The sequence below is a fragment of the Notechis scutatus genome, chromosome 2 (assembly GCF_049901735.1).
Source record: "Notechis scutatus isolate UNSWTSFEM ecotype Mainland chromosome 2, rNotScu1.2, whole genome shotgun sequence".
NCBI lineage: Eukaryota > Metazoa > Chordata > Lepidosauria > Squamata > Elapidae > Notechis > Notechis scutatus.
The window spans coordinates 74,997,017-75,124,381 of NC_142010.1; the positions used below are offsets into that span (position 1 = coordinate 74,997,017).

The following is a 127,365-nucleotide window of genomic DNA, read 5'->3' on the forward strand; positions in this document are numbered from 1 at the left end:
GCCTGGCCTCTCATGACTGTGGGGATGCTGCAACAGTTGTAAGTATGAAAATGGTCATAAATCATTTTTTTCAGTGCCATTGTAACTTTGAATGGTCACTCCACACAAGCAAAGTACCAGCAAAGGAGGGAAAAAAACTCCAGAGAAGCTCCGGAGACAGGAAGTCCAGTCCTGCCAAGAATGTAATAAGAGTTAACGGAGAGGCAGATTCTATAAGCAACACCAGAATATTTCCTTCCTGCCTTCCTTACAGGATTAGGCCAGTAATCTCTTCTAACACCCGGTTCTCTGAACTGCTTAGAATGTTAACAACCGGTTCTAGCGAACTGGTAGAATCCCATCCCTGGTATCAGGCTGTTTAAACCCAAAAGAGGAAATCCCTCTTCTATTCTGAGTGATTGGACAATGAATTAATTACCATTTCAGATCTGCTGCGCTATGAAAATATTTAACTTGGAACGTGAAAACATGTTTTTTTCTGACATATTTCTGAAATCTGGAAATATCTGAATTCTTCCATATGCTTGCTAGTTAACTTTCCATCAATGTATTAATTACAAAAATGACAAGTACATAGTTTCATGAATAGATTTTGTCACAGTTTATTAGAAGAAATATAATTTCAGGGAAAAATAATACAAATAATCTTATGCTAACATTCAAAATATAACTGAATCTGTTGGTTACTGCAACCTTCTTTGAATATATGTTTCTCTCTCCCCCCCTCCCTACCCTCCCTACCCTCTCTCTCTCTCTCTTTCTATGTGTGTACACATGTATGTGCACATTGATATATGGTTCCAGGTTCTAAAATCATCTGCAAAAAAACTGTTTTGAATGTCCTACTAACCACAATAGAAAAAGGCTCCCATACTCTGTCATGAACAGAAAAATGATTTGTCACTCACGCTAAAGTCTGTCCAGATCGAGGTAAACATTTATTTATTTTCCTAAGGGTTAACCAGTTGAGTTATGTGTAATTTAAATCAATTAATCTGCATTAATATAATTTTGGAAGAAGATAAATGAGAATTTTCTTGATACCTTTGGAACTCCTGGCTAGAGAAGATCTGGAAACATTTCTTCCCTCCTAGTCTACCAAAATTGTATGAGGCTAATTTTGACTCATCCAAGTCCTATATTCTATGTTTTAAGTAGCTCAAGTTTGTGCTTAACTAGTACAAACCTGGTTATTGATATATTAAATTAATAAGTGCAATAATTTCGGTTGCTATTATGAAGATTGGTATGTTTTGCTTTGGAAGGTTTTTTATATCTTATTTTGATAGCTCATATCAGGATGCTAGTATGGTCATGGTTATTAGATCTGAATGTTTCACTTCATTTAATTTTTAGGGATATTCTTTATTATATGTCTTCAAAAGAACCTCAGCTTTGGGATGAGTCACAGACAACAAACAAGAAACATTGGATGATGTTTGCATGAAATAATCTATTAGAATAATTAAAGCAATCATTTCTGGAAAGTGAAATTCAGTTTATTGCATTTGGTGTTACATAAACATAAATGTAGCTATTTCATCAGCATTCATGAGGTAAATATGCAGAATTCAGGTGTCTGTTTTACCTTGGAGAATTTAAATTAGCAGGATACATGTGTGTGTAAGTGTATTATTATTCAAGATTTTTTAAAAATACAAAAAATAATACAATGGAAGAAATATAAAAGAAAGAAAAAGAAATCAAATAATAGTGCAAGAAAGGGGAGAAAGTAAAGAGAAAATGGAAAGAAAGAAAAAAGACAAATAGAAATAGCTTCCAATTTTCTTTACAGCAGTCATAAGTACAATTATAAGTTTCTGTGGTTACAATATCCTCTCTTCTTCCTATAACCTTTCCTATTTAATCATCAAAACCACAAATCATACGTTTAATTTAGCTGACTCCATGTTTGGTGCCACAATATTTTATTGCAGAGAGAATTCCTCTTAACAGGACTTCACTGAAGTCCTTTGCTTTATTTTATTGAAGGCTTTGGTTGCTTCCCAATTTAATGCAGTTTGAAAAACTTTCTTTATTTTATAAACTATTGAGGAGACAATTGCTGCCATAACAATTTAAATGTTCTGCCTTAGGAAACAAATCAGAGTGTTCTGAACAATATTTCTTCATTACTTTTTTGCTAGACAACGACAATAATAGATTTATTATTCCCAGAACATCTGGAGAAAGTCTTACAGCCACCTGAAATCATTAATCCTTTAGAAATGCTACACATTAAGTTGGGGAGATAATTTTGTTTTCACAATAGAGAAACTAAAGAGATGCATTTGGGCCTTCGGATTGTAATATAAAACTAAAAAGTTTATAGGATATCTTCACCTGTGGTGAAAACCAATGAGTTTTCAAGATATATAAGAAATACAAAGATCTTTAATGTGTAGTGTAGTATAGTATAATTCCAGCTTATATTATCTAAGGTATGAGATATGAGTTGAGGATATCTGTCTGTAAAAGGGGGTAAATTTCTCTGTAATTGCTGTGAAGGTTGAAATTCACTTCTTTATATATTTCCCTTTCTTTATCATTCCCTTTTCTTTCTTTTTTCATTTTTCTCACATTTTTATTCTTTCTTGCTATTCTTTTTTCTTTAAAGAAAAGAAACACTTTAGTTTGTACAAAACTTAATGATTGTAATCAAAATCCTTGATTTAAAAAATTATATTCCATAAACAAAAAAGGAAAGCAAAAGTAGCACATTCTAGTTTTATTTTTGAACTAAAAATCATAGAGTACCTTTACAGGCTAGAGTATAGCTTTGACATTATATTTCACTTCAGAAGGTTTGCTTTTAGGGGATCAGCCATTCCTGTTTCTCATCTGAAGCAATAGCCTTCCAGCAAATGAGGAAAACTGATGCTAGTGGGACTTTACTAGAACAATTTGTATTTGCAAAGGCCCAGAGCAGCAATTAGATTCTCCATATACCCAAACAGACACAAGAGAATTCCAGAGAATTGGGAAATCAAATTATACATGTTAGGCCCCAGGTTTAAATTCTGGGCCTTTTCCACTAGTCATGTTGAATCAACAGTCATGTAGTACTCATTTCATATTCTTAAAGATTTATGTCTCAGTGCTTCTTGTTTACAAAATGGCTTTCTCTGATGTGAGAACTACAGGTAGTCCTGACTTACAACAGTTTGTTTAATGATCCTCAAAGTTACATCGGCTTTGAAAAATGTGACTGATGACCGTTTTTCACCGTTACAGCCTTTACAGCATCCCTATGATCATGTGATAAAATTGCGATCATAAGTCGATGACTAACTGTATTTATATTAGACTTTTTTACTGACTAGCGTAACTACTTGGTGAAACTGGCAGTGCAAAAGTCTTCTTTGGATATTGTTTATGAATCAACAAACTGTTCTGCAGAATGTTGTGGTAATGAAACCAATGCATGAAATAGCAGGAAGCAAGAAAGCCACCCAAATTCTGCAAAGCAAAAAAATAATAATTAAGAAATGGTTTGCATCATCTATTTGGCAATGCAAACTTTAGGAATAAACCATAATTAAGGGAACAATCAGCTTGCTGACATATTTGAACCAAGTAATTTCCAAGAGTTTTTCCAAGGTGAAACTGTTCAACTAGAATTTATTATGAAATCTCAATATGTCAAGCAAGAATTGCTTAGGTTCTTATCCCTCACAAAAAAAAACCCTCGTTCACTTCATCTGATTTGAGTACATCTGGTGTATTACAGATATTTAAAATCTTCCAGCATATCTCAACATTCTCAGATGATTGAAGGTTTGATTATACAGCCAGATATTTTGCACCGACAGTGCACAATTACAAGGTTATAATAAACAATCAAAGTAAGACTTCAGTAAGATGAACTTTGTAACGTGCAATGCTACAAAATATCCACTATTCATTATAGTAATTTAATGGAGTATACAGATGATACTTTCATCTTCTCATTATCAATAATTAAATGCAAAACAGAGAGGTTTACCTCAAGAATGTTCCATTTCTTTTCTATAATATGTAATTTCCCCAACCTTGGGTCAATAGTCAATCTTTCAGTGATGGCTTGTGTACTTCCAATAACCCACAACAGAAAATGCCATAAACTACTTCCTTGTTCTGAACAATACACTTACAGCAATTCTGGATCTACCACAAAATGCCTAGGTCTTTCATTCAATATAGAAATAGAAAATTCATGGGAGAAGCTACTCTGCTTTCAACATCTCCAGTTATAAATCTTTATTTTACTTCGTTTCTCTTCCCCCCCCACCCCCTATCAACTGGGATTCCTCATTCAGGCATTCATATCTATGAATGAACAGATAATTACTGAAGTTATGTAATTATTATTCAGTATAAGATATAAGAATACAAGATGAGAATATAAGAATATGAAATGAGAAATGATCCCAAGTAGTGTATATTATTTTCATGATTTTAAAAAGTATTTTAGTTCAAGGCTAAAATCTCCACTATATTATCATTTATAAATGTTGAAAGAAAAGAAAAAAGTATCCTTAAAAATAATAGATAAATATTTAATTTCTCACTTCCCCCCCGTTTGTAGCCATAACCTTTAGAAATAATTTAATAATATGTAATATGGAAGCCATTCTTGCTTAAATTTTATTAAACACACACACACACACACACATATATAGTCTGACTCACAGATGAACACAATACAGAAGCCTGATGATGGCAGATGAGATTCTGCCGAAACGTTGCTACAACTTTAAAAGCACAACTACAATGACGTGGGAAAATACCCGAACAAAGCTGAATACCATACATACATACATACATACATACATACATACATACATACAGACACATCCAGTTTTGCCATTGTTGTGTATTCTCCGGTTTAAGTTCCCAGTTATCTCTCTCTCTCTCTCTCTCTCTCTCCCTCCCTCCCATTGTTTGTGGTCATGCCTTAATCATCTCTGTTCTCTTAGCCTATTGCAACAATCTCTACACGAGATGCCCTTAAAAAGCATTTAGAAGTTTCAGCTGGTCCAGAGTACAGTAATGAGCACACCATGGTACACACATGTAACATTGTTACTATATAAGCTACATAGACTCCCAGTAGGATTGTGGGTACAATTCAAGATGCTGGTTATCACCTTTAAAATTTTACTAGGCATTGGGCCAGGGGCCAGGCTAATTGTGAAGCTGCCTCTCCATGATGGCTTCTGCTCATTCCAGCAGAGCAAGCATATTCTGGGTCCCAGAAGTCAAGTATGTCACTGTAGTGGGGTGAAGGAAGAATGTCGTTTCTGCCCTGGCCTGTTTTCTGGAGCAGCCTTTCCTTTGAGGTACAGTCAGCTCTGATTATGCTGGCCTTCCAGACAGCTGTGAAGAAGACCTGGCTCTTCACCCAGGCATTGAGTGCAAGGTATTAATGGAACTCTGATTGGATTTGCTTGTTGTTCGTTTGTTATTGGGACATTTTAGGGGCCTCAATGGTTTTCTTTTCTTTAATGGAGTGGGGGGGGGAAAATTGTATTTTGTTTAGCACCCAGACTACCTTTGGTGGATGGGCAGCTATATAAATATGCTAAGTTTTTAAAAATCATGAGGGGAAAAATGAAGCAAACAATGATGAAGAGAGGATGCTGAGGGAATAAAGGGAAAGGATAATGAAGAAAGGATTGACTCTATGCCGTCACCAACCTATCAATTGTTGGATTCCTCAGCTGAGCAACCAATCACAACATCTCCCCCAAAAGTAGTAATAATCCCAAGAACAAGGAATTCAGGTCATAATGGCAGCCGAAGGTCAGGGACCATGCAGAAAGGCCAATTTTCCAGACAACAACCAAACCTATAGGATACACCTAAGCAAAGCATCCTCTGGCTGAGCCAGGAAATGGGGAACCTGAGGCAGGAAAATGGGGGGAAATCACAATTCCAGAATGAAGAACCAGAACTAATATGAATTGTTCCAGCATTGGGCTGCACTATAGACACTTGCAGAAGTTTCTAGACATGTCTGGAAATACTGTCTAAGGCTTGTTCTTGGTGGGACAAACTAACTTTGCTACCGTGTTTATCACAAAATAAGGCCAGGCCTTATTTTTTTTTGACCCCCGAAAAAATGGCTAGGCTGTCTTTTTGGGGGTGACTTAATTCTCCCCCCCCTTGCATCCTCGGGCGGGCGGGCGGCGACGGCTTGGATGTTGACCTTGACGTTGGTGAGGCACTTCGTATCGGGAGACCTTCTGCCACTGTTGCTTTCCCTTCTCCCGTGCTGCCGCGGCATTTAGAGCAACGCCACGGCATTTGGCGCAGCCACGCATGGCCAGCCAGGGCTCGTCCCTGTAACCGGAGCCCGGCGGAGACACTCGACTTCAGGCAGTCCTGTCGCCGCCTTCCCTTTGCCTTCGAAGGCAAAGCCAATTCTTTTAAAAACGACGCCCTACTACCGTTACAAAAAAGCCTCCCCTGCCCGAGAGGGCAGCCCAACCCCACGTGGGGAGGCAAATCTCCTGGGGCCACAGCGCAGGATTGTCCCACCCCGGGAGAAGCGCCTAGCCGCCATCCCTGCCTGGCGCCGGGCAGAGTGCAAAGAGCTTCACCTGGGGCGCCCAGCACAGCTGACAGGCGGGCCCTCCTGCCCGGCAGCGAAGCTCTCGCCAAGGCAGCGAGCACCTCCCCATCGGGCCCTCCGCTCATCCCGCCAGGGGCACGCCAGAGCTGTGTGGGCTGGGCAGAGCCGAGAAAGTGAGCCACGGCTGCGTGCCCGCCTGCCAAGCAAAAGAGCCGGGCTGAGCCAGGCTGACCCGAGCTTGGCTTTCTTCCCAAGTCCCTCCAGCCCAAACCCAAAGGGGCCACTGGGAGAGGCTGCCTGAGGCAGTGATAGCACCCACCTATCCGCAGATAGGGAGGCGAGGTGACGGCAGCGCTGCTTCCCTGGCCGGCGGGTCCAGCGGAGAGAGCCCGAAGCCGCCCATCCTTTCCACCCCTTGCCCAGCTCTTCCCCATCCCCACGCATCTCCAAATGCACTGGCAGCTCCAAATGCTGCAGCGGCACGGGCATCGGGCAGAAGCGCTGACTTGGCAGGGCTCAGCTCGGAGGAGGAGGTGGCACAGGCCGTCGCCTTGCCTCCCTGTCCACGGATGGATGGGCTTTACCACTGCCTCGGGCAGCCTTTCTCAGTGGCCCCTTTGGGTTCGGGCTGGAGGGACTTGGGAAGGAAGCCAACTCAAACTAATGTCTTCATTAAAGCTCATTTTCTCCCTGTAATTGTACTTAAATATGCAAATAGTAGAAGAAAAGGGAAGATCAAATGATGTGTTCAAGAAAGCACAGAAATGTTCAGAAAATACCAAGTTGTTCTTGGTTTGTCTTGAAACTACTCAGACCTTCATATTTTCTATATTGAACTGGTGTTCTGTATTTTAAAAACTCAGGAGAAGTCTTTGAAGGTAACATGTTCAGACATATCTTCTGACAAAAATATTCTTCATTTTAGCAATGCTCCAGTGGTTCGGTTACTTAAAGAATGAATGAAAGGGGAACATCAGAGCTTACTTAATTCTTGAAACTGCCTGAGACAGGGGACATTAACAAAATGACTTAATCAATCCTTTTAGCAAGAAGGAAAAGGGAGAGAGCAATTTAAGAATACTTCTATTTACCAATTTGTGCATATATATATTTCTTAAGACTTATGGCAATGTATAATAACACAAGCAAAATAATATACAAAAGCAAATACAAATAAAACACCCAAACTAATGACAGCTGTTCACCATTAGTGTCCAAAGACCTCAAAACCTAACAAGAATTTAAATGCCTTCCTGAAAACCAGATAATTAGAGGTATCCTATATCTCAATACCTGTCTCTGAGTATGTGGGAAAGCCATAGAGAAAGGCTTGAAATGTCAACCTTCAACATCTCATGCAGGGTGAAAGCCTTCCCACTTGAATAGGTCAACTCTTGCAGGGATAATCTAGTAAGTATCCGCAAACCAAACCTCATAGGGTTTATGGGTGATAACAAATGCTTTATATTGGACTTGGAAGCAAATGAGTAATCAATGCAGCAATTATAAATTTGGTGTCACGTTGCTAGATTCACTTTCCCCCAGTTAACAGATAAGCCGTAGCATTTTTGTCCAGTTGTACTTCTATCATCATCAAGGGCACTGAAAAGTGCATTGCAGTAGTTAACCACAAAGTATTGTGGACACCAGTTACAGTTGTCAGAGCCTCCCTATCCAAGTAGAGCTGCAATGGGGATCATAGATGAAGGTGAGCAAAGGCGTAATCTTTTCTCCTCATACTCACAGATTGAAACTGCCCACTGAGGAAGATGAGAAGCAACACAGAACACTATTTCCAATCTCTGTAAAGAAGTCTACTAGGACCAAGAGGGATGAACTCCTTTCATAAGGATGCCAATAAAGTAAATACATCACAAATGTCTATGGAAATGCTCAGTCATACAAGTCATAGTTGCCTCAAAGGTGCTTTTTCAAAAAGGCAACTGGATTATTATTATTATTGTTGAGGAAGAAGAAGAGTTTTTGCTTCTCATCCAAGAAGCTTCACAAATAAAGCTTCTTGAATGAAGATGAAGCTACTTGGATGAGAAGCCAATAGTTGTTGTCTTCCTCCTCCTCAAGAAAAAACAGTTTCAGCAGACTTTTTGATAAATCGCCTTTGATACATACATCACAACCAATCCCATTCCCATGCTTGGATATCTATTTCTTCTAAGATACTCTGTACCTAAAGTGCCACCACTACCTTCTCTAAAACATTCTCCATTCTTCAACAAGGGGAAGTCTGAAATTTCCTACATTCCCTTACAGTTCCACAGTAAACCAAGGAGTCCCCTGGGAAATAGAGTGAAATATAGGCTGCTCAGCTGTAATCTCATCCAACAGTTTTGCTGTCTTCACATTCCAGAAATTGGTAAGCTACATGACAGAGCTGCCTGCAGGATTCCTGGGGGATTCTCCAAGTATCCTCAGAAAACCTAGTGCATTTCTCAGCTTCCCAAGATGAACCATCTCAATAACCCTGCAGAGGTCAAACATATTGGAGATATAGATATGAACCAGAAAGTGGTCTGATACAGCAAAAGTTTTATATCTTCAGATTAATTTGTATTTGGCCCATATAAAAAGCAGGTCCAATGTATGTCAATCCTGTCAAACACCACTCAACTCCCAACCACCTCTCTGTCCATGACTGAAAATTGTTCCAATTCACAAATAAAATAAATGTACATGTATGTTTCACTTGTAAGATATATGTCTTTATTGTTTAGGCTGCAAAATTATGAAACCACTACTATGATGAATCCAAATGCTCAGTAGATGGCAATTAAGAGTTAAACTTTTTCTCTGTCTCTTTTTGCCTCTAGTGGTCATTTTCTCATCATCAAAGACAGCAAATGTTCTGAAATCTTCCATTCCACAGACAAAACCATAACTCCCCTGGCAATTTGTGTCATTCAATAAAAATCTAGTCACTGGGCAAAAATAAAAAAGAACTACTTCATGTATAAGTGTTTGCTATCTGTAAATATGTATGTAGCGAATGTATCTTTTCTTTTATGTATACTGAGAGCATTTGCACCAAGACAAATTCCTTGTGTGTCCAATCACACTTGGCCAATAAAGAATTCTATCTATCTTTATATCTATATGTTCTCTTGTTGTTACTAATCATCTCATAACATTAATCCGAAAGGATTATTGCTATAGCAAGAGAGATGCTACTAGAATCTCCAGTCTTTTTCTCTCCCTAAAGCTACTGGGCCTTCCTACCAAAAAGAAAGAAAGAAAGAAATGAATTCCCAAACAAGTCTATACAAAAATATATAGTTTTTATATGAACTGATTTATACAAATGGGTGCAATTTTAGAAGTAATCTAAACAGAAGAGCCATGCATATATTTTTTAAAAAGATAGAATATGTACTCCATGTGCCTGTTCAATCTGCTTTCCAGGTACTAAATAAAATATTTTGGCTATAGATGTTATAGAATGGCTCTATTGCATTTAAAAAACTGTACCCATTTTCTGAGAAAGGCAGATGCTAATAGCAGTGAAATTAAAAGTAACTCTTAATTCTACATCAAGGATACCACACAATATTTTTGAATTGCATTCTTCAATGCTGAGGAAACAAAGACATTTCAATAATAGATGCAGAGGCATAGGTTGTTTTCAAACTTGAGGAGTGAACATAGATTTTCTGTACTCAAAGCAGGAGCCATAAGCAGTATTAAAAGAGGAGAACCTATATTCGTACTATCTACACAATATGGAGAACAAAAATGCTAATGAGGAAGAAAGCACACTGGCCCAATCAGCACTAAGGATATTCAGGAGCCCGGAATGCTGATTCATTACTGGCAGATAGTCAACAAAGAACGTAAGGCTGTAGAAGGAAATGGCAAAGATCACTGGTCTCAGCTTCTAAATTCTCACTGCAACCTTTTATTTTAGGCCCTCTTTCTCTTTCTGCAATTCTCTCCTGCCTTGAGCAAAAAAGGGTCTTAAATAAAAGGTTGCAATAAGAATATGGAAGCTGAATCTGGTCATGTGCTTTGCTGGCTAGGCCAACAGGTGTCTGACAAAAAGATTTTTCTACTTGAACTAGGCACATAGAAAAAGAAACAGAGTTTAACATTTATCTGTCAAGTACCAGGAAAATCAGGAAATCCAGGCAGTTCAAATGAATGTATAGGTTTATGTATATTATATGCTAATGCTCTCTACAAGAATCTGAAGTCAAAGCAAATTGGTGGCAGATAAGAGTCCATGGAATTCAAGGGCAGCTGGACTTAGATGTTTTGTGGACACAAAGGGACTCAAGAATGATGGTTCATTTGACCCCCTCCCTTAGGCTCAGGCCTCACTCAGGCCTCTCAGATATTGGGCTTGAGGCTCAATATCAGAATATTGAGGTTTTAAAAGGAATATTTTCAAAATCAATATTGTTCAAATGTCTATGGTGGCTATTTCTTTTTATGCACAAAAGCACCATTTTAATTTTGGTTTGATTTGTGTGATGAGATGATTAGAACCCATGTGGTCTAAGGGATACTGTGCTGGATTATAACAGTGGAGATCATTATAGGCTGACATTCAAACTCATCACAAGACTTATTAGTCACCACCTCTCAACCCAAGCTGACCTATGAGATTACAGTGGAAGAGAGTATATTATCTTAGGATGCCTTGATGGTTCAGAAGAAATACAGAATAGAAATCTAATAAATAAACCCAGATTCAATTGGCAGTTAATCATGGAGATAGAAAAAAGAGAATGTTGATTCCAAGATACAGTGTCATTCCTTGACCTTACCTAACCCTAACTGCTTAGAGTATGTTCAACCATTTCCATAATCTGCAAGAATATGTACATTGTAAACATGCATGAAGTGTATGGGAATTCTAATCTAATATATCTGGATCCTGTAAAGTTGAATAATTTTATTTCTTTATCTCATTAACCAAATTTATCCAGCTGCCAATTTTACTGAAAGCAACACTGGGAGGCATGAAGCAGATTTTAAAAAAACATAAAAATAGCAAATATAAAAAATGAAGCAATAAATATTCTAAAATCCAAGATATAATCAAAACAAAGGAAAATTTAAAAAGTGGCTCCCTCAGTCATGGAGCTGAGTGGCCAAGACTAGATAGGATGAAGATTATCTTCCAGTAAACATAAAGGACAAGACACATTTTATTTTAATGTTAAATTCACAAGCCACTACAAGGCAACTACCATATTTTACATTAAAAATCACAAGAAAAGAATATAATGCACAATCAAATAACAAAAAAAAAAAAAACACAACAACAGAAGAGCACAAAACCCAAACCCAGGAATTTTTTGAAGTGTTTTAGAAAGTAACATCCATATTCACTTAAAATGCTGGCAGTGACAGGACCACACAAACTGTCATTTGTCAGGGAAATCAGGAGATTCAGGCAGTTCAAATGAGTATAAAGATTCATTGAAAGCTTAAGATCTCTACAAGAATCTGGTCAATTAGCGGCCAAGGGAAATGAATGAGAAAGAAGAGAAGTATTCAAGGTGGGCTGGACTTAATCTCTTGTGGGCATGCAGGGACATGTGACTTATGACCTGCTTAACCCCTCCTTCAGGCTCAGCCTGGTCATCTCCTACACAAACAGCTCTGGGAATAAATTCTTTCATCCAAGGGCTATTAAAAAGGCTTATTTTTCCTTGCCTCGGCCAGATGATATCTGGTAGAGGAAAGCAGCGGAAGGAATTTCCTTAATTTAGTGAAACTTTTGAGGAGGTTATAAGGCATGTGCTTCTTTGCATTGCAGCTCCTTGTCATTATTTAGCATGCCAAACCAATACCAACCTCTCATCCTCAAAATGCAAAAACAAATTTAAATTTGCAAGTGAAACCAATTTAAATGTACTCCCTGGTCCAAATAATAGAATTCAAATGCCTAAGCAGTATTCAAATGCCTTGATCACAGGGCAGTCATTAACTAATTGCTCTTTACTTTGTTTTCCCACTTTCTTTTTAGAACTGAGAAGGAGCAACCTTTGGTAGCATTCAAATGGGGTGATGGGATCTCTTAGGGAGTATTGGGGACTGGAGGTCCATTAACAGAATGTTTCTTCTTTGAACAACATATCAATGTTACCCTACCTTCAAATTCTTGCCTACTAGGCACAATTAAGACTTTTTTTGCATGTAGGGAAAACATGACACTAATGAGGTGTGTAGTTTGGTCTGCGGTTAGAATTTTTATTGAAGTTGCAAGGCACAATTAAAACAATTATATAAAAATCCCAGGATGGGTATCCATCATGGAGGCATTGATACACCCCAATGCACTAGAAATTGGAAAAATGACTAAATATTATGATGTTTTAGACCCCCAAGGAATACTAAAAACAAATCAAGAGCTCAGGGAGCAAGGGCTGAATATAGATTGGTGGCCAATCTCAAAACAAGGTATAAAAAGATGTGGAAGAATGTGGAATAGAAGTAAAACCAATCCAATTAAATAAACTTTTAGAGGGTACAGATGAAAAAGCAATCTCAAAAATGTACCATTATCTATGAGAGTTTGAAATGGCAGGGGAATTAGTTAAGGACCCAATGATAGTATGGGCAAGGAATGTAGGGCATAATATTAATTTGGAAGACTGGGAAAGAATTTGGGGAAAAATATAAAATAATGAAATTGATGGTACATAAAGAGAATCAATACAAAATGTGTTATCAGTGGTATCTGGCCCCTTCGAGATTAGCCAATATGTATCCAAATTTAAGCCCACTTTGTTGGAAATGCAAACAAACAAGGGGTACCTTCTTCCATGCTTGGTGGCTTTGTCCAAAGAGTAAAAAATATTGGACAAAAATACGAACATGGATAAGAAAAATTACAAATATTCAATTAGAATTTAAGGCAGAAATGTTTGTATTGAATACAAAAGGTGAATATGCAAAAGAAATAAAATATTTAATTTTACATATAATTACTGCAGCAAGGATACTGCTTGTACAATGTTGGAAGGGTGATCGGATACCAGTAGAAAACTTAATAATCCAAAAAGTCTACGATTGCGCTGAAATGGACAGACTTACCCTAAAATTAAAAGAAAAGGAAGACTCAAAATATTATACAGTCTGGGAAAACTGGTATAATTGGATAAATAATAGAAACCTGTGCGTAAATAGATAAGGAAGGAAGAATATAAAAAGGTTATAGTAGGAGTATTGACCAGATATATGAAATAAGTATTAGAACATTGTTCGATAAGAAAGCACCGTCTAACTAATTTGTAATGTATTTTTTTGTTTTGTTTTGTTTTTAACAAAATGCTTTGTATTTTGTATATGTCATTTTAACATTTAATAAAGTTTTTCTAAAAAATAAAAAAATAAACGTCTATGCCAAAAAGTATCCTTGCTAGAAAATCTGCACATGGCTAGAATTGCTGCAAGAGGAACTGTTCCCAAGTATAAGTAAATGTTCCTCTAGTCTTTATACTACTCTTTGGTGTCCTTTTACAGATGGAACAATCCTGTGGTATTCAGGAAATAACTGTCTGTAGAAATGAAATGATGCTTTTAGCAGTAGTTTCAGCTTTCAGTATAAGTCAATTTGTGGTTTGTTAACCACCTCCTTCTGACATCCCTCTCCAGCTTATCAAACATCTACATCCATCTGATATCTGATCTAGTGGTGCAGAAGTTGTTAAGAAGCCGTTCTACATTTCTTGGATGCTCATTCAAAGCCAGAGCACAACTTTCAAGAAAGTATATCATTACTAGATGTTTGAAAGTAAACTCCAAATTGTATCCTAAAATTTGTTAAAATTACCACCTAGTGGTATGAGTCTCCCAACTTTATTTTTTTTTAAAGCTTCATGCTTGTTTTCTTTGTATCTTTTCTTTTATTATAACATTATTTTTTTCACACCTTCCATAGTATGTCTAAGAATCTTATATGGACAAAGGGGGGAAATATCCCACCTGCTAATCAATTCCACCTTTTGTAAACCTATCTTATTATGGATTTTGGATTTTTTTGGAAAAAGAACATAGAAACTTCATTACCTGCTCATGTTAATATAGCTATCTGGGAATATATTAAGTTGTCTTGCATCATCTATATATCTTTCTTAACCAGACTAGGAAGAAAAGCAAATATAATTAGGCTGCAGCCATTAACGTTGTAGTGTAGAACTTGGACATCACAGTTAGTTTTCATTCATAGTATATACACATAACTTGTGTGATCCAAACTTTCTATGTAACTCCTTACTCCAAATTCAGGTGGACCTTTCACATTAAATAAAATGATATTCAACTTAGCAGTGTTAAGACAGCATAAGTTTGGAACAGCCAACTTAACTTGATAAAAACCTATGGTTTTAATCTGCTATAAAATATATGACTATATTTTTGAATGCACCCACTTTCCAACTTGCCCTCCCCAAGAGATTCTGCAGGGCTTTCATCTAAGTTGTGTACTATTCATCATTAACTACTGACTATGCTTATTCATATTCCTAAGACAAGTCTATTGGACTATAACACCCATGCATGAGATGAAAACAAAATAATCAACTAGTATCCAGAAAGCTAGTGCTATAGAACAAGCCCCAAAGAACATGTACTTAAATATAATGCACTGTCACTAAAATTCCAACTAAAAATCATTCTTACAATGGTTATTTATTTACCCATGCCTTCTTTATTTGGTTTATTCCAATGGGAACGTGCTAGAGTCCCACATCCTACTGGATCAGAAGGCTTTACTCATACCGGTAGTCCTTCCTTCCTTATCATCACAGGGAGAGAAGAGAAGAGAAGAGAAGAGAAGAGAAGAGAAGAGAAGAGAAGAGAAGAGAAGAGAAGAGAAGAGAATTCTTTATTGGCCAAGTGTGATTGGACACATAAGGAATTTGTCTTCAGTGCATAAGCTCTCAGTATACATAAAAAATACATTCATCAAGAATCATAAGATACAACACTTAATGATAGTCATAAAATATTAAATAAGCAATCAAAATCATACTAGGAAGCTAAATAAAACAATACAAATCATAAGACAAGGTTATAGTCATAAAAGGAGATAGGTAATAGGAAGGATGAGAAGAATAATAGTAATACAGACTTAGTAAATAGTTTGGCAGTGTTGTGGAAATTAGTTGTTTAGCAGAGTGGTGGCATGTGGGAAAAAACTGTCCTTGTGTCTAGTAGTTCTGGTGTGCAATGCCCTATAGCATTGTTTTAAGGGTAGAAGTTGAAACAATTTATGTCCAGCATGTGAGGGGTCTGTAGGTATTATTTATTATTATTGCAATGGTGTTCTATCTCCAGAAGTTTCAGCTGGTACAACAAAAGAATCTCCTCAGTGGTTTCATCATCATAGAAATAGTCTCTCTCACACACACATACACAATAGCTACATATGGATTCTCCTCAGGATATGGATAATAATGGATACCCTTATTATTTGTCTAGACCACTACTGTGCTGTAGTACTAAACAGCAGTGTTGTATCTTGGTAATATAGTGCTAAATAGTTCAAGGCAGCTGAATGGATCACTGTTGGTTAAACTATAGACACACACCATAATATTCCGGAGAAAATTGGAAAGTAAGCCCTCTTCTGTACATGGAAGGGGGAAAAATATGTGTAGGGCTGTGTGTACATCATTATCTACTTCTTTGTGTGTAAGCATAAAGATCTGTATAGCCCTACCTTACCAGGTATCATTGCAAGTAGCTTTGTGGCCAAAAGGTTAGCCCACCCCTGCATTAGAGCACCTGCCACCAAAGTTCTACATCATGCATTTTGATTTTAAAAAAGAAGTATAGGCAAATAATGAATGGAGGATCAGTTGAGGCTCTGTTTTTTCCCCCCTGTGATAACTCCACTGCCACTGAATGGTGTACTTCTCTAATGAACGTCAAGATTCTTTCAATTCAAGCCCAACTTCTTGTGACTTGGGGAATTAGTTTGTCATTGCCTTGTTCCAGAACATTTCTTCAAGCTTCCCATTTAGTCCATAGGCTTACAAATTCCTGGTGGTCTCCCATCCAAGCACTGAACTATGTTTCTATTTTTTAGTTTCCACTTTTAATTAAATTAAAGATAAAAAAATATTTTCTTATGGGGGGGAAGGGAGAGATAGAAATTGAAAGGCTGTACCTTCTAGATGAGCACTAATCATTTACAGCCAATCTATTATCTTGGGAAGAAATTGAATACTGAAGTTTATTATCTTCAGAATAACCAATCATATCTAATGCCCAGGATTACATCTACGACCAATACGCAAGTGTCTTTTTAGAAAGTATCCCAGAAGGGAAATTTAACATACAATAAAATGAAAATAGTTACTCCTCCTGACTTTTGTCACATATGCAGGCAAATTGCACATCACTATTCATAAAGATAGATATATTACTATGGATGAAAATAAACAATATAAGAACTGAAACTAAATTATAGAATGCATTGAATAAATGGGAGGAAAAACCTTAACCATTCTACTTTCTACATTCTAAAATCATGTGATTTCTCTTTCTTGAAGTAAACCTTCATTGCACTTAGCCCCATAAGCATTACAAGGTGTCATCAGAAAGTCTTTTTGCTGTAAGCTTTAAAGTGTGTCATTTCTAAGGATTTCTTTTTACTTCACTCAACATTCATATTTTCCACAGAGCTGGATATTCTTCAAAATCCACATTCATGAGTTAAGAATGTAAGATGAATGAGGGTGGGGCAGAATATACATAGATCATTGCCTACCTGTTATACATTTTATACCTGGTTACTATGAAAATTACTGTTGAGTGTCCATGATAAGCATGTTTGCAAAGCAAAGGGGTGTAAAAGAAAGGAGATCCATTGCATCTCTTACTCCAAGTTTATATCTTTGAACTTTTTTATCAAAAGTCCTGGAGAAGAAGGAGACATTGCAATATATTTTATATTACCAGATGGCTAAGAGTTTCAATAGAATCTTTCCCATGTAGACATCTTTTCTTGACACCTTTTTTTGCCTCTAAATGAAACAGCTTACAACAGCAATTAAAACAAACAAAAATGTCCCACCTTGTATGAAAACTTCTTAATTGCTCAATCCAGCCAACTTTAACTGTGGATGATTTTAACAGGAGCAATTAACATTTAAATCTCTTCCTTTTTTTGATTGAAGAACATCGAAAATGCACCATTTTCATGTCTTTAATAGAGCATACAAATGTGATTACATTTTGAAAAGGCCGTGGGCTGAAGCTGTAAGCACATTTGGAGGAAAATCCTTTATTTTTAATCTTGCTGGGGTTTGATTCTATTCATAGGAAGGAGGAAAGGATTAAATTACATTACTTATGTGTTTGATATAAGCAGACAATAGAAAAGGGCCTCTCTTATCTTGTCTTTCCCAGTGATTTAATTCTTCTGGCTGGATTTTTTGCACTGCCATGGACACTGAGTTGATATCCAGTTATGAAAAAAATATTGCTCACTACCAAAGGTTCCTATTTCTGTTCAATTTAGTCATAAAAACCAGTCAAGAAAGTTACGTGTATGAATCTTCTTGCACTTATTATCAGTGACTAAACAAGTAGCATGATACCAGCTAATAACACCAATTACGTTCAGTACAAACACAGCTCTCTTTGAACATGCAAATACAACCGATAGATCATTCTATCATTCACTGATATGAAAAATCTCAGAGAGTGACTGTCTTTGTTATATTGTAACATTTATTTAATGGTCAGATGTGCAAATGGCTTCACACAGGAAAAATCCATCAAGTTCCAAGACTATGTTTCAGAAACAGACATAAACCTAGATATGAGGCACAGAATGTGTGAAAATACTACGAAGCAAGAGAAGGTGATTTCTAGCGTAGCAAGCGTAAGCAGTTGAACCAAATCCTGTTCTAGCATCTCTCTCCATCCGCGAGTTGAGGAGATGGATTCAAAGAACAGAAGCACAAGGCCAACACCTGTTCCAAAAATTATTTCTTTTTTAGGGGGGGGGATTAGAACGACCCATTAGGTGCCTGAAGGCAAACGGAGGCAAACTTGTTTGATTTTCATGTTCTTCTCAGACTCGAGGGCTCTAAAAGAAAAATAAGAATTTTTGTCACCCGTCTTTTTTTTTTTTTTTTAATGTCTCCAGGATTTGGATAAACCGCGTGTTTTCAGAGTATTGATATTGAGAAATGAAAGAGGGTCACATTCAGCGCGAGGGATTGGGTGAAACAGAATTGACAAGCGCTTTCTTACCTCTCTTTCTCTCTGTGTGTAGTTTCGTTCAACTCCGTTCATGGGGAAATCAGCGGGAAAGACGACAAGGAGAAGGGGGGAAGGAAGGAAAGAACCAAAGAAAGACTGGGAACGCCCGCGCCTGGCTCTGCAGCAACCGGCTCGGCGCTTCTCTGTCCTAGGTCAGGGATGCGTTATGGAAAAAAGAGAAGGGAAGATACTTCAAAAGGCGCTGATTTCCAAAAGTGACCAAAAAAAACGCCGGCACTTTAAAGGTTAACTACCTTCTCGGAATAACGAGCACTTGATCCAAGCACAACAAAAGGTGGCTTTTTAAGCTCACTGGCCAATGAGAGGAACTAGTGGGCGGAGACAGGACGCTCCAGGGGTTGGCTTACAGTGGGGTTTTCTTCGTGTGTTTTTTTTAAAGAAGCTTTTCCTCTCCCCCTCCCTCGTAGACCCCTCCTTCTCCTTCTCCTCCTCCTCCTTAGTTTAATAAATTAATGCAGCAAGAAAGTCTGAGGATCCCGCGAATTCTGTCGAAGAGAAGATAAGACGAGGCGGAAAATGGACCTGATGGAGAAGCAACCGAGCGACTCTTCGCTTTTTCTTGCTTTCCGATCCTAATGGGAACCGAAGCCCATGAAACTTACCCTTAGCTTCCTTCCCCGCTTTAGTCATGAGCAATGGGACACCGTCCCTGCAGCAATAATAACTTATTCGCGTGGGATAGTTCCCTGGAGGAAGAAACCAAGGGCACCAAAACATCGACCAGCGGCAAAACAACACCTCCGGAACAATGCAGCAAAATGCGGAGGATCGCAAATTCCTTTGGATATAACTGAGGGGGATAACCCTAAAAGCCCGAGGAGATTAGCCCCTGGGTTTCTTTCCCCCCACATGGCCAATTTATTCTCGTGGCATTCTGCATGGTCCAGACGCCCGGTGGGAGCGCTGGGGTTCCGCTGAAAGAAAGGGAGCTCTTCTTTTCTTTGCAGGAATCTGGCCGCTTGAACAAGGCTGTTTTAACACGGAGAGCAGCGCGGGAGTTTAGAGGCCAATTTTTTTCTCTCCAAGGTGCTAGAACGTGGGGGAGGGTGGGCGGTTTGCTGTCCAGGGTCCTGAATTCCCAACGCCTCATCGGTCCGAGCTCAGCATCTTCCTCTTGCCCGGGCGTCTCTAACTACAAGGATTGTATAGAAAATTAACAAAGAGGAAATTTCCACCATTTTACTCAGTCTGGCATTTATTTATTATTATTACTATTCTTATTTTGTTGCTAAGTGCCAATTTATTGTGCTGACTTGTGGACTACAAATCCATCCGATCTGAAAAAATGTGTAACCTCAATGCATTTGGAGTCTACCTTTGGGAGACCGTAGTATTCTTCAGGTAGGCTTTTTCCTAAACCACTCAGCAAGGGGTGTCTGGGTGTTGGAGATGCTATGCTGGATATGGTACGCTTGCCTTACTTGAGATCTGTTTGCCAAAACATTTCCAGTCTCTTTTGAGATTTTCTCTTCATATCTTTCGTTCATCTTGTTTATTTGTTGGTTGGAATTATATGTTTTGTTTGTTACTAATTATTTAATTCTGAATAGACGGAGTTTTGACAGCTTTATGAGTTACTCGTTGTAATTAGCACTGCATTCTCTGCCTGTAACCGCAGTGCTGAAAACATCGAGTACTCAGACTGGTAAGAAAGCGACAACTAGCGGTAGCAGCAAGCATTGCACGCATCCTACTATAAATGAAATCTCTTTCTGCCTTCAAGCATAGAGTTGTTGAGGGACGGGGCTGATCATAACTCAAAAAGTTTGGATTATGCTTTAGTCATCTATTTATAATGACACTTTTAAAAATAATTGCTTTGTGTCAAGAGAATTGCTGGAATTGCTCCTCTCGGGCTCCAGAAACCAAGCTGTACTTGTTCACAACAATAAATGTTTCACTTTTCAGAAACTTATACAACTTCTGTATGCCTACTTAGAATTAAGCTCCTTTTATTTCCATAGCACATACAAGCAGAGAAATGCATAGAAGATTGAAATCTCTGCATGTTTCTGATTATTCTGTTAACTGTATATTGATTGAACTGGCAGTGGTGCCACATGGTTCTCTCAGAAGTTCCTGTTAAAGACACAGGGAAAGTTACTGTATGAGAATGAATATTATAATCTTATATTATGGAAATGCAAAGTGTCATCAGCTGGCATTTGTGGATCTATATTTATTTCACAAGCTGCAAGCTTCATCAATCTCACAAATCATTTGCTCCGCATGACTGGAACATTTCATCTTCCATGTGTTTTAGAAGTGCAAAACCTGGTCGTTTGATAAAGAATGCTGAATCACAGTATATATATAGGTATATAGATAAACTATCCATAACCAAATACAAAAAAACATTTATAAAATACTTTCCTTTCCTTCCTTCCTTTCCTCCTTAGTTTTTCAAAATTAATACATTTTGTTCCAGTAATGTCAAGATCACTGCTTTCCCAATCTTCTAATATAAAATATTTTAGATCTCTAGTAAGGAGTATATTGGTCATCTAAGAGGTCAAGTTATCAACAAAATCCACATTACCAAAGAGTACGCATGCAGCATAAATTCTGCACTCAGTTACACTGCTGAAATATATTTACTTCAATAAGCTTTCAAGTGGCTTGTGTATGGAGTGCAATCTTAGTTCAGACCAAATATGTCCCATACTTTAGCACCAATTTGCAAAATCTTAATTGCTAGTCTTTTCTTTGGTCCTGGTGATTCAAATTTCTATATAGGATAGCAAACAAATATTATTGGAATGCAGGTAACCTAGAGGCAGTTTTAGAGTATATAATTATATATTAATAAGAGTTCAATATTATTAAACTTTCTAAAAGAATATTTTAAATTTTAGCCACTAAATATTAACAGGGACTTTGTCTTGTGGCAAATACTTTACTTTACCAGCTAACAGAAAGCAAGAAAAAGTATGCAGCTTGCCTCTCCACATTTTATTGGCATATAAAATGCCTATCTTTTCTATGGAACACATGTGCAAAGGAGACTCATTTTTAAAACCATCTGATAACAGACGTTTGTTATCTTCCTTGAGCATTTTTGGTACCAGCCATTACATTTTCCTTTACCCCATATTTAGCCTAATATACATATACATTATATACATATACATACACACACACACACAAACAGATACACACACACACACATATGCAGCAACTTTAATGTTGCTATGCTGCATAGAAACCAGGCCTTTCAATTATGTCTGTATTGATGCTTTTCTAATGGTGATCTTGACATAAGAAATCTGAAGCAAATTCTGCAAAAATTTGCAGAAACCACAAAGAGTCTTCTAAAGACGACATTACTAATTTTCAACATGTTGCTTGTTTGTCACCCAAAATTCCAAACCTATATTTTATTCACAAATCACTTTTGATATTTTAGAATACTGGATTAAAGGAGATTTTCCAAACAATATATGCTGTGGAGAGTTACTAAGCATGCAATTAGTCAGTCAGTAATCCAATTGCCCATAATAGAACAGAAATATGTACTTAATTAAAAGCACTGGATGATTTTTCAAAGCAGAGTTATTTGAGACTGGAATAAATGTCAGTATCACTTCAGTACATAGCCTATGCAAAATAAAAATAAAAGAAGGATGGGGAAATGTGTCCATAAATTACATTTAAAAAGAAAAAGAAAACTAGGCTTCTGGTTAAACATAAGATATTCTGATAAACCATTACTAAATTAACAGGGGCAAATAACATCTGGTCTGTGATTGTAAATATTATGACATTCCCAATATAAAATTGGTTTGTGTTTTATTCAGAGCACTTCTGAAAAAAATTGCAGTTTATTCACAAGTGCCATTTAAATGAAACAATATATAATCAGTTTATATACCAATCTGTGTTGCTTTTAAAGCTTGAAACAGTTCCAACAAATACTTAGAATGGATTGTTGACGTTGGAAAAGAAAGGAAATAAACCAATTAATTTAGGTTGGATAAATCATTAGGTTTGTCTACCAACAATGTCACATGTACTATACATCCCTGCAAAATCTGGTTGTTGTTTTTAACACACAAGAGCTTTGCTTTTTTCTCTCATTAAATGCAGTTTGTTAAAGATAGTAAATATAATATAGAGATATATTACTGTACATGTGAATACATGTGCATATATGTAAGTATGTGTGAATACACACACACATACACACACACACACACTTTCCTAAGGAAATAATTATATTATGTTTCTCCATTTAAGAAACAAGTCCACAAGGTGCATAGGCAAGAATGAACATGGGTTTATTGATATACCCATTGTTTTAAAGTTGGCAACATTTTCCATATCTGCTGAATTTTCAACGTTTTCAAAAATTATAGCAAGGCGTAATCAGAAACTAAGCCATAGTTTTTTACAGGACTACTTTGTTGGATATAACTTGGAATGTGCCTATATGAAGATAATTATCATTTTTGGCCAGGTTTTTAGTATTTAATTGGATTTGGTTTGAACTTGCCTTTTGGGACTGAAATAAAGTAAGTATAACTTTTCTAAAGTTAGGTAAATTGACAAAACTAGGATTACAGATAAAGTACTATCTGGGGCAATGTTGTACTTCACATTTTAAATCAGGCTTTTTTGGGGAGGAGAGGAATTTGTATTAACTAGAATGGTGGTGAAGTTTGTCAGGTTAATATACTCAAATGTTCTGGTAGCTTGATAAATGTGTTTAATATATTTAGTTAGTATTTTTCTATATCTTGTCAGTTTCTATTGCAAAAATACAATCTAATGAGGATGGGAAGAAATGTATAATTTTTAGTTGTCTTTGACAAGCAAGTTAGAGTAGTGATGTTTCATCCCCTATTTTTAAAAAATCATATATTTTTAAAAAGCTAGTCACAAAAATGTGATATTGGATCACAAAATTAAAAGGGAGATTCCATTTCAAATTTCTGTCCTTTTCACCTTCCCTCTGCAATGCCAGATAATACTGTAGTGAAAGGGTGTGCTTCACTCTAAAAACCGTCACTTTTGTCAGAAAGTTATTTTAAACGCTTTAGACATTTGTAGGAGTAGACATTTCTGTTCCCAAATGTGATGTCCCTTCATCAGGGATCAAATTAAGATGGCTGTCATGACCATGTGATCGAAGTCCCACTCTTTTTTTAAAAAACGCATGTAACTGTCATCTTGATATAGAGGCCCAATGTCTGTTCGTCCTGCTAGAATCCCCTTTACATTGATTAGTAACATGAAAGAATAACATAATATGTAAATGTCTTTATCTTCTTTTTTTAAAAAGAAGGTTTTATAGATAACTTGTTCTCTTCTCATAAAGAAAATATGATCATTTATATAGCATTTATATAGCATAATAGAACAGCGGTAGAACAGCAGTATCTGACTGATAACAGGCTACAATGTTGCACTGGCTTCTTCTCACTAAATTCATCAATAAAATGTTTAAGAACCCTGTTGATGTTTTTCGGAAATCCAAGAAACCAAATTCCAGAAATTCTTCAAACCAAGCTTGGGAATGAAATTATCCCTCGATGGCCAAATTAATTACAAAGCATCCTGGGATACTTCATATAATCATGATGTATTTCTATTTCAATTCCTGTTCTGTTTCTGAAAGATGTAAAAATGGCCAACCAATTCACTGAATAGCTCCCATTTTTTTTCCCCCAGCAGCAATCGTTTTACTGACTCTAGGATATTTACAGGCCTAACACTAAACTGCAATCCAAATTTTGGCACCAAGAACTAAGTAAATGATAGTTCTTCTTGGAAAACCGTTCTTAGTTAAATATTAGTCATTTCAAAGCAAATGCCCAAAGCGCCTTTACAAAAGGTAATGGCAATTTATAAATAAAAAATAAGGATTTCTACTCCATCCCACTGCATGGTACATCAAAAATTACCATATTAGTTATTGAGCCAAATGCTAATTTTTGAAGCATCAGTATAAAGTCTTATATTTGTTCAAATCTTTTACCACCCAAAATAACCTTAAATAAACATTCCAGCAAGCTTCAATTTGTAGGTTTTTCTAGTTAGAGAATTAAACCTTTAGCCATATATATAGTTCATAGAGAATATGTCCAGTTAGATTCATGGGTCTTGCTTTGTGCTAGAAGTTGCTTTAGTTGCTTTAGTTGCTTTTAATGGTAGAATATATTCCTTAGCTGTATTTCCTGTTATGGCAAACCGGTAATTGTAATCAAAAGGGCTTTATTTCTCAAGATATGCTAAACATTAAAGCTGCAAATAGAATTCTATGTATGCTTTTTTGGAAATTAACTTCTAAGCTTCCTAGGATTCCAGCTATTTTGTATAATTTGTACACTAGCTATGATTCAAGGAACCTAGACAAATTAGCCATTATAATGTGCCAAAAAGTATGAATGGATCATATATGTAATTTGTATTAGGATATCTAAAGAATTACTTTTTATTCTATTTTCTAAAATTCCATTAGATGTAAGCCTATAGGTGCTGCACATTTTACATATATCTGCAATGAGAAACCAGCATTTGCAACACAAACACTACACCAAAATAAAGCATACTAAAGGTTATTATCACGGAGCACACTTACTGACTTATTTTCTATCTTTCTCTTTCTCCATATAATATTCATAGTCCTCTTAAGCTTTCATAACTGCCAGGTTAGAACTGTAGAGGTGTAGAGAATTTGCATAAAATTGTATCAACATGCTATTCCACTGAAAAATTTTATAGATCACCATTTTCCAAAAATCTGTTGTGCACCTATTGGTACTTGCATCTATATAAAAACATTATTTGTGAATTCATTAGAAGTCATGTCTTGGAAAATGTGTGTTCTTAAGACAAATCAATCACTGAATATTTGGCATTTATGGAATTCTAGACTTTAGTGAAGCTTGCTTTCCTGAAGCTTGTACACTAAACTTCATCCCATATATTTGTTGATTTTATTATCAACAAATATCAGCAAAGTCCTCTATGTGCTGTCCCCCAAACAATGTCTTATGGGGAAAGAAACACAGCAGTTTAATAACTACAGAAAATAAGCCAAAAACCTATCTCGTGATTTTGACTAAATACATTTGAACATTGTGAAAATAAAGACTATGCCCACCTATTCAACCCATACCAGAATGTTCTTCTCCAAATTTACAGCACTAATATATTCTGGAAAAGTGTAATTGAGAAGGAAGAAAAATGTTCTTTAGTAATGCAGAGCAAATGTGTTATGTACAGACCATTGCTTGTTCAGGATTTTGCACTGGGTAAGCTACTCACATAATGTGTGATTATGAATTTATGTTATCTTGGCAGCAAGTAAAACTGCTTTGGTGCAAAGACATCTTGTTTGAAAACAAATGCTCTATGCTTTGCAAATGTCTTTAGCAGTACAAAGGTTCTATATTTGTAGAATCTCAGAAATCTGGAAAGCATGTGTGTCTTTCCAGACAAACAGACATGTCATCCACCTCATTCTCAGAAAAGAAAGGGGGAAAAAACAGTAAGCATTTGCTGATATGAAGATCATCACATATAAGGACAGTAATTTTTGCGGTGCCATTCATCACTGCCTGGTGCCTTGAGATGGAAACTGGAAGCAGAAACCCAAAATGCACAGAAATCCAATTAATCTCTGAATACGCTCTACATTTTTTTTATATTAATAACACAGCTTTCAAATATGGGCATGAATCTACCGCCTTTTGTAATCAAGAGAGTTATGAATGTACTCTAATTGAAGGCCTTTTCAGCTACATTTTAGTTGTACTTTCATTGTGCTGTTTTTGTTTATAGTTTTACATTTGTGCATTTTTGATGATATTCTTAGTTGTGTTTATCATGCTCAAATGAAAAAAAAATGGTTACAAAAGTCAAAAACAAACCACCAAGCAAGCAAATGGGAAATCGTGATTGTTGCGTCCTGCCCAATAGTGGTTCTTATGTTTTTTCTTATAAATGCCCCCACTCTAGTTACTGTGGAAAGAAAAATATAAGTGTTGCTACAGAAACCACTATTCATTCAAGGACCCTGAAGGGGAAAGGGAGGCTAGATGAGAACATTTGCACAAGAAGAAACTGATTTCCATCTTGGAAGAAGAAATAATGCATTTTGAGGTCAAGTATTCTAGATGAAAATTTTAGGATCACATTGCTGTCTCTAGCCTGATGTCAAGATGCTTCAGCATATTTAATATATTAAATGAATGTAATAAATCAAACTAGAACTCATGCTGATGGATTCTACAGATCAAACACAAAATCAGTTCCTTGTTCAAATTTCAGTCTTTTTTTGCCAAAAGGTCAATATTCACGTTAAACCAGATCTCTGAAATCTTAAGGCCTTTTAAGGCCTTCTTGTGTCCAATATGTTACAATTGGAAGTAGAGGAAATTGAGGAAACTTTGGAAGTATCAATTCAATAACAAAACCAAGAGCTTCTTTTATATATCATTAAGTGGATTTAAGGTCACAAAGAGTTTTTAATCTTTAATTTTCTTTAAAAAACAATAGACATGTCCATCACTTTAGGTGTCATGTTTTCTTCAAAACTTCTCCCTCATCGGTGGACCTAAATGGGGTTGTCTACTGATACCACAGCACCCAAGTAGAAGTGAAGGAATAGAGAGAGAATGCTGTCAGCAACAGCCATTTTATTTCAAATGAAGTCCATAGTCTGCTATGAACACTGGAAGGAATTCAAAAGGCTAATTCCATTCCTTCAAGATGGCTCAGTGGGCTGAGTGGGGACAGGAATCAGTAAATTCACACATTCAAATTTGTGGGGGGGGTGTTGTATATTTTGCCCCAATTGCTAAGAACAATTGCTATTTAAATAAATTGCCATTTATTTAAAGCACACAAAACTTCACTAAATCACTGCCTGATGAATAATTCTGTGGGTTCTTCTGTTTTATACATTCCAACATCAATCAAATATGAATATAATATTACCATAAAATCAACAGTATATGGTTTATTTCAAGGATATATGACAGGATGAATAGGATATCAGAGCAGTTGTATTTGTTATGTGATTTCATGAAATCAAAAGCAAAGATTATGCATGCTAGAAATGATGTCTGTTCAATATATAGTGAGATATAGATAAAATCCACTGCTTAGAAAAAATACAACTCTGATCCAACTTTAACAAATGATTACACTCCCCTACTTTCATTTTAAAAATCTATTACAAGCTGCCACATTCATGCAGATATGTTATTAAAATGAAGAAATACAGTCATAATAATATCAGATAAATAAAAGGGGGGTGATCAAGGGGCATATTCACACTAGAATGCAGTAAATGAAATTCTTGCTATTGATTTGAGTGGCTGCAGTTCCCAGAATTTGCAGTAGTGAACTATTATCTGCAGATATTTCAGATTTCAGCTGCCATGATTCCCCAGCCAGAAATGACCACTACATCTACATAGTCACAGCTTAGGAAAATCTACGGTAACAAATATGCTTGATTATCTAAAAATGATATACTGTAAAATAATAACAAGAACTTCCCTTAATTGCACCTTTCCATACATTGTGTTAAAAAATATTCCATTTCCTACTTTAGGGAAATTTGATAGTAAAGACAAGCCCATCGTGCTTCATATATTGCAATCCTTCTTGGCATAGGTTTCTTTAAAACCTATTTTGTCAAACATGTCAGAAACAAACCAGAAAAGCCATCATTGGTTTTTGGGCCAATTCCCAGTTCATTTTTCTTTCCTTTTTTTAGCACCTCTGAAGCCTGTAAGTAGCACAAAATTAAATCAGGAATAAGCCACATATGTAATCCTGTTCACACATTTTTCTAAGCCACCACTGTAGTTAATAAGCCAGTAGCAAATTGAGTTAAAAACAAATGTTTACTATCTTAAAACAAACTAAAGTTTATTTTGTGATGCTGTTCACATCATGCTGAGCGAGAAAAAAGGCTATTGTATAGTTTAGTGTAGGGTTACAGCACAGTAATCATCTCTAATCGCCTATATGATTTTGGGCTCAGTCCTCTGGAAAGCCACTGATAGGAAGCTTAATTACTAAAGTTCATTTTTCCTTATTATTTTTTTTAAAGGAAGCGTTATAGACCATCTATATATAATATGTAGTTTTCACAGGGTAAATTTCAAAGTGGATCCCATCCACGATGATACAAAAAAGCAGGACAAGAACAAAAACTGAGTTCAAGTTAAAAAAAAACTGAATAAAGAGCAACATGTCTACACTAAATAAACACATAATATAGTACAGACCAAAGAGAGAGTTTCTAATTAATGCCATGGTCAGTTGCCTCCTATCAAGGTGATGACAGCAGAGCTTTCTCTGTATGGGCACATTCATTAGAGAAAGGAAAGAATAGCCAGGTGGCAGTAGCCCTTAAGGTGATGTGAGACAGAAAGGACATCAATAATTATGGGCCTGAGATTTGGAAAAGCCAGGCTCCACTATCAGGCTGTTCAGAGCAGTTGGTAGCAAGAGCTTTGCTCCTTTGAAAAGGCTTTCTTTCCTCTGGCCTTATGATATTAAGACACCTTTGGATTATCTGGTCTCTGTTACTGCTACCGCTTGCCTAATTGGGTTTAGGGTCTTTTATGGGTTTCCAAAGAAGCTTTAGCAGGAAGGAGCATTGGGTGATGGGAGGCTCCACTGGCACAAGCAACTTGCTGCAGTCTCAAGCAAAGAGCTTCATGCTCTTCTTTTCCAGGATTTCAGTTTCGTAATGGTTTCCTGCTGCAACAGCAGCAATAACTGTTCCAGCAAGGACAATTTGACATCTGTCAACAGAGAGAGAGCTTGCCTTCTCCCTCTGCCCTTGGCATGCATGGCCAGGGTGTCATGCCAGGGTGGGACATCTGCACAGCATCTTCCTGGGGACCCAAGTGCTTTTTTTTTTTTTTCCTCAACGTAGCCCTTTTCTCAAATGCACAAAGACTTTGTCTGGTGCCTGTTTTGGCTACAAGCAGCTGCAGCCAGCTAAAGCAGAAAAGGAAGACAGCTCGAGTCATTTTGGTATGTGCATTCTCATGCTGCTCAGGGTGTGGATTCACCAAACGAGCTGTCCAAACCATAAGTGTGAATTAGTGCCCTGTCATAACTTAATCCATTGTAAAAGCATCCTATATATGATTTTTAAGGGGGATCCTGTGCCGTTTTGGGACTGCAGATTAGTATTTATGTGGTACTCTTGCACATTTCCTTCTTCCTTGCTGGTCATTTATCTTCAATGGTCCCCGCCATCTGTAAACTGACATCATCTTTTTATGCTTCATATAGAATTCAGCATCATGCCTCCTCAAGGACTCTGACTTATTGGCTCAGGCATCCGTGAACCCCTAAAATATGAGTCAGCAAATACGAGTTCCCAAATCCCCTTCATTTCGGGTTTTACATCTGTGAAATACTGTCATTTTTTTTTCCTTTTTGACACAAAGGCGTGTACAATTTTCTCTAGGCATGAGCATGGTGTGTGTGTGTGTGTCTGTCTGTCTGTCTGTCTGCGTCTGTGTGTTAAAACAACAGGGACACCAACAGAGAGAAGGTAGCTCAGATGCAAAAAAAGAATCTCCTTTATAGCTACAGAAGGCTATTAATTCAAAGGCAGCACACAACACACCCCAAAGCATTTAAAAATCTGCCTGGCTTGTTTTTAATTGAATTACATACAAACATGGGCTACCCTGTCTAAATGGTTTATGCAGAAGCCTCTCGAGCAGGGCTGTCAAACTCATGTCATCACGTGACATATGCGGACTTTTTCCCCCTTCGCTAAACTGGGCAGTGGTGGGCGGGGCCAGCACATGATGCATCTGGCCCGTGGCCTGCGGGTTTGACACCCCTGCTCTAGAGATTAAAGCTGTCAGTTTTTTTGAAAATATTGGATTAAAAATTCAGACAAGGAGGAAAGATGTGAGTGAATGGGAGATGCCCAAAAAGATTGTGCAGGATGGGTTAAAGCTTCTAGACCAAAACAAAAACAAAAACAAAAACGATAGACAGGGGAAGCAAGGGGAGAAAAATCTGACAAGCATAAGTGAATTAAGAGAAAACATATGTTGGATAGGAAGAGGGGAGGAGGGAAGAGGAGGCTTAAAAACCAAAGCAGCTGCAAATATTTTGAGATCAAGATAGCCAGGGCTATTTGTCAGATATTATTTTATTTCAAAGAGGGAAACAGAGATCCCTTTCTTTTCGCCCAGAAATGAGGCAGGTTGCCCATTCAGATATATTTATACAGCCTGCCTGCCTTCATGTTTTTAAAACTGGTTCCATTCTTAAAGGGAATTTCCCCAGAGATTATCAGTATGCTGGTGTTTTAACATCATTTGAAAGCGACTTTACAAACAAATGTGATACAGATCTCTCCCTGGAGCATTATGATCTCTCTTGTAATTGCGTGATTCTTCCTCTGGTTAGAATATGCATTTCTAAACTTATTTTGCATCTCATGAGTCTGGAACTTCCATCATTTATTACACCAAAGTTCTTCATATCAGCTTCTTCTAACCTGGTATTTTCATGAGTGAGAAAACCTTGAATTACGCCGTCTTCGGTCTGATCTAAGTATGGTATATAAAATCATACATTGCAATGTCCTACCTGTCAATGAATACTTCAGCTTCAACCATAACAACACAAGAGCACACAATAGATACAAACTCAAGGTTAACCGCACCAAACTTGATTGCAGGAAATACGACTTCAGCAACAGAGTGGTCAATGTCTGGAATACTCTACCTGACTCTTTAGTTTCTTCCCCAAACCCCAAAAACTTTAACCTTAGATTGTCTACTATTGACCTCACCCCTTTCCTAAGAGGTCTGTAGGGGGCGTGCATAAGCGCGTCCCTGTCCTATTGTTTCTTTTATTTTTCTTATATGTACCCATTTCATGTATTCATAACTATGTATATACTTATACCTATTATCTTGTAAGCAATTGACAAATCAAATAAATCAAATAAATAAATAAAATAAGATAGCCATGCTACCCAGGAATACATAGATCCATGTATATAATTGCATGTGGAAGGAATTAAACTGGGAGAAAGCTTCTATGTTGGCTGTGATCTATGATTTCCATCTTTTGCAGTCTTAACCTATTGAAAATTGTACTTTTACATGGGAGATTAGTATTTAAGGTCTCCCAAGCACAGGTCTCAGTTGGAAATGGGGAGTTTAAACTAATTAATTTCATTAATAATTCCCATAATTGTGAAGAGCCATATAATTTACTCGGGGCTTTAAAAAAGATGCTTACACTACCCACTTCCATAGATTCTTCTATATGTATTCGTATTTAGCTGGCATTCATGCAAAAGCTTTATTAAAACTAAACAAACCACTAGGATCACATAAACTGCAGCAGATGTATGTACAATCTCCTCAAGCAAACACCTCCTGGTCAGCAGCTTTGCAGTGTCCTTTTGTGTTCTCACTGTCTTCATGTGAAAATAACTTGCACAGACAAACAGGCCATTAGTATGCTTAAGGTCAGATCAGTAGACATCTTTGTTTGTTGCTGGATTATTTCTGAATTTATGTCTGTCTTGGAAAAGAGAATAGTTAGATGAGACTTGAAATATTACAGCAATTAGTAATCCTAGTAAAGATATATTTACTGACAGGGAAGACTACGTAGCATCTTTGCATCACTCATCTCATTTCCTGTAGCTCAGGTTTATTTGTAGACACAAATGTACTGAGGAAAGGAAATCCTGTTTTGTTTTGTTTTTTGCTTTTTATATGCCTGATTAATCTTGTACTAGAAGAATAACTTATTTATCTGATCAATTTGTGATGTATTCAGCTGTCAAAAATAGCTACTCTATTCAAAACAACCATTGTCTAGATTCTGGCATGTACATTGGCATGTATAGAACAAGTCAATGATATGCCAAATTCAGTGACATTTACTGTTTAATTTATAAGTGAAGTATAATTTTAGCTTATATTAGTCACATAGTAGAAGAACTTCATCCATAGACTAATAAAAATAGTACATTTTAATGAACAATTCCAAAATCATTCAGATAATGTATTTCTAATTTAGAAACATTAGCTTCTGTACATACAATGCCTGACATCTGCAAAACGTATTTTCCATACCTCCATACAATAAATTCATAGGAGTCCTTGGAAAAGCATATGAATGCAGTTTATATTCACCAGTATTCTTTTCCTTTTTTTAAGGTATATAGTAAAAATATATTGTAATGTAATCGTTGGCTACTTTGATGTATTTTGACTCTGTGGATTACAGATTAAAATTTAGGGTTTTTTCAGTAAGACTACATTAAGTCAATATTATGTCACAGATCATGGATTTGGCCAAATAGAAGTCTCAAGTTCTGCTGGTTACCTAAACATATTTGAGGGACATGGGGAATCTATCCATACTCAACTAACAGAACTAGCCATGATTATACATTAGATTAATATAGAATCATAGAATTCCCAGGCACTACACAAGAGTAATTTAATTCTCAATCTCAGCAACTTTAAGAGATGAAGACTTCAGAATTCCCAAGCTATCAAGTCCATCCCCTTGCTTAGTGGATGAATCCATGATATACCATTCCAAATAGTAGGCTGTCTAATGCCCACTTGAACACATCCAGTGAAGAGTAAAAGTCTACTTCCTTTGTTTTCTCCAGTTTCCCCAAAATGCCTCTTACAGTTAGGAGCTTCTCAGCTAGAATCTGCTCTTCTATCTTTTGAATCCACTATTCTGTGTTCTGGATTGTGAAATAATATTCTTAAACCTCTTCTGTCCTAGTATTTGAACCAATTCATATCCCTATTCAAGTCATCTACCCAATTCATTCCTTCCCTTTTTCTTTGATCTTTGTTATTCAATATAGGGCCTGACCTACAGAGAAATATTATTTCCAATGATATGGAAATTATAGTTTTTTGATAATGCTGCCTAAAATTGCATTTATTTTTGTTTGTTTGTTTGATTTGCAGTCACACCACACTCCTGATACATTCTTGGTTTATAAAATGACTGTTCCAAGATTGTTTTAAAGATAGAGCTGAGCACCAGATTGCTATAGTGGTTAAGGCATCACTCCCAGCTAGAAATTGAAAGTCCAACACCAACTTGGTCGCTCTCTCTCTCTCTCAGTCCTAGGAAGGAGACAACAGCAAACCACTTCTGAAAACTGCAGGGCTTGTCCAGGGAGTCAACAGGAATCAAACCTGGTTCAAAGGAACAAACAAAACAAAACAAATACGAAGCCCACACACTTGATTTTTTAAAATTTCTTAATATTTTGAATTTAGATCATTTAGTTCAATTATTTTCAGCCCATTTCTGTAACCTATCAAGATCATTTTGAATTTTACTTCTGTCTTGTATTTAGAAGACAGATTTAGATATCCCATCCGATTCAGCATCTGTAAATTTTCTAGGCCATTTCTTCATATGTCGAAGCAGAATGGGACTACTCACCACGGGCAATTCACTGTGGCTACCTTGGCATGGTCAACTCACTGCAGCCAACTCACCATGGTCAACCTGTTGTGGAACAACTCACTGCAGGACAATTTAATAATTCAATTTAATTATTTAAAATAATTAAAAAAATATTTTAAATTTTGTCATTCACATTTCATTTCATCCCTCCTTTTGCATCCATTCTGTAATTATTCTATTCCACCATTTCTTAAAATTAGAGAATTTCCTATGGCTCAAAAATCTCATTCGCTCCAAAAACTCTAGTGGCATCCAATAAAATAGCGCTGTATACATTTATATAAACAGACATGATTTGCATGTGGATACTATTGGCATTTATCTTAGCATAAAACATCTTTTCAAAAGTCCTTAGAAGAAAAGAGGGGAAAAAAATCTAAAGTGTTTAGGGTGAACTGAATCCTTCAACATTGAATATTTTGTTCTTATTGTCATCATTCTTACATCGAACCAGACTGCAGAAATGCCACAAGCAAAGTGATTTCTTTAGTTCTTTCATCTGTTCTAATCCTGAAATTTGATAGCTATGCTAAAGATTGCCAATTATTCTGACCCATTCTTATATTAATTTCTTAATATATTCATTTGAACATCCTCACATCTTCTAATATAAGCTAATGTTCATACACAATTACAGTATTGGCAAGACCCAGTCAAAGTCTTGAATCAGTTTCTTGTCTTTGAGATTACAGATGTGATAGACTTCAAGTCCCAGAATTCCCAGTCAGTATGGATAATGTTTAACACTCCCAGAGGACACCTGGTTTGGGAAAGACTATTCTGAATAATTGATTATAGGCAATCTGCTTACACTAATCAGAAAACACAACTATACTTGTGTTTACATTTTGCACCCAAACAAAAAACCCTTTAGTTTTTGCCTTCACTGAAAACTACACAAAGTAACTGAGTGTTGAGGTAAATTCAAGTTACCCTAATCCTGCTTAAGTTGCAGACAAAAAGTCAGAATGATTGGAAATTATGCTAACCTATCAAGCAAAGTGGGAATGAACTTGTTCTACCCACAACTACCAAAGTCATATGTCAAATTAAGAAAGTCAAACTAAGAAAAATTCACATAAAAATGGAGTTAGTACTCATTTAACCATCTTTTCCAAACTAATTGAAGTAATGACATTGAATCAGCAGATATATCCATGCATACTATGAGAATGTCTGAATTAAGTAGGACTTTATGTGCCCAGCTGTTTATGTGCTTCCTTCCACACATATCAAGATCCTGATAGCACAGAGTCCCAGCTAGGGTGGAAGCTGGTCCAATAAGCAGTGATAATTTGGAGAAGTGTAGAGATCAATTCCACCACTCATGTGCTAAATACATTTGCCTAAATAAGGTTGAAATGTTTTCCTGTTTCCAATTGGTATCCGCTACATCAGTCAAAGAGACCTGATTAGAATGCATTACCATTCACATTTTAAGGTGCATTAAAGGGATCATACAGAAGAAAAAGAAGTTCTTAGGAGACTTAAGAAATGTGTGATCTTGCTAGGACTTGCCAAGAATAGCAACAGTGGGTGCTGAATATCCAACTGAGTCCAAAAGGCTTGCAGTGCAGATAGAAGAGTAGTCCTGGTAATAAAATTGAAAACAGCAACCCAAATGCACCCTGGTGGGACAGTGGTTAGAATGCAGTATTGCAGGCAAATTCTGCCAATAGCCTGGAGATTGTTCCTAATGGAATTCAAAGCTGACTCAGCCTTCCATCCTTCTGAGGTCAGTAAAATGAGGAGCAGACTGTTGGAGGGTGACATTGTAAACTGCTCAGGGTGTGCTCTAAAGTACTATTGGGCAATATATACATTTAAGTGCTATTGCTATGCACACAAATCTAAATATTCATTTCTGAAACAGTAGCTGGAGTCACTGAGCTATATAATATCAAGTGGAAATAATAAGTTCTTTGATAGTTAGAGGAAGGGTGACAGAGTGACAATGCTGCTCATCAGAGGATTTCTCCATGAAGATGCTCCATTTTTTTTAACAAGAGAGTTGATAATGAACAAAAAGCACTTGTTGGAACCCAAAGGGGCTTTTTCCAAAAGGCAATTGGAGTTTCTTGGTTTTTCTTTGAAAACTGTTTTCTTTTCATCCAAGAAGTTTCTTCAGTACATAAATGAAGAAGCTTCTTGGATGAGAAGTGAAAGCTTTTCAAAGAAAAAAACCAAGAAAGTCCAATAATCTTTTGAAAAAAGTACCCTTGAGACAACCATGACTTGGAAGATTGAAAATCTCAATAGACACTTGTTGGAACAAGTTCTCCACTTTCTGGGGTCTGTTGACTCTAGTGGGATCCACTTCTCTATTTCCTGTCATTCTCCACCAGTTCTATTGTTCTTGTCAAACAAGATGAATTATAACCCAGTGGATCCCATTAGCTCATTCGCTGAAGCAGTTCTCCACTGTCTACTCCTAAAAGATTGGCTGGATGGAAAGATCAATAATTTTTTATACCAATAAAAAAAGGAAAAAATTACTAGTGCACTTGGTTAATCAATTAAAATTTCATCTTAAAATGGGGCTTAAAACCTATGAAAAATATTAAGGGGTTAGAGCATTTTCATAGCATCATCCAGCTATCATTGAAGGAACGTAAAATCTTGCAACATTTCCATAACAATGATGGTTGGATGAATCTAGAAGACATTATGGTTATTTCCACACTAGTAGCTTATAGCATCTTCATAGCACAACACAGCCATTATTAACATGAAATAAAGCTTTTGCTGCATTACTGTTATTTTGGAAAAAATGATAGTTGGGTAACTTTAGAAGATACGATAAATTGATAGTGCAAAACTGACTTATAAGTCTCTAGCAGGAAAATGACCTTTAGGAACTTATCAAAGCACTGTAAAGTACTTACACTGATTTTAGACAGCTGAAGCAAGTGCTTACATTGTTTTTGTGAAATCAAGGAACTTTAAAATGATTGATTTTGTCCCTGGTTTTTTCCATGATTTCTTTTCCCTGGTTACAGTTGCCATTTATAAATTTGACCAGATGGTAAACCTTCTATGCCTTCTTTATCATAAATACCTCTCGGCAACCAACCCAAGCAATACCTGTTAATGGAAAATAAAATTTATTGACAATAACCATCATAATATCAAGTTATGTGAATTCAAGCTTGAAATGGATAGCTGAAAAATGTAAGTGGATTTCCTTCCATTATTTTTGTAATAGAAAAAAGAAAGAAGGAAATACTTTTGATCTGCATTGAATTTGTCCCTGGACAAATTTGTCCCTGGACTATTAAATGATGCAATGCTACTACCTGCATTTCTAAAATGTAGTGTGGCTCACTGTTTGCAGTAGATATGGTATTTCTTGCATTTAGCTTGTTCTTTAAAATATTTTAAAACCATAAATGTTAGGCAAACATTTGATAAATACAGGCTTACCTTTCCTGTACCTGTTTTTATCCTACTTATTAATTCTGACTGATCAATTGTTTGTTTATTTATTTATTTATTTATTTATTTATTTAGTCAATTGCTTACAAGATAATAGGTATAAGTAAAAACATAGTTATGAATACATGGATACATATAAGAAAAATTAAAAAAAATAAAAGAAACAATAGGACAGGGACAGTAGGCACATTGGAGCACTTATGCACGCCCCTTACAGACTTCTTAGGAAAGGGGTGAGGTCAATAGTAGACAGTCTAAGGTTAAAGTTTTTGGGGTTTGGGGAAAAAAACCACCGAGTCAGGTAGAGTATTCCAGACATTGACCACTCTGTTGCTGAAGACGTATTTCCTGCAATCAAGTTTGGTGCAATTAACCTTGAGTTTGTATCTACTGTTTGCTCTTCTGTTGTTATGGTTGAAGCTGAAGTATTCATTGACAGGTAGGACATTGCAATATATGATTTTATATACTATACTTAGATCGGACCGAAGGCAGCATAGTCCTAGGTTTTCTAGGTCTAGAATTTCGAGTCTGGTGGCACACGGTATTCTACAACGAGTAGAGGAGTAGAGAACTCTTCTTGTGAAATATTTCTGAACTTTCTCAACTGTGTTAATATCAGATACGTAATGTGGGTTCCAGACTGATGAGCTGTATTTGAGTATTGGTCGAGCAAATGTTTTGTATGCTCTATTTACTAGTGTAATATTACCAGAGAAAAAGCTACGTAAGATTAGGTTAACAACTCTTAACGCCTTTTTGGTATGTAGTTACAGTGGGCTGTAGCACTTAGGTCATTTGAGATGAGTACTCCAAGATCCTTGACAGAGTTTGGATCATCAACAAGGTCTTGACTATTCAGCCTGTATTTTATTTTCTGATTTTTTTTCCCAATTTGTAAGACAGAGCATTTATTTGTTGAGATTTGAAGTTGCCATTTGTTTGACCATTCTGATACATAGTCAAGGTCTTTTTGAAGGGTAGCAGTATTGTCTCTGCTAGCCTGCAACTCCAGGGTCTTTCAGAGAGTAACCTAATAGCCAGGCTATCTTTTGATTCTCCTGGACAAGAAGATGAGACTTGAAAACAGAAGGAATCCAGTGTTTGCCTAAGGTTGGAAGGAACAAAGCAGTCTTTATGGTAATGCTAAAATGCCAGAAACGTGGGGTTCTAAAGCAACCCGGGTTATTTTTTTCTTCCAAAATAACTTGAGTTAGGGCAGGATCATACCATTACAGGAGCTGGCACATATTTTCCCCCTCAAAGTGCAATTCATTAAGTGTTCATTGCTAGCTATCTTCTAACATGGTAAGAATAGAGAAGGAAAACTTATACAGTGGTGAGAGTTAGATTTGACCTTAGTAATTAAAATTCCAAACCACGTACCATTTCATTTGGGGGGGGGGAGACTATTTGAATTGGACTCAGAAATGAATTCTTAGGCCAAGAAAGAAAGAAATGACTAGCATGATAATATATCCATAATCCCAGAGTAAATATTGGTGTAATACTTACAACTGTAACTATCATTTCACAGGAATAATATCCTTCTCAGAGACCTCCTGTTCCAGAAAATATGTTAGGTCTCTTCTTGAAGCAGGATAAGGCCTTTTCTTCTTATTTAAAGCCAAGCCACTATTCTAGGGACTTACTTCCCACCCTCCAAAAATATCTTAATATATAGATTCATAGCTTGCTAGGGGATGCAAATGTTAGGAAGAGACATTCTGCCTAGCTGGAGATTATAATACAATGGATACACAATAGCACTAGCAATAGCACTTAAGACTTATATACCGCTTCTCAGAGCTTTTACAGCCCTCTCTAAGTGGTTTTACAGTGTCAGCATCTTACCCCCAACAATCTGGGTCCTCATTTTATCCACCTTGGAAGGATGGAAGGCTGAGTCAACCTTGAGCCTGGTGAGATTTCAGCTACCAAATTGCAAGCAGCCACTGGAGAAGAGCCTAATGCTAGGGAAGATTGAGGGCAATAGAAGAAAGGGACAACGGAGAATGAGGTGGCTGGAAGGAGTCACTGAAGCAGTAGGCGTGAACTTAAATGGACTCCAGAAGATGGTAGAGGACAGGAAGGCCTGGAGGAATGTTTTTCCATGGGGTCGCAATGGGTTGGATATGACTTTGCAACTAACAAAGCAGTCAGCAGAAGTAGCATGCAATACTGCATTCTAACCACTGTACCACCGCAGCTCAAGTTGTGCAGCTTCTCAAACCATTGGCTACCATCCCTCCCAACCAGCACTTCACCTTCCAGTGACCCCCCACCTGACATGACCTCCCCATCATAAGACCCATCACAAGACCCTCACTTGACACACACACACACACACACACACACACACACATGACCCATCACAAGACCTACTGACCCCACAAAGCCTTTATAAGCAGAAAAACACAGACACAGATATCCCCTAAACTCCACTGAAGATGTTACCTAGCCTGGTATCAAAATTTTCGGAAACCAATCCACAAGCTCAGAAAAAGAACATCCACCCTCGTCCTACACATGAGCTACAGATATTCACCACCATCACAAGCCTACCATCATGGTACATTGACCTCAGAACTGATATAGTGAGAAAGTATACTTGGTTTGGGTATGAGCACCTAGTGATAAAGATAGAAAATGTGGACTTTTCCATGTGTCTGGTGTTTTAATGGCTTCTATATCATTCATAGTATATACATTTTTTAAAAAAAAATTAATTCCTTTCTCATCCTTATGGATGATATGTGTCTTCCTCAATCTTATGTCTTCTGTGAGAGGCCTGGGAGTTTGAGGGTTCCACACAGCATCTTAGCTGTTTCCAGCACTTCACTGGACAGAGAATTCTGATGTTACTCCTGGGCTCTGTTGGAACCACAGAAAGTGTGCATTCATTCCTGTTCTATTCCTATAAACCATGATTTATACCCCTCTGCCTTTAGTGAAAGAACAGTGTTTACCTGCAAGTATAACCCACATGTGAGCACTAGCTTAAATAATGTTAATTTTAGGAGTTCCCACATTTTTTTGTAATGGCATAGGTTTCATTTGTCATCACAAAATTCAAATTATTAACTTAATAGTAAATCTGAGTGCTCTGAACTCAGCTGATTTTAATATCTTCCTCATCCAAACATTTTTCCTGCAAAGATCTGCCCCAATTCCACAACCTGGTATATTTTACATAATGTAGGCATAAATATAAATTCCATATTATTCACAGTACAGCATATATTATTCATCTGATCAATTGAAGCGTGCTAGCCTACAACTAGAACTCTTTTCCAAAGACAGAGTTGTGCTTGCTGAAGGTAAAGGTGGCCCAATGTGGTATCTTTACTATTCATAGGGAAGTTTGAATTCCTATACTATTGGGAATTGCCTTTCTATAGACTTTCCTTGCATGCTAAAATCAATGCTTTACATACAGGAAGAAAAATATCTGCTTTTGCTTTGCCCTTTGCTTCATGCATGCAGGATCTTTGGGATGCCTTCTTTTTTTAAACAAACTCTTTATATTTTACTGCCTCATTCCCCATAGTATTTCTATAGCCCATGGTTAATGAGAAGAAATCAGTATATTGCATTTTCTGGCATCTCATTGCTGAACTGGCAGGATTCTTTGGGCACCAACTCATTTGCTGTTAAATTGAATTTTTTCTCCTCCCGGCTCATTTCTATGCAGAATCTTTTTTGGAATACAGATTTATAGCCCACTATTGATTTCCTTTCTCCCCATTTACTCCTGAGCTTATACCAATTTTTAAACTAACCGCAGTATATTTCCCCAGACTGATCTAGAGAAGATAGCTGCTTAAAAAAATATATACAAACACTTCCTTCATCCTTAATGCATTTAAATGTACAATACAGATTTTTTTTAAAAAAAATCTATGTTCCAACACAGCTACACTTATTTTTTTGTTTTTCAAAATTAATCTTAACTGCTCGCAATTTACAACAGATACCTTGCTTGGATCAGTTTGACAGTGTGTGTGTGTGTGTTTGTGTGTGTGTGTGTGTGTGTGTGTGTGTGTGTGTGTGTGTAATCGTATGGGAATGACTTTGGGAGACAGGAGGAAGAGCCACAACTGAGGCAACAGTCAGATAAAATGGCAGCTTAGCTCACAGAAGGAATGGCGGGTATAGCAAAAATGTCCCAGAAGGGACCTTCCTAGTTTCTTGGGCTGTAAAGACAATGGGAGAAAAATGTGTTTCCTGTCTTACAAGACTTATGTCAGCCTTGTGAGGTAGTCTAGATAAGACGCCCAGCCAGAAGTATTATTTCTACTGTATTGTAAGGTTACATTAAAAGAGGTTTGCAAATCTGAAACTATCTTTCTCTCCCAATCACTTTTACAGCCAAAGAAATTAGTGAGAATCCTTTCCGAAATGTTTGCCACACCCACATTCCTTCTGCGAGCTAAGCTGCAGTCTTATCCAATCAAGATGGCAAGTCCCCCTGTCTCCCAAAGTTATCTAGAAGGACTACGGGAGGCATGATAGCAGTATTCCAATATCTCAGGGGCTGCCACAGAGAAGAGGGAGTCAAGCTATTCTCCAAAGCACCTGAGGGCAAGACAAGAAGAAATGGGTGGAAACTAATCAAGGAGAGAAGCAACTTAGATAGAACTAAGGAGAAATTTCCTGATAGTTAGAACAATTAATCACTTGCCTCCAGAAGCTGTGAATGTTCCAACACTGGAAGTTTTTAATTGGATAACCATTTGTCTGAAGTGGTGTAGGGTTTCCTGCCTAGGCAGGGGGGTGGACTAGAAAACCTCCAAGGTCCCTTCCAATTCTGTTATTCTATTCTATTCTATCTCCATATACTATTATGGTATGCATGCATGATATTTGCAGTTTATTTCTGGTCAATGTATTTCTCTAAGCAATGTGTCTTCACATGTATTCCATGCATATCCAGAGATTCTGCATTTTCTGAGTGACTGACATGTATAGGAAAACTCTGGCCTGCAAGATAGACCTATGTGTCACTGGGAATACTTACCTTCTCAGGGGATCATTGACCTGAAGGTTGAATATAGACTCCATGAAAAGCTACTGTTATTCTGTGACCATGGAAATGCACGACTCCTCTAGAGAAATAAAACTTGGTATAAAGGATAGCTATCAGTTTAAATGAGAAATAAATGGAATCATTCAAGACATGGAAACACTCTCTGTGAAAGAGCAATATAATCTGATATAAGGTTTCACATAATGTCTGGTTTCAAATCTCATCTTTCGGAATATTATTTTGGTGGAATGAGAAAAAGCGTTCAAAGGAGAAGGTGAGGAATAACTCAAAATGATTAGCAGAAAACCAGAGGAATCTTAGTGTCTTAGTGGATCATCACTTAACTATGAGGCACCAGTGTGCTGCACTTGCCAAAAAAGCCAGTGCAGTCCTAGGCTGCATCAACAGAGATGTAGCATCAAGACGGGGGGTGGGCTTCAAAAATTTCAGCCACCGGTTCTCTGCCCGTTTTCTGGGTGGCCATGGCCATGGTGGGCGTGGTCTAGTCAGCCCCCTGCACCATGGCAGGGGAGACCTTTTCACCTTCCCCAGGCTCCAGGGGCTTTCCTCAAGCCTCTGGGAGGGCAAAAATATCCTCCCCTGGGCTCTGGAGGCCCTCTGGAGGCCAGAAACTTCCAGACCCTTTTCTGGCCTTCTAGAACTTCCGGGAGATCCATGTTTTGCCCTCCACGAGCCTCCACGCAAGCCCTGCACTTACCTCGCATCCAAAACAGGCCACGTGGAGACTCCTGGGAGGGGAGGGGAGGGTGGGGCCAGCTAGGGGTGGGATTTGGTGGTTCACCAAACCAGCCATAATATTAGCTATGGGTTCACCTGAACCCGGGCGAACCCATAGCAGTCCACCCCCATATCAAGATTACAAGAAGTGATAGTACCACTTTATATTGCACTAGTAAGGCCACAATCGGAATACTATGTATAATTCTGGTCGCCATAATACAAAAACAATGCTGAGAACCCTAGAAAAAGTGCAGAAAAGAGTGACAAAGATGTTAAGGGGACTAAAGGCAAATCTGTAGGATGAATGGTTAAGGGAACTAAGCATGTCTAGCCTAATGAAGAGAAGGATTGGGGATGATATGCTAACTGTCTTCCAGTATTTGAGGGACAGTCATGGGGAGGACGGAGTTGATTTATTCTCCAAAGTATCTAAGGAAGGACAAGAAGCAATGGTTGGAACATTGTTAATGAGATCTGGAATTAAGGGGAAACTTCCTGGCAGTGAGAACAATTAATCAATGGAAAAGTTTGCCTCCCAGAGTTGTGGGTGTCCATTACTGGAGGTCTTCAAGAAAAGATTGGACGGCCATTTGTCCAGGATGCAATAAGATCTCCTGCCTTGGACAGAGAGTTGGTCTAGAAGACTTCCAAAGTCCTTCCAGCCCTATGATTCTATGGTCCCATTATTTTCCTGGAGATAAACAAAAATGCTCATGAATGTTATGGGACTCAAATGCAAAGCTGTCGAACTGATTTTCCTTAACATTGCTGAGTATTATCTTTGGCCAGTATTATTTGAATTTCGTAGAATTCGCATATCTATTTCATGTGGCATTTGTGTCTTTCAATCCCGCATAACCTCTGATCTCAGAAGATAGACAATCATTTTATTCCAATAAGAGGCTTCCATCCCTTTAGGCTGCAAAACAATATGAAAGTTCCTGAGAGTGAATGTCATCAAATTGAGTACATATTTTCAAAACAGTTAATAGTTAATTCATTGGATTTTTTTTAAATTAATCTGCAAGTACATTGTGTTTGTTTTCAATAGCAAAAAATGTTTTTACACAGTTAGACCTTTTATTCTAAATCTGCAAATTGGATGTTATGGAAGCCGAGGAGGTTTTGTTTTGTGGTTATTTATTTCCCTGGAAGAATAAACAAGGTCCCACACATGTGCACCCCAAGCTTCTCCCTACCAAACAAACAAACACGCTTCCATTTAGGTTCATAAACATTTGATGAAATGGGAAATGACATTAAAATCACAAGGGATGTTTTGATAAAACTGCTATATTTTTTTAAACACAACTAAGAAAAGAACATCTCTCTGTATTGAGATGTTAAGAAGAGTCTGCATTTTTCATATTTAAGAGGACTGACTATACAATCTGTTTATTCACATTTACACATTACTGTATCTGGCGCTGTCAAGCAGTTAACTGATGCTCATTTATCCTGGGGCGACCCACAACTGGATCTTTTGTTTAATGTGGTCTGTTGTCATCCTTGCAGTTGCCTTCTATCCTAGCCTTTCTAGGATTCTGTTTGCACAGCTGCAGACTAGCCAACCACATTTTAGCTTCATGGCTTTCCAGTAGCCAGGTCACATAATTTTGTTGTTGTTGGCTTCCAATGATTGCAATACTGTGATACTCTGTTGGTACTGCAGTGGACATAGTCAAAACTTCCCATCTTTTTGTGGAAAAATATGGAACCAAGAGCCTATGTCCTTGAATTTATTTTTCCCCTTAAACGACTCCCTGTAGGAAAACTGCCCCATGTTTTAAAGAGTTCCCTCTTTCCCAAACAAATGCCAAAAACTGCTGCATCATTATGAGGATATTCTGATGATAATAAAGGGATATTCCAGATTACACTCAGCCCATCAATCACCTTTGGCTGGTTTAGGATGTTTTGGGAACTAGAAAATTAAGTTCAAATAGCAATAGCATGTAGACTTATATACTACTACATAGTGCTTTACAGCCCTCTCTAAGCAGTTTACAGAGTCAGCCTATTGCCCACAAACAATCTGGGTCCTCATTTTACCAACCTTGGAAGGATGGAAGGCTGAATTAACCTTGAGCTGGTCAGTATCAAACTCCTGGCTATGGGCAGAGCTGACCTGCAATACTGCACTTTAACCACTGTGCCACCATGGCTCTGTACATGTGTTGGGTGACTCAATTAGCACAAGAGCCCTATAGATAACCAGATGATGACATCCTCCTCCTTCTCATCTCTGAATCTATCCACTTAATTTAAGTGGTAATAATTGAACTTAGGGTACTACTGTAGCTTATTCACTGGTAAACAAAGATGGTACATTTTTTTCATACAAGCATACCATGACAAAACATTTTAACTTTGACGGGGGGAATCTGTTGACATTCAGATTTTGAAGCTCAATTCATCTAGCATTACTTCCTTTTTCAGGTATTTCTGAAGATAGTGTGATTTCCCAATTGGACTTTCCAATCCCAAACCCCATACATGAAAACAAATCTGACTTAATCCTAAACCTAACTGTATCCAGCTGAGAGAAGAGAGATGAAACAAGGTGGTGCCAGGTTAGGAAAGGAAGCACAGAATCATGATGCTAAAAAGAATACAAGTCTCCCAGTTTTTCTCCTCTACTCTATCCAGGCAGCTGTTCTTTTCTCTACCTGTTTAATTAAAACCTTGTTCATTAATAAGTATCAATGTGCGGGTAGACACAAACTGCCCACAGCATACAATGCTGCACAGACGACGCTCAGCAAGCCTATACGTTGTAAGCTTCTTAAATTCACTGGTTGTTATGGGATTTAGACATGACTATTTTTTTACTTCTACAATTCAAGCATTTTTACATGCAAAACAATTGAAAAACTAAATGTCTTTGTTATGTTGTTTTTAATATGTTTGGACAGAGACCGAGACCTTCAATTATCTCAGATGCCTTGAAAACAAGCAAATTTCTTTCTCAAATTAATAATCCATTAAGAGACTAGAAATCTTCATGCCCTGAAATTTCACCATGCTGTGCAAAAGGGAGTGGCCTGACCTTGGAAAAAGAAAATATCACCATAATTTTTGTTCTTCTTTGGTATCTACCATTTGACTACATGATAATAGATGCTCCATGAGCGGTAGACTAGCGGTGGAGGCTGTGAGTTCGATCCTAGGTAGAGGCAGGTATTTCTCGCTCTGAGCATAATGAGTGCTCAGAACAAAAGTCCACACTGGCGACAGGAAGAACATCCAGCCAGTCAACACTCAGCTCCATTCAGTTGCCCAGATTCAGTTGCAAGGGATTATGGGGTCATTAACAGAAAAGATAATAATAGATGCTCCATAACAGAACATGGACAATCTTGAAGTTTCTACACTAAAGTAAGAGTCCAAAATTCACAACTCTGATTTGGTGAAGGACTTTCCCTTGCTCCGTCATATGTAGCAAATTACATTCAGGAATGTTTGGACTGAGCAAACAAATATTTGCAGAACATCGTTAGCAATTCACAGAGGTGTCCATAAGGACTTGTAATGGGCATTGCATGAGCTACAAAGAATGCTAGTCTCAAATCCTACAGCAGGGGACAAAAAATATAACTCTGAGAAGAGTAGATGGGATACTAATTCAATCTTTGCTTGCTCTCTTCTTTTTGGCTCAGCCTCGCCGCTTCCAAAGAAACTGGAGCAGCAGCTCGATCCGCTCCTAAACTTATGTCCCCTTCAGATTTCCTGGATAAATTGATGGGAAGGACATCAGGATACGATGCCAGAATCAGGCCCAATTTTAAAGGTATGCAGCCTTTTTTTCCCCCAATTCCATTCCATTTTATTTAGATGAGAGCATGGTTTAGAAGTTTGTTAATATTAAAGGCTTTGTGTCATACCTTAACATTATACTCCATTGCCTGACAAGCAACAGCTTCATGTTATTCTCATTCCTCCTTTCGGTGCAAGTAATGGATGATGCAGACTAGATGGACAGCAGTAACTGAAAAATAGAAGCAGGGGATAAAACAGACTGGAAACATTTAAAACCAGGGGTGCCACCTAGAAAGTCCTAATACTTGTCTGCAATAAAAACATGATTATTGCTTTGCGAAAGTAGACAACCAGCATTTTAAACAGAAAATTTTACCTGAGCTTCCTCTTTACCAGGTGAGATAAGGGGGAAAACAGCACTTAAAATGTGGGGAAGGGGCCGTTTCCACCTGTGGAGTAGATGGCCAAAATACCCCTGCATTTCTGAATGTTGCTGTATTTGTAAGTCCAGACAGCAAAGATTGTAACCAAAAGAAGAAGAAAATCTACTTCTAGGAGGTAAATAGCAGTTGCTTTCAGGAAGAAGCATTTTTAATTAATGAAATAAATGATCATGTTATCCTCTGTTTAACAAATGTCTCCTGATCACCTTTTCTTACATAGTACATTCCAAAACTATTGGAACACAGAGGATTTTAGCCAGTCTACTGCAGAAATTGTACAAATACAGAGAAGCTGAATATAGATCAAGTAATTTGAAAAATAGTTAGTAAACTGAAAAGGAATAGACAGTTTCATCTAGTTCATGTGTCTTGCGTCATAATCAGAACTGTCCTATTGCCTTTAAATCATTGGATACAAAGTGGCCATCCACAGGATAAATATATTCAAATCCATGCATTTTTATGGAAAGTGAACATGAGATGGTTCTTGATTGCTTTAAAATGTGAATTGAACAAAGTCCTCCAGCAAATATGTTCCATTACATTACATTCAATGAGTCATCCCCAGAAAAACACATGCAATATTACAACCTAAGAGTACGTATATTTACAAACTAATTCCTTAGTGTTGCATTCTGTCTTCAACAGAATGTGCTCTGAAAGTGATTGCCAAGGTGTTACTAATTCTGAATATCAGCATTTTGTCTTTTACTGTCAAGTATTCCTTACATTTCAATATATTAAGAGTGGATTCACTAGCTTAGAGAACAGAATCTGTAATCCAACACAACTGAAGTTTAATCAGTTGTTAGAAACACCCTAGGGATAGGCTGAGCATGATTGTAGCAAACCTCAAATATAATCACTTAAAAAATTCCCGTTGTCCAAAACGATAACTTGCCAAATATACTATCAATTTTATTGTTTAACTATAGATTTCCATATAACAAATGTCTATGAGATAGCCTGAAGATTTCCCTATTGTATATTAACATATGTTGATTTCATTTCTACTGGGCATCCCATAATTATACAGTACTTACATCTTAAATAAATAGTTTATTTCAAAACATTTTTTTTCTCTTCTGGGGAGCAAACGGTGGACTGAAAACAGCTCTACTGTTTGAGTGGATTGGCTCTCTAATAATTAATCACTGAGTAAGGAGAGGAATTGAGATAGCTCACAAGTGCTCCAGACAGTTTCTCCTCATGAGGAGATTGCAAGACAGCAGTTTCTGGCAGATTTAGAGCTCAAAGGATGATTAAAATTTTGATTTTTGAAAGTGACAAATTAACTAAGGATCCAGATAAATTTGAAATAAAATTTTGGAATTAATTGTAAAGCAGGGTATCAAAATTGATTTCACTGAGGGCAGCGTCAGTATTTTTGTTTGACCTTGGGGGCCAGGGTGGGCGTGGCTAGGGTGGGCATGACCAATTTGATGTCACTCATGTTGGGACCACCTGTGAAGGCCCGAGCTCTCTGCCAATGAAAACGAGCTCCTGATCTCTATTTTCGACCACAACAGCCTCCTGCAGCCCTTTGCCTACAAAAATAGAGCTCAGTGGGCACGTGTGTCCCCCCGGGCCCTGTTTTCAGCCATGACTGCCTTCAGCAACCCTCTGCCAGCAAAAACCAAGCTCCATGGGGTTCTCCCTTGCTCCATTTTTGCTGGCAGAGGCACTGCAGGTCAGTCCTTCACTGTTTCTAGTGTGGCCCTGTGGGCCAAATGTAAGCACCTTGTGGGCCAGATCAGGCCCTCAGGCCTTGAGTTTGACACACCTGTTGTAAAGAATCCTTACAGGGAAAAATTCTTTTGTTTTGAATTCTTTTTAGAAAAACACACTTAAAAAGTCCATCTAAATTCCACTTAGATGGAACTAGAAGGAACTAAATATTATAACTGAAGGAGAAGAACACTGCAAATTTACAAATACAAAATAAACCAATAACATTGGGCATACTGTATATTTTTGAACAATGGACTCAGAAGTTATTTTTAAAAGTGTCTATTTCTATAGGCAGATTGTGTTTAAAAGATGATATGAAAGAGAAACAAGTTTTACCTGACAAGATTGAGATTACTTTTAAAATTAAGCTAAAAATGACATGGAAAAAACAATGGACATACAAAAGAAACTTGTTGACGCCTTAATAATTAAAAGAGATATACAAATAATAAACCAAGAGAATAACCTGGTTAATTTTACTGTATTAAATTTATAAGAGATACTTGTTAAAGCTTTGAAGAATTTTGTGATAAGGGGCAAAATAAAAATGAAAACAAGTTCTAGAATATAGCATATATTTGAAGAGACTTGATCAAGATTGTTAGAAGTAAAAAGGAATATAATGTTTATTTATTTGATCAAGGCTAAAATATATGTGCTGTGATCTCTGATAATCCCTAATGGATTTTTATTAACATCAGGACTAAAATGTCTAAGTTTTAAGGAGTTAATAACCTTCCTGTATCTTTATCACTATATGGATTACAATAATGTGGGAATTAAACAATTTAATTAAACAATTAAACTGAGCTGTCCTTAGAAATCAGTTAGAAAGGCTCTTACTTTGAATTAATTCACCCAAATTCATACACATCTATCTACCAATGATCATCTTTTACATTTTCATATTAATTACTATAATGCATATGCACATGAAACAAAGAGGAATTGGAATGGATTTATTAGACTTTACATTACAATTCAGGGGTGGGATTCAACTGGTGTTACTACCGGTTCAGTGAGAGTGCGTTTTGCTACGCACACATGCAGAACATTTGCAAAATGATGCCTGGACAGCTGACAAGCGCTGCGCGCGGGTGCACAGCATTTGAAAATCCTTTTCTTTCCTGCTGTTTCAGCTTCAGCTGTGCTGCACAAAGCAGCTGAGGTTGAAAAAGCAGGAAATATAGGACAGCCAAGAGCCTGGACAGGTGGAGGGGCCAAATAGATGACCAAAAGGTTGTTGCAGCGAACCGGTTCAGTGACTGCTGCTCTTCAGAGCTACCGGTTATATAGTTCTATAGAACCGGGCTGAACCAGTAGCATACCACCCCTGTTACAGTTGTTGCAGGAAGCACTGGGTTTGTACCAATGATTTTTAAGTGTGTGGGTCATATAGATAAGTACATATATATTTCAAACACTTGGATGCCTACAACAGGAGCATGGGCCAATGCTTAAACTCATTTTATGCATTTACACACTTCACGCATCACCTGAAAAATAAGCCATTATGTAATCTTAGCATTCCCAGTTAGTAATGGGGATTGAGGACTAAGAGATCAAAGAAGAGTTGATTTTCAGATGGCATGCACCTCATCTAGCAAACCTAGTGTTTATCCAGGATGATCTCATAGCCTGTGAAAATGTTTATCTTTTGAAATTCATGCAACAGCAGCTCCATCAGATTTGGACGATCTGTCTACATTCTGTCAGCACAAACATCCAAGCAAGGTCAGCCAAAAGAGCTGCTTTGAATGTGAACACTTTTTCAACACAGTGTGAAATCTCATCTGATAGGTAATATATCTGATAAGGGAAGCTGGCCAATTGATGTTGTACTGTCTAAATGTACCTTTTACTGCCAAGATCAATCACAGAGGGACCACTGTAGAAATCTCTACTATTTTCTGAGACTTCATTGTCCTAGAAGACTAAATAGAAATAATACTTTCTATGGATAGCTAAATATCTATAGAGTTTCTCAGTCATCCCGGTCATGCTTGTCCCAAATATGCTTTATTTTTTCAAGACACAACAGAGCTGAAGAAGTTTCTTGGATGAGAAGCAAAATGTCTTCAAAGAAAAATTAGAAAGTCTAATTGCCTCTTGAAAAAAGCACCTTTGGGATACTTTGTATGATTTAATATATCCATTTTTTAAATAACAATGTGAGTCTTGAGCTACCAAACTTCAAAATAGTTGACGCTCTTTGAGCTTGATTGCAGATATTTCATTACCCAACTGTGTAACATCATCACACTTCTGCTAGAGAAGTGTGTCTCTGTTTATATACAGTAGCTTGTCATATCAGCATTGGTGGGGATGTGGTTTTCTTGGTTGTAGTTCCTTGATTGGGGTATTGTTTTCTGCTTGATTATTTTTGAGACATTAATCCCTGCTTATTTGGTTATTGGAGAGAAGGTGTTCTGGTCTTCTGGGTTTCTTCTTCGCTTTGTTGCCTTTTTAGAATGATATGTAAATGTGGTTTGTCTCTATATATCTATTGATGGCTGATTTGTCTGAATATCAAGTTTCCAGGAATTCCCTAGCGTTTTTTTTGATTTAGCTTAATGCTCAGCTTTCCATTTGAAACTATGGTTGAGTCTTCCCATGTTTTATGAGATGAAGGAATTCTCATCATGTCTTCTGATTGCTAGTTGGTGTTCATGGTTGCACTCTACTAGTCTTCTGTCTGTCCTACATAGTCCTTACACTCTATGTCAGGGGTGGGCAAACTTTTTGGCTCGGGGGCCGCATTGACTTTTAAAATTTGACAGATGGGCCGGGTCAGCACAAGATTTTTTGGGAATCGCGTCCCCGCCCTTCCCCCCCCTTCTCCTCCTTCCCCTCCCCTCGGAGGCCCCCTGAGTCAGGAGTTGCTACCGCCGGCGCGCCTCCGCGCGGCTCCAGTCCCGCATTGCCTCGGGAAGGGAAAGGCAAAAAGGAAGAGCCGCGGCGGTGCTTTGCAACGGGAGCAGCGGCACCGGAGGCTCAGGCTCAGCGGCTCCTGGTTTTGCCTTTTCCTTCCCAAGGCAACGCGGGACTGGAGCCGCACGGAGCTGCGCCGGCGGTAGCAACTCCTGACAGCCCCAGCAGGACACCTGAGCGGAGCCCGGGCGAAACTGCCTGTTGCTGCTGCCGGAGCACAGCTGGGTTGCCTCCTCCAAGCAGCCCGCCCGCCCACCGGGCTTCCCCTCTGCCGCGCGGCTCGGGGCCAGGCGCAAGCGCCCATGAAGTTAAAAGGAAGCCGAAAGTTGCTGGGAAGTTGCTCGGGTGCTGGGAGCAGGCTTTTAAAGTGCCGCCCGAGCAAAGTTTAAGCAGCCCGCCCGCCCGCCGGGCGGAACCCTTCCTGCTCCTCGGCGGGAAGACGCTCCAGCCTGCAAACTTTGCCTTTGCAAAGTTTAAGCCTGGAAGCCCCGGAAACCCAAGCAACTTCCCAGCAACTTTCGGCTTCCTTTTAACTCGCAGGCGCTCGTGCCTGGCGGAGGGGAAGCCTGGAGCCTCCTCCAAGCAGTCCGCCCGCCCGCCTGCCGGGCTTCCCCTCCACCACGCGGCTTGGGGCCAGGCGCGAGCGCCCGCGAGTTAAAAGGAAGCCGAAAGTTGCTGGGAAGTTGCTCGGGTTTCCGGGGCTTCCAGGGCTTTGCAAAGGCAAAGTTTGCAGGCGGGAGCATCTTCCCGCCGAGGAGCGGGAAGGGTTCCGCCCGGGCGGGCGGGCGGGCTGCTTGGAGCGGGCTGCCGTGCGGCTCGGGGCGAGGCGTGAACGCGCCGCGAGTTAAAAGTTGCTGGGAAGTTGCCCGGGTGCTGGGAGCAGGCTTTTAAAGTGCTGCCCGAGCAAAGTTTAAGCAGCCCGCCCGCCCGCCAGGCGGAACCCTTCCCGCTCCTCGGCGGGAAGATGCTCCAGCCTGCAAACTTTGCCTTTGCAAAGCCCTGGAAGCCCCAGAAACCCGAGCATTTCCCAGCAACTTTTGGCTTCGTTTTAACTCGCGGGCACTCGCACCTAGCGGAGGGGAAGCCCGGAGCCTCCTCCAAGCAGCCTGGCCGCCCACCCGCCAGGCTTCCCTTTCACCGCGCGGCTCGGGGCCAGGCGCGAGCGCCCACGAGTTAAAAGGAAGCCGAAAGTTGCTGGGAAGTTGCTCGGGTGCTGGGAGCAGTCTTTTAAAGTGCCGCCCGAGCAAAGTTTAAGCCTGGAAGCCCCAGAAATCCGAGCAACTTCGCAGCAACTTTCGGCTTCATTTTAACTCGCAGGCGCTCGTGCCTCGCCCTGAGCCGCACGGCGGAGGGGAAGCCCGGAGCGCCGCCGGGTCGCCTCCTCCAAGCAGCCCGCCTGCCCGCCCACCGGGCTTCCCCTCCGCCGCGCGGCTCGGGGCCAGGCGCGAGCGCCCGTGAGTTAAAACGAAGCCGAAAGTTGCTGGGAAGTTGCTCGGGTGCTGGGAGCAGGCTTTTAAAGTGCCGCCCGAGCAGGACCGCCGAGCCGGGAAACGGGGCACCAAGGCAGGGCAAGGCTCCACCAGCAGCGCCCTAGCTTTAGGTGGCTCCAAGCAGCCCGCCCCGCCTGCCGGGTGGAACCCTTCCCGCTCCTCGGCGGGAAGACGCTCCAGCCTGCAAGCTTTGCCTTTGCAAAGTTTAAGCCTGGAAGCCCCGGGAAAAAAAGGGGGATCGGCGGGGACTCACCTTCGGAGAGGTCGCACTCGAAGGTGATTTCGAACTCCCAGCCGAGGCCTTTGCAAATTTCTTTTCTTTCCTACCCCTAGATTGCTCCGCACTGTTTTGCAGCTTTGGGGGCCACGCGGCACAGGGCAATACGCCACGCCCAGCGATTTTTTTCAGGGCGGGCCGGATTGGACAGACCAATGGCAGCGATTTTTTTTCAGGGGCGGGCCGCATTGGACAGACCAACGGGCCGGATATGGCCCGCGGGCCGTAGTTTGCCCACCCCTGCTCTATGTAATAGATAACTCCAGTATTTTCTTCTTGGGCAGCTGGATCTTATGGCTTATTTTGGAGGTCTTTAGTTTGTGTGCCATGGTGATGCTACGTGGTAGTAATAGTCAATTGCTTTTTTCTGAGGTTTTATTTGTGTGTGTAGTGTTGCCATTTTCATAATTTGTGCTGGTTATGGTTGTGTTGAGTACTCAGACACTTTTTGATATTGCCACTAAAGTTTGATGTCAAGTTACTCATAAAGACCAGAAAATGGATGCCCAGGATAGAAGTAAAATTGGACTTCCCTGAAGCCATTTTGAAGTTTTTGAGGAAAACAGAAAAGGTTATTATTCATGGTGAATTTTCCCTTATACCCCACAAGTCTTACATACAGCTAGTCAGGAAAAAGTTTTCAGTTCAGCATATTTCTTAACATGTCTATCTCTCTTTAGCAACTAAAATAATTCAATAACGACCATTCTAGCACTAATACATTAAGTTAACATTTGTCACGCTAGAAAATGCTTGGATGGAATCTGCTGTTTAGCAAACACTTTTGCCTTTTCTTGGATGTTTACAATGCTGTGTAGATCTTTTTGATAACTGCCAAATATAGTTATAATATTTCTTTAAGTATCGATTGATTGATTGATTTGATTTGATTTGATTTGTACAGCCACTTATTTCAGTCAATGTATGCCATATATATTACTACCTGCGCAGCTGCATTCTGCATCAGTTGAAGTTTCCAAATATGCTTCAGGGACAGCCCCCTGTAGAGTGTGTTGTAGCAATCTAAACAAGAGGTTACCAGGGCATGAATGGCAGTGAACAGGGCCTCCCAGTCCAGGAATGGGCACTTTGCCCAAAGATATGCAAAGACTCCCCTAGTCATGGCTGCCATTTGCTCTTTAAGGAGCTAGGCATGTAGGAGGATCCCCAGATTGTGCACTGGATTTGTCTGGGGGTCATACAACCCCAACAGAAATAAAGATGGAAGAACCTTGTGTCCAGAGGGTCTAGATAACCACAGCCATTCAGTCTTCCTTGGGTTAAATATTAATTAAATCTATATAATCATTCAAAATTCAGATTTCTGAGAAATTATTGTCTCAGCTTTGGGAAACATCACAGCAAAGCATAGACTAATGTAGCAAGTTTAATAAATCATACATAGATGTTTGGTGATAGAGATTGAAAGGCTCCTTTTCTTCTTTTGCCTTGTTCCCATCTGGGTTTGTTATCCCTGCCATCTGGATTGTTTTTGGGTTTTTTTTAATGTTTTTTTTAAAAAAACAATTTGTAAATCTCACATTTTCTGGGAGTTGGACAGCATAGAATAAATTACAACAACAATATATTCTAAAGTAACTTTCCCTAAGCCAGGGGTGTCAAACTCAAGGCTCATAAGATGGATCCGGCCCGCAGGGTGCTTAAATCTGGCCTGCGGGACCGGCCTGGAAATAGCAAAGGATCAGCCTGGAGTGCCTCTGGCAGCCAAAATGGGTCACGGGGTGGGGGGGGCACACAAAACCCCCACCCTGTTTGGGCTGCAAAGTGCTGCAGGAGGCCATCCAGGCTGAGAACAGGCTGCAGGGGGACCATGTGCACCCCCCCATGCCCCATTTTGGTCAGCAAAGTGCTGCAGGAGGTATCTGTCCCATCTGTGGAGGAGAAATATAATGTGATCCGACCCTCTAAGAAAACCAGTTTGACACCCCTGCCCTAAGCTGTTACATCTAACAACTCCCCAAATTTCCAAATAATATGGATAAAGTTGAGCAAGGAACATTGTTATGCAATTCTAATTCAGCAAACCCAAGAGAGCAATAATCTTTAAGAGGTGAATTGATGGCTATACTGAAATGGCACATCCTGCTCATCAAATTATTTTGACTATGTGAGCATTTTGAGGGTTGGCTCATGGACATTGCAGCATATAGCACCATAGAGAAAAGGCTGGTCATACAAATTCAACCAGTATCTTACTGATCCAACATGACTACAAGATGAATTCAGTTCAGTTTTTGTTTGTTTTTGTAAACACATTGACATAAACTCTGTACAGTGTAGACAGTGTAGACATACATCACCCCTGCAGAGCAGATCATGCACCTGCCTTTGGCCATGATATGTCAAACAGCCATACACTGTTTCTGTGTTTTATCTGTTTGTTCCTTGGTAACAAGCCCCTTGTAGAGCACAGTCAAAGCAGCAAAATTCACATGAACTTCCTTGAATAAATTGAATAAATAAAAAAACCAAGAATTAGGTGTTCAGAGTACTGAATCTTGATAACTAACACGGGAACCCTCCAGCTTTTATCTTTTGGCAAGCTGATTAAGACAGGGTCTCTTTGAAGCTTTTTAAATGCCTTTTTTTTCAGGTTGTTTACAAAATGTTCTGAGAATCCCTTACTTTGATGAACCTGCAGTGACTTCTCCCACCTGCTGATTATTTGTTATAGAGATTTGTTCTTTTTCAGCCTCCTCTCTCATACTTGAAGTTGGGGAAGAGAGGGTATTCGTTTTGCAAGCTGGTGAGCTTAAGCTAGAAAAGTAAAGCAGTGGATGCTTTCCCCCTGAGTCCTTTTTTTGCTTGAATATATTCTTTTTCTAGAAGGATCCTTGAGAAGAAAGACACAAATCAGCTTGTTTTTATGGCCTGGTTTTATAATGCACACTTCTCAGCACTAGGAGGAACACATAAATGAAGTATGCTAAACACATGATTTCAAAGTGCTATTAACCATTGCATTTACTCCTCCAGTAATGTACATGTTTCATTAAATGTAAAGATCAGCCCGTCTCAGTGTCTTGTGGCAGGTAATGAAAGATAAAATATACAATTTGTTGCTAAAATTAAGCTGAAACCTAATGAAATAGTTCATAATGGAAGTAGAATTCCCAAACATGGCAATCTCCCTCTCCCTCTCTCTCCTCCTCCCTCCCTTCTCCCTTCTGCCTTCTCCCTCTGTCCAAATAAGCCGCTATAAATTCTTAGTGCTTTGCAAACCCTCCGCAGAAACCACAGGAAAGTTAATAAGTTCCATATAAGTGAATCTGGAAACTTATCTACTAGATTCATATAAGCATCAAAAACTTTGATAGGTAGCACTGCAGACATAGGCAGGGACAATAATTTATAGTTTGCAAGAATGGGGTTGAATTTAGAGTACTCTCCTTTAATTTCACCAAGTTACTGTGAATAAAAGGGAACACAGATTGTGCTTCCCTGTGGCCTGGAAAAGCATATTGCCTCAATGAAAAAGCAATGCATCCGCACATACAAAAACAGGAGGGTAAAATTCAAGTGAATCTATGCAAACGTCTATTTTCATGGGTTCACAACAATGATTGCAACCAAAACAGATATGGTAACTCTTCCATATAGCATGCAATTTTGTGAGAGCGCCCATAACATGCTTGTACAATTCCACTTGTATCCAATAGCTCCGCAGCTTCTTACTGCTTTTTATCTTTATTTTATTTTATTTTATTGGAACCTTCCCATGAATGTCCTTGTATCCAATAGCCCCACAGCTTCTTACTGCTTTTTATTTTCATTTTATTGGAACTTCCTCATGAATTTCCTTGTTTTGCTGTTAGTTTCTTACATGTTCATCCCTCAGGCCTTTTTGTCCCTTTCCTTATCAGTACAGACTGTGGGCTCCTGGGGGGAAAGAAATATAGCAAAATTGCATTTAAATACTCTTTTGACTTAAAATTAATGATTACAGAAAGCACCCTTATAAAATGCAAAGAATCTTAGAACCCAGGGATAATAGTTTTCAAAGCTGTGCCTTTCTCTAGTAAGTACTACCGTGTTTCTCATAAAATAAGGCCAGGTCTTTTTTTTTTTTTTTTTTTTTGAGCCCCGAAAAAATGGCTAGGACGTCTTTTCGGGGGTGACTTAATTTCTTCCCCCACGCACACCTCCACCTAGAGTGCCCCATGCGCACTCACCTCTCCATGAGGCTGCCACTGGAAGTTCCCCAAAGGTAGAGTCACCAGCCGCTTCTATCGGCCGGTAGAAGCGGCCTCAGGGCAAGCACCCACGCGCACTCACCTCGCCACGAAGCTGTTTCTATCAGCCAATGGAAACTCCCCAAAGGCAGAGTCACCAGCCGCTTTGGGGTGAGTCATGGCTGCCCACAGGGCGCTCCTGAGAGGAGCACCCCACGCACACTCTCCTCAAGGCCGTTTCTATCGGCCGATGGAAGCTCCCAAAAGGCAGAGTCACCAGCCACTTCCATCGGCCAATAGAAACAGCTTCATGGCGAGGGGAGTGCGCATGGGAGAGCGGCTGCAAACTTTTCTTAGCAGAAGGGAAGCAAGCTGAGTCTTCTCTCTCTCTCTCTCTCTCTCTCTCTCTCTCTCTCACACACACACACACACACACACACACACACACACACACAAAAACCACCCCTACTAGCCCTCGTCCCTGCACCGGGTCAGCCAAGCCCTTCTGGTGAGGGAAGGTCTCAGCATCTGCGGGGTTCCCACTGCCGCCCTCCCCTCCCCAGGCCAGACCTTTTCCAGGCACCCTGCCAAAGTCCCAAGGCAGCCGACCTCCCTTTACCTGCTGACGCCGCTGGTTTGGGGAGCGGGGGGGTGCCAGGGAGGGAAGAGGAGGCAGCAGAGCTCGGCTACCCTTAGAAGGGAGATTGGACGGGCTCCTGAAAGGAGACGTGGGAGCGGTCCTCATAGGAATGCAGCGGGGAAGCGGGGTGAGTGTGAAAGGGTCGCTGCCATGGCACAGGAGGGCGGGAGGGAGCTGGAGCGAAGAAGGGCAGGAGAGAAGTTAAACCGTCCTTTCTATTGCTCTGGTGAGGGCCGAATATTTGCAGGGGCTGGTTGGAAAGGCCTAATTTTAGTATGACCCTTGAGTCGTGGTGGGGGGAGCTGAACGGCGAAGGCATTCTGCACATGATCCGAGGCAATCCTGCCACAGCTCACGGGTGGCGTTGCTAACAGTTGGGGGGAGTCTGATAACTTCAGTGACGCCTCCTTTTCTCTCTCTCTTTCTCTCTCTCTCTCTCTGAGCGCCTGAAAGAGCGCCCGTCATTAACCAATTAACCAATGCCAGCCTCAGAATCCCTTATTTCGGCATAATTCGGGACGAGAGAGGAGCCGTAAAACCAGGGACTTGGTGACGAGGTGCAGGTTCTTTTTTTTTTTTTTTTGATTGAGTTCAATCTTGAGACATTTCTTGATTTCATCGGTCGTAGGAGGCGTTCAGAAGAACTTTTGAAAAACTTGTGGGTCTAACTTTGAGAAGCAATGAGTTTGGCCCTCTCAATGGCGGAGGTTCGGGATAGTCTTTGGAGACCTCCCCTCTCTTTTAGCTGAGGAAGACCTGGGCGATTTTAGGCTAAAAGCTGCCCTGGAGAGATTGATCAGAGAATGGGCAAGAAAGCAAAACAAGAATACATTTGGGCTAAGGCGTTTTCTCCCATTCCCTCTGTCGCGATCTCACAATTTTCATCCAGACACAGATACGCGTATGCTTTCTCTCCTGCCCCGCTGGTAGATTCAAAGACAACCAATGCGAGCTCCCCTCACAAGGCCGTTTCTATGGGCCAATGGAAGCTCCCCAAAGGCAGAGTCGGCAGCCGCTTCTACCGGCCGATAGAAGCAGCTGGTCACTCTGCCTTTGGGGAGCTTCTATTGGCTGATGTTCTATCGGTAGTAGATCAGGGTATTCTAGCCTAGGCTACCTGCATGGCGCTCCTAAAGGCAAGTTTTCTCCCCCCCTTCCCTTCCCATTTCTCTTCACCTCGTGTAGTTCTAACGAATGATGTGAGAAATGGTGGGGAAATGCATGGTTTAAATAGGCCTAAATTTTGGGGGGTGGGGCTTAATTTCACCTCATGCCTAGAAATCATGCTGGGCCTTCCTATTGGTGGAGGCCGTATTGTTGGAGAAACACGGTACTAAAAGATGCTCCTTGTACAACCTGACTCAAGAGAAGTCCTCAAGTATTATTAAATTAGCATTCACCAACAGAGAGAGTGATTTTAATGAGAGAAATTCCAATAATTTTCCCCCATGAAAAAGATGAAACCTTTTATTGATGAGGGGCAGGGAGTGAAGATAAGTTCAAGGCCAATCAATAGTTCTATGGGAGTTTAAATTCATGTCTTTCAATGTCTAAGAGCTTGATAGACGTTATCTTATCTTTAAAAATCCATAGTTATGGAACAAAGGCTTGCTGGTGCCTCATAAAGAAACTGTATCAGATCCTATGAGAAAAAAAGCTATTGAAAAAAGCCAAATAAACTAGAGAAAACTTTTCCTATATCTGCACATACACCCCAAAGAAATTAAACTTTAATATTTAATGAAATATATACATTTTCTCTCTGCTGAAAGCAGCTGCATTGTAATTTCATCCAAGATAATTTAATTTCAGATTTATTTCAAGGAACTCCTCATGGGGGCAGTTTACTGACTTCAATTGTCACAAATAAATCAGTATCCAATTCATATGAAAGTCACAGAAGAAGCCTGCAGAGCTTAGAGTTATACGCCTTTGAGCATATTATTCAAATGAATGGGTCAATAAGTCACTGTGGCAGTTTAATGGTTTACAGTCAAATGAAAATAAAATCACGATTCCACTGAATTAGTTTCTTCCTTCCTTTCTTTCTGAAATTAAAAATGTCTAAAAATGTCTTCTCAATCATCCAAGTCATGGTTGTCCCAAAGGTGCTTTTCAAAAGGCAACTGGAATTTCTTGATTTATTTTTTCTTTTAAGATGGTTCGCTTCCTTAACAGTCATCCAGTTTTAGCACCCTGATGGTCCATTGTTCTTCAGCATGCTAACTGCTAAGGAATATAAATCCATCCCACCATTCAGCGAGAACTGAAGAAGCTTCTGGAATGAGAAGCAAAATGTCTTCAAAAAAAAAAAAAGCAAGAAAGTCCAGTTCCCTTTTGAAAAGCAACTTTGGTACTGAAATTAAAAAATTTAAAGCTAGGAAGAGGCGTATATCATTAGACGTTCACTTTGGGTTGCTTTGTCCTAAAACAGGCAATCATTATGAGCTTTTAAAGATCATACGGTATGGACTTGGTGCAGAGCACCTCTCTAGAATTAGTTGACCCAAGCAAGCACTACCATTTGTGTAAGCAGCTCTCATTAACACAAAAACTACTTACAATAAAACTCAAAGAGTATTTGAGTTTTCTACACATTTCTTCAATGTAGTTCTAGAATGCAGATAGAATTATGTAGGAAATGAAAAGGAAGCAGACAAAAAGGTAGAAATGGATAGATGGATGGATGGATGGATACCCAACTTCACAAGCTTCCTCCAAGAGGTTGTGAAATATGTTTTTCCAGTGCTGGAATTTCTGAAGTTGCCCTGGGCAAAATCTAACTGTTCTAAAATTATTTGGGGAAAATTTAAAGAAAAATAACGGGGGCGGGGGGGAATTCTGTTGCTTGTTCCTCTTTTTGTTTTGCCAATATAAGTTTTGAATAAAAGAGATTATTTTGATCAGAAAGCAGATTGCAAACAAAATACTACATGTGAAAATAAAATATACAATTATCACAGAACCATATAATTTCTTTGTTTAATTAACAAAGTGACGTTAAAATGTTCTTATGACATACCATGTCAGCAATCTGATTTGTAAGTTTCCAAAGTTCTTTAAAAAAATTGCATGTATGTGACTCAAAGATCCAAGACCACCATGGAAAAGTTCTAGTTCTGGTACCCCATGATCTCTTACTTTGCCATCGCAAACTCTCCTTTTTAACTAAGTTAGCTTAAGTGGTATTCTTTGTACTCTGGTATTTTTTCTCCCCACTCCTCTTGCTAGACAAAAGAAACCAAGGGACTACAAAAAAAACTGGTCCCCCAAACTATTTCTATTCTCCTCTACAGCATGCCTCTTATACATGCAAATAAAAGTATGGCTATAGTCTGTGTATCCCCTGTGTTATATGTCTTTATCTGGATATATGAGAAATATTGTAAATTTGTTGTGTTGTACATGAAGAGATGAAGGAAGGAGGACACACAATTTGGAGTCCTTGGTGCTCTCTGAGCTTGGTTGTTTGCTTGTAGACATTTCATTACTCAGCTAAATAACACCATCGTGTTATTTAGTTTAGTAATTAAATATCTGCAAACAAACAACCAAGCTCAAAGAGCATCAGGTATTCCACAGTTCAACCCTGAGCTGCAGAAATTCTTTTCTATTGGAAACATAGTTTATATTGCATAGGAACTACACATTAGTGAAAGAGGGAGAAACATCCTTCCATCTCATTAACCTTCACATTCTCTTTCCTATTTCCTGTCTCTCCCAAACCTTGTTCCATTCAGTCCCCACCTTACTATCAGTTCCAGTCTGCAAATCTCTCTCTCTGTGATGCAGTTTTACAATGTTACTTTTCCTTTTTTCGCCCCAATCTCCATTTCTACTCTCTTTTCTCTGCTTCTTCCTTGTCCTTTTTCTCCACCTTTTATCTCTGGCTCTCCAAATTTTATTTCTTCCACAACTTTCCCCTCCCTCAATCCCAAGGTAATATTTTTTACCTTACCTCTTAAATTAATTATAACGGAGGTACAGGTAGTTTTCAACTTGTAATTATTTGTTTAGTAACTATTCAAAGTTAACATTTAGCATACGTTCTCACATGCAAGAGAAAAATGGATAACTTTGCTTTAGTTTGTCTGATTCCCATTTTAGGGGTTTTTTTTTAATGGGAAGTGGGGAAATGAAAATTTGGTGGGGAAGAGATTTGGGCATATCAGCACACTAAAACACCAGCATGAGTACTCTTTATTGATGCAGTAGATTTTTAAAAAAATCCAATTTAATAATCTAATTTATTAATCTAATAAAGTTGATGATTATGTACCTTTAACTACATCTGGTTTTGATCAAAGATATAGCTGCGTACATGACAGAGATTTTCTGACTAACCAAACTGTGTCACTTCAGTTACCAGTTTAAACTGTCATGGCTTCTTGTTCCATCCAAAGAGTCTTAGTAATTGTTCCATGATAAAATCTGCTTTGAGAGTACCACTTCATTTGATAGCAACTACAATGCCAAGAATCAATGATGAGAGGAAATATTAAAGCAGTCTGGAATGGAGATGTATATGTATGAATCATAAAGTTCTAGTTCTTCACAGCTTCCAGTCAGCTGCAACAGGAACATAGCAAGAAGGACTTAAAGGTTGGGGTCACATGTTACTTCTTTCCCTTATTTGACATGATAGTAGAAGAAGTTCAACTGGCAATTCAAAATCAGTGAATAGAATTTATATCAGTATTGGGGAAAAGAACAAGAAGACTTCCTTTATTATAACTGATGCAGCTCTTTGTATACAGAGACTATCACTTCCAAATAGCCGTACTTAATAAAAACACTGAAGCACGGTGAAGTGTATTTACTGTGTAAGTCTTGCCAAACAAAAGCAATGAGACATACTAGTTCTTGTTCAGACCTACAGGATCTCAGAACCTTTTAAAGAAAATCATTAGCTGTGTTAAATACAAAGCCTTCTAGACTGTAGCTGAAATGAACACTATACCATTGTCACAGCTTTCTTGAACAATGTGGTATTAGTTCATTAGTGTAGCTTAATTGGACGTGGGGTGATATGCATGACAATAAAACAGAGAAAAGAGAAAGGAAAAACAGAATGCTGTACGTAATAATTATATCAAACTCATATGATCTGAAATTATGCTTTGCGCATATGATTTCACTTTTTACCCATGTAGTCTTGGACTAAGACTTGGTTGGGTCTTAAGAGCAGCCCAAATTTATTGGATTCAAAATGTAATGCTGGAAAGAGTTGTCTTTGTCTGGTTATATGCATCTGTTGCTACTGGGGAATCTAAATCAATAGCATCAAAGTCACACTGAGTAGAATCAATGTTATCCTCAAATTGCCTAAGCAACTTACCAATGCAGGCCTTTATGTCTTCCAATTTAACATCCCATGATCCAGATGTTGTCTTTCCTAAGCCTTCAGAGAAAAGATCTGGCCAAATGGACTGCTGGTGGATGGGGCATTGGTCCGTTTACCATTCTCAGGACCACAAAATAAGCATGCTACTATGCTTTAATTTATCTGATTTATTCACTGTGCAAGTTACTTCTCATTTGTTGAGTCAAGAAAGATGTCAAATAGATGCTACAGGATTGGAAAGGAGTAAATACAAGCCTAGACATACTGAAACAAGGAATCTTATTGGATAGCCAGCTATGTGAAGAAGAAATTTGTGAATCAATACACCAATTGTGTAAGTGAATATATATATATATATATATATATATATATATATATATATATATATATATATATATATATATATATATATATATATATATATTTTTCTTAAGTCGGTACCATGATGGTGTTCTGTTGGTATTTCCTTTTGTTCTTTAAAGTTGTACACGTTTCGAGAATCTCATCTGCCATCATCATTAGCTATTATATATATATTTGTTTCTGAGGTTCTTGGTATTTGTATGTGGATCTTGGTTATTGTTTTCCCGTAATGGAAGTATCTAATATATATATATATATATATATAAGATATATATCTGAAGAAATTAATAATAAAGGTCAATAGATATTTGTTGATTAATTGTTATGGATTGAGCAATATCATCGTAAAGACAAACTCTCTAGAGAGTCCAAAATAGAATTGGTTTTTTTCCTCCTTTAATACATAATATACATTTATCTCACCAGGATCTCTGGCTCAGATTGAGATACTAGAATCCAATCTGTATTACCCAGACCCTATACCACAAATTCTTCTTGTGTAGCTATTTTACAGTTTTAGCCTTCTCATTCAAATAAACTATTGTTCGATTCTCCTCTCTTTCTCATTTCCCTGTAGTCACAGAGAATCTTTGCCTTTAAAACAGATTTGTCTTCCATCTGCTGGATAAATGGAAGCTTTGCAATCTATGCCCAACTGAATCTCTCCCCTTCCTTAATTAAATTACTGGTTTCACCAAATTAGTGCAGATTCTTTTATAATGATTTTTTGTTAGTTCTGGAAATCTCCTCTGTATCAAGATAATGTTCCTGTCGGCCTGCTTTATCATTCTGTTGCCTAACTGTTTTTGTGTGGTCCTTTCTTGAATATGGCTTTACAATAAGTAGTTTTCACACAGTTTCTTTATTTGATTGGCAAGTGCTTGAGGATTGCTGTAGAATTAACATCCATTACTCTCTGCTTGATTTTAAATACACCTTTGCATCTTTAAAATTTTTCTAAATATATTGTTACAAAATGTAAGTTTGAATCTTCTCTCATTTCTAAAGCATTCACCAGAGTTTCAAAACATTCTGGGAGTCTAACATTAGTTCAATTAAAGTGCCTTGGGTAGAATCACCCTTTGGACCTCTAGCTGGCATAATATTTCCAGCCTCTAGCCCAGGGTGGGCAAACTACGGCCCCGCTGGCCACATCCGGCCCGTTGGTCTGTCCAATGCGGCCCGCCCCTGAAAAAAATTGCTGCCATTGGTCTGTCCAATCCGGCCCGCCCCTGAAAAAAATCGCTGGGCGTGGCGTATTGCCCTGTGCCGCGTGGCCCCCAAAGCTGCAAAACAGTGCGGAGCAATCTAGGGGTAGGAAAGAAAAGAAATTTGCAAAGGCCTCGGCTGGGAGTTCGAAATCACCTTCGAGTGCGACCTCTCCGAAGGTGAGTCCCCGCCGATCCCCTTTTTTTCCCGGGCTTCCAGGCTTAAACTTTGCAAAGGCAAAGCTTGCAGGCTGGAGCGTCTTCCCGCCGAGGAGCGGGAAGGGTTCCACCCGGCAGGCGGGCGGGCTGCTTGGAGCCACCTAAAGCTAGGGCGCTGCTGGTGGAGCCTTGCCCTGCCTTGGTGCCCGTTCCCGGCTCGGCGGTCCTGCTCGGGCGGCACTTTAAAAGCCTGCTCCCAGCACCCGAGCAACTTCCCAGCAACTTTCGGCTTCGTTTTAACTCACGGGCGCTCGCGCCTGGCCCCGAGCCGCGCGGCGGAGGGAAGCCGGTGGGCGGGCAGGCGGGCTGCTTGGAGGAGGTGACCGGCGGCGCCGGGCTTCCCCTCGCCGTGCGGCGGCTCAGGGCGAGCACGAGCGCCTGCGAGTTAAAATGAAGCCAAAGTTGCTGCGGTTGCTCGATTTCTGGGGCTTCCAGGCTTAAACTTTGCTCGGGCGGCACTTTAAAAGACTGCTCCCAGCACCCGAGCAACTTCCCAGCAACTTTCGGCTTCCTTTTAACTCGTGGGCGCCGCGCCTGGCCCCGAGCGCGCGGTGAAAGGGAAGCCTGGCGGGTGGGCGGCCAGGCTGCTTGGAGGAGGCTCCGGGCTTCCCCTCCGCTAGGTGCGAGTGCCCGCGAGTTAAAACGAAGCCAAAGTTGCTGGGAAATGCTCGGGTTTCTGGGGCTTCCAGGGCTTTGCAAAGGCAAAGTTTGCAGGCTGGAGCATCTTCCCGCCGAGGAGCGGGAAGGGTTCCGCCTGGCGGGCGGGCGGGCTGCTTAAACTTTGCTCGGGCAGCACTTTAAAGCCTGCTCCCAGCACCCGGGCAACTTCCCAGCAACTTTTAACTCGCGGGCGTTCACGCCTCGCCCCGAGCCGCACGGCAGCCCGCTCAAGCAGCCCGCCCGCCCGCGGGCGGCCTTTCCCGCTCCTCGGCGGGAAGATGCTCCTGCCTGCAAACTTTGCCTTTGCAAAGCCCTGGAAGCCCGAAACCCGAGCAACTTCCCAGCAACTTTTGGCTTCCTTTAACTCGCGGGCGCTCGCGCCTGGCCCCAAGCGCGTGGTGGAGGGAAGCCCGGCAGGCGGGCAGGCGGACTGCTTGGAGGAGGCTCCAGGCTTCCCCTCCGCCAGGCACGAGCGCCTGCGAGTTAAAAGGAAGCCGAAAGTTGCTGGGAAGTTGCTTGGGTTTCCGGGGCTTCCAGGCTTAAACTTTGCAAAGGCAAAGTTTGCAGGCTGGAGCGTCTTCCGCCGAGGAGCAGGAAGGTTCCGCCCGGCGGGCGGGCGGGCTGCTTAAACTTTGCTCGGGCGGCACTTTAAAAGCCTGCTCCCAGCACCCGAGCAACTTCCAGCAACTTTCGGCTTCCTTTTAACTCGCGGGCGCTGCGCCTGGCCCCGAGCGCGCGGCAGAGGGGAAGCCCGGTGGGCGGGCGGGCTGCTTGGAGGAGGCAACCCAGCTGTGCTCCGGCAGCAGCAACAGGCAGTTTCGCCCGGGCTCCGCTCAGGTGTCCTGCTGGGGCTGTCAGGAGTTGCTACCGCCGGCGCAGCTCCGTGCGGCTCCAGTCCCACGTTGCCTTGGGAAGGAAAAGGCAAAACCAGGAGCCGCTGAGCCTGAGCCTCCGGTGCCGCTGCTCCGTTGCAAAGCACCGCCGGCTCTTCCTTTTGCCTTTCCCTTCCCGAGGCAATGCGGGACTGGAGCAGCGCGGAGGCGCGCCGGCGGTGGCAACTCCTGACTCAGGGGGCCTCCGAGGGGAGGGGAAGGAGGAGAAGGGGGAGGGCGGGGACGCGATTCCCAAAAAATCTTGTGCTGACCCGGCCCATCTGTCAAATTTTAAAAGTCAATGCGGCCCCCGAGCCAAAAAGTTTGCCCACCCCTGCTCTAGCCTCTAGCCTCTAGCATAGATAACCTCTCTCCTTCTTTGTCTTTTATTACAGACAACCACAGAAAAGTGTACTTTTAAAAAATGACAAACTTTTTCTCATGCCGTTTGCCTCAGCTCCTCTGCATTTCTATTGTTTCTTACATTTTTAAATACTGTAGTTGACTGGAAAGTAGATAATTTAATAATAATAATGTTCTTCTCTTTCTTGTTCTCCTCCTCCTTCTCTGCTCCTCCTTGTCTTCCTCTTCCTCTTCTTCTTCATCATCTTCATCTTCTCTTTCTTGGTCTTCTATTAATGGTGATACTGATGCCTATTCTTATTTATTTATTGTTTGTTTGTTTGTTTACTTGCTTGCTTTATATGCTGCCCATTTTGCTAACCAAAGAATCATATAGGTTTTTTTTTTCTATGCATTAGTCTGCCCCTTCATCTACACATACATTGTGGATACAAGATATCATACAATTGGATTCTAAATCCAAAGAAAGTGTTAGAAGTCACGCCTCGTATTTCTACAGCCAGGACATCAAGGCTGTGATCAAGACCATGTGATCAAGACCTGTCAACTTTTTACAAGCATGCATGATGCATTCTAAAAAAGTGAGGGGGGGTTAATTGCATGATTAATTAACCATCTTTTCATTTTTGAGGCACAGATTTGGAAATGCCTTTGGATGTTGATAAAAAAAAAAATCCACGAGTGTCCAGGTTTTCCCAACCATATCAAAATGAGATTGAATGGTGCGGTGGCCTAGAGGAGCAGCTCTCACCTCACAATCAGGAGGATGTAAGTTCGATCCTAGGTAGAAGCAGATATTTCTCTTGGGCCACAATGAGAATATATCTGCTGAATATAACTCCAAATTGGTGACAGGAAGGGCATCCGGCCAGTAAACACATCTGCTGAATATAACTCCGAATTGGTGACAGGAAGGGCATCCAGCCAGTAAACACTTAGTTCCATTCAGTTGCCCAGACTACACCCTGCAAGGGATTATGGGGTCATTAAAAGGAGATGATTAAAATGAGATTCTATAACAAATAAGGAGCACTTCACACTTTTAATTTGAACCAAAATTAAACTTAATGTTGCTGGGATTTCTTCCCAAACTAGCATTCTCTTAGAATTACTCCTTAAAAAACAAGCCTGGTCAGAGCCTTTTCTAGTTTGGCATTAGATAAAACATTCTCCTTCAGGACCCATGTGGTCATGGGGAATTCAAATACCCAGCAATAAAATATACAGAACTCCACTGACTGGCCTGTAGGTGTGAACCGACCCTTCGATTCTATCAAGAAATCCTCAAAGAACCTAGACAATCAGCTGGAACTGTTTCCTGGCAAGCCCTTTGAAGCCAGACAGATCTGTGCTCACCCTTTTCCCCTTCATGTTCAGTCAGCCATATCCTGGTCCTGAATATAGATTGATACATTATCCTTACTGAACGTTGCAGCCTGCCACTGCTATTTGCAAAGATTTATTTATATTTGGTCTAGGTTTGCTGGCTTGTTTAATTCTGTCATCTTTCCAAGATAGACAGCCAAGAAATAACAGATACTAAAACCAAAAGGAAATCAAGCGAATATCGGCGCGGCACTTTTCTGATCATTTCGGTTACTAGACATTCAAGCTTCTGACTCGAATTGTCATTTCCTCTTGGGACCTCTTCAGCTGCTTCCCTTTGTTAGTCTTTTATTGGAAAGGACACAGGGGGTTTTCTGAATCCTTTTGTCCACCAGGTTTTTGTGATCTAAAGTCAAGGAGCTGAAAGGATTTAAATAATGTTGCTGTGGAGAAATGGGCCCCAATTTACTCAACTGAGCCTTCCTGTTCCCAATGAAAGTTAGTCTGAAAAAGAAACAAAGATCACTGAATAGGAAGGAAGATGCGAATCAGTACAACGTGCTTCCTATATCCTGTTGGATCAAAATAATCCTAATCAGATAGATTAAATATATAAGAAAGAATGGCAATAATGGCAACGTAAGAAAAATAATTCTGCGTCATATAAAGCCTTCTGTGCATAACTACTTCTACTTAAGGATCTCCCTTAGTCTTAAATGGCATGCTAGAGGCATGTCTCCAAAAACTAGGTGGGAACAATGGAATTAGCAAGTGGGGACAAGGGGGGAAATGCCAGCAACTTCATTTAATTTTAACTAAGTTTAAATACTAGAAGAAAATCCCTGACAGTAAGAACTGCCAACCAGTAGAACTCATTATATGTTCTGTTACATTGGAGGTCTTCAAATAGAGGTCCATTTCTCCAAAATGCCTTAGCAGATGTTCCACTGGACTAGATGATCTGTAAGGTATGTCCAACTCTAAAACTCTATGAATCTATGAGCCAGAGTTAATATTCTTTCTACATAATTAATATATTGCTGCTTCTGTCAAATTAAAATCACATCTGCCTTCCTCACAATCTAACTTTTCTTTATACTGTAGCAACTTCCAACTACATAAATTAAGTGTATAATAAAACATATAGTTACACTGTGGTTCTTATGCCAAATCTCCGTACACTTGGTTTGGGTGCACAGATTATAAGTAGACTTTATATATAAACAGCTGCTGGTGATGCCAAGAGAGAAGCAGAGACACAGTGATCCTCATCTTCCATGCATTATAACAAATTGGTTGGAAGGCATTAGAAAAAGTCTTCACAAAGTGCAAAACTGTTCTAGAAATAGAAGAATGTTACCAAATGAAAGATTTATTACCATTGTAACTTATACTGGGGCAATGGATTCAGTAAGAGACAACTGTACTTGTCAACTGTGCTTTAATTCAACTGTAATAGTCTACTGTTCTTTGACGGATTGATACCCAACAGATACTATCAGCCTTTATTTGTTTTACAGGTCCAGCAGTGAATGTGAGCTGCAATATTTTCATCAACAGCTTTGGATCTATTGCAGAAACAACAATGGTGAGTAGAATGAAGCATGCCATCTCTGCAAACTTCCCAAGTGAACACTGACATTTAACTTATTATACCCTTAAAATGTGTTACGGATTCCCTGTTCCAATCTTTTATTTTATTTTTCCCCCCTTTGGTCAGCAATGAATCTCAAGCTGCTTGTATTTTTACTGACAGGATGAGGCCAACATTTTTAACTGAAAGTAGAGGGAATCAACTTCTCCACTCAGCAGCAGATTAAATTGATCTCTGGGTTGCTTCGGAATCTATAGTTTATTTCGCAGATTAGCATTAGAAAACCACTTATTTATAGTCATGTCCTATAATCTGGTTCTCTAACCAGGCAAAAGTGGAAAACTCCAACTTCAAAAAACGCTACAGATTCAGCGTCCTGAGGGTGCGTGCAAAGTAATACAAACACAGCTAATCCATGTTCTTTACACTATATACTACAGTACAGGTAATCTTTGACTTACGATGACAACTGAGCCCAACATTTCTGTTACTAATCAAAACATTTGTTAAGAGAATTTTTCCCCATTTTATGACCTTTCTTGCCACAGTTATTAAATGAATCACTGCAGTTGTTAAGTTAGTAACGCAGTTTAAGAGAATCTGGCTTCCCCATTGACTTAGCTCATTAGAGCATTGTAAAAGTGATCATATGATCCTTGGACACTGCAGCCATCATAAATATGAGTAGGTTGACAAGCATCCAAAGTTTGATCGTGTGACTATGGAGATACTGCAATGGTCATGTGAAAAACAATCATGTGTCACTAAATGAACTGTTGTAACTCGAGGACTACCTGTATATCAAGTACGTACTGCCTGATGATAGCATTCTGTGCCATTATTTCAGCTTGGCACAGGGACATGATTGTAATGGTTCATATGCTTAATATATTAGCATTATGCACCAATTTGGGTGTGGCACATAAAATTCCATGGCCCCATTATTTAAAGTATAAAAGGAAGGCAGAAAACAAAGTATTTACATCATCGGATCATGAAGCTGATATTATTAATTTTTAGAAGGAATTTCCTCACATACACACACACACTTTAAGATTTGTTTTTAACTGAAACACAACTTTTTGTTAAGGAATTATTCGTTTTAGTCATGGAAATAAGAAGCCATGTTGAACTATTTTAGTATTCTGAAAGGCTTATTTTGAAGTGGAAAATTGCATTATCAGGTCATTTTTTGTAGAAAAACAAAGAACCGGATTTCTGAGCCGAAATAGCCAACATAGTTTGATGTCTCTACTTTAGCTTTGGGACCACTGTACAAATACTTATCCTCTTGGGTTGAAATTTACAGAGTTATTATAATATCCTTTTTTATTTGGAAAGATTATTAAAATGCCAGCGTTGAGAATTTTAGCTCACACATAAGACATTAAAGTTGACATTTAAAGATGCTTGATACCATCTATTTGCAGCACACAAAGTGGTAGGTATTATTACATTACCATGTAAAGGTCTAAGGAGTTCACCATTACAAAAGGGGATAATAAATGCTGGATAGAGCACAAAGACTATAAATGCAGGAGAGATTATCAGGAGATGCAAGAAAGAATTCTGGCAAGCAGATCAATATTCCTCAAACATTAGGGAGGATAAGAGGGCAAATTACACAGAAGATACATAGAATTTTTGAGGATGAGGATTCCAATGGTACAACTCACAAAATCAGCAACAAAGAAAGGAGTTGGACTTTATGCATCTATCTGTGAAGCTACCGATGGCCCACTGGCTGGGATTTGGGGTTGGGGTTGTGGCATGGCAGCTCTGCTGAAATGGGCTTATGAGACATTATCCCTCGGAGGGCTCAACCTCTGTGGGCTGACCTACTGAGCTCCAGGACAGAAACCGGGTCAAACAAAACAGGACAGGCCAGGGAAGTTTCTTTCAACCCATCTCCAAAATAAGTCCTTATCAAGTCCTCCAACAGCTCAGCTCAGAAAGCATAGCACGTACGGATGTCCTCTAGTTTCTTTGAGACTTCTGGAGGAGTCCGGTCCAGTTCTTCAGACACGTTCTTCTGCTTGTTGGGCTCCATGGAGTTGAATTGCTCACAGAGGTCCCCATCAATAACATTCTTCACGGGGAAGTAATAGGAGCGGAAGCTGAGGTGGTCTCGACCACAGAGAGGTGGGTGCTCAGAGCGGAGGTGCATCTCAACATGTTGGAAGAAATCGTGATCCTCGTGCGATGTAAACGGGACCAGGATGCCGATGCCTCCAGACAACGTTGTATAAACAAGCGACTCGGAACCTCCCGGGATCAGGGTCGTCTTCTGCAGAGACAGCACCGTTTCTCCTACGTGGTAGTTCATGATCACCTCGGCTTTTTGGGATGCGCCATTGAGAAGGCCCCTGTCCCACAAAGCCTTGTTGCCAGTCGGGTCCTCATCGACCTCGTCGTTCGTGTTGGGCGGCAGCCTCACCACACAGATGTTGCCAAACTTGTCAGCTCCAGCCACCGTGTCATAGTCCAGGAGGCAGGCAGTGGTGACCCAGCGGGGATGAGTGTCGCTCTGCAAAAATGATCAGCTGGTTTTCATTTCTCTTGTATCGAACCCAGATGAAGCTTTCCTGGACATCAGACACAATCACCCTGTGCCCGACTGTCTGAATCCCACAGATAGAGTTGGCAATGTGCTTATTCTCACACTTCCGGGCAGCTTCTTTTTGCCCAAATCGTAGACTCGCAGCAGCTTCCCACGCCAATCAGCACCCTCCCTTGGAAGGGGGCAATAGCTGCGGGCACCTCCTCCACCGGCGCCTTGTGCAGGAACTCCAGCTTCTCACCACTATTCACCAGCTTGTAAGTGTAGACAAACCCTCCGGCAACCGAACGTGGGTTCAGAATGAGGTCTTTGGCCATGCCCACCAAGACATGCCAGTCGTCGCCCGTGTTGGCAAGCGGCACACAGCCACACTGAAGGCGGCCTCGTTCTGCTCCAGCTGCACAAGGTCCAAAGTGTTTCCCTGGATGGGGTTCATCACCCTGACCACCGAGGCCCACTGACCGTTTCCTGCTTTGGGAGCCCCAAAAATGGACTCGGGAAGGTTCTTGTTCAGGAAGGCAGCCGCCATCTCGGCAGCAAGTTCCCTCTCGTCTTCTCCTGCGGCTTCCACCATTTCTCGGCCATCTGCTGCTTCCGCTGGGCTATATATTTATTCAGTTTTTAAAGGAGGGAGATGTATATGGACTGGTTTTGAGCAGCAAAGGTACCTTAACGATCTTAACGTAGTACTGTATCAACACACATTTCTTATTCTTTGGATCAAATGGATTACTGCAATGCAATCTACATGGGGCTGTCATTGAAAAGCATCTGGAAGCTGCAGGTGGTGCAAAATGCAGCAGCAGAGACAGTTTTGGGTGCCGCTAGGAATACGCACAAAACACCTCTACTGTGCAAGCTGCATTGGGTACAATATTGGTTATGACCTTGAAAGCTCTTCACAGCATGGACCCAGGTTACCAGGCTTGAAAGTGCTCTCTTTGTCTTTTTAACTTACTTATTTTTGTGTAGACTTTTATGCAGATTTTACCATGTTTCTCCAACAATACAACCTCCCCCAATAGGAAGACCCAGCATGTTTTCTAGGCATAAAATGAAATTAAGCCCCTCCCCCCAAATTTAGGCCTATTTTAAAACATGCGAAATGGGGGGAAGGGCGGGGGGACTTACCGTTAGGAGCGCCCCGCGGGCAGCAATTCCTCGCCACCAGCTGCTCCTAATGGGCGATCATGGCAGAGCGCGGAGAGCTCCCTACTCCGCCAAGCACCTTTGCTGCAGACCCAAGACCTTCAGTGCCCGCCGCTGTTGATTTCCCTTCTGCCCATGCCGCCGCCGTGTTTGGAGCTGCCACTTCCACGTTTGGAGCACCACTGCTGTTTGGAGCACCGCTGCCGTTTGGAGCTGCCGCTTCTGCATTTGGAGCTGCCGCTGCATTTGGAGCTGCCGCTTCCACATTTGGAGCACTGCCACTGTTTGGAGCACCGCTGCCGTTTGGAGCTGCCGCTTCCGCATTTGGAGCTGCCGCTGTGTTTGGAGCTGCTGCTTCCGCATTTGGAACATCACCGCTGTTTGGAGCACTGCCACTGTTTGGAGTTGCCATGTCTGCAATTGGAGCTGCCACTACGTTTGGAGCTGCCGCTTCCGTGTTTGGAGCACCACCGCCATTTGGAGCACCGCCGCCACTCCAAACACGGCTGCAGCTCCAAATGCGGAAGTGGCAGCTCCAAATGTGACGGCGGTGCTCCAAATGGCGGCAGCACTCCAAATGGCAGTGGCACTCCAAACACGGAAGCGGCAGCTCCGAACATGGCAGCGGAATGGGCAGAAGGGAAAGCAACAGCGGCGGGTGCCAAAGGTCTTGGGTCTGCAGCAAAGGTGTTTGGTGGGAGTAGGGAGCTCTCTGCGCTTCACCATGATCACCAGTTAGGAGCGGCTGGTGGCGAGGCTGCCCACAGGGCACTCTAGATGAGGATGCAAGGTGGGGAATTCAGTCACCCCCGAAAAGACGGCCTAGCCGTTTTTTCGGGGCTCAAAAAAATATAAGACCCGGTTTTATTTTATGAGAAATACGGTATTAGTTTTACTTGTAAACCACTCAGAGTCACTTCAACAGTGAGATGATATATAAATAATAAACAAAATGTTCTTAGGGACCAATATCTAGATATTTGGTGCTAGTCAGCTGCTAGATAATTTGCTCTAACTACCTAAATGGTGATTGTTACACTGCAGTGCAGTGAATCTCAACTAATAAATCATGCTTTGGAAGATGCAGCTAAGTGCTATCGGTTGTAGTTTGCCATCCCTCCCACCCCTGTTATTATTATCTATTCATCCAACAAATATCACAGTCTTTAGACTGGGTATTTTTTGATGATTTGGGTTCTAACTGTGAGTTTAAGAATCATGGGAATTCTTATTATTACTGTTATTTTTTACTATTACTACCCAATGCATGGCACAAAAAAAGTGTGGAAAAACCCTTTACATTTGATTAAGGGTAGCTTTTTTATGTTTTGGCTAATCAATTTAGATAATTGTCATTGGTAAAAGTCAATTCACCACCATCTAGAAGTGGTTTGAATGGAAGCTGAAGGCAACTACAAGGGGGGGGAACTCTTATCTTCACTAATGCAGTGCAGGGAAAGACAACTGAAATCCATCCTTTGTGATTGTTGAGTGCCTGGCTGCCAGCTATGCAAGCTGTTACCATAAGTGAGGCCAAGTAGCTTCATTGCTCAATGGTGCACATGTAATGAATGCCCAATTTGTCCTATACCATGAAAGCTGTGCAAGAAGACACTTAATGTCAGTTCTTATCAAGGAGGACTCTGCATGTAAAACTACCAATTGAGATCCAACATTGCAGACAGAGCACAATCAAACCATTATAAAAGTCATTTAGACCAGTGGTCCCCAACCTTTTTGTACCAGGGACCAGTTTCAAGCACAAACACTTTTTCAAGGACGGGGGGGGGAGAATCCGAGTTTGGTGGTTTGCTTGCAGACGTTTCATTACCTGACTAGGTAACATCTGATGTTGTTACCTAGTCGGGTAATAAAACGTCTGCCAGCAAACCACCAAGTTCAGGGAGCGCCTCGGCCCTGCCTCCCTCAGCCCCATCCCTCAGGTGTCTCCCTCCCTCCCTCCCTCAGGTGTCTGCCTCGTTCCTCTCTCAGTCGCTCTCTCGCTGCTCCACCAGCCCAGGAAGAAACTGATTCAAAGAAGTGGGGGGTGGTGGCTTTTCCTGTCGCCGCAGCTCCTCCAAAGCGCCCGTTTACCCCCACCCCCAACCCGCCCGCCCACGCACGGTTCAATCCACAGTGCTCCGTTCTGCCTGCCTGCCTGCTTTCTTCGTTTCGGAGCAGCTTCGGCTGATAAAAAGAGGCAAATAGTTATTATTCTCAGCCGAAGCTGCTCCCAAACAACCAAACAGGCAGGCAGGCAGAACGGGGCACTGAATTGAACCGCGCGCGGGTGGGCGGGGTGGGGGTGAACGGGCGCTTCGGAGGCGCTGCAGCGACAGGAAAAGCCATCCCCCCCCGGCTGCTTTGAAGCAGTTTCTTCCTGGGCTGGTGGAGCAGCGAGAGAGCGACTGAGAGAGGAACGAGGCGGGAGGAAACCGAAGCTGCTGAGCCAGCGAGCAGGACAGGCTTCGGTTGCTTCCTCCCTCCCCTTCTTTCATTTGTGTCCTTGATCCCCGATCCCAGCAGCATTCACCAAAGGCGAAGAAAGCCGCCATTTTTTTTATTTATTTTTTCTTTGCGGTCCGGTACAGAGTGCTCCACGGACCGGTACCGGTCCGCGGACCGGTGGTTGAGGACCCCTGATTTAGACTACTGGTCTAGCATTTGGCATCATGCACATTTCAGAAATCTTGCAAGCACAGATAGTAAGATGATTGCCCTCTTGTTCCAAGCAGTTGATGCATGGTATTATACAATCATGCAAACAATAATATTGATAACCTGGTCCATCATGAATTTTGGTTAGTCTTCTTTTAAAACGATCATCATCTAATGGCAGTGAATTCTCTGGTTTAATTAAATGTTATTTAGAGGAGTATTCTGAAATGTGGGCAGAACACAAACGAGCAGCCTTTTTTGATGGAACAGCCAAATTATGGGAAGGAGCCTGGTAGCACTTTTTTTTTTGGCTAATAAAACCATAAGCTTTGTAAAACTTAAGTCTTGTAACAAAAAGCTTTTAATGAGATTTTAATTTAATAAAATTTGTTCGTCAGAAATAACGCTCCTGGACACCTTCTGGATTTTGACTACTGTACATCAACATGGCTCTCCCCCTAGAATGCCTAAAGAGGAAGTTTCCAAGGTCAAGATGGCATGCTTACCTGTTGATGACTAGTACAAGTAGCAATAAGGCAAGCATGGTAGAACTTGGATAATACATTAATAAGAGATTATGGGGGATCTCAATGCTCTAGGATAGTTTGGGGAGTTATAACAAAGAAAATCCCCGAGAAAGGCAATGTGAAACATGCAATCAGTAGGCACTGAGTACAATTTTGTCACAGTCACTCATGCCTTGGACATTTCCCATTGGGATTGCTGCAATGTGCTCTACATGGGGCTGCCCTTGAAGATCACCCAGAAACTTTAACTGGTGTAGAATGCATAGTAAAGAGGGCCCTTAGGATTGCCCATATAATACCTCTGTTGCACAAGCTTCAGTTTCTTTCCAGGTGCCATTCAAGGTGCTGGTCATCACCTTTAAAGCCCTACATGGCACAGGCAGGAGTGGATTTCTACTGGTTCTGTCCACCTCTGTAGAACCGGTAGCTCTGAAGAGCAGCAGACATAGAACTGGTTCTATGTCTGCTGAAGTTTTTGCCCACCTGCCTGCCCGGGCTCTTACCTGACCTTTATTTCCTGCTTTTTCAACTTCAGCTGCCGAGAGAGGCACAGCTGCAGTTAAAAAAGCAGGAAAAAAGTACTTTTCCAAAGACTGCTTCTTGGCACGCAGCGCTGCTCAGCTGTCCAGGCACCAGGCTGATGACGATTTACAGGCACGCGTGCAGCATGCAGGGAAGCACATCGTAAATCACCGAACCTCATAAATCACCAAACTGGTAGTTAACCCTGTTCGATCCCACCCCTGGGCACAAGGCCAGGTTATCTGTGTTACCACCTTTCCTAAAGGACATCTACCTGTCCTACCAAATCAGATAGGGTTGGAATGCTCCTAAACTTTTTCCCTAAATATTGCCAACTTAGGGGAACTAGGAAGTGTGCTTTTTCCATAATAGCCTTTTGTTCTATGGAATACCCTTCCACCTGAAGTTTGGCAGTCCACCACCTTCCCAGCTTTCTATAAAGCTTTGAAGATCTGGTTTTTCTCTCAAGTGCTAGGATAAAATGAGGTAACTGTACATCAGAAGTTTGACTTGGCACCAGGTTTTTGTTATTAACATGTGTAGTTTTTATAATTTTAGTATTACTTTTATGCTGCTTTAACTTTTGATTAGAGACTGGCCAGAGCTGGCTATAAGCTGGTTATAAGATAGCTATATAAATGTTTTAAATAAACAAATAAATAAACTCAAGAGTTGGTTGCCTTTTACCTTACCAAAATGTTCTAAACTTTGGGATAAACATTGGGATCCTGCTATGTATCTGTTACATCAAGTTTAGAAACAGAAAGCCAGGATGAAAAAGTTATGAATACAGTATATGCAACATGTAAAGAGATGAGTCACATAGAATTACTAATATCCAGTCTGAAATAATTAAAAAAAGACCTGTAACCAATTCAAAGTCAGGAGATAGAAAGCAACTTTTAAAGACCATGCATTGACATTTGGTATCCTCATTCAGAAGTGCCCTTATGTGATCTGTAGATATTATGGATGACTTTGTGAGTCATGGATATATTATGGATGACTTCTCTTTAAATAGATTAAAGTCATCCATATTATAACTCTTTAGGGAACTGCAGTACAAATGCTGCTGCTAAAAAGGGTAAAAGAGAGAACTCAAGAAAATAGAATCTGGGTATAAATTCATTGAAAAATCATAGTTAGGCATCATATAATTTTACAATCAAATACAAGGTGTTTTTGTAAACAGGAGATATTAAAAATGTCATATTCCAACTTAGGATCAGAAGTTATCCCTTGATTTTGGTCTCCCTCATTGACATTTTCTTTGCAACGCCTGGTAAATTATTGTTGCTTTCTATTTCTACTTCAACTGCAAATACATAGGTTGAATTAAAGAGAGTCATGTACCATCAGATAGCCGAAGTCAACACAACTCTTGAAAGACAAGTGGCAGCCTTACAAAACCCTGCCACCTTATAGAATCCCAATCATCAGCTTTTTGTAGCCTACCTATGTTGACTATTTTTTTAAAGCCTACACTTGTGAGAGAGCATAAATTATTGTAGCATCCCTTTTGAAAATATAAAATACAAAGAGACAGCTGGTGTGTAAGAAGGAAGTGATTTGGAAAATGTTTCTCTGCCACCCATGCACTAATTTTTGCACTCTAAGGCACAATAATATCCATCATAGGCATACAGTAAGTTTTGTTTGTGTACGCCCTTGTTAAATGCATACAAAAGAGATGGGAATACCTGCTTCAGCTGTGTCCATCTATTCTTGACTTTTTCCCACTGCAGCACAGGGCTAAACTGAAACTGACAGTCTTCAACTAAACTGCAAAGACATTGAGCTTCTGTGTATTGCCAGATTATGATTTTGGACCAGTTTAGATTTGGCATTGAAACTGGCTGATCCAATCATTTCAAGAGCTGAGTGGTCTTTCTTCCTGGCTCTTCATTAGTTTATTTGAAACAGGATCAAATTTTGTTCTTTCTTCTGCAATGTTTGAGTGTCTGGGTGGTCTAGCAAGCTACTGGTAAGAATTCTTTTGGCTCCTGTGAGCTATTCCATTTTCAGCCAATTACTTGAAAAATATCCATGCATTCTAATAATCTTCAGGCCAACTCTTCAGAGCCTCTGCTGAACAGGAGAGCAGAAAAAAACTCTAGTCCATTCCACTTCCATTCTCTACTGCCTACATGCAAGTCAAACAGGGCTGCATATTAAAATGGAATTCCTGCAGCCTGATTGCATTGTTTAAATTTCATCATGCAAGAAAATCTACATATTTGCCCCCAGAACATGCTATTAAGGATACCTAGGACTTAAATCTTAAGGACTATCTACCAAGGACTCATATCTATCTCTATGTATATCTATCTTTCCATCTATCTGATCTATCTCAACCAGAGGTGGGATTCAATTTTTTTTACTACTGGTTCTGTGGGTATGGCTTGGTGAACGTGGCAGGGGAAGGATACTGCAAAATCTCCAGTCAGGGGTGGTATTTGCTGGTTCTCTGAACTACTCAAAATTTCCTCTACTGGTTCTCCAGAACTGGTCAGAACCTGCTGAATACCACCTCTGATCTCCACCTTATAAATTGCATTTGGGCTTTCTCTCAATAGCACATAGCCAGCCTTGGCTGAGTCTGAACAAATCTGAATGAAGTAATATTTGGATGGATAACTACCTAGAAATCCTACAGTGGTAGATTAGATTGGAAAATTTAAAAAAATAACCCAAAAGAAGAATATGGCAAATTATTTCTATTTTGTTGCCAAGAAAATTGTATATCCCTAATTTGGCAGCAAACTTTCCTTATAGCTTTTCATACTATGTGTGATTGCTGTTAAAGGATCCTTAATGCTTAAAAAGATGTAAAAACAGGCCAATTTCACAGAGTCATGAAAAAAACCGAAAGTTTGTTATTGGTTATGTCCCATTAAATTATTTCTTCTCCATTCCTTAACTTCTCACCTTAAAGCAATATGTTCCCACTTCCGTTTAGACTAAGTTCTCAAAGCAGGCAAGCCATTCTTGTGTTATTTCAGAATGCAGCACAATATACCAGCCATTCCGCATTTATATCGAATTCTGATATAAGCATGTCCGGAAACACTTTTTTTTCAATCAGGATGTTACCTCAATTGGATCCACAGTCCATTCCTGAAGAAGCCTAAGTTGTCCTTAACTATTTTAATCAGAAAGAAGCTGTTTCTTCCATATCCCAACACAACTTTTTCCTTGAATACAAGGTGATACACTCCACCAATAGCAGAGAATATCTGTAATTCATGGTTGAACTGTGGGGTTCTTTGTGGGCTTGTTTGCTTGAGATCAGAATTCAATTTTTTTTACTACCGGTTCTGTGGGTGTGGCTTGGTGGGCATGGTGTGACTTGGTGGGCATGGCTTGGTGGGCATGGTAGAGGAAGGATAGTGTAAAAGCTCCATTCCCTCCCCACTCCTGGGGGAAGGTTACTGCAAAATCCCATTCCCTCCCCATCCCACTAATCTGCTTTCCAGCTCCGTTCTCCTGTGTGGGGCAACAAAAGAAAACCCAGCCAATCCGCTGGGACTCAGGAGGCAGAGAATAGATGGGGGTGGGGCCATTCAGAAGTGGTATTTGCCAGTTCTCTGAACTACTAAAAATTTCTGCTACCGGTTCCCCAGAACTGGTCAGAACCTGCTGAATACCACCTCTGCTTGAGATGTTTCATTGCCCAACTAGATAACATCATCAGTGCAAGAGGATTGTAGGGTCCTCCAAAACCAGATGCCTCAGTTGCCCTGAGACAAAAATTATTTGAACACTCCACAACAAATGTAAACAAATGACCAAACTGACCAGTCTAGCCATCTGTCCAAACTCACCTCCCCAGGCTATCCCACATTAAGAAAAGTAATTGCTGAATCTTTTCTCACCAGCTGTTGATGTTCAATAAGAAAGGAGGAAAACAAAGCTAGGTGAATCCACTAGTTCTTCTCTTTAGTATGTCTTGTACACTATAAGTAAGGGCAGCATCATTTATCAGCATAGCGACTGAGAATAGATAAGGATTATTAGTGTGAGCAGCAAATTTTGTATAGGGAGTTTTCTGCTGGCTCAAGGATCAGTTGGTAGCATTTTTATTTGGCTAGATGGAACAGCCCTGTGTTCATCACTGTGTCTTGGCATCATTTTTATAATATACATTTATTTCATGTCTCACGTGAAATCAGCACAAGAACAAAACTGACCTGCCAGATCTTAGCAATTATAATTAAATAAGAAAAATACTATTTTGTTTTCAGGCCATTAGATCAATTACATTGATTTTCACTGACTGCAGCCATCACCGATTTTCACAAGCAAAAAAAGTGAGGGTGAGAGATCCATTTATTTGATTTGTTCAGGTAGCTGCTGTTGGCAGAGATTCAGGATCCGTTTACCTTTTCCAGGTTTTCCCATATCTTTCTATACTGACTTCTAACCTCTGCAACTGATTAGTTGTATATAAAGTTGATCACATTATTAGCTGCCTTCAGCAATTGAACCATTTTCTGAGAGACATCATACTTTTAGGAAGAAGAAATGGCTAATCAACTGGAACTTGGAAATGTGAGTTTATACTCACTCCTTACTCCTTGTAAATAGCAAAGAATATAATTTTCTTCATGCCCGTTCAACTGGAAGTGAGGAGCCATCAGTAGGAAGAAATTAGGCAGTGCCACTAGGACTGCAAAATTGTTCAGAATGAAATGAGACCTCTGAACTTTATCATAAATGCCAGATACACTAAATATGAAAGTATTTGCTAGTTAAATTTCAAATATACATTCCACAAACAAGAACCTTTGTACAATGCCTTCTGTATCAATGTAGATCCACATTTCTTCAAAAGGGTCCATTCTTTTTAAAATATATGAGGGTTGTGTATTGTATATCTGTACAGGTATTTCACTTCTGAGCTTAACCTGAAGGGAAAATGTCATAGCTTAGTTTGCATTAGAAGCATCTTTGTTCAGTATTGTATCTCTTGTTATTGCAATTACTAGATAACTGCCAAATGAGAAACAAACTGATTCTGAAAATCTCTAAAGCTAATTCTCATGCCCATAATCTCATCATCATCCTTTCCTTGTTTTCAGAATTTGGATACATTTCCAAATCTGCCTTAGAGAATCTTTTTCTTAAGCAGTCACAAGATCCTTTCCCCAATCTAATTTAGTACTCCACAAACTAAACTTAAATGTTTCCCAAATAGACAGTAATTCTAAGGCCCATTGACTTACATAAAGACAAAGAAAAGAGTCAGCAGGTTCTATATTAGTTAGCAATGAGCACACATATCATTGTTTCAGTATACATCTTTCCTTCATCATCAGCTTCTGACTCACTGTCTCGGGTCCTTCCAAAGAAGAGATGTACTAAATAAAACACATACATCCTAATCCTAACAATTAATTTGGTCAAGGGCAGTGAAAATAGTTTATGATCTGGTATTCCTCAAACCCATCAAAAATGCAAATGAAGGAAGGAACTGTGAAATTTTATTGCTTCTTTTGTTTATTAAATACCACCTGCTTCTTTTCTCCTCTGAGGCCGAGGAGGAAAGGGACAGATGGCAGAAAAGAGTCCCTGGGCAGACAAAGGAAGCCAAAGATGCCACCCATTGTCCAGGATAAAAGATTTTGGCTTCACCTGGCTTGGAGATGCTCAAGGGAGTTGTAAAGACATGAGATTAAGCAGCAGACATCATTCTCGGCAGAGTTGGTGAGACAAGCTCCAATTAAATTATGGAACAAGCCTATAAAATTTGCAGCACTGTCTGGTTTTGCAGTTGGATGGAGGAACCCCATAAACTAGTGAGCTATTTAGTAGCCTCTGAAACAAACCAATGGCAGTCATTAGGGAGGCATTGCCATGGAACAAAGGGGGATGACCAGATGGGCTTATCAGGCATCTTTGTGACTAAGCAGAAGTTATGATTCTTGTGTCATCCAAATGTCACTCAATTTGCCTTGATTTGTTACTTTAAACAGCTAAATTAGGCTTGGATCTAGATTATACTGGCAAACAAAGAGATAGGTAGAGAGGAGACATACGTAGATGGCCGCAGTAGCTGTTCAACTGACAACCAGAAAAAGCAATATGAATAAGCATAATGCAGGAAGCTATGCTGCTGGTAATTAAGCTCAGCCTACAGACACAAAGTATAGCCAACCACAAATCAAATCCAGGCAAACAGAGTAACAATTTGCAGGCAGTAATATACCAAAGCATTCACAGATTTGTACCCAGGTGTGTTGTTTTGCACATACCATCAAAATCTCCAATCAAAATCTCCAGCCAAACTTCACTAGAGGTAATTTGGAACTAATATTCCAGGACAAGACTTTCTGTTCCTAAAAGATCTTTTCTTACAGATTCTCATGTGGTTCAATATCTGGATCACGTTCAGCTGCCAGACATCACACATGGAAACGTGGGAGTCCCCCACTTTTTTTTTTTAATCTTGGACAGGAGCTCATCCACAGAGGCCATGACAAGCTGTGTCTAAATGCTTCTACAAATGCAACATATTTGTTCCACGCATTGACCCACCCAAATTCTTTTGAGAATATAAAATCCAGCATTCAACATTCAGACACATATTACCTCTGAATTATAGATATGATGTAGGTTAAAGTTCTGCTTGTACATCCTCAGAGAGAAAAGGTGATTTAGAGGCAATACGTAGGTTTTATATGAAGAATTTCGTACACAGAGTTTTTGATACCACTACTTGGTGCTCTCTGACCTTGGTTGTTTGCTTGCAGATATTTAATTTTCTGACTAGGTCTGTGGGGTTTGCACCTGTCAGATGCAAGGAATCAGGAATCAGGATAGAGTGCAAAAGTACTACAAATTTATTTCATGCTACCTATACACAAGAATCTGAACTACTAATAGTCAAGGCAAATTAGCACCAGATAAGAGTCAATAGACTTCAAGGAGGGCTGGGCTTAAGATTTTTTTTTCATGGGCATAGAGACTCCAAACTAATAATGGGTTTGACTCTACCCTCGGGCTCAGCCTCCTACATCTCCCTGTCTGTACAGAGTAGCTTGCCCTACCAGCGTTGATGGATATGTTCTTGATAATTTCTTCAATATAGTATTGTTTTCTGCTTGATTGTCTGATGTAAGTCCACTCCTCACTTATTTGTGGGAGAGAGTGGAATTTGATCCTTTGTTTCCTTTTTAGCATTTTTAAAAATTATTTATTTTTATTGGTTTGCAAATGTGGTTTAGTTCTGTGTATCTATTTGATGGCTGATTTGTCTGATTGCAAGTTTCCAGGAATTCCCTAGTGTTTTTGGTTTTCGTTTGGTCTAGGATTCTCACAGTTTCCCAGTTAAAACATTAGTTTCATAAACCATATGGAGCTACATATACTGTCTTCTGCTGAAACCTCTACTTATTGTTGTTGTCATTTTTAAAAACTGGAAAAGACCTCTTCTGAAACACAAAGACTCATAGCTAATCAGAATAAATTGTTTATTTATAGTAGGCAGCTTCCCAAAATTTAAGGCTATGGGCTTGTCTTCTTCCAAACAGGAATCATGTCTAAAATGATTATTAACAGTGAGTTAATCAAATGCATGGATAGTATTGACCAAATCAGTGTCTCTGAACTGGATTGCCCTGTATTTATGCACCAGAGGGGATTCACAAGAACTGGAAGAGAGAATGAGGGAGGACTCAGTCAAAAAGTCAGGATTAGCAGCAGCTTCAAATAGAATTGGAAAAACTCCAACGTGAAAATAGACCCCAGTTGAGTTTGGTACAAGTGTAGGAGAGGGTCAGAATTTTCAATGTCACTTTTGGGAGGAAAACTTTGTTCATTTCAGGCAAAGCAGAGACATTTCTGCTTTGAGAAAGGGTCTCCTGGCTGGGAGGAGAAGAATTTAGTTTTGTCAAAGCATGGGACAGCTCAGTGCTTGCCCATATATTGAGAGTTTTGCAGCAATAATTCAGCGCCAGAAAAATAAACACAGATGGCTGATGCTTCATTTAACATCTTTATGAACATAAGTAGATTTTACAAACCAGTTGTAGATTTCTCCCACATAGGGCAAACTCAAACAGAAACACATTGCAAGTTCAGAGCAGAGCTCCAGTCTTCAGCAAGCAAGCAAGTTAGTTTTCATCTTCAATAGACCAGCAGGCAAGCAAGAAGAGAGAAGCAGCTTCATCTCAATAGACAGACTCAGAGCTCAACATAGCTTCAGAGTCGCAGAGCTTAATATAGAGCCATACCTAAGCTACTGTTAGTTTCAGTTTCCAGCCTAGGTTAATTCTAGTTTCAGTTTCCAAAACAGTCCTCATTGGCTGATTTAGTTGCTATGCCTATTCATTGGCTGACCTTGTTACCAAACTCTATTCCAGTTCATGAATATACTCTGACACCATGCTAATCTTTTCTTACAGAAGTTTTGGCCAGGCAACTAATTCATTCTGCAAGTCAAGTCATTTCCTTCTTCAGTGACTTACCTTTTTCTTGATTGTAGAAAGTCGATCCCATAGAAAAGATAGGATTAATGGTAACCTTTTCATAAAGCTTCTGGGAAGATGTAGAATTACACAGTAAATTTAAAGAGGCACACTTCAAAGAAATCTTTAGAAATTATTGTACTTAAAGTTTATTATGCTAAGGATTCAGTGACATAGTCCTTTCAAGCACCATTATGCACCTTGAACACAGTATCATTAGTGCAATTTTGAAAGAGGAGGATTGATCAGTACATGGCCCTGAATAATGTTTTCTTCACATGGATGCACCCCAGAACTAGCTTACCCCAGAATGGCCTGAGCATTTCGGTATGAAGCAGGTATTATGGGCTACAACTGGTTACCCTGGCATGAACCTCTTGGCTATAGAGTTAAAAATAAATATAATTTTCTGACAAATATCACCAGCAGGGAAACTCGCAGAAGAAGAGCAGAATCCAATTGGTAGTAGTGAAGACCTAATATATGTGTGGAGGGAGGAGGTTGCTCATTCACCCTAAGCAGTCTTTTGCTATCCTTCATGCTCACTGAGCTTTGTGGATTATGGTGGGCTTTTTTTCCAGAGAGCTTTGTTTGGGCATTTACCAATCCTTTTGCTTTTCTTTCTTCAATGCAGGATTACAGAGTGAACATTTTCTTGCGGCAGCAATGGAATGATCCCAGGCTGGCCTACAATGAATATCCAGATGATTCCCTAGATTTGGACCCATCCATGTTGGATTCCATCTGGAAACCTGATCTGTTCTTTGCTAATGAGAAAGGGGCTCACTTTCACGAGATCACTACAGATAATAAACTCCTGCGGATCTCCAAAAGTGGCAATGTCCTATACAGTATCAGGTATGTTTCCTTTTAACAGAAGATAACAGAATAACAGAGTTGGAAGGGACTTTGGAGGTCTTCTAGTCTAACCCCCTGTTCAGGCAGGAAACCCTATACTATTTCAGACAAATCTCTTCTTAAAAACTTCCAGTGCTGGAGCATTCACAACTTCTGGAGGGAAGTTGTTCCACTGACTAATTGTTCTATCTGTCAGGAAAATTCTCCTTAGTTCTAGATTGCTTCTCTCCTTCATTAGTTTCTACCCATTTCTTCTTGTCCTGCCCTCAGGTGCTTTGGAGAATAGCTTGACTCCCTCTTCTTTGTGGCAGCCCCTGAGATATTGGAACACTGCTATGATGTCTCCCTAGTCCTTTTTTTCATTAAACTAGACATACCCAATTCCTGCAACCATTATTCATATGTTTTAACCTCCAGTCTCCTGATCATCTTTGTTGCACTTCTCTGCACTTTTTCTAGAGTCTCAACATCTTTTTTACATCATGGCGACCAAAACTGAATGCAGTATTCCAAGTGTGGTCTTACTAAGGCATTATAAAGTGGTATTAATACTTCACATGATCTTTATTCTATTCCTCTGTTAATGCAGCCAAGGACTGTGTTGGCTTTTCTAAATAAGATGTATAGGTGCTCCTCGACTTATGGCCACAACTGAGCCCCAAATTTATGTTGCTAAGCGAGACATTGGTTAAGTGAGTTTTCCCCTATTTTATGACCTTTCTTGCCATAGTTGTTAAGTGAATCACTGCAGTTGCTAAGTTAGTAACAGCCTTGTTAAGTGAATCTGGCTTCCCCATTGACTTTGCTTGTCAGAAGGTCGCAAAAGGTGAACACATGGCCCTGGGACATGGTAACTGTCATAAATATGAACCAGTTGTCAAACATTTGAATTTTGATCACCTGACTATGGGAATGCTGCAATGGCCATAAGTGTGATAAATGATCATAAGTCACCTTTTTCAGTGGTGTTGTAACTTCAACAAATGGTTGTAAGTTGAGGGCTACCTATACAATCTTTGTTGTTGTTAGTTGTGAAGTCGTGTCCCAGCCGTTATGATGCCATGGACAATGTTCCTCCAGGCCTTCCTGTCCTCTACCATCCTCCAGAGTCCATTTAAGCTCACACTGACTGATTCAGTGACTCCATCCAAGCATTAGGCTCTTCTCCAATGTGTCCCTATATAGTCTATCCTATCCTAAATAAGATATGGAATCAAGTTTGAGGCTCATCGTCCATTTTTAAAAGACTGAATATGTTCATTTTTGAAGTAAACTGCAAAGGGGTGGAATAAACAAATGATAATTAGGTTATCAAGTTTTAATTAGTTAGAGTATCTCCTTGGAAGCAAACTGAAAGTGCATTCTTCTTTACTTCTTTTATAAAAGTGGTATCCCATTTTGTCAGCTCCAAATCCTTTCTCAATAATTGTTCAGTATAATTAAATGCCCTTCATGTCAATACAATCATGTGGTGTATATGTATTAAAAGTTAGGCAGAGTTATATATATAGTTATACACTGAAGACTCCGTTCCATTTCCTGTACAGAAGGAGGTTTTATAAAAGAAAACAGCTATAGAATCAGCTCTGGTCTGATCCTGTAAGGTACTTCTTACATTTACACACACAAAAACACCCTAGTTTATCTACCTAGAAAGAAAAGGCCTGCTAGGTTCAATTATATTTACCCCTAAATATGCACTGGAGATTTTTAGCCATAGTCACACTCATCGAGTGCAGATTAATTAGGTCCTTAGTATTACAAAATTTCAAGTATATCCTGTTGCTTTATAACCGACACTTCAGTAAATTGCACCACTAAAATAATCAGCCATGCAAAGCAGACGAAAGACCATTTCTATCCCATACAATAGAAATTTTCTGCCAGTCTGGCACAGTTGGAGAATGTATAAATGGATCTTCCCTGCATTGGCCTATTACAGTCTAAAAGATGTTCAAGCTCGCTCTCCTTTGTTTTCAGAGGATTTTTTTTTAAAAAAAAGTAAGAAATGACAAATCACATAATGGAACCAGATAGATCTGGCTTTTTCCACCATCATTTCTCAACACAGTAATTTCTGGGTCATTGGATTTCCAATTTATGATATGTGAAGTGCAGTAAGTGGACTCATTTTAATTTAGAAATAATCCATTCTAGCCACCTCCAAACCTTACTTTGTCCTTTGCTGAAAGAATGCAATTAGGAACATGTACTTTTCTTGTTACATGCAGTAAAGAATGTACTGGCACCCTTTTTTTATGAACTTGGGTTCTGTTTGAATATTCCAGCTTGCTGAAGCCTGGCAGTGCAATCCCACAGTACAAAGGGGTCATTCCAGAGGTGGTATTCAGCAGGTTCTGACCAGTTCTGGAGAACCGGTAGCAGAAATTTGGGTAGTTTGAAGAACCGGCAAATCCCACCTCTGACTGGCCCTGCTCCCATCTATTCTCTGCCTCCCGAGTCCCAGCTGATCAGCTGGGTCTTCTTTTGTTGCCCTCGCGGAGCTGGAAAGCAAGTTAGTGGGGTGGGGAGGGAATGGGGATTTTGCAGTATCCTTCCCCTGCCATGCCCACCAAGCCATGCTACACCCACAGAACCGGTAGTAAATTTTTTTGAACCCCACCACTGGGTCATTCCCACTGGAACTCCTGGCTCATGTCACAAATGTCCTCCTGGGCCCAAGGGACAAAACAAATAACATTGTAATACAGAGAGGAAAATGGAGATGGCTTCAATTCAAACATCAGACACCAGACAGCATAACACTCATAGCCAGAGCTTGGGGAATTTAAAGCTTTAATTTATACAGTCATTTGAAATGTTTCCCAACTAACAAGAGGTAGCTATTAAAGTAACTGCCACCAAAGGTGACCTTCCATTTATTGTTTTACTCAGAAAGGTGAAAGTGAACACATCAATAAGTGTTCCCATATTAATGCTATCTGAAAAGTATACAGTGAAGTAAGACATGTGTTGGTTGGCACACTGAACGATTTAAGCAAAGAATGTGTTGGTAGGTCTCCCTAATTTTTCTCTTTCTTAATCCAGCGTTTATCTCCCACCTTTTGAAAGAAGAAGAATTGGGGACCTATTGTGTTAACAATTTGTAGCGATACTTCAAATCTTTCACACATTAAGCCACACCTAGAAATTGAGCATAGTGTTCTTGTGGTAGAAAACTGATTTTCCCCTTTTCAGCCATAGTAACTATGTTTTTTTTTTAGTACAGGGGGACTATTTTCTAATTGTCTAGGAATGAGAGCCCTCTATCATTATTCTAGTTTCAATTCTGGCCATTCTACTTTGATAAGTATTTATTTATGGAAGAGCAGATAAAAATAAAGGAATCATAAGAAATGAGAGGGAAGATGAAATGGAAACATGCTATATTTTCATAATAAGACTAGTAGTATCTAGATTGGTATATTTACCTTTCTCACCAGGCCTAAGATTGGCCTAAATATTTTAGCATAACATTGACACTGGCTTGTTATTCCTCAGCTAGAAATGGCTAGAAATAAGTCTTTCTCTCTTCACTTCACAGAATAACCTTGACCCTGGCTTGCCCCATGGATCTTAAGAACTTCCCTATGGATGTCCAGACATGTATTATGCAACTAGAGAGCTGTGAGTCTTGAAGTTTCTCCTCTAAAAAGTTGTCACTCTACATGGGAGCAAGTATGGATACTCATATACATGCCACATCATATTTTCAACTCCCTCAGTTACTATAAAGAGAGTGGAGGGAAGGAGAAAAAGCATCAGAGTGTTCTGATCCAACCAGGTTCCCAGAAAGCAAACACAGAAAAAGGCAGCAGCCCCCACGTTTCAAGGTTAATCACAAATGTTGTTCCTTTACAGATAAAAGGCTGCTTTCCAACAATTATCTCTGACAAGAAAGAGCCTTGCCAAGTTGTTTGTCAAGGCTGCCAAAAACCCAGAGATAAGAACTAATTTACAAGATTCATGAACTAAGATGTCCACCGGTTGCGCTAACAGCTTCTTTGCTGTCTGCAAAGAACTCTTTTTCAAATCTGGCTTTTATCCTCTTGAGGGAGGGGTCATTACCTTGCAGCCTTACTCCAGAGTCGCCTGTGCTGCTGTAATTGTTCTTTCCTCCAAGTAATCCTTTGTGCATGTGCACTTGGCACAGGCTCCTCGGGAACCTCATCACTGCTGCCAGCCCCCACAAACTCTGAAGGCAGCAGTCCACTCCCTGATGGTCCTGGCCCCTCATCAGAGTCATCACTCTCCTCAGCCATCTGCACCTGCTACTGGCTAACCACAACACTGAGCCACTTGTGTCTTCTGTGGAACACTAGGGGGATGAGGGCACATGAGACTCCAAAAGCCTTAGCACAACCTTAGAAGATTATCAAGTTGTAATATGACAGAAGGAGAAAATTATTAAATGGGGTAAATTCAGTTTTGCTCTGTTTTCCTCATCCACAACTCTTTGCACTGTGGCCCTTGGCATGTCATTAAAAAGCCAAATGTGTCCTTTAGCCTAATAAATATTACATACTCTTGTACATTGGGTAAGGAGAGGATAGAACAAACTGGAGTTGCTAAGTTTTTCCATTTTAGTGTAGCTTTACCAGCCCTATGTATACAGTACCAGTAGCTTGTGGTTTTAGTAAAACTAGTCTGTACTTCTGTTAATCTTGTCACCCATTGATCTAATCCATGCTGATTTTCTTTCCTGCTTTGGCCTCCACAGTTGGTTATACAATGAATGATCTGATATTTGAGTGGCAAGAGAAAGGAGCAGTGCAGGTTGCTGATGGATTAACCCTGCCACAATTCATCCTGAAGGAAGAAAAGGACTTGCGCTACTGCACAAAACATTACAATACAGGTTAGTGATGGCAGATCTACATTAAGCATTTCTCCATGGAAATTATCTAGACAGATTCTCATTCAGTCTTTTCAACCAGCCCTCTACCATTGAGTTAGCAATACCTCTAATGCAGCACTGCTACAGCTGTCTGATGCATTACAAAGAGCTAGTTTTTCTTCTGAACAGACTATCTTTTTTCATGAAGCGATGTGTGTGTGTGTGTGTGTGTGTGTGTACACACACACATACACACACACATCATTTCACAGTGCTTTACAGCCCTCCCTAAGCAGTTTACAGAGTTGCCCCCAACAATCTGGGTTCTCATTTTACCAGTCTTGACCTTGGAAGGATGGAGGACTGAGTCAACCTTGAGTCTCTCAGAATCAAACTCCTGGAGGGAACAGTGACTTAGAACTTAGAATAAAGAATAAAGCTTATCTACTACTAAAGAACAATCTTTCCCAGAACTAAAGCATGTTATGATGAACCCCACAGAAATCTCAGGTGTGGCACAGTCCTAAATGTGTCTCCAATCTTAGGAAGAACATGATCATCACAAAGAGAATTATCTAATGCTAAGAAAAAAATTTGTTCATGGTGGGTCTCCCTTAAGGTTCATTTTTTAATGAAGGTTCCTGTAATTCCTAGGCAAATTCACCTGCATAGAAGCCCGTTTTCATCTGGAGAGGCAGATGGGTTACTACTTGATCCAGATGTATATTCCCAGCCTGCTGATTGTAATTCTTTCCTGGATCTCTTTCTGGATCAACATGGATGCCGCACCTGCCCGAGTTGGTCTGGGTATCACTACCGTGCTCACAATGACCACACAAAGTTCTGGTTCTCGAGCATCTTTGCCCAAGGTAACAAATCATCCTTATAAAGAGCCAATGTTGAACCCTCTGTGCTGGAATAAAGTTCAGAAAATTTATAGCAGCAATTCAAAGGATTTGGAAGAGATGAAAGCAAAGATTCCCCACTGAGAACCTTAGATGAACCATTCCCAGTTCAAGTAGAAAATATTCATCAAAGTTGAAAATCACATGTTTGATAATACTTTTAGGGCATTTACTGCCATGTTCCCAATCTTCTACCCAAATCTAGCATATGGGCATATCCCTCCTTTTTATGGTTTGAAATGTGTATTTAATTCACTAGAAATTGATCTAGAATTATTCCAGTGCCCTTAATAATTAACATTTAGCTTTACTTGCACAATTGTCATTAGGAAAACAGCAGAAATATCCTAGCATTCTTCATAATTCTAAACCTGTAATTTATATATGCAGTAGAACTACAGAAAAAAAAAAGTATTAGAAAGATATAGCACAATTTGTTGCTTATTTGTTTTCATTTGTACTCCTAAGCCTATAGTTAAAAATATGCTCCCTTGAGGTTACTATGGTAAATACAATTTATCTGCAAGCAAGAGCAGGAAGAGAAACAGAAAAAATGTTTTAGCAAATACAGAATATTAGAATTTAGAAAATACAATCACTGTGTTTTATGAACATTGGATTTTTTTTTTCAAATACTAGAACATCAAAAGGCATCTGGATTTTCTTGTTTTTTCTTGAAGATGTTTCCCTTCTCATCCAACCAACTTCTTCAGCTGAGAACTGGAGAAGCTTCTTGGATGAAAAGCACAACATTCTCAAGCAAAATAACCAAGAAAGTCCAGTTGCCTTTTGAAAAAGCAGCTTTGGGACAACCATGACCTAGATGACTGTGAATCTCCATAGATACTAAAATATCATTTTCATTTGTATTATAAAATTCAATTACTGTGCTTTTAGAACAATTGCATTCATGAATCATGTTATTTAGAAAGGATTACTAGTTTAATAATAGTCATTAAACAGATTATAATACTAGTTTCTTCTTCCTCAACTGAGTTCACTGGCAAGTTCTCATTAATAATTATTTTTAGGAGAAAGGCAAGATGCAAGTTATGTACAATATTTATAAAGCAGTGTATAGTTCTTTCCTCGATGAAGGAACAGATGGGGAATCAGAGCAATCTCTGAAAGTTGATAGATTTTTGTTTTGTGGGATACTTAGTGCTCTCTGACCATGATGGTTTTCTTGCAGACATTTCATTATCAAACTAGGTAACATCATCAGATTTTTGTTCTACTCTGTCACTATCTTGTTAAGAAAACTTTTCTAATAATACCCTTGTAAGAACACTCTCCCTTATGATAGTATCAAATATTTTAGTTTCACCTTAGAAATCAACCTGCCCACCCACCCTCAATGTCTTTTAAAATGTGTTGACCTAAGAACCCCAATTTCTTCACCAAAGTGGTCTGCAAATAAAGTAACTCAAGCACAATTCCTGTTAGCTTCATGAATATTTCCATGGAGTTTCCTTAGCAACCATACAAAATGGTTTGCCATTTGCTTCTTCCAATATTTTTAATTTCCCAGTCCAGTCTGCTTAACTTTGAAAGCAAGACAGAGTCAGCCAGGAGCTACCATTTGAAGATACAAAGCAGGCTCTCAATCTTCCTAACAATAATTATATGGCAAGATCCAGAACTTTCCTCCAATGAGATTTAGGGTTCTAAAAATAGATACAAGAACAATATCAGAGGAAAGGAGGGGTTTTTTTTTTACCCCTTTCATTTGCAACAAAAACAGAAGTGGTTAAGAAGCAATAGTGTAAATGTGAATCATTGTGTAAGGAATTGGACCATATATGCAAAAGCTCCTGCAATCACAAATGTGTCAACAGAGAAGGTGAAATGACAGATATAATGCCTGTGTCCAGACATAATGCTAAGCCTTTAAGCATTTATACCTATGAGTTTCTGAACAAAGCCAAAAGTAAATATATCTTATTATGGCATAGCAATATATTTGAATTTCAGCTATCCATAGTGAAGCTTAGTGATTATTATATGGAAAGGGCAGTAGAGAGTTTACATCAAAGGGCAATGATTGTCAAGGACAGAGTTGTGTATTTTGAGTAAGGCCAGCTGGAGAATTTGGAATGTATTGTGTTGATGTTGTAGAGAGTATTTGAATGATACGCTACTAAGAAAACTGCATATGCTTTCCTCTCTCAGGTCTCCTATGTTAAAGCCATTGACATCTGGATGGCTGTGTGCCTGCTGTTTGTGTTCTCAGCCCTTCTAGAGTATGCTGCTGTTAACTTTGTGTCTCGGCAGCACAAAGAACTACTCAGGTTCAGAAGAAAAAGGAGGCACCACAAGGTAAGCAATATACAAGTCAAGACAAGTATTGTACGTTGAGCACAGCTGAAAGAGGTGGGTTGCAACACAAGGTCACCTGGTCAAAGGGGATACTGGGACCACTGCATTGGGCAGATGTAGTTTTAGCATGCCAGCTATAGGATGAACAGTATAATGTTTGAAGAGAGATCTGCTTTTCACAAGCTGCTGTTGCTGTTGCTGTTGCTGCTGCTGCTGACAAGTATTTGACAAGTATTTGGAAGCCAGAGTGAAATAAATCACTTGAGTACAGAATCAGTCAATATGTTCACATATTTACAAACATCCATCACTCCTCTTCAAATATGAAACTTCTCACTGAGGTCAGTAGATATCTTTTAAAGCTGTTCACTCTATAAAGGATAAAACACCTTTAATGGCTGAGAATATGCAGTCTTGGGCACAGAGGAAGTTGGGTGATAAAAAGCAAGTTTCAGAAGATAAAAGCCAGTTCAGTTGCTTGCTCTCCCAATTGATCAAAATAATTTTAATTTTGCCAATTCAAGAATCTATCTCTGAAATGGAAGTTCTCTCATTCATGTGTATGCATTGCTCCACGTACAATGACATCATTTATGGTTCATGCTGCTTGTTTCCTTGGGTGAGAGGCAAGGACACTTGTCAAGTCACATCACTGATGAGCCACTTCCATATATCCTAAAGGTAGGTGAAACTTACTATCTCACAGATCAAATGTCCTGTTACATTAATTTTTTTCCATTATATTATTCTGACTTAAATGGATTTTGTCAATGACTGACTTCAAGCTGAGCAAGATGAATTTAGAAAGTTTTTCCTCTCTCTGCCACTTCTGGTCAGAAATGCTGAAGTTTTTTATGATGGCAAATAGTATTTAAGAGACACATGTACTAAGTGTGATGTTCTGCAAGGTGTTGCAGTAAAATCCTAATCTAGTTTTTCTTTTTTGCCAATCCAAGCATAATAAAATAGGGAGCTGTGAGGTTTTTTTAATGTAACCAAGGCTGATAGAAAATATTTCACAGGAGAAATGGGGAAAGTATATATTTTTATTCTTCCCAATTCTCCTTAAATTTTTTCTCTCCTGTTTTTAAAGGATCAAGCATTAGTTGATGGGAAAAACATAGGAAAGCCCAGGAAACTTTCTATTCAGTAAAATTTATGGAGTGACATTTCATGGCAGACATCCTTTCCCTCTCAAGGGTATTCCTGTAAGTTGCTGGGGACCAAAAGAGCTTATATCTTTCTCCCTCCCCCTTATATAAGCCACTTCCTTTCTTCTCTCAACCATCATCAGGTGATACCTCCACATCCCAAATGTACATTCAGATCTGTGGGCTCCAAAACTGATAATTCTCACCAATAACTACAACTTCAACTTTAAGGATTGAAGACCACAAATCTAGAAGGCATCGAAATTAGAAAAAGTTTGTAGTCTTGAAGAATGCTTAGGAGGATTGTGAAGATATAGACACTAGTAATTGCTGTTTGACCAGCCCCAGAGGTGAAAAAACCTCCATTATGTTAGCATTCTATTAGAAGAAATCATTTGAATAAAACTGTAAGTTAATGTTGGAATAAGAGTAGATTCTGTTTGATTCAAGTGTGATTACTCAATCAACGTGCTTGGAAAATATGTTACAGAATAAGTAGAAGAAACCATTTCCAAAGAAACTTTAGGTTGTCGTCCTAAATCGATTTGCCACCATCACTGCATTATCCAGTTCACGATTTGTAACTTGACTGTTATGTGCTAGACCAGGGCTGTCAAACTCCCAGCCTCTATCATGCACTGGCCATGCCCACGCCCGGTTTAGCAAAGGGGGAAAAAGTCCCAATACATCATGTGACAATGGTGTGACGATGTGAGTTTGACACACCTGTGCTAGACAATAACACAGGCATACACAAAATGGGTGCTCTTTAGATCTGTGAGTCATACTGTTTGCTGAGAGAAGCGATTCATGAAGGTAAATTTAAACAAATAAAAATCGTATCTACATGGGGAAGAAAGGTATTAAAGACTTCTCTCCAAGTTATGTTCATGGAACTCCAATCTGTATATAACAATGACCAGATCAGGGAAAGAGGTGGCTAGAAGGCTGGGTTGACAATCTGCAATCTGCTGCCATCCTGCATAATTCAATACCCAACTTCCAAAATTCATATCAGGACAACATCTTTATTAACCACCCCAAACACGTTTTTAACCAGCAAAAAAAAGAATGATTGGCAGGGAGGATTTTTACAATGGACAATTACAGTTCCATTTAAGAACTCTAATATTTAACAATATATTGAGGTCTTCTCCCTTTTTATTTTAGGAACTTTCTGGAAGCTAATCCTGGAGAAACATATTGACTCACTAGCAGGCTATTAACAAGAGCTCATTAGCTGAGGCTGTCAGGGCCAAGTCACTGCTGCTCCATAGAAAAAGCCCTCCGTCTTGAATCAGCATAAATGCTGACAGTGGAAAAACAGGCAAGAAGTCACCGAATGGACCACCGGATGGTTTTATTTCCTTTGCATCACAAGTGGAGCTTAGAAAGTTGAGGGGTAATTACTTGTTACAGTGGGTTGTAGTGATAAATTCCCCACTGAGATTGTCCCATAGTCTCAATCCAGAAGCTCAGTCCTGGGCTCCCTTGAGTTCATACTTGTCAAGCCAGTGACAGTCTGGCTCTGGCGCAATTAAAATGTAGATTTCCATCCAATCCAGATCGTACATTTCTTCTTTTGTGTTACTGCCACCTGCTGGCAAAAGCAGAGGATTTTATTTTAGTATTTAGTATTTATTTGATTTGCCAGTTGCTTACAAGATACAGGTATAAGAATAAACATAGTTTTGAATACGTGAGATTGATACTTATAAGAAAAATAAAAAGAAACAATAGGACAAGGACGGTAGGCACGATTGGTGCACTTATGCACGCCCCCTACAGGCCTCTTGGGAAGGGGATGAGGTCAATAATAGACAGTCTAAGGTTAAAGTTTTGGGGGTTTAGGGAAGAAACCACAGAGTCAGGTAGAGTATTCCAGATGTTGACCGCTCTGTTGTTGAAGTCGTATTTCCTGCAATCAAGTTTGGTGCGATTAACCTTGAGTTTGTATCTATTGTTTGCTCTTGAGTTGTTATGGTTGAAGCTGAAGTATTCATTGACAGGTAGGACATTGCAATGTATTATTTTATATACTATACTTAGATCGGACCGAAGGCGGCATTGTTCTAGGTTTTCTAGGTCTAGAGTTTCAGGTCTGGTAGCATAAGGTATTCTGCAATGAGTAGAGGAGCGGAGAACTCTTCTTGTGAAATATTTCTGGACTTTTTCAATTGTGTTAATATCAGATACATGATATGGGTTCCAGACTGATGAGCTGTATTCAAGTATAGGTCTAGCAAAAGTTTTGTATGCTCTAGTTAGTAGTGTGATATTACCAGAGAAGGATTAGATTAACAACTCTTAATGCCTTTTTGGCTATGTAGTTACAGTGGGTTCTAGCACTTAGATCATTAGAGATGAGTACTCCAAGGTCCTTGACAAAGTTTAGATCCTCAACAAGCTCTTGATTATTTAGCTTGTATTTTATTTTCTGATTTATTTATTTTTTGCCAATATGTAAGACAGAGCACTTATTTGTTGAGATTTGAAGTTGCCATTTGATTGACCATTCTGATACATAGTCAAGGTCTTTTTGGAGGGCAGTAGTATTGTCTGTGGTGTTGAATAGCTTTACATCGTCAGCGAAGAGAACACAGTTGCTCTTAATATGATCACAGAGGTCATTTATGTAGAGTATGAAGGGAGTTGGTCCTAAAACACTGCCTCGGGGAACACCACTGTTGACAGGTACAGAATTTGATAGGACACTCCCAATTTTGACCATTTGTTGTCTGTTTGACAGGAATGCTTCTATCCAGTAATGTAGGTGTCCAGAGATACCATAAGATTTTAGTTTTAGGAGTAGTTTGTCGTGAACCACTGAATCAAAGGCTTTACAGAAGTCTGTGTAGATTGCTTTGCCCTGATCGAGTTGTGTAGTCCATATGTTTTTGCAGTGTAAGAGTTGCAGATTACAGGATAGTTTTTTTCTGAAACCAAATTGTTTATTAGAGAGTAGGTTGTTTGTCTCTAAGTGGAGGATAATGGATTGATTAATAATTGATTCCATGACTTTACAGGTGGTGCAGCATAAGGAGATTGGTCTGTAATTTTCAACTAGGCTGGGGTCTCCCTTTTTGAAGATGGGGATGACCGTGGCTTGTGACCATAGTTTTGGCAAGGAGCTGGTCCTGAAAGGTTTTTCAAAGATTATGCTTAGAGGTTTGGCTATGGCAGTGGATAGCTTTTATAAGAAGTAGACACATATTCCGTCTGGTCCAATAGATAGAGATGGTTTTAGATTGCGCAGTGCTTTTTCAACAATGTCTTCTGTAAAATCGATATGTATTAGATCATCGTAGTTGTCTGTGGTTTGATCCATTGCTGTTTACAAATACTGAGCCAAAGAAAGAGGTTTGCTTTGATGGTGTCGTCATTGCAGTCTTTGCCATTAGGTCCTTTCAGGGGTGGGATGGACCTTGAGTCTTTTAGTTTGTTGTTGGAATTTGTGCGTAGAAGGTTTTCCTCTTGTTTAATGTGATAATTAGTATATTCAGTTTTTATCTGGTGGCATAGATTTTTGTATCAGCTTTTGAAGTTGGCAACTGACCAGATTTGTGTTTTTGCCAAAGTGATCTCTTTTTGGATTGAAGCTTCCTTATTGTTATGGGTAATCTGTTTTTTCTGGTTTTTGTTATTGGTACATATAGTTTGATGGGTCTTTTGATTTCTAGTAAGAATATGTTGTAATGGTCTTCAACAGTTGTTGAGGTAATTCCCCGTTAGGAGAATGAGCGCATACAGGGAGACGTATTGAGAGTAGTGTTTGAATAATACACACACAGCACACAGATACACTGTACAGTAAATGTAGGTTTTTACTTTCGATAACGTTTAAGCAAAGTTCAAACAAGAGTCCAAAGTCATTCACAGGTAAAATCAGGCAGTTTTTCAGTCCAGGGATAATCCAATAACAAAGTCCAGTGTCAAAAACAGTTCAGTAACAGACTTACATCAAATCCAAGAATAACAGTCATTAGAAGGAACGGCAAAACTCTCCAACAGAAGGAAACAGAGACTCACTTAGACTTCTTCTGAGACTAAGACTAAAGACTAAACAACCCAGGTTTCTGGCTCCATCTTATGGCTGTTTGAGAAACCACACCCAATGACAGTTTTGTGTTTTCTTAAAGATACAGTATTAAAATGTCTATCCTGGTTTATAGATTTCGAACCCAAATAGCTGTTAGGTGACTTACATTCCTAACAACAGTATTGCATCCAGTGAATAGAAATTGCCAATCAAGGGAAGATAGATTGTTGATTATAAGGTCATAGTTGCCTTTTTTGAAGTTATAATTGGGGATTTTGTCATTGTGATGATTTTTGTGTGGACGTATGTTGAGACAAAAGTCAATCATGTTGTGGTCACTGTGGGAAAAGGGTTCTTTAATTTGTATTCCATAAATTGAATTCAAACTATTACAGAAGATGAGATCGAGGCAGTTGTTAAGCTTAGTATTGTTGGTTACTAGTCCCAGATTTGTTACAGCATTGTAGAAGGGTTCAGTTGTACATTCGTTTAGGGTCCAGTTAATATGAGGTAGATTGAAGTCACCAAGAAAGATAAAAGTGTGTGGGCAGGATGCTGCCCATGTCAGTAGTTTATTTAGCTTGTTTACATGTTCAATGTCATAATCAGGGGCTCTGTAACATAGTAAGAACCGAAATGGAATATTTAAGGTCAGTTCACAGATAATGGTCTCAGGAAGAGCAAGCTCTTGGGTAACTTGGATGTTTTTTAGATGTAAGGACTTTTTATAGAAGATAGCAACACCACCTACTCTATGGATTTCACGATAGGATCGGTAAACATGATAGTCTCTTACTGAGGTAATGGAGTCAGGGAGAGATGCGTTGAGCCATGTTTCACAGACAAATATGATGTCGAATTTAGCTGTATTTAGTAAGAGGAGAAATTCAGGTATTTTATTTATAAGGCTTCTTGCATTGAGTAGCTTGCATTTAAGGCCAGTTGTAGTTTGAATTGAGGTAGTTGGGGGCGTGCGTGCCTAGTCTTGGGTGATGGTGGATTGGTTTTATTTTAAATGGTATGAAGGTGAGGAAGTGCCAAGTCCCATCCCCTCCCTTTTCTTAGCTCCCCACTTCATTTTTTTCAGTATGTGGTAATTTTCACCACTTCATCTCCCTCATAAATTAAAATGGCAAAAGTCACTCCATAATTTGATAACCCACATTTTTCTGTGTCACTGTAATCTAAATATGGCCATTTAATAAATTGGAATATTTCTTCCTAGACTGATAACAAAATTGAAGACATAATAGTTGGATGAACTCCTGACTTCCTTTTACCCTAAACTTGATTAAGGACACATAGTATCCTTGCATGGAAATAGTTCAAAGGAATATATATATTATAGAGTTATTAAAGTACTTAAAAGTTTCCCAGAATTGTGTGGGGTTCAGGAGGATAGGATTCCTGCTATAATTTTTCTTTTACTCAGTTTCTCAGTATCTATTCTTGTTTTCCACCAGTTCCCTAAGAAGAGAAATAGTAGAACAGTGGTGGCTAACCTTTTTGGGCTCCTGTGTCAAAAATTGCACGTGCCCTAGCACGCACGCACTCACATGCCAGCACCCAGAATGCAATGGACACCCCCCCCTTCCCAGGCCCCTTGCGTATGCACGTGCAATCCCCCTCACCGCCACCCCCTTACCCGCACTGTGCCTCACCGCTGATTTTTTTCGGTTGGTTTGAGGCCTTTTTCGGCCTCCCAGAGGCTTGGAAAAAGCCTCTGCAAGGCTTTTCAGGCCAAATTATAGGCCTGTTTTGTCACTTCCAGTATTACAGGAAAAGGCCTCAAACCAACCAAAACAAATCAGTTGTGAGGCGCGCGCGCATGCGCAGTGAGGTTAAGTTTGCCTGCAGCTTGCGTGCCAGCACAAATGGCTCTGTGTGCCACTTGTAGCACGCATGCCATAGGTTCGCCATCACGGTAGTAGAACAATAAAAGCATACCTAGAAACAGGGAATACTACTTTAAATATTAAAAATTATTATTTCTTTTCCCTAGTACTTGAAGGTTCAGTTCCATTATTATTAACCAATAGAGTTAGGGAGAATACAAAACATGGTAGAAAATGTTACTGATAACATTTTCTTCCAATATAATCAGAGGCAGCAAACAGAGAGCATACATAGAACCGGTTATATGTCTGCTGCTGTTTTGGCCCACCCACCCACCCGGGCTTTTACCTGACCTTTATTTCCTGCTTTTTCAACCGCAGCTGCTTTGCGTGACACAGCTGCAGTTGAAAAAGCAGGAAAATGGGGCTTTTCCAACCGTTGCGCACTTACACGCAGCACTGCTCAGCTGTCCGGGCAGCTCAGCAGGTCGTAAAGTGCACTCGCGCACGCGACGCAGAGCAACAGAATCTGTAGTTATACCGGTCAGATCCCATCCCTGAATATAATGGAAACAAGACCTTGAAAAGCACCAAAAATATTAGATGTCCAAGAGAACATTTCAGAAAAGCTTTTGTATCACCCAGTGCGGGACAACTGCAGAATCTTAACTTTTGTTGTTGCATAACAAATTACTTTTTTTTAATTTGGGGATGTCAAATGTCCATGTCCCAGTACTTGAATGTTTCTCCAATAGCACTTTGAATCCCATTTTTCAGACATTTGCCAATTGAAACAAATGAATGAAAATATCAGCCATGGTTCCTTGCGTTAGGTTGATGTGAAGCTGTATAAAGGGAAAGAATGGGTAGATTAAAAAAAGAGGTTGGTTGGCTCTTGGGAGTGCTAGCACCAGAAGGAACTGGAAGCCCACAAGATATAGTTAGGGACTCACAAACCTGTCTGCTTCCAAGACAACTGACAAGTTTTTTTTTTTCAGGTAAACCCCATGCCTTGCAGCTAATGCTATATTATTCAAAGCTTCATACAGCATTATTTGTTCAAACTACCAATGTATTCTGAACAACATTCATACATCTTTGCTGTAAACGTGTGGCTGTACAACTCATCCATAGTATGCAATATGAAAAGCGAGGCCATTCTTAAAAGATATTCTACAAAGAAAAGCTTGAAAAGAACCATATATAAAAGTCTGGCTGTATGGCTCAGAAGTAAAGTCCAGAAGAAAGAGTAACTAATGGCCACGAGAAATAAGAAATCAGAACACTTTTTATTCTGAAATACTCTAGAGTTACAATTTGGAAAAATTGTATTTCATCCAGGAATGTTGATATGTATATATTCCACATGTAGTTATTGCTATATGAACACCCCCCCACCCAAAAAAAATAGAAGCTTATATCTAAGGCAAGAATTACTGGAGTTGTTCAGTATTCTGTATTAAGCATCCTTCCAGTGCCCAATTCAAACCCACTGGGTATTTTTTTTTATTTTGATTTAGCAAATAGTTTCTTCCCAGCAACTCTACCCATGAAACAAAAAAACAATGCCTTACTCTTGAGTCTCTTTGGCGATTTGCAAAAATTACAGAAATCCACAAATAGTTTTTTATACTTAAGAAAATCATTACTAAAAGGAAGAAAAGAACTAAATCTGCTATCTAACAAGTAATCTTCATTATCTGTACTTCATTAAAACCTTGAATGGTCCAGAATTGTTCTGATTGTTTGGACTGACTACAGTCTCTCTTACTCATTCCCAGCTTCTGTCTGGTTGTATTTACATGTTTATTCTCCTATAGTAGTTATTGTTTACCTGACGGCCTAGGAATCATTATTAGTGTGTGTCTTTTTCTTGAATCAGTATTTAGTGAGGTATCTCCACCTTCCTTCCCACATACATCCTCACAGAACTCCTCTGATTACAATTCACTGAATTTAAGGCTTGGAAGCCAGTGGAGTCCCACCTGTAGTCCCCAGATTTCCTCTCAATATGCAGCTGAATGTCAATTGGGAAGGTGTCACAAAAATGCTTTTCCAAAAGGCAACTGGGCTTTCTTCATTTTTTTTTCTTTTGTTTCTCATCCAAGAACTTTCAGTTCAGAATTGAAAACTTTGAAAATATTTCACTTCTCATCCAAAAAACCTTCAGTTCTGAACTGAAGGTTCTTAGATGAGGAACAAAACATTTTCAAAGAAACCCCACACACACACACACCCAAAAAAGTCTAGTTGCTTTTTAGAAAAGCACCTCTGGGACAACCATGACCTGGATGATGGAGAATATCTATAGACAACTGGGATTGTTACTCAAAACCAGTGGCACTGTTTCTTGTTTTGAGGTGGAAAAGAGGAATTTTTAAAAAGGTGATGTAGCAACTAAAATATTCTTGATTGATTAAGTACTGTCAAGTCAGTGTTAACTCTTGATGATTAAAAATAGATTTTTTTTTCTTCCCAACCTGGCCCTTCAGCTCTTCTAGCAGTATACCAATTGTCACTGTCATTGGGTCCATTCACTTTGCTGCTAGTTATCTTCCTCTTCTTCTCTCTTTCCACTTTCCTGGACTTTTCCAGGCAGAATAATCTGAATTCCATTCTGAAAAAATAAAGGAATGCCCACCTATGGACACTTCCCACCAAAACCCAGGGAAAAGTTCAAATCCCAGCTCTGCTTCCATGCATGATCCTGCCCATCTTTTCTCTTAATTGCAAATCCTGGGGCCTTTGCCTCAGGCCTTTGCTTCCTAACTTTAAAAAAGCATATTCAGTAGCTGCTCCAAAAGTGCCTCGCCCAGTTTTAGGTTTGTGGAAAACAACATGGAAAAAGAAACCCCAAAGAACATCCTGAAGGGCAGGAGTACGTTTTCCCTATTAAACAAATCCCTCGTATGGATATCTTTTAAACAATGAGCCTTTTTTGCTTAAAGTCCATGCAACTCTATAGCAGGATTGATGGGATGACTTTGACTGGAAGAGTTCCATGGAGCCCCCTCCTTCCGGGCAAGCCAAATGTAAAGGTCTGGATGGGGAGGAGGAGGGGCAGAAGCAAAACAGGGGATATCCAGTTAAGGAAATAGAAGGATTTGTATGCCAAAGGGATCCCCTGCTTTGCCTCTGTGCATTGAACTGCACCCATCTATAAGGCTGGTCTCTCCAAGGAAGGCTTGTCCTTCACAACCAAAGCATTGATGCATATCCCCAATTCCTGGCAGGGAGCCTTATAGCCAGGGTGCATTGCCTATATCTTATTTTTAAGTAGAGCCCTATGTTTAATATATTTCAGGAGGATGACACTGGAGAAGGCAGGTTCAATTTTTCCGCTTATGGGATGGGACCCGCCTGCCTGCAAGCCAAGGATGGCATCTCAGTCAAAGGAGCCAACAACAACAATACCGCCAACCCAGCGCCGCCCCCTTCCAAGTCTCCCGATGAGATGCGCAAGCTTTTCGTTCAGCGAGCCAAGAAAATAGACAAGGTCTCGCGGATTGCCTTCCCCATGGCTTTCCTCATCTTCAACATTTTCTACTGGATCATCTACAAGATTGTCCGAAGGGAAGATGTACACAAGCCATGAGTGGGAGGTGTTTGTATGCACAGTTCCAATGGGATAGATGAGTGTGACGAAGGCAAGCTAAATGGTTACTCTATACACACCATGTGCAATAGCAATGCAGTGATGCATGAATTTAAGAATGTGGCAATATCTATTTTAAAAAAAAAAGTGGGTGACTTTTAAAAATATTATACAAACTGAGGGATAACTAGGGTGGGTGGGCAACGGGATGAAAGCTTTCAAACAAAAACCTTGAGGTGGGGAGAGTATAAGAAAGGCAAGCTATTTTACAGTGCAACAAGATTTAGGATTGCTATAGCAGCAGTCCAAGCAGTGTAATATATTAAATATATATTCATGCTTAACTATAATGCAAAAACAGAAGAAGAAGAAAAAAACAAAACCTTTTTTAGCCTATTAACAGCTTAGATTCTAAAGCCAATGGAATGATTCGTGATTCCATGTGCGAAGAGGATTGCAATTACGCTTCAACCAAACTCTTGCTCTATAAGGCCATACCAATTCCAAGCAAGCACCCGGCGGAAAAGGAAAAATAGCAAAGAGAGAGAGAAAGCAGACAATGGTGAACTGATCCCATGCTGCTCACGTAGAGTTTGAAGATGGAATGAGTTGTCTTGAGGGATTTTAAAAAGATCAAACTCCACTGGAAGGGTCTGAAAAGTGCTGCATATTGAAAGGCAGTCACTTTACAACTAAAGAAAACCCCTTTCTTTGGAAAATGGTGCAAAGAAGAATGTTAAAATCACTCCATGGAAACCGTCTAAAATTATGATCTGTACTGTAGTCTCTTTTGGAAAAAGATGGGAAAAAATTAGAAGAAAAAAAAGTGTAAAATGTTGGCTGTTGAATTGCTAAGGGCAAAGAGGTGTCTTTCAAACATAAATGCCCAATCACAACTCATTCCTATTGACTTATGTTGGATTTTCCCAAGATCACTATCATGGTACAAGGCTTCAAAAATATGTGTAATTCCTTCAAGTGACAAGAACACAAAAGAAGTAGCGACTATGAGTATTAAGGCTTTAAACATAAACCCACATAAAGAAAATATTTCTGCACATCAGGCAAGAGGAAGAAATTATATGAGTGTATGTAAATAAATAAAAAACAGAAAATTAATTTTAATTAGAAAATCTGGGAAGGGGGATGGGACAGAACAATATATATATATATAGTGATAGATAGAAAAGATAACCATTATTTTCTGACATTTCATAGCATAAGTGATATTCAAGTGGGATTGCTAGCCCAACTATATTTTTGTAATTCTCTTCGGTGCTGCAATGAGCTTTCATGGCTAGGGAGACACACATGAGATTTTTCTGAACTCCCCTGCAATTTGGCAGTTGTGGGCGTTCTCTGCTCCCTACTGATCCGATTAATGCAAATTGCAGAGGAGGTGAAACAGTCATCAAAGTTTACATGAACTGGGGAACTGACAAGCTCCACAGGAAAAGTTGAAACTGGTGTTGAAGCCCTCAATAGTAGCAGTATGCTTCACGTTCCAGGTGGGGATGGATGAGCAGAAACAGAAAGTGTGTGTGTGTGAATGTGTGAGTGTGAATGTGTGAGTGTGTCTGTCTGTCTGAGTGTGTCTTGTCTGTCTGTGTGTATAAGTGGCATATATGTATAAGTAATTTCCCAATATTTGCACTTTAGAAAGTTGTTGTTTAAAAGGGAGATTGAGAGTCAACATGTAGAAAGACAATCAGCCCATATTCAAATACTAGAACATCATAACCAGATCAGCACATTACTGTCTCCCAGGTTAAGGAACTGAACAACATAAAACTTATGTAAGCAATGCCACTGTTTTTCCATAGCCCAATAAAGTGAGGGCATCATAGATACATACATAGAGATAGGTTTATTCGTCTCTAGACCTACATGCACCTTTAAACCTATATTTATTTGCTTGGACTATAACTATATATATGGCACTTTTAAGCACTGATTTATATGCCTAGACATATATATGGTTCAATTAAAATGTACATTATAAATTATACCCTTATTTTATGTTTTTGCTAGAGAAAACCTCAGTTAAATCTAATGTGTGTCACAGGTGTCATAATTGTGGAGGTATTAGAGAAATATTGGGTAAAGATTTTCACAAAATATTTGATTTAATTGATTTACAGTGCCAAGCATTTCCAGAACTGGGGCATTCTTAATCAAGCAAATAAATCCTAGTTTTTAACAGCATAATCTCGGCCAGACAATCTATGGGTTTTGAAACAAATTATTAGCTCCAAGGGCACCAAGAATAAATTATTCTAATTTAAAAATTATCTCTCTATATTATATACCTGAACTTCCAGCCAACTTATGGAGGCATACTTATCAAAGTTCTGATAAGCTCCATTTAATTAGTCTTCCCTAATCTGCTGATATAATATCTGTTGCTTTCTAAAATTCTCAGGCATTAGCCAAATTGACTAGAATATTGAGATTTGCAGTTCTAACAAAAAAAAGGCTGTTTGTAAAAAAAAAAAAAGATACTTTCTAGTCAGGACTGATGCAAGTAGACAGGAGAAAGATTCAGAAAGTTTAAACAAATTTCACTTGAAGCTTTACCTTTGGGACAATAGCCTTTAAGGCTCCAATAGCTATATCAATGCCTTCCAATCCAAGCTGTTTACACTTAGGATTTCTTTACCAACCCTCAAGCACAGTGTAATATAGATGCCCAAATAGCCTGAAGCCCATACATAATAGTCAGAATATCAAAATTATTGAATAAAATAGAATGCTGTTCTATAGGGTTAGAAACAACACCAAGTAATTCTCCCTTATATTTCAGGCTTCATCCTAGAAATAAGTTCTTTTACTCTAGTCAAGAAGAAAATAATCTTTTCTAAACCACCATACCCCTTTTTGTTTTGATGTATCAATTTTAAATCCCGGTAAATTTCCCATAAAGTTACATTGGTTGGAAAGATTCACTAATTCCACTTATTAATGTTCAGCATAGCTAATAAACCCATCTACCCATAGGCACACAAATATATTGACTGCAATCTTCCATTCTAGTTAACTTGGGTGTAGTCTTTAAACATCACTTTCCTATATTTAGGAAATAAAATGTGTTCTCTGGGAATTAAAAATCTCTTCTCTTTAAGACTGGTTGGTTGGTTGAGGTTATGCACTACCAAGCACTTTGTACATTCTTAAAAGATTTTTCATTCTTTTTTTTCTGCACAAGGCACAAAATATGCCAAGAAAAACCCATTGGCACCTTTTTAGTCCCAAACCACAAAAGCTTGGTAAAACCAATTTAGAACATTAACAGCTGAGGTTTAGATTGCTGAAACTTTGGGTGGGGAGGGGAGGCATGATTTGGGAATGATCATTTTAAAATGTCTGTGATCTATGTCCTCTTAAAAGTTGATGGAGATAAACTATAAAGCAGGGGTGTTAAACTGGTGGGATGCAGGCCAGATACATCACCCGCAAGCCATGCCCACCTCAGCTCTGCAAAGGCAAAAAACATCGTGATACGTCACGATATGTCACGTGACACAATCGAGTTTGACACCCATGCAATAAAGGAATGCTATAGCATTAGCAGACTTTTGTCCTTATTAGTCCTTCAACTGGGAGATTTCCTTTCTTTTCATTTGCAAAGCTTTCTAAGAAAGCCTGCATACAGGTGGACATACACATTGACCCCTTTGGAATTTAAAGCATTGTGGTTCCAATCCAAAGTCTATAATTTGTGCCTTGTCTCAGTCTGGCAGCTGCCACTGAGTTAAGCTGAAGCAGACTTGTATTTGTTTAATGCTACTGAGCAAATGGAGGAATTCTCCTACCTGCCCTGTATGGCAAGAGGAGCACACTAAACAGATATTCTGTTCCTCCTCTTCCCCTCCTACTCCACCATTACCCCATCTCTATTTCCTTCCTTCCTTCCTTCCATCCATGGGCTTGGGATTCACTTTGGAGTGGTTATTACAAACCAAGATCCCTTAAACAATAGCTTGCATGCTCTAAATTCAGACTAGCCAGAGTAGGTTTTGATTCCTCACAGTGATTTCTATATCTGGAGGAAGGAAAGTGCCATACCTGAATGATAGCTTCAGAAGAGATCTATGATGTAATCTACCTTGAACCGTTGCCCTTTTCGATGAAACCAAAATTGCACATTTTCCATATTTATACAGAAGCCCCCTAAAGATCTGGAGAAAGCCAGTAGGGAAGGCTCTGCTACAATATCCACATATCTGAAGGAAACCAAGTTTCTTTCAAGTAACTCCTGGTAACTTCATAAATGTGATCATGCTGTTTTCTTGATAGTATTACAGAAGTGATTTATTAAGTGTTATGTTACAGTGTTATAGAACATTCTTTCTGGAGCGTTTTTGAGTTCTAACCAAAGCCATAGCTTCCAAGATGAATTAGGTGCCTCAAATGGCTCATGGTTTTAGTAAAAAGCACCATGCCCAAGTATTGTTTTAATTATTAGGAACAAATTGTTATCTGGGACTGAATAGTGTTTGAAAGTGAATGTTCATCACTCCATTGACTGACTGTTAGTTTGACCTATAAAACTTGCTTGACTATCTGCGGAATTGTCTTTGCCAGCAGAGTCAGCCTGCCTTGTGTGCTCAATCATAAATGATAATCTGGGACACCTTTGAGGAAGAAAGGCTCAAAGGTAGACTTTTTCAGTGGTGGTCCAAAAGGCCCCACATTTGTAGAATTTAGCAAGCAGGTTAAACATTGTTGTTTTGCTGGCTTGAGGATCTGGGAGTATGCTACTTTCAGTATTTGTTCCTTTTATTAACTGCTTTTATGACCATTTTACAAAGAGCTACTAGACACATATGAAATGTATGCAAATTTATGTAAAAATTATTATCCTCTGTCACCACTCCACTACAATGAAAACTGTACAGTAGTCTAATCTATTGAAAGATGTCGTATACATTTTGGGGCAGTATCGCTCCAAAATTATTGGGATCAGATACCCATCTACATTCCAGAAATGGTAGCTTTGGATCTGAGGAAAGAAAGTGAGGCTGACTAAAACATACTATCTAGTTTTTAATGAAAGAGGTTCAGTCAGGATCAAGATTGTCGATCTCCTACATTTGCGAACTTTGTTATTTAGAATTGCAACTCTAGGTAGCTCACTTTGGAATTGGAGAAGAAGGAGAAGTTAATCCTTGGATAAGTGGTTAGACTATGTAAGAACAGAGGAATGAGGATAGGATGTGCAGAGTATACCAAAAAAGCTTTGAGGACTTGAAATAATTTGTTATTATTTGGTCAAGGAAAAGTGAGTTTGGTTCATTTCAAAGAATTTGGGATCACAGTATCTTGACATAAGGACAATTATGATTTTTTTTTTCCTGAAAAGCATTAGCTTTAGTTTTAACAAGTAGCCTTCTCCATGCTAGATGCTACCCGGCAGAGTTATTGCATGCAAAATAACAGTAGAATGCATTCAGTATTTTCAGATTAAAATTCAGACAGATTATGTCAAAGGCTGGGTACAAACATCTTTAGATTTTTCAGAACTTATACTGATTCAAAGTAGCAAAGGTTTTGAAGCAAGATTCTGAATAATCTAAATAATTGCATTAATAACCAGAAGCTACTGTCAATCGGCTACAGAAAGACTTTTGCCAGCATCAATAGTTAAGAAATAGTCATTTATCCCATTTCTACTTGAAAACCTTCAAGCTGGAAAAAAGCAACAATCTTTCTGCTTTTGTTCTTGATATTTTTCTCTGTCTGCCTCATTTTTAAGAGATGGGGAATGAATGAAAGAAAGAAAGAAAGAAAGAAAGAAAGAAAGAAAGAAAGAAAGAAAGAAAGAAAGAAAGAAAGTAAGAAAGAAAGAAAGAAAGAAAGAAAGAAAGAAAGAAAGAAAGGAAAGATGAAAGGAAAGGAAGGAAAGGGAAGGGAAGTTTACATGAACTGAATTTCTGGTGTCCTAGCTAGCTCCCCACAAGCACTCTCAGTGGGGAAGCCAGTAGAAAGTTGGATGTCATCCTTGTTCCTGCTGCTTTTTTGCCCATCCGTGATAATTCTGATTCTCATTTAGGTAAGGAAATATCTCTGAAACAATGACCCAATTGGGCATGACTTGTATATATATTTACTTTATCTTCTACTATTTTTTATGATGTGTGACCTTCAGAGTAAATTTTTGTGGCACAGATCAACAGCTGTCTTTCTTGTGAGATCTGACTGGGATGGGCTAATCTAAGCAGAGAAAAGCAGTCCTTCAGATAGCCCAGCCCTGTGCCATGAAAGGGTTAAAAATTAATGTCCATTTCCAACTATCCACATTTGAGAGTCAGAGACTCCTATTTTCTTTTACCCTTTGGGTTTTCTCATGACAAAGGGTAGAAAACACATGTTAGATATAAGCAACCACTGCAACATAAGGTGCTTATTTTTATGAGACCACACATTTAGTACATAAATCTGATACATAACTGATTGCCCAACACTCCAAGCTTAGATAAATCTTAGGATCATCTTAGCCTATTATCATTTATGTCCCAGATTGATCAAGTTAGCTAAAGACATTTTTACCTCCAACAAAATTTAAAAGGCAGAGCACATTGCACTTGAATGCAATCATTCTTTGTTAGCCAATTGATTTTTTTTGTCTTCCTTTACAGCTTGTTCTGTCCTTTTTGTGAAAGAATGTTGAGCAACTTCCTAAAGAACAAGGAGACCAACTTGTTCTATTTGTTAGAAAGAGAGACAAGGTTAATAGAAAGGAATTGATAACTGGAACCTGTTTTATTATGAAGCTGGGAATGATAAGATTTACATTCCTGAGTGTTTCAAAGGCATCAAATTTGAGGTCAGACAGGATCCCTATAAATGATTTATGCCATCTTCTGGAATCATCCAACCATTGTTAAACCAATATAGCAATAATAAGGGCAGGCGTTATGTCACCTCAACAATGGCTTAATGGTACAATCACGGGGATGGGAGAGGAGGAGATACACAGTTGGTACAGCTGGTCTGAGACTTATCATAATTTGTTATTAAATCATTCATTTTTATTCTCCTTTATTGGATTTGCTTCAATCCTATCTCTATGGAAACTTTGGAACATTATGCTACCAGAATTACAGTTTAACAGCATCTTACAGTATGACATACTTACAGGAAAAATAGCAAAGATGGTATATTCCAGGGCTGTCAAACTCACACCATCTGGACTGGATGAGTCATCACATCTGGTTCAGCGAAGCGGGGAAAAGTCATCATGACGATGCCATGACGACAAGAATTTGACACCTCTGGTATATTTTATATCTCAGAGGTGCACTTAAATATTCTTCATACAATTATTTGAGACTCAGATATGTCTATTAAAAAGCCTTATGTCAGGATTCTGGCAGTTACTCCAATTAAATCATGAGCCTCGAGCCACACTCCCAAAACTAAAAAAGATTTATTTGAAGGTAACATTCTACGTCCAGCATTTACCTGGGCGTAGCCAACTCTGAGATACGTAATTCACTGTCACCCTTGATCCTGCTTTTTCCCCCACCCCTCTGGGTATATCATCCAACGAAAAACATCCCTAGACAAGAGTCATCAATCATGCTCTCCAATTAGATTTTTGTGCGGCAGAAGCTTCAGTCATCTAATCAGTGCTTGAAGAATATATGAATGGAATGTACTTTCGATTCCACACTGCCATCTGCTCTTTGAAACTTCCTTCCCCCTTCTTTCTATTGTCAACTATAAAATGTGTATACAAAATGTTTTATGAATTGGCACCCTATTTATTTGGATCCTTCTTTTACATCAAATTGACACTTTGGAGAAACAACAACCTTAGAGGGTATTTAATTGCATCCATAGCAGAGACCCAACATTTTGACAGCAAGCAAAAAGAATTTAGGTGGAACAGTGAAAGTCTTTTATCTTTTGTCTGCTAAATTAAAAAAAAACAACCAGACCATATTTCTGCAAAATAACATCAATGTCTATAATGTACAATCAAAGCCACAGTAATGCCATGTGTGTCAATATATCATTGTGCAACTCTTTCTCTCATACACCCCAACAATCACATACCCCTGACCCCTCTTCCAGATGTTCATATTAGTATTTATATACAAGATTTGTATGGCACCCATTTTGTAGAATACAACTCTGGGTGGCTTATAACAATAATAAAACTATATGATACTACATTTAATTAACACATTGTCAATAATTGCCCTTGCAATTGAAAAGAAAGTTAAGGTGATGCTACCAGTTGCTGTGTTAGCTTTCTATGGAGGCCTTGTTAATATGCTTCCTTAAAGGAATGGAATAGAATCGTGCATTATTCTATCAGATCAGCACATCTCTGGTGCTGATGTCTGAAGAAAAAGTAGTTAACCAAATAGTTGAGAAAAAGCTGTTGTTTCTAAAAGTGTCTTAGCAGACGTGACAGACAAACCTCTTCCTCTATCAAATATTGCACTATATTCTATTTGGTTATCCATGGTTCCCAGTAAAAAAAAAAATCCTCATTTTAAGGCAACATGAGACCAAAATTTAGACAATCCATATTCAAGCCAGTCAATGTTTCTCAACAATAATGCTTATTTTAGGAAAAAAAATTCCATATGATGTTTCCTGGAAATTTAAAGAGTCCACAGTACTTTTTTTTAAGCACGAAAGGACTATACAATTGATATGTGAATAAGCAAACATTTGGGGAAAACTGGGCTAGTTTTCTCAGGAGAAACACAGTTTGTTCTAACCCACAGACTTTCCTTGCAGCTTGGTATTATACACATGATTCAAATCTTGTTAAAAGTGATGAGTTGCCCTTGGCTTGGTTAGCAAAGTTCAACATATCATGCAAAGATAGGACTCTAGTGTCACTGTGACAGGACAAGTTGTCCCAATGGACTTGGAATGATACAGTGGTCTCAAGGTTAAAGGCTTTTTTCCCCTGTAAATCAAAATCAGGCTCAGTGTCACATAGACAATGAGAGGCAGAAAGGATGTGAAAGAGTGAAATGGTGGATTAAAGAAGACCACATTTTTGAAGAACAGACAGAAACTTGATGAAGGTGCTGCAATCTAAGATGGCCCTTCTCTTTCTAGGACAGAAGAGAAGCCAGGAGATGTAAAAGCACAGAAACAAGCTGCATGAGAGAGTGGAGGGAGGGCATGAAACATTTTTAAGACATCATCTCATTTACAGACTGAATATAAGTATAGTTTGTTAAGCAAGGATGGATCACAGTAAATATTAAATATAGTGTAAATAGAGAAAATAGATGTGTGGCTGGAAAATTCCTGCCCTCTTTCCCCACCTTTTCATAACCATGCACCTAGAACAGAGGTCAGCAACCTGTGGCTCTGGAGCTGCATGTGGCTCTTTCATCCCTCTGCTGCGGTTCCCTGTCACTGATTGGTTCCACAATTGATAAGGCTTTCGGTTAGGACAGGTAGAGGAAAAAGGATGCCACACTAGGAGACTCTATGGTGGGGAAACCAGACTTCCAGTCGGCTCCAGAATTGAACTGGAGGCTTTCGATTAGGACCTTTGTGGCCCTTTGAATATTTAAGGTTGCTGATCCCTGACCTAGAAGCATCAAATAACAGAACTATTCATAAATGAAAATTAATCGGGACTTCTTCCTTTGGTTTCTTCTGGAAAGAAAAAAAAACTGGGTCTCATTTCTCCATGTCACATTTAACTTGTCTAACCAAAAATATGTCATTATAATGGCAAAAGAAATAACCATGAAGAATAGGATCCATCCCCATCTTCTACACACATATAATTTATCTACTTACATAATCAGATGCTGCCTTTGGTGTGTGTATATCTGTCAGTCCTTCAAGGTAGACTAGGCGAGGAAACCAAAGTCATGCAAGCTAATACTATTTTCAATATAAGGTTATAGTAATAGAACCTTGCAAGTCTGAATGTGCTTCTCTCTTCCTTCTCTTTATGTTCATGAGAAGTAGGGAAGTCTTATCTGAGATGCTTATTTGGGTTCAGCTCAGAGGTAGTATTCAGCAGGTTCTGACCAGTTCTGGAGAACCAGTAGCGGAAATTTTGAGTAGTTCGGAGAACCAACAAATACCACCTCTGACTGGAGATTTTACAGTATCCTTTCCCCTGCCACACCCACCAAGCCACGCCCACAGAACTGGTAGTAAAAAAAAAAAATCAATCCCACCACTGGTTTAGCTTCAGCCTCAGATTTCTTTTATCTGACCATTGTCTTGGTTGTGGCTCTTCCAGAAGAGGATTGGCATTATTTCAGGAATGAATTTATTAAATGTACAGGACAAAAAACTAAACTAGAGACTTGTCCTCTTGGAGTAACTGAAAATAGTCACGAGAAGAATGAAGAAATTTTTCAAGGCCAATAATTTTTCTTCTTTTTCCCAAGCAAATGATTTCTTTATTATAAATGATTATATAGCTTGGTGATTTAATTTCACCTGCTTTTTATTTTTTAAATGCTAACTTCATTTTTAATGAATTATTAGTACAACTGAACATCACCATCTATTTTTTTTATCTGTATCCTGAATTACCATAATAACAACATAATGAAATGTAACATAAATATCATTCATATGTTAGTAAATCAACATATGTTCAGGATATACATGTTAATCCAAAGGTTAACAGTTAGAAAATGCTATTTATAGATACCAAAATAATACATTTTACCTGTTATACACAAGGAAAAAAAATCAAAACCCTTTCCTATAATTATTTTAATGCTACTCCACTGTTTGCTGTTTAATAAATTATTAAATATATAATCAATGATTATATTCTATGTCATCTCCATTCAATTATTGAGTCTGGCTATCATGAAAATTAATCTTCCTTTTTCCTTATTTAAATATATGCTGAATCATCTGTATACTGTCCCAAGTATTTAAATTAAAAGACTTTTTAGCTATATGCAATAATTAGTAAGTTACATATTTGTTCCTGATGCTTTAAATTTATTTATTTTTAATATGCGTTTCAGCATTATGAGAACAACCATAAAAAGCATTTCATGCAATATTTATCAATAGATTCATATTCTTCCATTTTATAAAAGAATTAGTACCAGATAATTTATTCTTGGTTGAATATAAAGGCAGCATTGGTCCATTTTTATTGAATATCATGCATTGATGCATTCCATATTTCTATACAAGGCTGTTCCATTCATTACTAAGCCTACATTTTACTAGATCTTCTGTATCCAATAGGATATTATACATTTTTAACTGTAAGTATTTTTGCTATGTTCATTGTGATATCTTCTTTTCCAATTACAAGTAATGCCTTATTCTGATTTTTTAAAATTTTTTCTTATGTAGCCGATAATATTGATATCGATAAGACATGTTGGTATTGGATTTCCTTGCTACTTAAACTTCTCTCTGAAATGTCTCCTACAAAAACTGTCCTGTTTTTTCTTTATGAAGAATCCAATCATGTGCTTAAATGGCTTTCTTCAGATTTAGCTCTCTCTTTCAACAAGGTGGCTGTTAGCAACCCAAAGGAATTTATTTGGAATAGTTAATTCATACATTCTATATCTTCATATTTTTGATTTTTTGGTTTTCATTTGAGAAGTTCATTAAAGGATCCTTAAACATTAAACATTCGTTCAATGTATCAGACTCTAGCCGGCTACAAATCAGCCTCCTTTAGATTAAAACATATACTGAATTAGCCCAGTGGATATTCTAGAGATTTGAACGTGGATGGCAATAAGCTGGTATAGATCTCATCAGAAAGGATTCTCTCTATGTATATTTTCTAATGACAATTCAATCAGATTTGAGTTACCAGTTGAAAATAAATTGATTCCTTTACTTATTTGTCTGGAAGTAACTACCAATGGATTTAGCGAGACTTAGTTTGCAATTAACAAGCATAGGGTTGCATTGTCAGGAGGCTTATGGCTTGATTTAGATTTAAATATGTATATTCTGCAATACATTCAGGTCAGGAAACAGCATGTAATACTTATTATGTTCAGTTATGGGCTAGAAAAGCTTTCTAGAGAATATTCATTTCTCCAGAAACCTTTTCCAGCCCCTCATTTGAAACAACCATCGAGGCAACAAAACAAGTCTTCACTTTAAAACCCACTATCATAGGTCTCCACATAGAAGGTTTGTTGTAACATTCTGTTGCAAACTCTGCCTCTTGCATATTTGTATGCAACTTTGCAATGCTAGTATGAAAAGGCAGAACTTATGTTTTCATGGCACATATTTCATAATTTTGATATTATCTTGGCTCCCTGTGAATGACTCCATTTTTAGAATAGTACCAAAACACAAACTTATTCAGTTATTACTTCCTAGGAAATTTATGAAAGATATAATAATCAAACATTTTAAGCTTCCATTTCCAGATTTTGAAAAACTGATTTATTTGTCTTTATTTTCTCTTTTAAATTGTAATTGTTGTTGGCAGCTATATCCAAAAGATTCACCAGAAACTGTGGCATGATAAGGATTAAATTATGAAACAACAATGAATTCTAACAAAAATAGGTAGCAGGTTAGAATTTTGGTATTTAAGGATTTTTGAGCTTGTAATATAATTCTGAAAGATCCAAACAGCCCAGCAGCGGCATCTAACTATGCAAGATACAGAATTGTCATTGACTTGAATAAAATTCAATTCAAAATCCACAGAAACTGTACCACAAACAACCAAATTATACAGACTACTGCTACCAGGGGTGGGATTCAACTGGTGTTACTACCGGTTCGGTGATTATGTTTTGCGCGTGTAATACACCTAAAGCTGTGCCTCCCAGACAGCTGATAAGCACTGTGCATGGGTTTGAAAAACACTTTTTACTGCTTTTTCAACCTCAGCGGTGCCGCCCAAAGCAGCTGAGGTTGAAAAAGCAGGAAATAAAGGTCAGATAACAGCCCGGGTGGGCAGGTGGGCCAAACAGCAGCAGACATAGAACCGGTTCTGTGTCTGCTGCTCTTCAGAGCTACCGGTTCTATAGAGCCGGGCAGAACCAGTAGCATCCCACCCCTGACTGCTACAAACATTAAATAACCCATCTGAATGATATTCTAGAAGACTGCCAATCCTGGGTTATAGGCTGAAAGCCAAAAGACACTGCTAATACAAAATGGGGTTTCTTGCAACTGCCTTTGTTATTTTTAACTGAGCACTAAGGGGCCCTTGGTTTGTCATTGCATGACATACAGCTGCAGTAAGATAATTGAAGCCTGATGCCACAATTGTGCAAACTTAAGCCTTATTTCAGAGCTGGCTCAGGGAGAAGATGCTTAAGAGGAGAGGTAAAGAACAGAGTTGCATGTGCCATATTATCTATCTTAGTATTTATAAACTTGGCGACTCCCAGAATTCCTCAGCTAGCCTGGGGAACTACATTAGGCCAATTTTTAAAATAGTCCATTGGCATTATTGGAACCAGGAAACCCTCTCTCACAAAGAAGCCATAGAGTTCAACCCAGTGTTTCAACTTCTTCAGGTGAAACAAACATTATAACTTTCAAATTCAGTCATATAATTTACACTGTCCTTTGTGGCAGTCTAATACACTTGCAGAAACAGTCTATTTTATTATGTTTGTCCTGACTGTTGATCTTCCCAAATTTTATTTCTATATTTAGTGAGGGGAAAACAGGGGGTCAATAATTTGAAACCGAATAAATATTTATCGAGAAGTTATTTTTAGTAGCATAGAACAAATTAAGTCAGGCTGTTGATTTATACATCGAATCAGTTTTAGGGAGAATATGTTCAAATTTGGAGACAAGGGATATGTCACAGAATATTGCATGTAAAAATAGCTAAATGTGGGAAATTATACAAAAGCTCTTTCAATGGCAACAGTCTTGCTGAAATGACACATTTTATTGTTTTTATTTAACCCAACTCACAGCACCAATGTTTGGATCATCTTAACCATGAAAAAAGCAAATCCAGTTTACTGATGGCTAGAAATGGGCACATGCTACTAAAGAAATGTCAGTAGCACATGACACTGCATTGATAGTGCACATTTCACAGAGGCTAAAAGAGTTGTTGCTGATACCACGAAAGCAACTTGTTTAAGCCAATGTCTGGTTTGACTGTCAACATGCCTCCTTCACACTTGCACAAGCAGTAAAATGGGTCTTACTCTTTTCCTATGAGTGATGCCATACTGCAAAATGAACAATGGTACAGTATTGGTTGAGAACGTTATGTAGATCTGTCCTACATAGAAGACTATTGATCCAAGTATATGCATGCAATTGACTCGTACTGCAGTCAGAGTTATAGTCCCTCAGATTTTTTCCATGACACTGAGTGTGTGGAAAGCGGACAGGGGAAGAAAATGATAATTTGTTGAAAATGAGCAGAGACTCAAAAATGCTGATACTATAAGTCTTGCCTCTTATAATAATTGTTATTGGACTAGCAATCAATTGTATCCAGTGGGGGGGAATTTTGTTTTGCTTTCTTTTTGAAATGCCCATAGTTTTTATTTAAGCTACAATAACATGAATATTGAAGACATGCACTTTAGGAGGAATTTCCTCAACTGACAGACCTTCCAAAAATGTGAAATGCAGTATTTGAGAAAGAGATTCTGCCCATTGTTTTTTAAGGAGTGAGGAACTGCTCTGTATTTTCTATGTGAAATTTGTATTTATGTGTCCATTGGTATGGCCTTAATGCTCCATTAAGGATGTGTTTTACTATAATCAGATCCTGAGTGCAAAGCAACTGTTTCCTTAAGAATAAACATTTCTACATCATGTTATACCTGTAACATATATGAAATACCGCTTGCATGAACACAGGGAAAAAAATACTTTCAGATGTCAATTGCAAATTATTTTTTTGGCTTGTAAAAATAAATTTTAAGAGGGAAAAATATCTATTTCAGCAATTTGAAGATGGGATGTAAATTTCTGTTGTGTATATAGAAATATATTTATTCAACCATACATTCATGCCAATTCAAATTAAAAACAAAAATAAACATTTTCTGACATTTTGTTTTGCGTAGTGTGTTACTATGAAGTATCAAAAGTTAGCTACGATGGTACCTGTGACAGTTCAGTTTGCTCTTTCTTACACTATTGTTGTGAAGTTCATAAATATTAGTATTAGTATTCATTTGTGCATCATTTGCCTAAACAGATAATTAATATCCAATGTTGCCATCAGAACCTGTCATAAGTATGGGGCTGTTTCCTTAAAAAAGGTGGCTAATTAAAAGTAACCACAAACAACTAGAGAAAATTTCCCTTATTAATGTGCTTCTTTCCATTTAAGCTCATCAGATCATATTACATAAAAAATGAGAGAAGAGAAAAAAGAAAAATTATCTCATACATAGAATGTTTAAAATGCAGCAAAAAAAGATAAAGGCAATAGAAATCCAGTGGATAGCAAATTTTAAAAGGAATTTCCAACACATGAACGCAAAAGAAGCCTATGAGTGTTCCTACAGGAATATTCAGCACCATCGTCAGTGTGATGTGTAGCTGCCACTTACCCATCCTAATTTCTTTGAAAGACCATGAACTTTTCAAGTGTGCAATATCTCTGTTTCATAGGAAATTACAGGGGAAAAACCCATAAGGGAAAAAACCCACTTAGCATTTGGGTTAGGTATCATTCAATTCGCACAGCAAAATGGAGGCCACCAAGGGATTCCTAGCCCATTGGTTAGCTTAGGAGTGTGTTAACTTTTCAAGTGTGCCATTTCTGTGTTTCCTGGGAAATTATAGGGGAAAAATCCAATTTAGGGTTAGGGTTAGGTCTCCTTGCATTTACACTTTAAAATGGAGGTCGCCAGTGGATTTGTAGCCCATTGATTAGCTTAGGGGAGTGCTAAATTTTCAAGTGTGCCATGTCTATGTTTCCTGGGAAATGACATGGGGAAAACCTGCATGGGAAAAATCCCACTTAGAGTTAGGGTTATGTCTCCTTGAATCCGCACTACAAAATGGAGGTTGCCAATGAATTCGTAGCCCATTGGAAACCTTAGTAGGCCATGAACTTTTCAAGTGTGCCATATCTCTGTTTCCTGGCAAATCACATGAGATAAACCTATAGGGGGAAAATCCCATTTAGGGTTAGGGTTAGGTCTCCTTGTTTTCACACTGCAAACTGGAGGTCACAAATGGATTCATAGCCCATTAGTTACCTTAGGAGGGTACTAACATTTCGAGGATGCCATATCTATGTTTCCTGGGAAATTACATGGGAAAAACCCATATGGGAAAAATCCCACTTAGGGTTAGGGTTAAGTCTCCTTGAATTCGGATTGCCAAATGGAGGTCGCCAATGGATTTTTAGCCCTTTGGTGGGTTAGTTTAGGAGGGTGGCAACTTTTTGAATGTGAAATATCTATGTTTCCTGGCAAATTACATGGGGGGAAAAAACATAGAGGAAAAATCCAACTTAGGGCTAGGGATAGGTCTCCATGAATTCACAGGGAAAACTGGGGCCGCCAACTGGTTCGTAGCCCATTGGAAACCTGAGGAGGCCATGAACTATATGAGTGTGTCCAATAAATGTTTCCTGGGAAATTACATGGGAAAAACCCAAAGGGGAAAAATCCACTAAGGGTTAGAGTTAGGTCTCCTTGTTTTCGCACTGCAAAATGGAGATCACCAACAGATTCGCAGCCCATTAGTTACCTTAGGAGGGTAGTAACGTTTCGACTATGCCCTATCTATGTTTCCTAGGAAATTACATGGGAAAAACCTGCATGAGAAAAATCCCACTTAGGGTTAGGATTAGGTCTCCTTGAATTTTCACTGCGAAATGGAGGTAGCCAATGGATTTTCCCATGGATTTTACCAGATAACATTTATGGGGCACATTTGTATATTATTCCTGGTAAAATAAATGGTAAAGACTCATAGGGGAAAAATCTTATTTAGGGTTAGGGTTAGGTCTCCTTGAATTTGGATTTCAAAATGTTGGTCACAAACTGATTTGTAGCCCACTGGAAGCCTTAGGAGGCTGTGAACCTTTTGAGTGTGCCCTATGTATTTTTCCTGGGAAATAAAATGGGAAAAATCCATAGGGGGGAAATCACACTTAGGGTTAGTGTTAAATCTCCTTGCATTCACACTGCAAAATGGAGTTCTCCAATGGATTCGTAGCCCAATGGTTAGCTTAGGAGATTAGCTTTTCGAGTGTGCCCTATCTATGTTTCCTGGTAAAATACATGGGGAAAACCCACAGGGGAAACGTCCCATTTAGGGTTAGGTCCGCTTGAATTTGCAGTGAAAATGGAGGCCGCCAGCGGATTCATAGCCCATTGAAAACCTTAGGGGGCCATTAACTGTAGGAGTGTGCCCTATAAATGTTTCCTGGTAAATTATATGGGAAAAACCCATAGGGGAAAAGTCCCACTTAGGGTTAGGGATAGGTTTCCTTGAATTCACACTAAAAAAATGGAGATCGCCAATTGATTCACAGGCCATTGGTTATCTTAGGTTTGTTCTAACTTTTCAAGTGTGCCCTATTGATAATTCCTGATAACAGCCTCTTAAGCTAAACAATTTTCCATTTTGCAGTGCAAATTTAAGGAGACGTAATCCTAACCGTAAGTGGGATTTTTCCCTATAGTTTTTTCCCATGTCACTTCCCAGGATACATAATTAAGGCACACTCACAAAGTTAGCACCCTCCTAAGCTAACCAATGTGCTACGAATCTGTTAGTGACGTCCATTTTATAGTGCAAATTCAAGGAGACTTAAGCCTAACCCTAAGTGGAATTTTTCCCCTGTGGAATTTCCCCATGTATTTTACCAGGAAACATAGAAAGAGTACACTCAAAAAATTAGCACCATTCTAAGCTAAACAAGGGACTACGAATCTGTTGGTGACCTTCATTTTGCAGTGTGAATTCAAGGAATCCTAACCCTAACCCTAACCAGGATATTTCTCCTATAGTTTTTTTCCATGTATTTTACCAGGAAACATAGATAGGGCACACTCAAAAAGCTAACCGCCTAAGCTAACCAATGGGCTACAATCCATTGGCAACCTCCATTTTCCAGGGCGAATTTAAGGAGACCTAACCCTAACCCTAAGTGGGTTTTTCGTACTATGGGTTTTTCCCATGAATTTTACTAGGAAATATAGATAGGGCATACTCAAAAAGATAGAAGCCTCCTAAGCTACGAATCCGTTGGAGAACTCCATTTTGCAGTGCAAAAACAAGAAGACCTAACACTAACCCTAAGTGTGATTTTTCCCCTATGGGTTTTTCCCATTTTATTTCCTAGGAAAAATTCATAGGGCACACTCAAAAGGTTCACGGCCTCCTAAGGTTTCCAATGGGCTACAAATCTGTCTGAGACTAACATTTTGAAATGCAAATTCATGGAGACCTAACCCTAACCCTCAATAAGATTTTTCCCGTATGAGTTTTTACCATTTATTTTACCAGGAACCATATCAGAATGTGCCCTATAAATATTATCTGGTAAAATACATGGGAAAAACCCATAGGAGTCAAACCCACTTAGGGTTAGGGTTAGGTCTCCTTGAATTCGCACTGCAAAATTCAGGTCACCAATGGATTCGTAGGCCATTGGAAACCTTAGTAGACCATGAACTAGTCGATGTTTCTATGTTTACTGGCAAATTACATGGCAAAACCCATCGTGGAAAGAATCCATTTAGAGTTAGGTCTCCTTGAATTTGCACTGCAAAATGGAGGTCCCCAACAGATTTGTAGCCCATTGGAAACCTTAGTAACTCCTCAAGTATTCGAATTGTGCCCTATAAAAATTTCCTGGCAATTTACATGGGAAAACCCTTTGAGGAAAATTCCACTTAGGGATTGCAAAATGGAGGTCGCCAATGAATTCATAGCCCATTGGAAACCTTAGTAGGCCATGAACTATTCAAGTGTGCTCTACCCTTATTTACTGGGAGAGTACATGGGAAAAACTCATAAGGGGAAACATCACACTTAGGGTTAGGGTTAGGTCTCCTTGTTTTTGCACTGCTGAATGGAGGTTACCAATGGATTTGTAGCCCATTGATTAGCTTCATAGGCCCTGAGTGTGCCCTATCTATGGGTATATTTGCCCTGGTAAATTACATGGGAAAAACCCATAGGGCAGAAAACCCACTTTGGGTTAGGTCTACTTTAATTCGCATTGCAAAATGGAGGTCGCCAATGGAGTCATAGCTAATTAATTAGCTTAGAAGGGTGCTAACTTTTCGTGTATGCCCTATCAATATTTCCTGGGAAATTATATGAGAAAAACCCATAATAGGGAAAAAATTCCACTTAGGATTAGGGTTAGGTCTCCTCCTTCTGAGGCCTCCACACATCTCGTTTTTGGCTTCGTTGCCCTTCAGACGGTGGGTAAGGGCTGACATGTAAGAGGGGTGAAGTGGGGGAACAGCCTCATAGTCCCGCTAGGGCTGGATTGATGGCTTCGGCAGGCCATAGTTTGATTAACCCTGCATTAGAGACTAGTCTCTCTGTCTCTCTGTCTCTGTCTCTGTCTCTGTCTCTGTCTCTGTCTCTCTCTCTGTCTCTCTCTGTGTGTGTGTCTCTCCCTCTCTCTCTCCCTCTCCCTCCCTCTCCCTCCCTCCCCCTTTCTCTCTCTCTCTCTCTCTCTCTCCCTCTCTCTCTCATAGGCCTGGCTTTTTCCAATTTAAAAATCTCAAAAGATGTCCTTTAAACAAGCAACAAATATGCAAGGAATTCAGCACTATGATTTCCCCAACTCCAGAAAACATTAGCAAATTGGAGCCAAGCACCAAGTTAGAAACCAGGAGACATGAGTTCTAGTTCCACTTTAGGCATGAAAGTCAGCTGGGTGAGTCGTTCTCTCTCTCTCAGCCCAAACCACCTCAGGATTGTTATTGACGGGAAAGCAAAGGGAGACAGGGGTACCAGATATGTTTGCAACCTTATTTGTACAAATAAAAAAGATGAGTTATAAATAAATAAGTTATGATTTATTTAAAATCAGCCATTAAACCGTTGGTAGGGTTAAAATAAAAATCTACCACTGTAACATTCAAAAATGTCAGGGAAAACCTGAAGGGAACAGAATTACACTGCTCAAAAAAATAAAGGGAACACTTAAACAACACAATGTAACTCCAAGTCAATCACACTTCTGTGAAATCAAACTGTCCACTTAGATAGCAACACTGATTGACAATCAATTTCACATGCTGTTGTGCAAATGGAATAGACAAGAGGTGGAAAGCATAGGCAGTTAGCAAGACATCCCCAATAAAGGAGTGGTTCTGCAGGTGGTGACCACAGACCACTTCTCAGTTCCTATGCTTTCTGGTTGATGGTTTGGTCACTTTTGAATGCTGGCGGTGCTTTCACTCTAGTGGTAGCATGAGATGGAGTCTACAACCCACACAAGTGGCTCAGGTAGTGCAGCTCATCCAGGATGGCACATCAAAGCGAGCTGTGGCAAGAAGGTTTGCTGTGTCTGTCAGGGTAGTGTCCAGAGCATGGAGACGCTACCAGGAGACAGGCCAGTACATCAGGAGACGTGGTGGAGGCCGTAGGAGGGCAACAACCCAGCATCAGGACCGCTACCTCCGCCTTTGTGCAAGGAGGGACAGGAGGAGCACTGCCAGAGCCCTGCAAAATGACCTCCAGCAGGCCACAAATGTGCATGTGGCTGCTCAAACGGTCAGAAACAGACTCTGTGAGGGTGGTATGAGGGCCCGATGTCCACAGGTGGGGGTTGTGCTTACAGCCCAACACCATGCAGGACATTTGGCATTTGCCAGAGAACATCAAGATTGGCAAATTCACCACTGGCGCCCTGTGGTCTTCACAGATGAAAGCAGGTTCACACTGAGCACATGTGACAGATGTGACAGGGTCTGGAGACGCTATGGAGAACATTCTGCTGCCTGCAACATCCTCCAGCATGACCGGTTTGGCAGTGGGTCAGTAATGGTGTGGGGTGGCATTTCTTTAGGGGGCCGCACAGCCCTCCATGTACTCGCCAGAGGTAGCCTGACTGCCATTAGGTACCGAGGTGAGATCCTCAGATCCCTTGTG

The 127,365-nt window shown here is 39.4% G+C and overlaps 1 protein-coding gene and 1 pseudogene across 1 annotated transcript; one reads left to right on the top strand and one right to left on the bottom strand.

Annotated features, from left to right (window-relative positions):
* Window positions 1-46,845: 46,845 nt before the first annotated feature.
* On the top strand, window positions 46,846-106,507 carry GLRA1 (glycine receptor alpha 1). Its single transcript, XM_026685905.2, has 9 exons — window positions 46,846-46,874; window positions 47,156-47,286; window positions 70,836-70,903; window positions 87,428-87,651; window positions 91,196-91,278; window positions 92,372-92,509; window positions 93,143-93,357; window positions 95,566-95,712; window positions 106,018-106,507. The coding sequence occupies exons 1-9, from the start codon at window positions 46,846-46,848 to the stop codon at window positions 106,330-106,332; spliced, it is 1,350 nt and encodes a 449-aa protein (XP_026541690.2). The 3' UTR covers window positions 106,333-106,507.
* LOC113424264 (splicing factor 3B subunit 3 pseudogene) lies at window positions 72,655-74,063 on the bottom strand (annotated as a pseudogene).
* Window positions 106,508-127,365: the final 20,858 nt, after the last annotated feature.

Coding starts and splice junctions, on each gene's coding strand:
- GLRA1 (XM_026685905.2), top strand. CDS start 46,846: ATGGACAATCTTGAAGTTTCTACACTAAA. Junction 47,287..70,835: donor AATCAGGCCCAATTTTAAAG/GTATGCAGCCTT, acceptor TTTGTTTTACAG/GTCCAGCAGTGAATGTGAGC. Junction 70,904..87,427: donor CTATTGCAGAAACAACAATG/GTGAGTAGAATG, acceptor TCTTCAATGCAG/GATTACAGAGTGAACATTTT.